General features: G+C 33.9%; 17 protein-coding genes across 33 annotated transcripts in view; 11 read left to right on the top strand and 6 right to left on the bottom strand.

Moving 5' to 3' along the window:
* The first annotated feature begins 4,985 nt into the window (after window positions 1-4,985).
* LOC118041508 (cyclic pyranopterin monophosphate synthase, mitochondrial) lies at window positions 4,986-6,788 on the top strand. Of its 3 annotated transcripts, none has more exons than XM_035048882.2 (3): window positions 4,986-5,212; window positions 5,470-5,636; window positions 5,905-6,788. In XM_035048882.2, exons 2-3 carry the CDS (start codon window positions 5,535-5,537, stop codon window positions 6,547-6,549), a joined length of 747 nt encoding a protein of 248 aa, XP_034904773.1. In that variant the 5' UTR covers window positions 4,986-5,212; window positions 5,470-5,534; the 3' UTR covers window positions 6,550-6,788. The 3 variants fall into 3 exon arrangements, with proteins under 3 accessions (XP_034904773.1, XP_034904772.1, XP_073260454.1); XM_035048881.2 differs by having other exon boundaries at window positions 4,987-5,212; window positions 5,508-5,636; XM_073404353.1 differs by lacking the exon at window positions 4,986-5,212 and having other exon boundaries at window positions 5,224-5,636.
* Window positions 6,789-13,788: 7,000 nt separating this feature from the next.
* On the top strand, window positions 13,789-15,533 carry LOC118041509 (aspartyl protease family protein 2). The gene has a single exon (XM_035048883.2). It carries the CDS (start codon window positions 13,843-13,845, stop codon window positions 15,358-15,360), a length of 1,518 nt encoding a protein of 505 aa, XP_034904774.1. The 5' UTR covers window positions 13,789-13,842; the 3' UTR covers window positions 15,361-15,533.
* A 6,219-nt stretch (window positions 15,534-21,752) lies between these two features.
* On the top strand, window positions 21,753-24,244 carry LOC118041510 (UV-stimulated scaffold protein A homolog). The gene is made up of 2 exons (XM_035048884.2): window positions 21,753-22,028; window positions 22,136-24,244. Exons 1-2 carry the CDS (start codon window positions 21,846-21,848, stop codon window positions 23,906-23,908), a joined length of 1,956 nt encoding a protein of 651 aa, XP_034904775.1. The 5' UTR covers window positions 21,753-21,845; the 3' UTR covers window positions 23,909-24,244.
* Window positions 24,245-26,363: 2,119 nt separating this feature from the next.
* LOC118041511 (E3 ubiquitin-protein ligase SINAT3-like) lies at window positions 26,364-29,521 on the top strand. The gene is made up of 3 exons (XM_035048885.2): window positions 26,364-27,000; window positions 27,972-28,358; window positions 28,964-29,521. Exons 1-3 carry the CDS (start codon window positions 26,755-26,757, stop codon window positions 29,324-29,326), a joined length of 996 nt encoding a protein of 331 aa, XP_034904776.1. The 5' UTR covers window positions 26,364-26,754; the 3' UTR covers window positions 29,327-29,521.
* Window positions 29,522-31,738: 2,217 nt separating this feature from the next.
* LOC118041512 (uncharacterized) lies at window positions 31,739-37,345 on the top strand. Of its 2 annotated transcripts, none has more exons than XM_035048887.2 (5): window positions 31,739-34,239; window positions 34,471-35,111; window positions 35,482-35,691; window positions 36,189-36,412; window positions 36,574-37,345. In XM_035048887.2, exons 1-5 carry the CDS (start codon window positions 31,917-31,919, stop codon window positions 36,611-36,613), a joined length of 3,438 nt encoding a protein of 1,145 aa, XP_034904778.1. In that variant the 5' UTR covers window positions 31,739-31,916; the 3' UTR covers window positions 36,614-37,345. The 2 variants fall into 2 exon arrangements, with proteins under 2 accessions (XP_034904778.1, XP_034904777.1); XM_035048886.2 differs by having other exon boundaries at window positions 31,740-34,239; window positions 36,571-37,345.
* Window positions 37,346-39,259: 1,914 nt separating this feature from the next.
* LOC118041513 (phosphatidylinositol 4-kinase gamma 4) lies at window positions 39,260-42,072 on the bottom strand. The gene is made up of 2 exons (XM_035048888.2): window positions 40,196-42,072; window positions 39,260-39,922 (listed from the first exon to the last, which is right to left on the bottom strand). The coding sequence occupies exons 1-2, from the start codon at window positions 41,582-41,584 to the stop codon at window positions 39,536-39,538; spliced, it is 1,776 nt and encodes a 591-aa protein (XP_034904779.1). The 5' UTR covers window positions 41,585-42,072; the 3' UTR covers window positions 39,260-39,535.
* A 7,751-nt stretch (window positions 42,073-49,823) lies between these two features.
* Window positions 49,824-52,648, top strand: LOC118041515 (uncharacterized). Its single transcript, XM_073404442.1, has 2 exons — window positions 49,824-49,919; window positions 51,971-52,648. The coding sequence occupies exons 1-2, from the start codon at window positions 49,824-49,826 to the stop codon at window positions 52,646-52,648; spliced, it is 774 nt and encodes a 257-aa protein (XP_073260543.1).
* A 1,584-nt stretch (window positions 52,649-54,232) lies between these two features.
* Window positions 54,233-56,463, top strand: LOC118041517 (cytochrome b561 and DOMON domain-containing protein At3g61750). Its single transcript, XM_035048893.2, has 5 exons — window positions 54,233-54,644; window positions 54,734-55,130; window positions 55,253-55,539; window positions 55,636-55,925; window positions 56,058-56,463. The coding sequence occupies exons 1-4, from the start codon at window positions 54,312-54,314 to the stop codon at window positions 55,909-55,911; spliced, it is 1,293 nt and encodes a 430-aa protein (XP_034904784.1). The 5' UTR covers window positions 54,233-54,311; the 3' UTR covers window positions 55,912-55,925; window positions 56,058-56,463.
* Window positions 56,464-56,808: 345 nt separating this feature from the next.
* Window positions 56,809-73,703, bottom strand: LOC118041516 (protein REDUCED CHLOROPLAST COVERAGE 1). The gene is made up of 26 exons (XM_035048890.2): window positions 73,349-73,703; window positions 72,887-72,995; window positions 72,704-72,765; window positions 70,448-70,540; window positions 69,823-69,895; window positions 69,338-69,685; window positions 69,165-69,232; window positions 68,935-69,066; window positions 68,560-68,601; window positions 67,892-68,416; window positions 67,628-67,782; window positions 66,217-66,760; window positions 66,080-66,142; window positions 65,897-65,998; window positions 64,680-64,997; window positions 64,170-64,262; window positions 63,967-64,068; window positions 63,681-63,785; window positions 63,344-63,477; window positions 62,650-62,833; window positions 62,017-62,148; window positions 61,424-61,536; window positions 60,714-60,804; window positions 57,886-60,176; window positions 57,506-57,585; window positions 56,809-57,036 (listed from the first exon to the last, which is right to left on the bottom strand). The coding sequence occupies exons 2-24, from the start codon at window positions 72,945-72,947 to the stop codon at window positions 58,050-58,052; spliced, it is 5,667 nt and encodes a 1,888-aa protein (XP_034904781.1). The 5' UTR covers window positions 72,948-72,995; window positions 73,349-73,703; the 3' UTR covers window positions 56,809-57,036; window positions 57,506-57,585; window positions 57,886-58,049.
* Window positions 73,704-82,075: 8,372 nt separating this feature from the next.
* On the top strand, window positions 82,076-91,685 carry LOC118041518 (histone-lysine N-methyltransferase ATX3). 7 transcript variants are annotated; one of them, XM_073404542.1, is made up of 25 exons: window positions 82,077-82,365; window positions 82,554-83,420; window positions 83,515-83,570; window positions 83,647-83,839; window positions 85,101-85,223; window positions 85,312-85,380; window positions 85,482-85,550; window positions 85,650-85,741; window positions 85,858-85,950; window positions 86,235-86,370; window positions 87,062-87,131; window positions 87,234-87,333; window positions 87,485-87,609; window positions 87,985-88,130; window positions 88,449-88,553; window positions 88,778-88,842; window positions 88,978-89,191; window positions 89,335-89,421; window positions 89,571-89,630; window positions 89,715-89,804; window positions 89,968-90,054; window positions 90,272-90,397; window positions 90,550-90,624; window positions 91,175-91,275; window positions 91,373-91,685. In XM_073404542.1, the coding sequence occupies exons 2-25, from the start codon at window positions 82,557-82,559 to the stop codon at window positions 91,461-91,463; spliced, it is 3,237 nt and encodes a 1,078-aa protein (XP_073260643.1). In that variant the 5' UTR covers window positions 82,077-82,365; window positions 82,554-82,556; the 3' UTR covers window positions 91,464-91,685. The 7 variants fall into 7 exon arrangements, with proteins under 7 accessions (XP_073260645.1, XP_073260643.1, XP_073260642.1 ...); XM_073404541.1 differs by having other exon boundaries at window positions 82,533-83,420; XM_073404543.1 differs by having other exon boundaries at window positions 82,077-83,420; window positions 89,574-89,630.
* Window positions 91,686-92,635: 950 nt separating this feature from the next.
* LOC118041891 (probable F-box protein At3g61730) lies at window positions 92,636-97,008 on the top strand. 2 transcript variants are annotated; one of them, XM_073404545.1, is made up of 8 exons: window positions 92,636-92,788; window positions 93,609-93,808; window positions 93,906-93,950; window positions 95,072-95,236; window positions 95,364-95,411; window positions 95,683-95,853; window positions 96,123-96,230; window positions 96,434-97,008. In XM_073404545.1, the coding sequence occupies exons 1-8, from the start codon at window positions 92,658-92,660 to the stop codon at window positions 96,514-96,516; spliced, it is 951 nt and encodes a 316-aa protein (XP_073260646.1). In that variant the 5' UTR covers window positions 92,636-92,657; the 3' UTR covers window positions 96,517-97,008. The 2 variants fall into 2 exon arrangements, with proteins under 2 accessions (XP_073260646.1, XP_073260647.1); XM_073404546.1 differs by lacking the exon at window positions 92,636-92,788 and adding an exon at window positions 92,860-93,016.
* A 171-nt stretch (window positions 97,009-97,179) lies between these two features.
* LOC118041892 (putative RING-H2 finger protein ATL21A) lies at window positions 97,180-100,707 on the top strand. The gene is made up of 2 exons (XM_035049400.2): window positions 97,180-97,969; window positions 99,893-100,707. Exons 1-2 carry the CDS (start codon window positions 97,297-97,299, stop codon window positions 100,342-100,344), a joined length of 1,125 nt encoding a protein of 374 aa, XP_034905291.2. The 5' UTR covers window positions 97,180-97,296; the 3' UTR covers window positions 100,345-100,707.
* Window positions 100,708-103,125: 2,418 nt separating this feature from the next.
* On the bottom strand, window positions 103,126-106,748 carry LOC118041519 (uncharacterized). 5 transcript variants are annotated; one of them, XR_004686330.2, is made up of 4 exons: window positions 106,039-106,748; window positions 104,940-105,510; window positions 103,798-104,005; window positions 103,126-103,567 (listed from the first exon to the last, which is right to left on the bottom strand). XR_004686330.2 is itself a non-coding variant. In XM_035048901.2 (4 exons), the coding sequence occupies exons 1-3, from the start codon at window positions 106,722-106,724 to the stop codon at window positions 103,859-103,861; spliced, it is 1,404 nt and encodes a 467-aa protein (XP_034904792.1). In that variant the 5' UTR covers window positions 106,725-106,748; the 3' UTR covers window positions 103,126-103,567; window positions 103,823-103,858. The 5 variants fall into 5 exon arrangements, 3 of the variants coding, with proteins under 3 accessions (XP_034904792.1, XP_034904793.1, XP_034904791.1); XR_004686331.2 differs by having other exon boundaries at window positions 103,126-103,519; XM_035048901.2 differs by having other exon boundaries at window positions 103,823-104,005.
* Window positions 106,749-109,637: 2,889 nt separating this feature from the next.
* LOC118041521 (cyclic nucleotide-gated ion channel 1) lies at window positions 109,638-114,454 on the bottom strand. The gene is made up of 8 exons (XM_035048904.2): window positions 114,194-114,454; window positions 113,038-113,617; window positions 112,375-112,587; window positions 111,992-112,287; window positions 111,380-111,491; window positions 110,850-111,086; window positions 110,316-110,710; window positions 109,638-110,080 (listed from the first exon to the last, which is right to left on the bottom strand). Exons 1-8 carry the CDS (start codon window positions 114,220-114,222, stop codon window positions 109,774-109,776), a joined length of 2,169 nt encoding a protein of 722 aa, XP_034904795.1. The 5' UTR covers window positions 114,223-114,454; the 3' UTR covers window positions 109,638-109,773.
* Window positions 114,455-116,996: 2,542 nt separating this feature from the next.
* Window positions 116,997-124,603, bottom strand: LOC118041522 (uncharacterized). The gene is made up of 9 exons (XM_035048906.2): window positions 124,050-124,603; window positions 122,811-122,958; window positions 121,777-121,926; window positions 121,523-121,628; window positions 121,085-121,267; window positions 120,374-120,539; window positions 119,586-119,899; window positions 118,013-118,102; window positions 116,997-117,472 (listed from the first exon to the last, which is right to left on the bottom strand). Exons 2-9 carry the CDS (start codon window positions 122,823-122,825, stop codon window positions 117,408-117,410), a joined length of 1,089 nt encoding a protein of 362 aa, XP_034904797.1. The 5' UTR covers window positions 122,826-122,958; window positions 124,050-124,603; the 3' UTR covers window positions 116,997-117,407.
* Window positions 124,604-133,261: 8,658 nt separating this feature from the next.
* LOC118041523 (DEAD-box ATP-dependent RNA helicase 31-like) lies at window positions 133,262-137,674 on the top strand. The gene is given in 11 exon segments (XM_035048907.2): window positions 133,262-134,132; window positions 134,135-134,256; window positions 134,419-134,525; window positions 134,925-134,980; window positions 135,253-135,477; window positions 135,792-135,998; window positions 136,078-136,164; window positions 136,243-136,338; window positions 136,471-136,686; window positions 137,039-137,221; window positions 137,341-137,674. Coding segments are annotated over 11 exon segments (2,283 nt in total). The 5' UTR covers window positions 133,262-133,376; the 3' UTR covers window positions 137,569-137,674.
* Window positions 137,675-139,225: 1,551 nt separating this feature from the next.
* Window positions 139,226-139,793, bottom strand: part of LOC118041524 (uncharacterized) — a 10,317-nt gene continuing 9,749 nt past the window's right edge. For all 3 annotated transcript variants that reach the window (XM_035048911.2, XM_073404355.1, XM_073404354.1), the window contains one exon: window positions 139,226-139,793. This exon is cut by the window's right edge and continues 7 nt beyond it. The gene's annotated coding sequence lies outside the window, so the exon portion shown is untranslated.

Here is a 139,793-nt window from a genome sequence, read left to right as displayed (position 1 = left end):
TAAAAAGTCCAGCTTCACAATATTTTTCCGTCAGACCGTTAATTTAGTTACCATCTGCTATAAAAAGTTTGTGGTTACCTTTTAAGCCGTTTGTCATTGAGGTCTTGTGTGTGTGTGTATTCGGCAACCTTCTTCAGCTGGGTCAACAGCCTCATAAGGACGTAGCTTCTTTGTGTGATAAAAAAAGAGGCTCGAGTCCATTGCAGATCACCGTGCTGGTGAGGCCCAATATCTGGTCCCAGATGTATGGGCCTTGTCTCAAACAGAAAAGCCCGTGAGGTTGAGGGAAGTGCTTGGTGCATTTTCTATGAACAATGTGACTAGGATGTTGCTGAGTAAGCAATATTGCGGTGCAGAATCTGCAGGCCCACGAAAGGCCATGGAATTCATTCACGCATAACACGAGTTGTTTAGGCTTATTTATATATCTTGGTGATTAATAGTTAGATGGCATGAGCTACACTGTGATCCGGGTTATTTTTTTAAAATGTCAAAAAAATAATACTCGTGCGATACCATTATTTTAAAAGAAATAAAAAAATCTAAGAATTTTGAATTAAAAGAGGTTATGGATGCTGTTAAATCAGTGACCAGGACATCAGACAAAACAAAAACATCATAAAGTCAGCTTCTCATGGGCTACACTCACTCTATTAATTTTAAAAAAATAAATGATATTGGTTTAATATAGTTACTCTTCAAAATATTTTTTGTTTAAAAATATATTAAAAATATTTTTTTTTTATTTTTTAAAAAATTATTTTTAACATGACACATCAAAATAATCTAAAAACATAAAAAAAAAAATTATTTCAAAAAAAAAATTCAAAATTTTTATAAATATAATTTTCACCTCATTCCTAATTACTCATGCAGATAAATCGAGGTGTTTAAACTGAAGCTTGTTCGACAAGATTAACAAGTCAATTCTAACCTAACCTTAAAACTCGTTTATGAATAGTCCGTTAGCTTGCTTTAGCCCAATTCATTTAGGCCCACGAACCTATTCAAATAGTGGCGTGGGCTAGACCTACGACTACGAGCTAATCTAATTATTTGTTCAGTTGTGCTGTCAATTCACAATTGTTTTGTTTAAATTTATTTGCATCGTTCTATAAGCAAGTAAGTTTCGTGTTTCTTTTTTTTATATGTTTTTTATTTATATTTTATTTCAAGTATTAGTCTATAATGTTATAAGAATAAGAAGTAAAAAATACTATAATATTGAAGCAAAATAATAATTATGAAATAAAGACAGGCTTTGTTTTGTGTCTGTAACAAAATTGATTTTTTGGACAGCTAATTTCAGGACAGGTGTGTATATATATATCTTGTAAAACCACGGTTCTTTTTTTTTTTTCCTGACAGTGGAGCTGAGATAGTGAAAAACAATTTCAAAAACAAAATTAATGATAAAATAGCCCCCTTTTTTTTACTTCATCAATGTTATTTTCAGTTCCGTTCAATTTATTTATTTTTAAAATTTCTTTGTGAACTTCTTATTATGACATTGTTTGGCATTTGAAACTGTATTTTCCAAAAACATTGATTGATTTATTTATATAAAATTACTTTTTTATGTTTTTTTTATTATTCTGATATGTTAAAATAAAAAATAATTTTTTTACAAAAAATATTATTTTAATAAATTTTCAAATAAAAAAAATTTAAAAAGCAAATATTACCATTCTCCCTAATATTTTCTAAAAGCTATTGCAAGCTAACTAGTGAAAAACACTACGAGTATGTTTGGTAGTGTGGTAGTGGTTGCTTTTCAAATAATTTTACGTGTCGAAATAAATGCCAATGATGTTTTTTTTATTTTTTTAAAATTATTTTTGACATCAATACATCAAAACGATCCAAAACATACAAACTATATTAAATTTTAATAAAAAAAATTAATTTTTTTGGAAACGCGGTTTCAACCACGTTCCCAAATGATTTCGATGTCTTTTTGGTTTAGCTTTTTGAGCAAATTTGTTGTTTTACAAAAAAAACCTAAAAGTCATCAGTGTACCATTATGACAATAGAAACATTACAAGGGAATCTTTTTTTTTTTTTTAGTTTGTGTTTTTAGGCGTAAAGGTCTATTTTTAATTTTAATAAATTAATTAATATTAAAAAAATTGTTGGCAAATGTGCGAGGCTGTCCGGTTAACAAATCCCACTATCTAAGGTGGCACTAGGAATTGCATATTATTCTCTTTCCAGCAGTGTAACACATGCTTGTGGCGGAGGCACTATTAGCCTCGAGTATACTTTTTTGTCCCTCTCTCTTGGCCTTGAAATCCGCACAAGCCCCTCCAAAAAAACAATCTTTAGTTTGTATTTTTATTAATTTTGGTCCTTGTTTTTTTTATTACCATTTGTTTTACTTTTTATACTTTTTTAATTTTAGATTTTTTTTTTCAATTTCATCCTTGAAAATTTAATTTAATTTATTTTTTGTATCTAATTTAATTCTCATTCTTTTAATTGATTTTTTATATATATTTTTTAACATTTCCTTGATTGATTTTTTTTTTTAATTTCATCCCTCGTCATTTTATTCCATTTATTTCTTATCCAAATTTGGTCCTCAATCTTTTAATTGCAATTTTCTTATCTTTTTTTTTTTTCAATTTTATCCCTCAACATCTTATTTTATTTTATTTATTTAGTTTGGATCCTCATTCTTTTAATTACTATATTTTTATTATTTTTTAATTATTTTTTTTCTATTGAGTCCCTAATTATTTTCTTTCATTTAGTTTTTATACTAAATTTAATCCATATTGTTTGGATTTTAAATTGTTTTGTGATCGGAAATCTTACTTTATTATTTTTCATGTATGTCTTTCTATAGGGTAATCATGTCTCATGACCCGACTCCAATTTGAGTTTTTTGTTTTGTACTTTTATGAAAAATTGATTTTATTTTTTAAATTCATCATTTAAAATCTTGGTTATTAGGCCTTGAACTCTAGTATTTGTTCCACTTTCTTTTTTTGTTATATTATCCTAATCTCATATTCTAAGCAACAAGTTAGTTGAGTTTGCTCAAGTTTTTTTTCTCAGGTATAACAAAAATTTGTATTTTCAAATAATATTGGAGTGGTTTGAAGTTATTATGTAAATTTCATTTTCCTTATTATTAGTATCCTCTTTAGAATGATCAGAAATAGTAAAATCTCATAATTTACGATCAATTCATTCAATATTTCTTTTTTTAGAGGACAAATTCACACATTTAAATTATCTGCAACATGGACTAATACCATACCCCATCAATCTAGAAAAATTGGTTCAAATCCTTCGCTATTGGGTGAAAGATCCCTCCTCTAGTTTTTTTAAAAATGTTGATTTTTTTTTTACAATTTCATTCTTTTGGCATTAGATTATTGACTCTTAAGTTTTGTGATTTTTTTTTGTTTTGTTTTGCAGGGTTATCCCGAGTGAAAGTTAACCTAGGTTAGCTTGGTTTTTTTTTTTTAATATTTTTTTTATTTAACTTTGGTCTTTTTTGTTAGGTTCTTCTTTTGAAAATCTCTTTTTTTTTTTCTTTTTTTTTTTTTATCTTGATCTCATATTGTTGGTGGCAAGCTAGTCAAATTAACTCGGCTTGACTTAGATTTTTTTTCTTGATTTTTTTTTTATGAAATTGATTTTTTTTAGTCTCATCATTTGACATTAAATTATTGATCATTGAGCTTTGTCATGTTTTTATTTTTCTTTCTGTGAGGTTATCTTGAGCGCAAGTTTGTCAAGTTAACTCAGATTAGTTTGAGTTTTTTTTTAATGTTTTTTTTATTGAACTTGGTCTTTTTTGTTGGGTTTTTTTTGGAGTTTATTTTTTTATCTCGATATCATATCGCAGGTGGTTTTTTTACTTAAATTAACCCTAATTGACTCGGATTTTTTTCTTTGATATTATTTTTTGATTTTTTTATGTTTCATTATTTGACATTAAGTTATTAAACCTTGAACTTTGTAGTTTTTTTATCTTTTTTTTTTTTTATATACAGGTTATTTCACTCTCATGTCATGGCTCACAAATTAATAAAGTTAACCTAGGTTGATTTATATTTTCATAGCCTTGATTTTTTTTTATACTATAAAAAATTTGACTTGTCCGCTGTGTAGCACATACTATCTAGTTATGAAACTAAATGAAATAGATATTAAACTGTCACTAAATCACCATCATCCCTTTGCAAATTATAATTTCTAAATATAATAAATATTTAAATATATATTATTATATTAACATTAACTCCTACTAAATAAATAAAAGAAATATTGCTTACCCAAACCCTAAAAAATTATTTGTTTCCCCAAACCCTAAAGTAATTAAACGTTAGCCTACTCCAATTTCCCCATCTAAATTAAAAACTAGGATTTGTATAATTATGGTTTTTCATAGGGTTTTGATAGTAATAGTGAGATAGAGTTAAAGATTTGCAAGATAAATCATAGTTTTGAAAGAAAAAATTAGTAACTTATCAAGCATATGCAGAAGTGGAGAAATTTTGAAGTTTTTTTTTTTTTTTTTTCGGATGAATGTGGAATGTTAGTTGAATCTAGTTTGGGAAAGATATCCGAAAGGAAATGAGATTTTTAAAAGTAAATATTAATAAAATAGTGTGTATTAAAATATTTAATATTTAGAAATTGTATTTCAGTGTATTTATAATTTTCAGTAGGTGTTTGACCAACTTGTACGTATCTCGAGTAATTTTATAAATTCTGAAATTAACAACCATGTAATCTTTCAGTGGTCCTGAGATTTATAAAACTTGAACTGATGATTTCTAGTAAGCAAATCTAAAACTTGATCAATTAATTTACACCCCTCGTGATTATTTTCAAAATTCACAGCAAATATTGATTTTTAGTACCTTTTGAATTTGATATCTTGTTTCTGCTTAATTTATATATAAAGTTAAGAGGGATCAATAACGACTAATTAATGAAATTTGAAAGACTAATCGAATCCAATTTGACAATATTTAGACAAATTTAATAAAAAAAATCAAAGTCCAAAGAACCCGCCCGTTTTTTTTAACCGGCAAGCCAACTTCGGCCCTGAAATGTGGTCGAACTCGACAAACGAAATAGAATCTTGATAGAATTACCAAAAGCAAGCTACAGTGCACTCCTGACATCGAATCAAGATAGAACTTGTTGTTCCACATCAGCACATACTGCGCAAACCATCGCTCTTCGAAGGTACGAAATACACCTAAATTCCCTTTCAACTCTGCTGGTCTTACAAAAGTTTTATGCTTGTCACCTGTTTGTACAAATGCCTGAACGAGACCCTGGTTGCACAAATATTCACGCAGCGTGCTTATTTGAGTCTTACGTGACTTTATACTTGAAAATATTGCATAAACTATGCTAATAACTCTGTTAGATATAGAATGATTTTTTCCTTCCTTTTCTTTTTTATTTTGTTTCAAATAATTTGATGATATTCTGACCAGGCAAAGTTTGAGTGTTTTTTTCTGTTCCCTGGCAACAGTAGGGCCGAAATTGAGCTCTGTTTGTCATGTTTCTTCGCCGAGCTGCAGTGGCCTTGCCCCACTCGAGAAGGTTCTTTAGTACTGACAAAACTTATGATATTTCAAGTGTCATTGAAGAAATGAATAAGGTAAAGGTTCTGTCACCATCTGTTTTGGGATTTTGTTAATCTGTCAGGTGTAAATCATCTGCTGTCCCAGTTGTTCAGGGTTATATCCCTCTGTAATGTTCTTGTAGTAGGCTGCGCACCTACTCTTTTCCTTTGATAATGAAAATCTTCAATCATCTAGAAAAACATAGTTAATGCATTTCGATATTAATCTCAGTCTCCCTCAAGAGAATTACTCATTACTTTTGCTACACAATCTTTCTTTCTTATACACCAATGCTTGTTTCAGGAAATGGAATCAGTCTTTGGTGAATGTCCTCCAAGTGAACTTGCTGGTTCTAGCAATCAAGCGGTTGGAGAATCCCGTTTAAAACCTCATGGACTCGCCAGTTCTAGTAGTGAAAATTTTAGCAGGTCTCAAGAATCCCAATTTGCACATCAAAAAATGAATCATAACGCTGTTGGGCTAAGTCACATTGGAAGTGCAGGAGAGGCCCAAATGGTGGATGTGTCTCCAAAAGAAAACACTAAGAGAATTGCTATTGCTAGTTGCAAAGTAATTCTTGGCAAGAAGGTGTTTGATATGGTCTTAGCCAACCAAATGGCCAAAGGCGATGTCCTTACCGTGGCCAAAATTGCTGGCATAAATGGAGCAAAGCATACTAGTAGCTTTATCCCATTATGCCACAATATCATGCTAACCCATGTTCGTGTTGATCTAGTGCTGAATCCGGATGATCACAGTGTCAAAATTGAAGGGGAAGCTGCTTCATCTGGGAAAACTGGGGTTGAGATGGAGGCAATGATGGCAGTGACGGTTGCTGGCCTAACTGTTTATGATATGTGCAAGGCCGCTTCTAAGGAAATTCAGATGACAGATGTGCGGCTTGAGCGTAAAACTGGTGGTAAGAGCGGGGACTGGTCCAGGGAGTAGTGGCATGTTTGATTGAAGAATGTGCTGTTGGTATTGCCAAATGACATGAAGGTTATTGCATTAAAGTGCTCCTTTGTTTTTCAAGGAAGTTGATGATCAAATGAAATGTTTATCGTCAAAGATTAGTTTGATATTTTATATTTAATGTTAGAATTTGTAGTATAGTGCACCTTTTGTATGTCAATAAGCTGTTGCACATGCCAAGGACAAGCTTTTTAATCATATTTGCCTTAATTCTACATATTAGGAAAAGGTAACTAGGGTAACACCAAAGTGGGCTCTGGAAGAGAGTTTGGAAGCAATATTATCCTTTAAGCTCTTCTGTGTGAAGGGACTGCTTTCAATATTTAAAACTGCATCCTCGTGGTTCTAAACGCAACTTTACTTGTTCCATAGCCCCTCTAGTTTTTACTGCTTGTTAATGGAAGGGTTTTGCTATCTATATATCTCAGCCTACTTTCATAAAGAAGTTGAGCTACAATACATTGGATCATTTACTATTAAGCAACTAGAAAAGGAGAGAGAAATGAATGCCGAAAACTTGCATGATGCAGCTGACGAAAATTATAGATCCTAGAGCTGCAGGAGACAGCAAGGTAGTTATGGTTGTCAATTAGCAGATCTGTATGCAGAATCAAACTTGAGTTTGGCGAGCCTTCTCTGAATCTAAGAGGCTATAGAAGAATTGACAGTCACTAACTAAGGTACTAGTTGGAGAATTATAATCCATGCAAAGATAAAAGGTGCAATTTGGCACATTAAGGTTTTTCTGATTTAATTAGTTATTAGAAGTTTTTAATTTGTAAGGTCAAGTGTGAAAAGAAAAGAAGAAGAAGCACATGTGGTGGTTTGGCATCCCAGGCCTAGAAGATGGAATGAAGCCTGCCTTCTCAGGTAGGTTTGGCTGTTGGCATCCAACCCCAGTTTCATATGGACCGACTGGATCAAAAACTAGATTTATCAAATAGCAATTGAAAGAAGTTCAATGAAACAACCTAACAACAAGGTGATGATGATGATGAATTGGCCGGAGAAGATAGATTATTTAGCAAGAAGCTTTTAAGAGAGCCAACCTACTGATACGTTCAGTATCAGCATTATTCCCTGAAGATAAATATCTTCGCTCCAATTATTGATTTGCTTTGCGGTAGCATTGGAAGCCACATCGAAACCAAATCTTTACTTTTGAGTCTTCTTTCCTTGTACTTTTGTTTTACGCTTTTGGTAAGTTCTTGCCCCTGAGAGTGTTTACGGGCGTCGCCCGCAATTTCTGCAAAAGATACACTTATTGCTCGCCTCAGCTTGCTATTTTGTTAAGCCATCTTACAACGGAGCCCTTTTTCTGGCAGCGGGTTTTAGCCACCCTCTTGGAATGGAGCTTCCCTTGTCATCTCTTTTGTCTTCACTCCCTCCTTTTATTTTCCCGGCCATCTTTTTTGTCCTCTCTCCCTTTTCATTCTCACCTATAGAAAGGGAAAAAGGGAAAGGATGTTATCGCAAGGTCCTTTTCTTTTGTTTGAATAATATCACCAAGTTTGACCTGGGTGGAGAGAGAGGGCCATTTTGCACCAGTAGGCGAGCTTGTCATTGCAACTGTATCACAGCTACCATACCTACTGCTACTTATTTACCATGGAGCGCCGTGGCTATGGCTAAGATTTTCGTGGTATCCAACGAATAGAAGATTTTCGTAGATGAAGGGGTCGGCAGTCGGCACTGAGAGGGGTGTTGGTTTGATTATTTGTGAATATGCAATCACGTTACAAGAATATTTTGGACATTTAGATGCCCGGGACCTGGGTGCATCTTTTGTGCACACAACTAGCCTAACATCCCCAGACAGCTCCATTTTTATTTTTTTTGTCGTTAGCCGTTTGTGCATCTAGTACGGATATATCCTCATAATTCTTTATGTACATTCATTGAGGACCATGTTCACATACATGTCCTATCATCAAAATAACTCATCAAGCTCTTAAAGTTATGGATCAAAGGTGGGAAAGTGTCTGCTTGCGTCCCTAAAACTTGCCGTGTATGACCCAGTATTGCCACGCTAGATACTCTTAAATGGTGAGTGCACCTGATATTTGTGAAAGGGCCATGAAAAGGAAGACAAGCTAGCGGATCAGATGACAAGAATAAAGGGAAATTTTATAAACTTAAATTTATAGATTCTAGATTTATTTTTTAAAGGTTATTAATTAAAGTTTTATAAATTTTAAAATTACTAAAAGTTTATATAATCGTTAATTTTAGGATTTGTAAAATTAATCGAGTTACATGTAAAATAAATCAAATACTCATATAAATAATAATAATAAAAAAACAGAGAATAAAGAGAAAGGAAAGCTAGACAGGGGAAGAACACGAATACAAGAAGCTCCAGTTCTATGAAAAGCGTGAGCACATGAAAGTCTCGTCAATACTGTCTTGTATGCTTTTGTTGGTTACCTCTATATTATACTCAATGAGAACATGGGAAAGTCACTCTTGTATGAATTCGACAAAAGTGGGGTTTGGTTGGGTCAAGTGGACATGTTTTGCGTTACTGGATCTGTTTCCCACGTTAATTAGTTTTGATCTATTAATAGATTTACGGAAAAAGGATATATTTTCGCAATTAAATATTCAAAAAGAAGAGCAAACGAAAAAACCTCTCCCTCTATCCAATAAAAAAACATTGTTTTCCCTTAAAACACACACAAGCTTACAGTCTCCCTAAAACCTCTCAGGAGCTATCAACATACAAACTAAACACAAACCATGGTAACCTTTTATTGAAGATAATCAAGAGAAGGAATAAGAAAAACCAAAAATGAGAGAGAGAGAGAGAGAGAGAGAGAGATTTGGTTAAAAGTCGAGAGAGAAAGGCATGAAACTTCAACCCGTTTGCTCTCCCATCTTTAGCGATGTGAGACTACACTACCAGACCTCACTAGCTAGTATATGGGAAAATATGCAAACAGTCATGGTAGTTCTCTTGCGTGTGATGTTGATGTGCCACGTACCACTATCACTGTCGACTTCCAGCTACTTTCAGTGTCACTCCTACTCCATTATTGAAGGTTGATTTTTAAGATCTTAAACACTAACAACATGTGTAACCCTATTTTTGTGTTTGGTTTGTAGTTTAATTGGACATTGTATTAAGATTCATGAGTTACATGCTTGTTTGGTTGATTTAATTATTTAAAAATGATTTGTAATGTTAAAATGCTTTGTGCTGATTAAATAAAATGTTTGTGATCTTAGTGTAAGTTTTAGCTTATAAATTAGAAAAAAAAAATTATTTGAGTGTGTCTATGATTTTAATAAACTTGTTTTTGTTCTTAAAAAGATTGGTGACCTGCACGACGTTGTGAGTTGGACAAAAAAAAATAACCCAAAAAATAAAAATTAGAAAGATGATTATGTTTTTAAATAGGTAAGAAAAATTTGATAACCAGGTTAAATCTTGATTAATTTAATAATATGATAAAAAAATAAAGTAACAATAACAAATAAAAAAAATATTGCACTAGGCAAAGTTAGGCTAACACATGAAACTCGTGACCTAAACATGAGATATGTCTAGATTATATATTTATTGTGTTTTTTAGGTCATAAAATTGAGATAATTCAAAAAACAATTGATGATAAATAAAAACAAACTACAAAGATTGAACGATAATTATAAATCAAGATATTTAACATCGCAACACGGATCATTTTATCTAGTTGTATTTAATGAATTTGGTTATTAAAATAGTTTTGTAACAAAAATCGACACACAAAATTTATTGAATAAAATAAAAGGAAAAAATATTATAAAAAAATAAAAAAAATTCAATTTTTTAAAATAAGTTTAATCTATATAAAATATTTTTTAAAAAATACAAATAAATCATACTAACCTCCTAAAAAATTAAATTCACCCAATATTATTATAAAATTATCGCCATTTTAAAAATGTTAAATAAACCATAAACAATCACAGAGAAAATGTATTAATTAAATCATAAACTTAAAAATTATGTAAAAAGGACATATAAAAAAAGTATTAATTAAAAAATCAAAAGAAAAAAAATAGAATCGAATGAGGTTGGGTGTTACTGGGCCTAATAAGACAGGCACCAGGCCCATCAAGAAATGATCCATGCGTAGGTCATTTTTAGGTTAATGGGCTCAAATTTCTTTTGAAAAAATTGATGCTTCGTCAATTGATGAAGCATCATCTAAATTCCTAGATTTCAGTCCTTATGGTGCTAAAAACAAGATTCATTTTGTTTTAATCCAAAAACCTATTTTTGATCCAAAACACTTCAAAATAAAAAAAACCTTAAGAACCTTGTTAAATCAATTCATGATCTCAAAGAAACACAAAAAAGCCTCAAAAGCCAAAATCAACCCAAAAACTAAAAATATTCTCAAGCTCAGACCTGTTTTTTAAGCATTTTTTTGAACTCCTCTTATCATATGAAATTATTTGATATAAAAATTGATCGTTTTAGTGGTCAGAATCGTCGCTGACAATAACTTTTTCTTTCTACATCAGAACCTAATGAGTCCTTTTCTCTCCTCCCACCAAAAAAAAAAAACTAAAAAACAAGGAAAATCAATTTTGATACCAAAAATAAAGTTTTAAAAATTAAAGGGATCGATTACTTGAGAGGCAAAAAAATAGGGGACAAAAATAAACTTTCAAGATACATTTCAAAGTCACCACATATTTCACCTGTTTTTTTATTTCAGCTCTTTAACTTTTAATCCAACCCTTTCTCCCAAGAAAATATATAATTGAGTGCTAATTTAAATTTAAAAAAGCTAAATCATACAAAATAAAAGTTCAAGGACTAAATAGAGAATTTTTAAAAAAATATTTAAATATATATATATATATATATATATATAATTTAATTTAAAAAAAAAAACTCAAAATTTAATCCATCCCCATTTGAAATATATATATATATATATATATATATATATATATATATATAACCATACCCTGCCTGGAGTTTGGTGCAGTTGATTGGAGAGCAGGGTAAATAAGAGCATTACTGACGGGCTAATAAGATCGGAGGTCCCTATGCTATTGATTTTGTTTTCGACGCCCCTTCTTTTTAAAACTTCTTAATCAAACTCCTGCACTAATAGTTCGTCCATGCCGCTTGTCACACCAGAATAGAAACCTATCGTAGAATAAATTTATCTTGAATAGTTTTAAAATGGATTTTTGTGCTCTCAGAATATGAAACAAGAAGTTCCGAGCTCATTTAATGTATGCCTGTTATTGTAATAGTTTTTAATGTTGTGATTTGAAAAATAAATTTAAAAAATATTATAAATTATAGTGTTTTTTAAAAGGAAAGATAGAGAGTTTTAGTACAAAAACTTTCAATTTAATTTAATATATATTTAGTATTATAATAGCTTTTATTATTATTATTTAAAAATATATTTAAAAAATCAAGGTTTTAAAAGAGAGTTTTCATTGAAACTAGGATAAAACTATAGAGTATATTCGTTAACTTATGCTTTCACAAACTATTATCAGAACAAACACACAATTTCAATCGTACCTTAATATATAGACCTTTTTTGTTTTCGTGGCTTAGATCATGTTTTATGAAAATTTGAATTTTTTTTATTTTTAAATTTTTTTAATGTTTTTATTTATTTATTTTGATGTGATGATATTAAGAATAAAATTTTAAAAGATAAAATTAGTTATTTAAATACATTTACAAATAATAAAACACTCCGTGTAAATCTACCATTAACATAGGTCCCGTTGGTTTCACGAAAAGTGGTTTTCTAGAAACCACTTTCTAAACTTTTTTGTATTTGTTTGTTATTAATGGTCAACGGAAAACACTTTTCAATCAAAAAAAGATTTGGCTTGGTTTTCAAGAAAGTGTTTTCTTTTCATTTTGGCCAGAAAATACTTTCCAAAAGTTATGAAAAAATTAGAAATTTCATGTTATTTGCTGATTATATTAAATTTGATCCTCAAACTTTTGATTGCTATATATTTTATTTTGATTTTTTTTTTCAATTTCATCTCTTAGAATTTGATTTAATTTGATTTTTATATCAATTTTAGTCCTTATTTTTATGATTGTTATTTGCTTTTCTCTTATTATTTTTTTAATTGAAATTTTTTATCTATGAGATTTGGTTTTTATTTTTTTAAATGTTATTTATTTTTTAAAAAAATAATTTATAAAGTTGTATTTTTTTAAATTTCATCATCTTTCAATTTTTTTATCTATTAGATTTGATCTTTATTATTTTAATTTTTATTTATTTTATTTGAGATAATTTATGAAATTAGATTTAAAAAAAAAATTCTATTTTCATTCAAATTTTTAATTTATAAAATTTATTTCTCATTGTTTTAATAAACTTAGAAAAAATATATTAATAATTTATTTTTCAGTTTATTTTCTATGATATAACCAAATATTAAAAAATATTTTTCAACTTATTTTTTATAATACTACCAAACATCAAATAAAAATTTATTTTTTAAATAAATTATTTTAAAAAAATTATTTTTCAATAAATAAACAGTGCATAAAAAATAACTTTGTTTAAAAACGTATTGGGCGCGGCCACGCGAGGCGGCGGGAGGATAACTACAGTTCACCGCCAAGTCACAAGGGGTGACCTCAATTCTCGAGTATCATAGGATATTATCCTATATGTCTAGCAATAACCACCGTTAATCCTAGCCCAACTTTCACCCGACAAAAGCAAACTAACTTTCGGATATTTCACCGTTAAATTTATGTTTCAATTAATATTATTTATTAATATTTTTTTATTTGACTTTGTCTGTATAATTTTTTAAAAGATTATATTTAATTTTTAAATTAAGTTAGACCGTAGAAAGTAGAAAAGAAACTCTATTTTGTGCATGTTAAAAAGTATAGTAAATGTTATTTTTTAATTATTAAAATAAATTTCATTTATTATTTTTTAAATTTATTTTATATATTAATATATCAAAATAATTTTAAAATAAAAAAATAAAACTAAAAAAATCTCAAAAAACTTCAAAAACACGGCAAATGTCAAACACCCTTTTCAAGCTAAAAAAAAAACGATCTAACTATTAAATTCTTTATATTTATCAAGAGGCCCGTCGTGTACTGATATTAGCAATCACAATTGTGATTTTTGTGTAGAAAATAGAAATTAGAAAATGATGGAAGAAAAAAACAGAAGGAAAAAAAAAAGGAAGCTAGGTCCCCGACAAAGCTGATAGCCCTTTTGACAGCACTCCCGATTATTTATACTCTCTCACTTATGCAAACACCTCTCAGTGTATCCCATCTCATTTTACTCTATTATTCAATGGAAGGAAAAACAAGAAATGCCTCCACTCTCCTTTTATCCTTCGCCTGCATTTTCCTTTCCCTATCCACCACCACCACCACTCTCTCCACTTCACTGCAGTTCCAAACCCTAACCCTCAACCCCCTTCCTAACAAACCAACTATCTCGTGGGCCGACACCGAACCCGGAACCCAAACCTTCACCGACCGAACAACGTCAGAACCCTCCAGTTCCGCCACCACTTTCCTCTCCGTACAGTTACACCACATAGATGCCTTGTCTTCGGACAAATCATCACAAGATCTCTTCAACTCGAGACTTGCACGTGATGCAGCACGTGTCAAATCTTTAATTTCCCTTGCGGCAACCGTTGGCGGTAGAAACCTGACGCGTGCGCGCGGCCCTGGGTTCAGTAGTTCTGTAATCTCAGGGCTCGCTCAAGGGAGTGGAGAGTACTTCACGCGCCTTGGTGTAGGGACCCCAGCAAGATATGTCTACATGGTGCTTGACACTGGAAGCGACATCGTCTGGATCCAGTGTGCTCCATGCAAAAAGTGTTACTCTCAAACCGACCCAGTTTTTGACCCGACTAAATCCAGGTCCTTCGCTAATATCCCCTGTGGGTCACCCTTGTGTAGGAGACTTGATTTTCCAGGTTGCAGCACGAAAAAACAGACATGTCTGTATCAAGTCTCTTACGGAGACGGGTCGTTCACTGTTGGTGAGTTCTCAACCGAAACGCTGACGTTCAGAGGAACCAGAGTTGGTCGTGTGTTGCTTGGTTGTGGGCATGACAATGAGGGCCTTTTTGTTGGTGCTGCTGGATTGCTGGGACTCGGTAGGGGAAGATTATCCTTCCCTTCACAAATCGGTCGCCGGTTCAGCAGCAAGTTTTCTTACTGTCTGGTAGACCGGTCTGCTTCTTCTAGACCGTCTTCTATAGTTTTCGGTGACTCGGCTATTTCAAGAACCGCCCGGTTCACTCCATTGTTGTCGAACCCGAAATTAGACACCTTTTATTATGTTGAGCTTCTCGGGATTAGTGTCGGTGGGACGCGTGTTTCTGGGATCTCAGCTTCTTTATTCAAACTCGACTCTACAGGGAACGGCGGCGTTATAATTGATTCGGGTACGTCAGTGACCCGACTGACCCGGGCCGCTTATGTGGCTCTACGTGATGCTTTCCGGGTCGGAGCATCCAATTTGAAACGGGCACCGGAATTCTCGTTGTTTGACACATGTTTTGATTTGTCTGGGAAGACAGAGGTGAAGGTGCCAACGGTGGCTTTACATTTTAGAGGTGCTGACGTGTCATTGCCGGCGTCGAACTATTTGATACCAGTGGATAATAGCGGGAGTTTTTGCTTTGCGTTTGCAGGTACAGCGAGTGGATTGTCAATAATTGGAAATATCCAACAACAAGGTTTCCGGGTTGTGTATGACGTGGCGACCTCACGGGTCGGATTCGCTCCCCGTGGATGCGCTTGAGTTTGTAATGCGTGCTTTTGGTTTAAGGGTACTGGTTTTTTTTTTTTTTTTTGGCAAGGGATAAAGCTCTTTCCCTGCCCTTTTATTTCTCTCTCTAAATTATGGGTGTCATAAAAATATCTTTTCTTGATTTTTCAATATAAGTAAAGAAAGAGGGGAGATATATAAATTAATCAGGCAGAATTGGGGATGATGTACGTTTTAATGTTTTATGGTTGTTGCATGGCTATTCGGATAACTATTGATTACTTGTAAGTGGTCAAAAACTTGACCAAACAAAAAAAACTATCCATTACTCAGCAATGTTGGATCAATTTGGATCTCTGTCGAAACATTAATGTGTTTTATTAAAAAAACGTTTTGGAAAAGAATTAAATGAATAAATTTTTTTTGGATTTTAAGGGTGTTTAAAAATATATTAAAATAATATTTTTTTTATTTAAAAAAAAATATTTTGATGTCAACCTATTAAAATATTTTTTTAAAAAAAAAATATTTTAAAAGTATTTTTTAAACACAAAAATAAATTTTTATTTGAATTTAATTTAACTGTTAAATTTTTAAAAAAATATTTTCAAATAAAAAAACAAAACAAGATTAAAAGCAAACATGGATGAGTTTATACTTTGCAGCTCGCGTGGAAATTTTTTTGGATAATGTGATTAAATATGTGAATCAGGTAATCTAAATGAATATGTTAAATTTATGAATTAGATTATAAATTTTATTAGAATTATATTTTTTAAAATTAATTTTTATTTAATAATATGAAAATAAAAATAAATAATAGTAAAATCAAACACTAACTAAATTCTGAAATTTTTTTTGTGTTTATTAAAACCTTGTAGAAAGCAAAATTAAACCAATTCTCAATTAACCCAATATTCATAAATAAAATTTTTTAAAAAAAGTTAAACTCGTCAGACTCGTAGACCATATCAACTAACTAAACTTGTGAGTAGGCCCATGTATTTTATAAAGTTTAATAACATGGATTTTTCTCAAAATTATTTTTTAAAAACTATATGAAAAAAAAAATAAATGATAATAAAGTTAAGTTCAATTGAAAAAAAAAATTCTTACCAGACTTATAAACCAATATAACTTGAGTTACACAAATTTATAAACCACTTTAACACTATAAAAAGATAAAATAAAAATAAATAAATTATAAAATTTAATTTTCAATTATTCTAATATTAAAAATTAAAATAAATAAAAATATTTTTTAATAAAAAATTCTATATATTATAGATAACCATTGTAATTCATAACCAAATGAATGTGGATGAAGAATAATTTTCCAATACCCATTAGCTTTTACGGAGACGTTAATATGGCTGCCTATATATAAGTGGATTCAACTTGTTCTTAACTATGATCTTCTCCCCCGTACAGTGATTACACGCAACAGACAACAACGTTATTAATGCCTAAGCATTTCAACATTTTTGTCTACTGAAAGCATGGTGTGGATGTTTGGCTTTATGATATCTGATGGCGGTAGCATTTTTAATATTCTAGTCGAAGGTTATCTTTTAAATATTTATTTTATTTAAGAATATATTAAACTGTATTTATTTTTTATTTTTTAAAATTTATTTTGATGCCAAGATATAAAAAAAAATATATATATATATATATATACATATAAATTAATTTAAAATTATTACTTTTTAAAATATTTATCAAAAATAGAGTTTAACCACGGTACCAATACATTAACAACATGTCCTGCGAGATTGATGGGAAATGGTAATAGTTCTTTTTGTATGCTAGTGGAAAAGTAGTTGAAAGTAAATAATGCAGATTTTGATTTTTTTTTTATGGCCGTCATCATATCGTAAACAGTGGTAGTTTGTGAAATTTGGACGTGAAAATATCACGAGCCAGTTGTCAATGAGAACATGCACAAGTGGATCCGAGCGTGAAGGAAACAAAAGCTTGTATAGATCATAGTCTAGATCGGTGGCCCACGCCGGGCCACGAGCGGGGTCAAAAATATTTTAACCAAAACATAATAATTTATAAAACTGATTTTTTTTCAGAGTATGTTTTTTTATTTTAAAAATATTTTAATAATTTTTTGATATTTTCATGTTGTTTTAATATGTTGATATCAAAAATAAATTTTTAAAAATAAAAAATATTATTTCGATAAATTTTTAAACCAAAAAACACTTTGAAAAGCAAAAGTTATTACAATATTAAACAAGCTTTTAAAACAAGAAAAAAAAGTTTGGTAACCAGATTCAATCTTGATTAATTTAATAATACTATAAAAAAATAAAGTAACAAAAACAAATAAAAATAATATTATCCTAGGTAAAACCGGGCTAATATATAAAATTATTGACCTGAATATGAGATATGTCTAAATTATATGTTTATCACGAGTTCTAGATCATAAAATCATGATAATTTAATAAAAAAAAAATTGATGATAAATAAAAAAAAACTAAAAAAATTAAGAAACAAATATAAATTAAGATATTTAATTTTGCAATACGGATAATTTACTCGGTTGTTTTTAATAAGTTTGTTTATTAAAATTAATTTGTAACAAAAATTAACACACATATAAAACTTATTAAATAAAAAAAAAACAATATTACACATATTAAAATATTACAGATAAATCATACTCATCCCCACAAAAATCAACTCCTGTAATCTCAAAATAACTTCAAATTTATTATGTTTATCAACGATAATGATATTTTAATATTCACTAATGACTCGGTAAAATTGTTGGGGTGAGGAAAGTAAGTGTTGATCTTCTGAATTTTTTAATAAAAGCAATATCAATACTTTTAGCGTTATTATTGATTATTAGTTTTCTTATTTGAGTGGTGATTTATTGCCCGTTCTCATACCAAAAAAAAAAAAAGACATGGACAGGTAATGAATTTTTCAAATCCCAGGGGAGTTGGGGCGGTGTTGTCTTCCTAATCTCTTATAGGATCTGGGAGTAACTATATATCTCATGTAGTTAGTTATTTAGTTACATGTAATATTGATTTTATTTATATAAATATATTAATTTTAATTAAAATTTTATTTATTTTTACTATTTATTAAATATTTAATTAATAAATCTAGTATTTGATTACTGAATCAAGAGAAAAAATAAAGTTATTGGAACAAAAATACTTTGTAAATAGAATTATAAAGTTGTTATAATTATGAAATTCTTATTACTTCAAATTATTATTTCTAAATATTAATAATTAATGTTATATTAAGACTAAATATTAACTAGAACTATTTAGACTATTTCATATTGTGTTTATGTGTGTGTGGTGAAATAGTTGTTATTATAAACTGATATATGAGGGGTATCTATAACTAATGTATAACTACTTGTCAGATAACATGTACACTGAATTAACTTGTATAAGAATTTAACTAGAGAAATTGCTTGTGTTAGGAAAATACTTACGTGACAGTTATGTAAATGATTATTAAACTTGAAATTATTAAGTTATCTTATATAAAAAATGTTATGTCTTAATTATGTTATGCGTTATCCTAATCAAGAGTAATAAACAAGTAAGTACTGGGTATAAAGCAAATATTAGGTATAACATGAACCATATGAAGATATTTAAATGATCAAGATATGATTAATCAATCTAAATGAATTAAAAAAAAATACTTCATATGTTCTTATATAATATTGATTAAAAATTATTGCATACGGTAGAATGAGATTTATAAAAAGTTTCAAATCTTATTTAAATAATTAATGATTGTGGTATTGAAAACAAATATGACTTGACATAGTAGGTACACTTCCATGCTATAATGTCTAAATTAAAATATTGTCAATGAATTGATGATAATTACACAAAAGACTAATTACTGAAAGGTTAAGTCAAGCTACTTATCACTTTTCTAATGTTTAAAATATCATTATAAGTTCTCAGACATTGCACATGATCTTTAAATATAAATCAATTGATTGTTGAATTAACAATAAATTAAATTATTTGATTTATTTAATCATATTTTATTTAAGATTATAATTTATATTTGTGACCGGCTTATTAGGAAACCTAATAGGTCACGTATATAAGAACAATTTGCTATGAATTAAAATGGAATGATTAATTATATCTGACTTGATCAAAGACTAAAATGTAATTTATATAGGGAATTGCAAATCTAAATCTAAAAAAAACAAGTAGGGACCTAATCGAATAAATTTATAAAATTATCATGAATTAATATATGTGGTATTATTTAGAAAAAAAATTAATATTTTACCATTTTTATGGTTTTTAAGTTTCCGTAGTAAATAATACAAGAACTGAACAAGTTAATGAGTACCTGAAAATACATAAAAGAAAAGAGTTAATACTTAAAGACATAATAATCTCTCTTTCTAAAATGGTTTTAAATATTTTTTTTATTGGTGGTTTAGAATTATTTTTAGAGGTCAGATATTTGGAAGACCTGTGGATTGCAATAAGTACTGGTATTAAAGTAGTTATTTAAGGTTAAAAAAAATCTGATTTTTATATAAACCCTAAAAAAAATTAAATTTATCTAAGAGGATTTTTAAAAATTCTAATAAACTAATTTAAATTTACTTTTTTTTGGTATATGTTCGGTGAAGCTGGTGCACATACAGCACATGCGAGAAGCAGCAGTTCAAAGAATATGGGTTCTGATGTTGGTCCATGGGCCGGAAACGAGAATTGAAGAGGGCAGACTGTTAAAAGTCGATTGAATGAGCAAAGTAATTGTTTTTAGTGAAAGTTGAAATAGTGTAATTGTTGTGGTTATATTTTAAAATATTTTTATTTTAAAATATATTAAAATAATATTTTTTATTTTTTAAAAAATTATTTTTAATATCATCATATCAAAAATAATTTAAAAATATTTAAAAATTATTAATTTAAATAAAAAAATATATTTTTTAAAAAGAACATGTTCATAGGTGTTCTCATTTATAATACTGCGTGTTCTAAAAGCATGAATGTTTGATATTGATATTGTAATAATTTTTATTTTTTAAAATATATTATATATATATATATATATATATATATATATATTTTAAATAAAAAATGTATTTTTTATTTTTAATACCAATTTATCAAAATAATAAAAAAAATAATTTTTTAAAATAAAAAATACAACCTTTAGTGGCGTTCCCAAACATGTTTGTAATATAAAGAGTTGGAGTTTAAGGATCTACAACAGTAGTTCGCTCCAGTCACAACAAGAAAATGGGTCTAGAAAAAAAAAACTACATGAGCAACCCCCTATAGGTTAACAAGCTACAGTCGGCAGGATATGTTACTTTTTATGAAAAATACTCTGGTACTTTAAAAATTATCTATCATTTATGTTTCATTACTCAGATTAAATAACATACTAATATAATTGTATAAAAGTTCGTATCATAAAGTGATTTGTGAAAATACAAACATTATCTACTAGAAATGTAAATCATATAAACTTGAATATGATATATCAATTAACACATATAGGTTATGACTAAATTTTAGGGAAACAAACGGAATACTTTTGGAATACTAAAATATTCTCTAGTGTTTGTTGTAGCATATTTTTAATCAATATTATAAATATAAATATATATATTAAATAAAAGATCAGATCATTTACTTAGTGGGTTGACGAATAAATTAACAATGAATCATATATATATATAGTGTATAGCTTTTTTATTTATTCATGTGGGGATGTTCGGGTCAATTTGTGTGTATCTCAATTAATTTATATAATAATTATATTTTTCATTACCACAAAAGCATGGGGTCTAGAATTTCATATTATTGTAAACGATGTAATATAACTTCTAACACTTCTAATAATTTTCTCAACAATTAAGCCGGTTTATTATATCCTTACAAGCATTTTTAATGGAAAAAAATATTATAAAAAACTTAAATTATTAATATAGCATTTTAAATAGTATAATTATTTATTATTTGGTACTAACAAAATATTTTAACCAGCCATTTTATATCTTACATAGAATAAGAAAAAAAGAAAGGAGAAATTTGAAGATAAAAAATTGTTATTTTTATTTTATTTTATGACTTTTCTAAAAAAAATATATAGAAATTAATTCTTTATTTTAATAAAAGAGATTCTAACATCCTATAGAGTTTTTCTCAATTAAAAAGCTATACGGAGAAGAGAAAAAAATACAGAGAGCAAAGTTACCGTAATAGTCTTCATTAATTAATTTCATGTATCAGTGAGTTTACCACAACAGTCATCATTAATCCTCAATGTGTGAACTCAGCCAGAAGCTTTGGCAGAACAAGGGGGTAATAATGTAAATCAAGTTAACAAAGGAGGGCACAGTCGGTAATCAACTACTAACCGACTTCTCGACTTGGAGCGAATTTTGACCCTAACAAGCAGATGTACGAAATAAGAGAGATATTTGGAGCGAGTTTCAAAATTCTGTTCGCTTGATTGATTACTTCGCTGCGGGATTAATGGAGATGGAAGAGGATGGAGGAAAGGTGAGGGCGTTGATAGAAAAGGCCACCAATTCCACGGCGGCGCTCGTCGACTCCCGCCTCCTCAAAGCCATCAAAACGGTTGTCCGATACTCTGACTCGGAGCTCCGACTCGCCGCCCAAACCCTAATGGATCTCATGAAACGAGACCACTCTCAGGTTCCCTTCCGTTTGTTTTTCCCCTCACATTATCATCTTTTTTCATCATTATTCATTTAGGGCAAAATCTACGCTTCAAAATTGAAAAATAAATTGTGATTTTTCAGGTTAGGTATTTGACGCTTCTAATAATTGACGAGCTATTTATGCGATCAAAGCTATTTAGAACTCTAGTTGTTGAGAATTTAGATCAGTTGTTAAGTTTGAGCGTGGGATTTAGAAGAAACCACCCCCTTCCTGCTCCACCGGCAGTTGCGTCTATTTTGCGTTCGAAAGCGATTGAATTCTTAGAGAAATGGAATTCTTCGTTTGGAATTCATTACAGACAGATCAGGTTAGGTTTTGATTACCTTAAAACCACGCTCCGGCTTCAGTTCCCGAATGTTCAGGCTAATGCAGCTCGAGTTCAGCAGGAGAGGAGGGAAAGGGAGATGAAGACAAAAGAGATTCTAGTTAAGAAGTTTGAGGTTTTGAAGGAGAATTTAGTTCCGTTGAAGGAGGAAATTCGGGAAACGGTTGATGAGATTGGGGAGTGTTTAGAGATTGTGAAGAATAAAGAGGCCAATGTTGTGCTTGGTGCTCTAGATGATGATGAGGATTTTGAAGAGTTTCGTCCTTTGGAGTTGCGTCAGCTGCGGCTTGATTCGTTGAAAGAGGGGGAGAAGGTTTGTGAGAACAGTGAGAATAAAGTGGTTTTTGATGCATTGAGGGAGTTGTACAAGCTTTTAGTGACCAAGCACTTGGTTTCAGTCCAAGAAGGAATCTCTGTTCTAATCAGGGTTGAAGTGGCAGACACGAGATTAAGAGATTCTATGCTCAAGGAGTTCATTGACATCCGAAATCACCTTCAATCTGTGAAAAAGAAATGTGTTGAATCAGGTTGTGCTCTTCCAGACATTACAAAGCATGAAAAAGAAGAGGAAGAAGATTTTTGGGAGGAGGGTAAAGTTGAATCAACTGACCCTGGGAGTTTTAGTGAACCCAATAAGCAAAATGAAAATTCTGCTGCACCATCAACTTCTGGAGAGGTGAAAAATGACCCTTCTGAATGCAGTACCAAGAAGATGAAACGCGATGAGTTTCTGTGTTCTGAAGGTGGTGGAACTGATTCCAGCTCGCTTCGAAGCAAGCTGATGACCGTGGCCCCAGTGATAGAGTGGGGCTCTTTCTTGGACACTTGGGGTTCAAACAGGGATGTTTTAGCCAACCACAGGGGCTTGGAGCTTGAAAGTCACTGGGGTAGGGTGGACCATGATGCAGTTATTCCAGCAAAGAAAATTGCTGAATTAAACCTTCATGCAACTCTTTACAAAGAAGACAGAGTTGAAATCCAGCCATGTCGGGCTCCATTAGGGAAGGGTGGGCTCTGTCAGAGAAGAGATTTGAGAGTTTGCCCCTTTCATGGACCCATCATTCCCCGTGATGATGAAGGGAATCCTATCAATCAGGGCACTTCAACAAGTGATTTATCTCTTGATTTAGGGACTGGTTTCGTAGAGCAATTAGCCGAACAAGCTGTGAAGAATGTTCGGGACAGAGATAACAAGGAAGCAAGGAAAAGAAAAATGGATAAACAGTCACAGAAACGTGCTAAGCTTGCAAAGATACGGGAACACAATGAAGCTGTTCTGAGGGATGCTTCAGTGGCTTCAACTTCAAGGTCTTCAGTTTATGGGGACAATGTTGAGGCATCCAGCAGGGACAGGTTGTTGGCTAGAAACAAAAAAGATACCCTCGCATCCATGTTGCGCAAGAAAGTAACCACAAAAGATAGGCTGTCTCAGAGACTTTTGAATACAAGGGCAAGTGATGCAATGACAAGGCAGCTAAAGCTAGGTGAAGATGCCAATTATAGAGAAGCCTTTCCAAATCAATGGTAGAATACGGATATTGCCTTTGGGATTTGGGCTTTCCTAAAGACCAAGCATCTGAAGATACTTATGCTGGCAAGGGACGGATAGTCTCAGTCATACTGGCAGACAAACAGTTTCAGTTTTCTGTTGAAGCAGAAGAATTCTGCTCTGCACGTTCCGTGATGTTGCGCATCTACTCGATGCTGGTAGGCCTTCCAGAACAGAGAAAGATGAGTACTTCTGTAAGAAATCTTGTAATTGCATGCTTTAATTGGAAAGTTCTGTGATTGTATATATTTTCAACATTGTTGTGAGATATTTTAATCACAGGACAAAAATAAAGAATCGGAGCATTAGAGATTATTCACACCAATGAGTTTCCCAGAATATGAACTCTGTTGTAGACTTGTAGTTGCCAATAGGCAATCCTATATGACTATATCTGTTTCTGCACATTGCACGCGTTTCAGATGGCAGTAATTAGGTGTCTGGCGTGTCTTGCCATGCAATGATTCATGGCTTGGTTAAACTGGAAAATTGAGCATGCACGAACAGGTTGTTTAACAACAGAAGCAATGTGCTTCATCTCAGAAATTAATCAAAATCCCCAACACTAGTCTTTCGGAGTGCGGTTGGAATTGCTGTTAGGTAGAAAAGGTACTGAACTGATGTTTTTGGAATGTTATCATGTTTGGTTACTTGTGAAACAAGGGAGAATCAAAACCGTTATTTTAGTTGGCTACATTCTTTATTGAGGCAGACAAAAAGGTGACAAAGGGGAGAATTGGATTCTTTTTGCTCATAATGGCTCTTTCCTCTTGAAGTAACGTTGAAACCAAGCCCGCCCCATGATCATTCTAAATCATCTTTTTAACCATGATGACAGAGGATAGATGACAATCTGTCCACGTTTCAGAGACCACAAATATATTACCAATCTTGGGGCATGGCGGTGTCTTGATGGATCTGTGAAACCATGAAGTCTAAATACTTGGGGACAATCTCGACTATTTTGTTAGCCGTTACCCACTCTAATGCATGCCCTCCGCCATATCAAGGTGGCCGTGCACCTGTAATTAGGCTCTGGTTGTGGAAATTACACCACCCGTGTCTATTAAAAAACCGATAGAAGAGATGTGCTCACAAAAAAACAAAGTCAAGATACATCGGAGTGAAGTTCCTCATCAATATTATGGAGGAACAGAGGAGAAGCATTCGATAACATCAAGCACGCAAGCTTGAAGGGATTGAGTTTAAGTTGAGTTGAATGGAAAGTGGCCCAGACGACCTTGGAATTTCATCCTATTCCATGTATATTTTCTTACACGAGAATTTCATTACAGCCACTGTATGGATCAGGTCTGCCCCTTCAAGCATTGCTCACTCACACGACATCACTTTGTAATCAAGATAACCGGGTCTGCCACTATAAAAAAATTGCTCTCTTTTTTTTGGTTCTGTTATAATAATGGAGGAGTAACCAGTGCAAACTCAATTATTATTTCTATTGTTTCTGAAGGTAAATGCATGTATATATATGATAACATGTTCTTTAATGTCGTGGCATCATAAGAGAAATTGAGAAATGTTGAATAATTTGATGTCCCCTGAATACGAGACCCCAGAAGCGGTGAATAAGCAAGCATGCAACGAATTTTTTCTTTTTTTTCTTTTTAAAGAAACACACCAGTTAACAGAGCTAATAACTGTCAGGAGAATAAAGTTTTTTAAACATGAAAAGTCCAGGTTTTTGAGAATATTTTGGCATTATTAAACCTAAAATTACAGTTATTTTAAATATTTTTTACATTAATACGTGTCTCGTGTTTATTTTAATGAATACAAGGTTTTTTAACTGGAATAAAAGAATCAATTATTAATGAATAATTTATTGTTAGTATTATTATTTTCACATCAACTATATAATAATTGAAAAATACATTAAAATTAAATTAAAATTTTATAACAATATTTAGAAAACAATATCCAAACTGTTGCAAACTAGGTGCACGCTTTTTTTTTTTTTTGAAAAAAAATTATTTGGTTTCTTAAAGAAAATATTGTAATTCTCAATCCCATAATTTCTTTTCAGTTTTTTTTATATATATTTTTAATATCAAAACAATAAAAAATATTAATTTATTTTTTAAAATAAAAATTAAAAAAAGTGGATAAACCGTATCACCAAATAGTACCTAGGTTACATATACGCACTAACCACTCCTGCTGTCGGTATTCAAACAATTTAATAAAACTATAGTAATATGGTTCACTGACAGTGAAGCGCTGTAGGAAATCTGTTTTTTTTTTTTTTTTTTTTTTTTCAGTGTTTCATGTTAATGCAAGCCATCCATGTTGGAACTGCCTTTGCTCAGTATAATATAATCTGCCCCCCCACCCCCCTGGCCTACCTTGCTTTCCGCCATTAACTACCGCCAACAACAACAGCGAGGTAAAATAAATAAATTAAAACTGAAGGAATAATATAATCTAGTAATCATAGTATAGTTACCTCTTATCATTATTATTCCAGCTAATGTAATCTCCTATCTAAAACCTTTTTTCTGACATTTCCTCCCTCTCTTGCCTGAAACCGTTTGATGTTGATCTAATGTCTCTTACAATTTCGACAGTGACTCCCCCCCTCTCTCACCGATAAAGAAAAGCACCCCCTTTTGATTTAACACGAACAGATCTCACTGCTGATTCAATTCAACCTCTCCTTCCTCGTGTTTCTAATTTGATAAATCAACATCTCCTTCGTCGTGTTCTTCTTTGAATAAAAAAGGAGAGGTGGATTGGAAATACCAGGAAGAGAGTTGAAGCAGCAGCTATAAATTTGATTGGAAAGTTGTTGTTTTGGTGTTGTAGGAATGGAATTGGATAGCATTGAATGTGTGCCATCCTTAGATTTAACAGACGAGGGTGAGATCCACCACCACCACCATCTCCACCATTTCCCTTCTGTTTCAAAGCCACACAGCACCACCACCACCACCACCAATAATAATAACAATAACAATACTAATACTGTGGCTTCTTCTTTTCACTCTACTAGTGTTCATGAGCTCCTTGAATGCCCTGTTTGTACCAATTCTATGTACCCTCCTATTCATCAGGTTTGCCCCCCTTTCTTTCTTTCTTTTCTAGCACATGTTTTTCCTTTTCCTTTTTGGGGTTTTAATTTGTTGAATGCTTGATGCGGGTTTGGTGTGCCTTTTGTTATGTTGTTGTTGATCGGTCATAGCTAGGGCCGTTGAACCGTGGAAATTGCGGACTTGGTTTTGTTAGGATTTGTGCCTGTTGGTTTAATTGGTTGGATCGTGGAGATTTAGGTCGCCGGGCGCCTGTGCAGCTAAGTGAATTTTGGATGTATATTCATTTATGGGCCCGGAAGATTTTTGGTTTTTTTACTTTTGTAGAGTATAGGTTTTTGCTGGTTTTGTTATCTTAATATAGTCCCAAAGGATTTAGCAAATGCATGTACCCTCTGTAGCGAACGTGAAGAGTCATCTGGGATCCATCGTTTGGGTCTTGTGCTTGGCGCTGCTTATACAGATGCAAGGACATGGCGGCGGCAAGAATTGGATAGAGTGCTAGAGTACGTGCTGGGCAGCTATAGTGGTATAAGATTCTGAAAATGAATTGCAATTTCACTCTTCGAAACCTGAAGAACTAAATAAAGATGGCTACATCACATGATTCTAAGAACCTATGACCATTCATATGTGTGTGATGACCTCGATTTCATTTATATATGTTGGGGCAGTTGATTACAGTAACAGGGAGCTTTTCAGCTAAAAACATTAAAGTTTGAAATCTAAAGGCCTGTGTGAATTTTAGTTGGATACTGGGCTCTTGAGAACTGTCTGGTGACTTCTTCATAGTTGGATGTGGGGGTTTACCTGTATACAGTAGACACTATCTTACTGTATCCATGCAATGGAGGAAAACTTATACTTATAAATGCTGTTGATTGCGGGAAGCAGCAATCTTTGTCCTTTATTGTTATTGCTTTGGGCTAGCTTCCAAAATTTCTTATGCTTCCTAGATGACATTGGCTTTTGTTTACATATTGCTGTTTCTGCAGTGCCACAATGGCCATACACTCTGTTCAACCTGTAAAACACGAGTACACAATCGGTGTCCCACTTGTAGACAGGAGCTTGGTGACATTAGATGTCTAGCTTTGGAAAAAGTAGCTGAATCACTCGAGCTACCTTGCAAGTACATGTCACTTGGATGCCCAGAGATTTTTCCATACTACAGTAAACTAAAACATGAGAACTTGTGCAATTTTAGGCCATACAACTGTCCATATGCTGGATCAGAGTGTGTTATTGTTGGGGATATCCCATTCCTTGTTACTCATCTGAGGGATGATCACAAAGTGGACATGCATTCTGGGTGTACTTTCAACCATCGCTATGTCAAGTCTAATCCTCGTGAAGTAGAAAATGCAACATGGATGTTAACAGTAAGAATATGTCTATCTTGTTTACTTGAATTTTGATCACTATTCACTCACATTTATACCTGGATGCACATTACATGCTTCTCTCTTCTGGTTCTTTTGATCAATTTAGGGCATGACATGCTTCATTTTGGTTCTTTTGATCATGTTAAGACATGGTAACCAAACATAGATCATGCAACAAGTGAAGTCACATGTGCCATTTATACAAAGAACTTATTTCACTCCTTGATCTTCTCATTAAAGAGGTCATAAATGATGGCTATGCTGCTTAACTCCCATCCTTCCAAATAAATATTGAATTTCATGTAAGTGAAATATTACAAGTGTTAGTGTAGACTAAATTGAAATGTAGACGGTACGTGAGTCAGCTGTGTGATCTTGAGCTTATGTTTTGCCTGCATTCTCTTTGGTTGATGCCTTCACTGGTCCTAGTGCAGATGGGACTCTTTTATATCATATTAGAGATGGATTGAGTTCAGAAATGGTCAATATTTTTTATTTGTGCTTCATTAAGTAGCATAGCAAAGCATGGTATTCTTCATATTAAGGATACTTTTTCTTACTTTGGCAATTACCGAACTCTGTTTTTAATCATTTTGCTTTAGGTTTTCCACTGTTTTGGCCAGTATTTCTGCCTTCATTTTGAAGCTTTCCAGCTTGGGATGGCTCCTGTTTATATGGCATTCCTCAGATTCATGGGTGATGAGACAGAAGCTCGGAATTACAGCTACAGCCTGGAGGTTGGGGGAAATGGTCGGAAACTTATTTGGGAAGGCATGCCACGGAGTATAAGAGATAGCCACAGGAAGGTTAGGGACAGCCATGATGGACTTATTATACAACGTAACATGGCACTTTTCTTCTCTGGAGGAGACAGGAAGGAGTTAAAGCTGCGTGTTACAGGGCGGATATGGAAAGAACAGCAGAACCCAGAAGGTGGGGCATGCATTCCCAACCTTTGTAGTTAGGCTATTTATCACTTTCTTGCTCTCTACTGTGCGATCTATTTCTTGTAATACCGTTACTCAAATGCTGATCATTTTAAGAATCCTCATGTAGAATACTGGAGGCCCAAGCTTTATAAATTGTTAATAAACTTACTGATAAAACTGTCCTGGCTATGCCTTTCAATGGTTTTACCAGCTGCGCCAATATCCTTTGTAGTTTGCCTCTCCACTTGATAAAGCTCTAATTCACCTCATCTTAGGCTTTTTAAGACTTTCACATGTTATAATAAACAAGTGATTAATCTTGTTAGCAATTTTTTTTTAAAAGACAGTCACTTTGGCTAAAAGCTCAAAAAAGAAAAAGAAAAAAAGGAGTAAAAACAGGAAAATCGCAAGTATCTTATTGAGGTACTATAGAAGAAAACTATATGTTGACTCATAAGTCATTACATTGGTCAGATTATTATTTTTTAGTTGTTAAAAAAAGTAAAAACATTGCTAAGGTGTTTTATAGAAAAAACATCAATCATGAACCCAGAAATTTAATGTATATTTAATGGTAAACTTTTAAAATAATTAGATAATATATATATATATATATATTTTTTTTTTTTTAAATATTGAAACAGTGATATATTAGATAGACTTTAATCAACCTTGATTAGCCTGCATAACTTGTGATCTGAATCATGAGACTGTGTCAACTTTATAAAAAACGAATCAAAATAAATTATAAAACTCAATTTTAATTAATCAAATATTAAAAGGATAAAAAAAAAATTCAATTTAAAATTAAAAAAAAAAAGACCTAAGTAAATTTAGATAAACGAGCCAAACATGCAACTAAGTCATGAAAATGAGATTAACATATAAAAAAAAAAAAAAAAACATGAATGTAAGTTTTTAATTTAGTGTTGAAGAAAAAAATTGAAAAAATTAATTAATAAAACACATAAAAACCCTAAATTAACCAAGGTTAAAAAAAAAAACCCCAAATAAACTCGAGGTAACTCATTACTCGGGTTATTAAAAAAAATAATTTAGTGGAAAAAAAATTAAAAAAATTCACTTTTTATAAAAGAAGCTAAATGATAAAGAAAATTATCCAGACAAATCTTATAAAAAAAATAATTTTATCTGTGCATGATTTAAAAAATAATAATTATATTGATTTTATTTAAATAAAGTTTAAAAAAATTAAAAAGAGCCTTTAAAAAGGAGCCCACAAGTCTAGGCTTGATGACCTGCTCTTGGGACCAAAATCAAGGACAGACCTGCGCACCTGTCCATTTAATTTTTTTTTTGTTAGGGTTTGGAGCATGACGCGTTGATTTTGGTTTCGCCACCAACCACCTCGGGTGACTAGAAAATCAACATAGCAAAATTTTGACAAATAACCTGTTTTCCAGTCAATTTTTACCCCAGAAGCAACACCCTCTGGAACTAAATAAACCCTTCCAAGAATCTAAATTAACAAAGAGTTGTTCAAAAACTAAAAATCAACCTAAAATTAAAAATTATTCTTGTGCCCAAATCTACAGGTAAGATGGTAGGTAAAGAACACTTCAATAAAAAAAATTTATTGAATAAAACTCGTTAATATCAAAATTAACTTTTTTATAGATTAAAATCAGTATTAACGGAGTTTTCTCTTTTTTCATTGGAATCTAGAGGCCTAATCAAGTTTTTTTTTCTTTCACAAAAATTTAATGACCCACTCCTCTCACCAAATCAGGATAAAAAATAATAAAAATAAAGTTTTAAACTATAATTAAATTTTACAAAACTAGAAGGATAAAAAGTGTAGAAATTGGAAAGCTTGAGGGCTAAACTAAACTTTTTGTGTAAACTTTTACATTGCCATCTATCTTTCCTACCTTTTTAATTTTAATCCTTATCTTTTAATCGTTTCCTTTCTTAATAATAAAAAAACAATTGACCATCAATCAAGGAGAAAAAAAGTTTGATTACCAAAACAAGATTTTATTTTATTCTACTCCATAATTAATGAGATAGGTCACAATGCCACTTTGTCCGATAACCACATCTTTTAATGTTTATATATATATATATATATATATATAAAATAAGAAATGAACTTATTTAGAAAAATAAACTTTTAAAATACAATTTTTGAAAAGCATAGAAAACTTTTGCTTGATAAATTTATCTGACACGATAGCAACTTAACTTAACTCACAAATAATGTTTGATATTAGGATAAAAACTACTTTTTATTTGAAATGTATTAAAATATATTTTTTAAAAATATTATTTTTGATATAATATAAAAACAATTTAAAAATAAAAAAATAATTTAAAATAAAAAAAGCCTTTTTTAAAAAAAACACACAGGTGACCTCACTAGAAACAAGCTCATACTAATACGCCTGTTATGGATGGAGGAGTAGGGGGGTATTTTCAGAGGAGGCGAGTACGTAAAACGGCGTATAACCATGTCGTTCTGGAGGCGATGTGAAAAAGATAAAAGGAAAATTATTCAAGGACAAACCATTTCTTTTTGTGCGAGGGAGGGGTTTTAGCGATGGCTTAAAAACCCAGAAAAATCTATCTCTCCAATTTTATATCTCTTTAGTATTTTTCTTGATTAATGGAGCTTCTAAATCCTCCCCTCCCAAACAAATCTCTAATTTTCTCTTCCACTTCCCTCTTCACTCCTAAATTCTCCATCAAAATTTGCAACACCAAAACCCCTTCCAAATTCCTCTCAATTCCATTCTGTTTACCGTTCTCTACCACCAGAAGAATCTTTCATGTTTCAGCTCATTTTGGTCGACCCGCTGGTAATCGCAGAAACTCACTTAGGAAAAAACTCATTGATGATCAACAGGTGCGTGAAAAGACTACTACTTTTCAAAATCATAGCTATGGTTTTGAAAACTCAGATAGCTTTGATAATGGAAATAATTCTGTTGAGAATTTGGATCGTGTTAGTGTAAAAGAGAGTGATTTTGGTAATGGGTTTGATGTTGATAAATCAGACAGTTTAATAGGAGGGCAAAACAAATTGGAAAAATTGGGTGATTCTGTTTTGCTGAGCAAGTTGGACAAGTGGGTCGATCAGTATAGTAAAGATACCGCGTATTGGGGTACTGGGTCTGCTCCCATTTTCACTGTTTTTCATGATTTAGAAGGGAATGTGAAGAGGGTTTTAGTTAACGAGGATGAGATTTTAAAGAGAAGCGGAAATGAGAAGGGAGAAGTTGGGGATTTGACGGAGGAGAATTCAAAAATCTTGTATGCGAAAGGTTTAGCTAGAGAGATGGAGAGAGGTGGAAATGTGATTCCTAGGGATAGTTCTGTTGCCAAGTTTGTTGTTGATGGGGTGGAGTCTCGGTTTTTTAACAGAATTCATGGTGTTGTTCATCAACAGGAGTTTATTCCTGTGGTCTCGAGAGTTGGGACGATGGTGTTTTGCGGTTTTGTTGCGTTTTGGGCTGTGAAGAAGTTATTCAGTTTTGGAAATAAGGAGGAGCAATGCACGGAGATGGAAAAGGAAATGATGAGGAGAAAGATAAAGTCTAGAAAGGAGAGAGAGATGTTGGAGAAGGGTAGAGTTGGAGTTGTTCAAGAATCTTTGGAACCACCAATGGTGTTGACGGAAAGGCCTAAGTTGGATAAGCAAGAATTGATGAAAAATATATTCAAAGCAAAGGCAGCCTCAAAAAATGAATTGCTTTTGGTGGATCCTTCTAATTCTCAAACTACAAATGCAATGAATTTTGATCGTGAAATCCAGACAATTAGGGAAATGGCAAAGCAAGTCCGGGAGAGTGAGACTAGAGAACTCGACAAGGGTATGGAAGAAAAGCAACCTGTGAATGAGGAGCCATTCAGTGAGATGCAGATAGTTGAAGAGCACAAAGAGGTTGGAAGTTTTCCTAGTGGAACTCAAAATAAAGATTCAGTAGACAGAAGGGATGTGGATGTAATTAGAGTGAAGAAAAAATTAAATGAAACAGAGAGTGATGATACTGGATACCATCCTAAGATATCTGCTGAAGAGAACAAGGTCATGCAAGAATCTGGCACTTCAAGTATAAATTTTTCAGATGACAGGGAAACAATGGTCAGTGGAGATGTTATCCATTCTTTCGATGATCCTGATGGTGATTCATGCAAGTCAAAGAACAGGTCTATTAGACCAAAATCAAGGGTTATACGGTCTGTCGAAGAAGCTAGGGAGTTTCTTGCCAAAAAAGGTGTCAAACATATCCAAGAACCACAATTTACTGCAGTGCAGGAAAGTACTTCTGTGTTGGGGATTCCTGATGACGAAGAATTCAGTGGGAAAACAAGCCAAAGAGGGGCAGTGGAAGAAAAGGTGTCCGAACCAATCATTTCAGGCAGAACATCAGAGTCTGGGCCTGCTGCAAATGCATGTGAAGACTTAACTCGTAAGGAGAAGGAATTTGTTCCAGCCAAGAATGACAATTCCAAGAACCAACAGGGAGTGCATGATCTTCAAAAGCCCAGAACTTCCTTAAACCACGGCATTAATGGCAGCATTACAGAGAGAAGACAGTCTGCAGGGACAGAAAACTGGATTGAGAAAAATTTTGACGAAGTTGAACCCATAGTAAAGAAGATTGGGGAGGGATTTAGGGAAAACTACAAGGCTGCGAAAGAAATAGCAAGTCAACACCCGAATTCAAGTATTGATATAACACAGCTTGAGTGTAGTCAAAATGATAATGAACTCGAGTGGATGAAAGATGATGGTCTTAGAGACATTGTTTTTCGAGTTAGAGAAAACGAGTTGGCGGGGCGAGATCCATTTTATCAGATGGATGCTGAAGACAAACTTAAATTCTTCAAAGGTCTTGAGAAGAAAGTTGAGAAAGAGAATGAAAAGTTGGTTCAAGTGCATGAATATCTCCACTCAAACATTGAAAATCTTGATTATGGAGCAGGTAGTTAATTGTTTTTAGACGATGCTTTTTCTTGACTTTTCATGTTATGAATTAAATGGACCCTTTCACAGAGAAAATGATTAAATTTTGAAATTTAGATCAGTTAGATAGCCGGTTAAGCATTTCCATCACCTTGTGTAATTTGGTTAAGTTTAACGCCACATGTTATGAAAAGCACTTTCAGAATTTTTTTATAGAACTTGAGCTAATGTTATGTTCTGCTTTCTCCAGATGGTATCAGCTTATATGATTCCCCAGAAAAAATTATACCAAGATGGAAAGGGCCACCGTTAGAGAAGAATCCTCAGTTCCTTAACAACTTCCTTGAACAACAGAATGCAATTGCCGCCACAAATGCTGGTACGTCTTACCCTGTGAAGAAAGATGAAGACAACTTACTTCAGAAATCAAATAAATCATCAGTTGATGAGAGTGTTGGCACTTCTTTGCCAAACCATGCTTCAAAGAAGTTAAGCTGCATGGATTCAAAAAACTCAAAGGTAGTTATAGAAGGAAGTGATGGCTCTGTTAGATCTGGTAAAAAATCAGGAAAGGAATACTGGCAACACACGAAGAAATGGTCTCGTGGGTTCTTGGAATCTTATAATGCAGAGTCAGATCCAGAAGTTAAATCTACTATGAAGGATATAGGGAAGGATTTGGATCGATGGATAACTGAAGAGGAAATACAGGAAGCAGCTGATCTGATGTCCAAACTACCAGAAAGAAATAAGTTAATAGAAAAGAAAATCAACAAGCTAAAAAGAGAAATGGAATTGTTTGGACCACAAGCTGTGGTGAGCAAGTACCGTGAATATGCAGAAGAGAAAGAAGAAGATTACTTATGGTGGTTAGATCTTCCACATGTTCTGGTGAGTGTGTAATATTCATTTGCTGTTCTTTTCTGTGGTTGTCGAAGTTTTGTGACATTCAAACAAAGAAGGCAGGCATGCCAGGATAATTTTTCTTTTTTGGTGCTCATGCACGTTAAGATGATAATACTGTGTTAAGCTAGATTATTGTTTTGCTCCTTATCCTAAGTATACTTTTTAATATAACATTTATGTGATGCACTTCTTAGTATTCTGATTTTATCTTTACTTTAGTACATAATTTGGCATCAGATATCATGTACGATAAACATTACTCTTTGTCTGCTGATGCTACATGGTCCATTAAAGATCATGTTCATGACATTGTATGCTTGCATGATTGTTAACTACTTGGGTTTCTTTGTGCCAGTGCATTGAATTATACACAATTGAAAATGGAGAGCAGAAAATAGGATTTTATTCATTGGAGATGGCTGCAGATCTTGAATTGGAACCAAAACCATGTCACGTGATCGCATTTGAGGATGCTGGTGATTGCAAAAGCCTTTGTTGCATTATTCAGGCTCACATGGATATGGTTGGAACTGGCCATGCCTTTGTGGTTCCAAGGCCACCCAAGGTAAAGGTTTTCTGTTTCCAAATATAAAAATTCCCTTTCTTGACCAAATCATGAAGTTGAAGAGAGAGAGGATAAAGCATGGTCCATTTGAGTGGTAAAGGGGATAAGCCAAACCCTCTTATTAGCTGCTTTTTGAAAATCATCTAGCCTGCTAAAATGGATCTACCATTTGAGCATTTGTGTATTTGCAAGTGTTGCATCCATAAAGGTTTTTCTGAGTTCTACACTTGGAGTCCAGAAGAATATCATCTGCACTCGCAACTAATAAACCAAAAATCTGGATGAAAACAATCTTGTCCACAACACCTTGTGCTTTTTAGTTATTTTGTTCTGTAGGTTGAGAATATATCAAGACTGCTGACTGCAAGATGTCTGATTTTGTTTTTAATTCCATGTAGAAAGGTTATGGGGTTGTGTTTTCTTGTTCATGAATCCTTTACTGCTTTGATGTGAAAATCTTGTTTTCTGTCCTTTTAAACTTGGTTTATCTTTGATAGGATGCCTTTCGGGAAGCCAGAGCAAATGGTTTTGGCGTTACTGTCATCAGGAAAGGGGAGCTACAGCTGAATGTTGACCAGATGCTAGAAGAGGTTGAAGAACAAGTTGCTGAAATTGGTAGCAAGATATACCATGACAAGCTCATGGGAGAGCGATCTGTTGATATAAACTCGCTAATGAAAGGTGTCTTTGGTGTTGGTGGCCAAGCAACCAGGTCAAGAAGGTACTTATGATTCTGGCTTATGTCGCAGCCAAAAAATAGATTTGAAAAGTTTGAGGATGGTGTCTTGAAGGACAAGATAACAAAACGTTTTGAATAATTTTGCAAAAAAAAATTAAAAAAATAGCCCGTTTTTTGTTTCCTAATTGTTCTGTTTTCAGGAGAAGGTCGAAGCGAAAGCTGAGGAAGCCTGGCAAGAAATGAAGATTTCAGCCTAACCATGAGATTCAGTGATGGGTAACAGCGATTAACTGCTTAAGAATTCAAGGACCCCGTGGAGCCTTCTATAACGTGTATCACACAGCTACAGGCAGAGGAATCTTCTCCAATCCTGCTTACTCGCGATCCCATGTTCTTCCAAAATCAATCTGTTTCAGCGTGTTGCAGTTACATGAAATTGCACAGATGGTGGGGAAATCTTTGGCATCGAGCTCCTATAGTCTTTTTAATGGAATAAGTCCAATTCCACTCCTTTTTGCCTTTGAAGATGGATTTGTACATGGCTGGAGCTGGTGCTAATCCATACTTCCTTGCAACCTCAATCCACTCTCAATAAAGAATCTCTTTCACTTGGGTCCTCAAGTTTGCATGAATATGCACCATAAGGACTGTTCTGCCTCTGTAGCACCTGACATTACTTTGGTTTAGTGACCCATAGAAGTGACAATTTCACTCGAATCTGATGTATACCGACTCAAACCGATTCGAATGGGTAGAATATTTTATGGATAGTTAAGGTTCAAGTAAAACCTAAAAGAAAAAAGTCAGGTTTGGGAAGTGTAATGGATACAACTCTACCTTATTAAACTTGACTTGAAATTTATTCGTGTTCTTAAAGTTTGAAATATCAGGTTTCATTATGTTCTTAAAGTTTGTAATGGATACTATATTTATGTTATTAGCCATGTATATAGAAAGTGCAGGTTTTCTCTTCTAGTCGTCTACTCGCATCATCTCTATCCTCCGTTTCTCTCTCTTCTCTCGGCCATTTGCCGCCTACCCCGCGCTTTCACCAAAGCCCCCCTCACCAGATTCTGCCCTTTTGAACTGCATTTCTGTTGCAGGTTGATTGAGATGGGGATGAATGAGAAGAGAAAAGAAGAATCAAGTACTAATTTTAAAAAAATGGCCGTTACATTTTTTTAATTACTCGCAGCGTTTCGTCTTTTTTTTTACTTACAAGAATTGCCACGTGTGACCATCTTAGCAATATTAGAGAATTCCTGGAGTCTAGAGTGTACTACTGTCACTTGCAGCTAAAAATTTGTACCAGAACAGGGGGAGAGGAAAAAAAAAATTACAATGATTGAATGTGAATGTTAAGATATATTAAAATAATATTTTTTTAATTTTAAAAATTATTTTTAATATTAATACATTAAAATAATTTAAAAATATCAATAAAATATTAATTTGAAATAAAAAAAATAATTTTTTAAATTTTTTTTCAAAAACACTTTCAAAATATTGTCAAACACTAAAAAAGATTTGGCTGAATTATTCTTTTGTCATTTATTATTTTATTCATTCTTCTTCGCCTTTAATAAGTATTTTATACAAATATAAATAGTTTTTATAGCAAAAAATATTCAGGGTTATGACTGTTATATTCATATTTAATTCTTGATTTATAGTAATCAATTAAAGTTCGAATGATGAAAATTAATTCTTTAACCTTTTAGCTTTCAAAATTTATTATAAAAAAGGAGGTTAAAAAAAGAGTTTAAAATAAGGTGTTTTTTTTTATATAAATATTTTTTTAACTTTCCTCGCTTTATATTTTAATGTTTTCTTCCTTATATGCTTTGGTTTTCGTCCTAAGTTTAGACATTAGTTTCATCTTATTGAAAGATTTTGAGTTATATAATCTCTAGTTTAAAAACTTTAATTTAGAAGTGTATTTAAATTAAGGTGGCGTCGCTAAAATCTTAGAAAACATATTGCAAACATTCTAGTTGCATAAATAAGAAGCAATAAAACTTTAAAAGTAAGTAATTTATTATTGACAACAATAAAATTTTTATTACTTTAAAGTGTTTCAATAAGTAAATACCCTCATTTGTTTTAATTTAAACATAAATATTTTTATTATTAGTATACATGCTAGAATTTTAAATAATATCAATTATAAATTTAAATACATAATATATAAACTCGAATTATAACGTGTGACCCAACAGCTGGTGAATTAGAAATCTTTTTTGAACTTACTGGGTTTTCCCAAAATTGTAAATGTGATGATAAATGCCTTGTTCTACAATATCAGCAGCCAATCCAAATGTTCAAAATGGTTGCGCCATAGCAGCTGCCTTGCCACTTGATTCTGATCTCTGATGGCGGCAGCATTGCTATGAAAACTCAGGGAATCTTCTGTAATGAACTTGGATCCAGCACCTGCTATGATTGCTGAGATGATCTTAAAATGGTTCTATGGATGCACTTAAATTTGCATCAAACGATTGTTTAGGGGCATAGAGAAATCAAAGGGAGAAAAGATAAAGATCAGAGAACAGAGATTCCTGCACAAAGCTTCAAAAATGTAAAACGAAAGCAACCACAAGACACATTGAATGCTGCTTCTCGTAAAAGGTTAGGGTGATTAGTACTTGTCCAACGCTATCACCACATTTTAGTGGAGACACGCTTTCAGCACTAATTATGTCTGATTATTCTGGGGAATACAATTTTCCGGAAGAAACGATTTAAGAAGAGCCGACACGTTCACAGAAACAAAATACAAAGAAGACAAGACAAGCTCGCACCTGCTCCATAACTCCCAACACTAAATATAAACACAGCATAATTTATAAGTTGACAAACATCATCAATCGTATATTTACAATAAAAAACTGGAGAAAGAACATAACTGAGAATTTTTTTCATCCTCAATACCAGTTGAAAAAGAAAATACTTTAAATTTGTCATATCCATCATAAAGAATCACGACCATTCTTTGGTCCAATCAGAAAACATCCAACTAATTGTCATGAAAGAATATGAAATCAATTATGAAATGAAGGTAATCTACTTCAATGAAATATACAGACAATGGAGTGACCCTGCCATGCATATGTACAATGACGCATGTACATATTCACGAATATATACCCATGTAATCCACACAATTCAGAAATTTAATTCAGCAATCTCATCAAGGCGGCGATCCATGATATGTGATACTGTTTCAAGGAATAGAGCTTCACTTGTTACAGGAAGCGCGGAATCCTGTGCTTCTTGGACAATCTCCTCAATAATAGATTCCTTCTTCAAGGTCTCTCTGCACATTATACTTCCAATGGCATAAGGGGTGAGCCCCCTCTCCACTCCTTTCTTCAGGAGCATGGTGGATATGTGGAGAGTGCGTGCACATTCAACTGGCATGTCCCATCCATGAAACTTCAGAAGGGCGATATCCTCTTCAGCATCCAGTGATTTTATGTAGTCAATGGTCTTGGAGTCATAAGGTTGACGAGCTTGGGGCCAATAAAGCCATTCAAAAGTGCAGTCTTCAAACTGCAGGAAGCAAAAACTACATGATTATGTTTGGAAAAACTGAGCAGCAAACAACTAATATATTATGATGATAATAATAATGCTAGTGGAGAGCCCAACCATAAACTGCTGCAATTGAAATGACATGTTTCATGGCAAACTCAAATCAGATGAACCAAAACAGAAAAAAGAATAATAATGAAACAAGCAAGAATTAAATCTAAAATGAGAGATGACATGAATGAAGTAGGTGAAAGCAGCAGATACATGGTGTAAAGCAGATTGCAAACTTACACTTTCAGGCAAGCAATATCCATGATCAATTGGAATCAGCACAGTCTGGCCATCTTCTTGATCTTTGCCCAACAAAATATTCCCAGCATGCCTATCTGCGTTGGCCATCCTAATATCCAACACGGAGATTTTATGGACTTCCTTCAATGGGAAAGCCCCAGGTCCCATATCCTCACAGCTTCCATTGTTCTCCATAAACATCTGCAGGGACCCAATCTTGATGGTTACACCTTCTGGATGGTTGAAACCTTTGTGCAAGCACTTGATCATAAGTGTAGGCGGGACCCCAGCAAAGCCCTTACTTCCACCAAACAAAGATCTGCGTCCACTCTCTGGATGATCCAGAATGTAAGCTGCAACTTCCCTGAAAGCTCCTTCTCCAACTCTTGTACCTTTTTTCAAACCTTCACCATCTGCAGACAATGGCAGCCCTCGAGGGTTGTTCACAGCCATAGGTTCCTCGTCAATTGGCTTAAAAACAGAAACAAACCTCTCTCCATATGAATCCTGCATGAAATAAGCCCCTCCAGTACCCTCCATAGACCTGATCGGGTCAAATCCAACATCCAATCCATCAATGGTAGCGTTAACCATATCCCAGATTGCAGAGGGAAATTCAATTTTGGGATTAACAATAATTGGCTCCAATAAAAAATCCCTATCAGGAGGCTTTCTCGGTACAATCCCTCTATCAACTTCATAACCTCTCCTATCATTCTCTTCACTAGTGTCATATTGTCTGCTAACATTCTCTCTATCATTCAATCTTGACGCAACAATATCCAATTCAAAATTCTTCTCCACGGGCCTAGCCCTAACTTTTGATGATTTCCTCACTAACAAATGAATTGCTGCATCATTGTTATTATTATTATATCTACATACATCATCAATCAGCCTTTGATCCTCAAGCGGCTCCCCCTCGCAAACATCCTCTTGCTCATCAAGATCATCAAATTCCTTCTCTTTCTTTGCAATCTGTTGCTTCACATACCCAACATCCCCCCCTCGCTCCACATTAAATGTCAACTGTTTCCCACTTGTAGTCCTAACATTTATAACCTGAAGATCCCGAAGCCTAAGAACCAAATGCAGAACATTCCCATCTGTGACCCCATAATCACGAACAAGGGAATTGCTCCGGGCAAGCTCCCGGCCTCCACACACCAATTTTTGGTTCTTTACAACAAACCCCTTATAATATTGAATCCGTAACTTTACGGATTCAATAGAATCAGACTTTAGCACCCGCATTGGCATTACAGACCCCGAAACAGAGAGATAAATCAAAATCGACTCATCAGGGGACGGAACCGGTTCCCCACTCATGCAATTAAAGGAAAGAGCAGGTTCACTTTGAATTGGACTTAAAACCACACCTGAAGCCATCTTTTCTCTCTCTTTTTTTAAATTTATTTACTTGCAAAATGAGATTTTTTGTACAAAAGATTTGGATTTTATGGGAACCCAATACACAAGATCACAAGAAATTACCCATTTTCTCTTTAATGACCACCTAATTAATATTTAGATGATCAAAAAACAACACTAGAATAGGAAACTAAAGAATAGGGCTTTGGATTGAGGTCTAATCGATTAAGATTAGAGCAAAATCAGGGTTTGGTGATTAGGGGATCATGAAAAGAAAAGAATTACTGCGGAGACATATCGAGAGAGAGAGGGAGGGAGGGGATTCTTACCAGGACCGGAAGAACCGAAGAGGAAGGAGGAGGAAATGGAGCTTTAAAATTTTCGACTGTCTAAGATTGATGTCTTTGTCAACGTGAACAGAGGGAAATCCAACAAGCCTCAGCCTTGAGAGATAGAGAGAAGAAGAAAATGCGCGTGTAGCCGCCTGTGCCTTTTTGACAGCGACAAAGGTTTTGGGTATTTTGGTCAATTAAGCTAAAGGAAAGAGCGAATTTTCCTCTACTATATTATACGAGATAACATATAAAACTATACTTGATAATATTATTTGTGAACCAATGCTAGGTAAGTAATAGAAACTAAAGGTATGATTGAACAAATATTTCATCGGAAAAAAAAAGTTGTGATAAAAAACTCATAGACTGAACAGTGAGGAAAGCAGTGTTGTTAGTATGATTCTTTATTGTTCTAACCAACTGACAAAGATAATTTTGGGAAAAAATCGAGAAAACACTGCTCACAGTGTTTTAAAGAAAAAAAATATTACAAAGCAAATTCTTAATGTTTAAAAAAAAAAAAACACAAAAAAAGAGGAAAAAATCAAACACAATGACACCTGACCCAAGTGTTCAAAAATTTTTTTAGTAGTGTAAATATGATTAAATATTATTTTTTTAGAAAGTTTTTTTTTAAAAATATATTAAAATAGTAATTTTTTATTTTTTAAAATTTATTTTTGATATTAACATATCAAAATATCTAAAAATATTTTTAAAAAAATTCTTAAAAATATAGTTGGAACACAAAAACAAAAGAAAATATTTCAATTTAATTAAAAAAATTGAATAAAATTTTGATTTTATATATTGCTTGTGAAGACAATTTGGATTAAAGCATTTTTTGTATAACAAAGTTAAATCTCTTTCAAGTTAATTTTTAAGCCAGTCAAAATTAATATATTTAACAAAAATATCAAATTTATTTTACCGAAATTCTAATAGATTGATTTCAAAGAAAGCATCAAGATAAAATTTAAAGCATGTATCTTATTTAAAGTTAAACTCGAAGCAATCTTTCATATTATGGATATGTTATTTAACATTAGTTTATGTTTTTTTAAAGTATTTTTTATTTGAAAATTATTAAATTAATATTTTAAAATATTAATTTAATAATTTTAACATATTAATTTTTTAAAAAATTAAAAATATTATTTTAACATATTTTCAATTAAAAATCACTTAAAAAAATAAACCTACCATATTATCAAACACATTGCATTTTGATGAGGTTTAACTTGCCCTGCTATTGGTTAAAGTTGCTGAGGACGTTTTTTTATTTAACAATTATTGACTCCTATACTTTAAATAAAAAAATAAAAAACATTGTCCAGTAAGAGAAAGTGAGAAACCCTAATGCGCTTAGCGGGACACGTGCATAGACATGTTCGTTAGTGGACACGTATAGAGTTTGTATGCCTTATTTTTTAAAGCATCTTCTAGAGACACGCGTCTTCTATCTGACTTTTACGGAAAACAGAGACAGAGAGATATGACGAATAAGGTTTGAACACATGTATGGTCAAAGATTACTGCCAGGACCACTTCATTCACGGACGTGGAGACACGTCACAGGTAAACCTTGAGGAATTTCAAATGTAGGAATTCGACAAGAATCTGCTGCCACTTGATTTTCTGGCATTTGGAATTGTCCACTTTCCTGGAAAGATCCATTTCATTTTTGTTTTGTGAGAGAAAGACTTGAAAAGCAGAGAATGAGGTCTGAGGTGACGAGTGTTTGTTTTGGGAATGCACGTTTACACAATACAGCTCTTGTATTACGACCAGGCAGGAAATTAACAAAAAGCAATTCTTGTGCAAAAAGCACTATAGCGCAGCAGAGAAAACATTATTCATTTAAACAATGTGACAGTGAAACAGTATTTTCACATGATCTATGATCTATGTAGTTATTATAAAAATATCTTTTCATTTTTTTACATGTGAAATGACATTATTGCTCTTTAAAAAAACTCGATCAAATAGCTTCAAAATGCATTTTTAGATTTTTATTTTTATAACATATTAAAGTTATTAAATTACCTTTAAAAATAAAATTTCCTTAACTAGACACAAGGGGCTCTTTCAAACTTTCATCTTGGCTTTTTATTATTTTTATTATTATTATCGAGCAAGAAAAGAGGCAATTTGATATTTTAACATATATTAAAAAAAAAAGTAAATGCGTTGCATGTTAGTGAGCGAGTCGTCTTGTCGGATTTAGATGATGTGTGCAGCAGTTTACGATGACAAAAAAAGTCATCCTTGGTGTTTCTCGATATGTGATGGCAAGACCTCCATCAATAGACGTCATGTGCAACTTAATTTCTTTTGGCTTGACGTCTATTGACTTTTTTCTTCTTCTTTTATATCCTCTTCTTGAATTCTATGCCTGCCCTTCAAAATTTTCACAACATCCCTTTAATTTTATTCTTATTCAGATTTGATCTATGTTCTTTTAATTGTTATTTTTTTTTTGATTAATTCATAAAATTTATTTTTTTTTCAATTACATTCTCCTTTAGTTATTTATTTTATATATTAAATTTGATCCTTATTCTTTTATTTGTTATTTATTTATTCGAGATTATTTTTATTTTTATTTTTTTACAATTTCATCATACATTTTTTTTCATATCATACTTTACTCTTATTATTTTGATTGCTAATTTTTTTACTTTGATATTTTTTTTTCAATTTCATTATTTTACACTTAATTGGTTGGGAGTTGCACTTCTTAATTGAGCTTGGGTTTAAAATTCACGGGTTGTGAATTTAAGAGAGTAACTCAAATTTATAAGATTTGCCTAGGTTCCTTGATTATTTTTTTAAGCTCGTGTTTTTTTAATTTTACCTTTCATCATTTAATTTATTTGGAGATTGAGCTCTATTTTTTTATTTTGATTTCTATATAATTTTTTCATTAATTTTTAAAATGATTTAAGTTATCTTGAGTATTTTTATTTGTCATTTTTTTTTGTTAAATATATATTTTTTTAAAAAAATGTTTTTGAATTAAGTTGGTTTTTTTTGTTTTTTTTATCATATTGTTATATTAAACCAGGTTTATTAAATTTAGTCATGTCAATGACTTGGATCTCAGATTTTTATTGCTTCTTTAAAAACATTATTATCGCATGAGCATTTTTTTTTTTTAATTTAGAAAGAATTTGATCCAAGTCTCAACGTAACACATATCACTAATCTAGATTTACTTGAGTCACTTTTTTGGGATGGTTGATTAAAATTAGGCTTTATAACTTTTTTTGTATTCCACTAACTTATCATGATCTCATGTACTAGATCACAAGTTTTACAAGTTAATTATAATTAACCCTAATTAATCTAATATATCACCATTTTAATATTTTTTTTATAATAAATATACAATCCTATGAATCTTCTTCTCAATATTTGAATTTTTTCCCGTATAATATACATTAGATTTTTCACTTTCTAACGTTTTTACATTTGTTTTTTTAGGGGATTAGAACGAAAGCAAGGCTGACCCGGCAGCATACAAATTGAATAATTAATCCAAAGTCAAGGTAACTTGGTCTCGGATAACAACAAAATGGGGGTTGGCCCAAAATAAAGCAAGGCCCATGGCTATTCAATTATCGGACTCGGAGCAAGCATATCATGAGGCGCATCCCATGACTAAGCGGTCGAGTGACAGACCTGTCAGGTCAGGCTACTGGAGAACAATCAGACACATGAACTCAACAGGTCATTAATGGATGGTTCGAGGCAGTTAAACATGAGAATTGTTGCATCATCGACACAGAGCTAATCAAAACTGCCTGCAGAATCTGATTTTAGGTTACAATAAAGCAGCCTCGGCAACAAACACACGCTACCAAAATGCGAAGCGAAGCTCCAGCAAGAACTTGCGATGGGCATGTCCAAGAAGTTCCTCGAGCTTTCCTTGACTGATAAAATGACCTTGAAACAGGTCCTCAAAGATCATGTTAAGAACCTACGTTAGTGAAGGAAATGTCCGAGTTAGTTCCGTAAACGTGAAAGACAAGACCAAATCATTCCTCAATAAAGAAAAATGTTAAAGGCAGAAAGGATTGAAGTAGAAACTTCATGGAAATCCACATCCTATGCGATAAATGAGCAAGAAAAAATGGGTTTAAAAGGACCTGCTAGTCTTATTGGATCCTGAAATTTACCCATTTCCCTCGAGCGAATCGAGCCTTCATGATACCACTTGATCATATTCATGGGGGGAAGCGACACAGAAAATCGAACTCATTAAGCTTCCGTCAGAGCTTTAAGCCAAATGAAGGATCCAATTAGGAGCAGCACAGAAAACAAGAACCACAATCATTACAACTAAAGCTATGCAACCATCTAGGTGGTGGCCTAGTGGCGAAAGCTTGGGACCAAGAGGTTTGCTCCCTCTGTGGTCTCAGGTTCAAACCCCAGGTTGCTCATATGATGGCCACTGGAGGCTTACATGGTCGTTAACTTCAGGGCCTCGAGGTGCGCGCAAACTGGCCCGGACACCCACGTTAATCAAAAAAAAAAAAAAAAAAAGCTATGCAACAATAGAAAACCATGCATAAACAAATGCCAAATTTCACCTGCAAAAACAATCATTTCTCAGGCAGTAATCAACAACAAAAACAATAAATGAAAACAATATAAATTATATTTTAAAATTTTTATCTAATTATTTAAAATTTTAGATAAGATAGTTCTTATCATATTTTATACCTTATATCGTATATAATAATTTAAGTTATTAAATTAAAATAATTATATAAAATCTCAAATAAACATCAATAACACTAATTTCTTTTACCAACAAAGCTCATACAATACTTTTCAACAAAACAAACGTACCTTACACCTCAGCTTGACTGTGCAAGAAACCAAGCAAACATACTCGATATTAAAATTGGGTTTGGAGCTACTGTTGCCACAAAGGACTAATCTTTACTTCTTCATTCGATGTGATATTCAATAAAGCCAACCCAAACGCTCCATTCACCATTCAGAATATAATTCCAATTGTATTATTCACTCATTGCCTTTTCTAATTCATCACTGCTTGTAACTGTGAAGCTCATTTTGTTGTGTTTCAATTTTGGCTTTACTGAGTACAAGAAACTTCTTTTATTACCGTTTTTGTTTTGGGTTTTGGTGATCTTAAGGGTTTTTATAAGAGAAACAAATTGAAGAGGTTTTGAGTTTGGTTAAATGGGTCAACTTGAAAAATGAGAAGAGGCTAGGATACAAGAGTTTGGTTGCTGGGTTTGTGGGGGTGAAGGAGAAATAGTTAAAGATGGGTTTGTTAAGTGTTAAACAATTAAGAGTCCATGAGAGGAAGTATTCTATGACTCAATTGTTGAGTTCAGTCTGCATTTCAGGAGAGCAAGGCCTAGACTCTGGAGAGGGAATGAGAGGTTGAGTTAGAGTTTGCATTTTGCAAACAGTAACACAGAGTGCCTGGCTTGTGACAAAAGGTAAATAATCTAATTTAAGGATGACCTCAAATAGGTCCCCCAACTAAGATAAGACGTTTGATTACATTCCTCTACTTTCAATTCAAGCAATGTTACCCTGAAAGTATCCACAACAAAGCCGTTAAGAAGAGAAGCTCATTTTTGTCATGTTTCTTACGAATGTTGCATCTTAGACACAAAAAAACAAGGTGGAATTCCATCTAGCTCACAATATATCACTCCTTAAGACACTTATAATAATGCACTCTATAAATCCTATTTTAAACTATTCCAAGAATCTAATTGAATTAGGTAAAATTATGGTTTATTTTTGGTATCCAAAATGCAACATTAACACGGCACATGATAGAAACAAGCTCCCTCTAGCAATGTCTTGGCCAATGTCAACATGGTTTGTGCAAGTTTGAGGAGCTCTATTCCAAAGTCTGTTGTCTATTGTCAAGTGTTTGAAGCCAAGCGCAGTTTACTTGATTATTTCTTTGCAGAATTGGGTAAGAGGGATGTAAGGATTCCAATCCCTTTTCCAATTTTATCAAAACCAGAGACAGAGAAGACAGCTGAATAGTGCTAATTACCCTCCTTTTCTTCGTTCGGATAAATTGCTGGATGAGGATCCTGCAGTGATGCAGCGTTGTACCTTTCTTGCGAAGAGATTGGAGTTGTACAGAAGTGCCTAAGCAGAAATAGATGGCTGATTCTTTGATTCATGAATACTAATTCCTAGTACGTTGATAGGGAAGAGCAGATGGCTTTATGCATTGGCCGGCTTCTTAGCCAGTAGCCAACCTTTTCCTTCTTATAGTTCCTCTTTCTTTTTCTTTTTTTCTATCCATGGCAACTGGTATCAGTTCTGGGTGATGGGTTGGCTTTTTCGCTTGTACACATACATGATCAGCTACAGTGAAGCTGGTAATCTATCTCAGAGTCTCCGACATAGATTTAGAGATCTCTGTGCAGGGGCATGAAATTTTACAGGTCAAATGATGATTGAATGCTCATAGCCATTATTATTGGAGAGGAGTGTCGGTTTGAAACACCCACGTAACTACAACAACTTTAGCATCTGCATGGATATGTGGAATACTCAAAGTCCACTTTTGTTTTGTTTCTTCTGCGAGCACTTCTTTACACTTGACCTGTAGTTAGCCTGGGAGGGGGAAATAGAGAGAAAATAGGTAAAAATATAAGAAAAAATATCAAATGAAGATGCGGGGAATCGAACACCGAGCACTCGCATGCGAAGCGAGCCGTTTGGCTCTGCCATATGAGCTACATCCCCATTTTGTGCTGGTTGTTAATATATATTATATCACCTAATAACAACATCGATGCCACTGGGTCACAAGGTTGGTTGAACCAATCTACAAATTTTCCTAACTCCCATCAGTGGAGTAGGGTGCGAGGGTCCATGGAGCCCAATGCCAAATATTTTGGTCGATTTGATCAGCAGTCCAACAATGCCGATGAATACAAATCGAAACTAAGATTTAAAATATAATTTACAAGACGATGATGCCAGGTGATGAACTGATGATGATGAGACGAAGCCACCTGTATCCTTTGACCACTAATTTGTTCAATAAATTTTGCCTCTCTATCCATGCACACACTGATACACCTCACAAGACAATATCACAAAAGCGTACAGTTATACTGATGTAACATGAATTTAATTCCAAACTTGTTCCCTTCCTTCCTTCTTGCTGACAAAGAAAGTTGTCAGTATACATGTACTAACACCTGTGAAACAACACATAACATCATTGCCATTTTATGGCGAAGGAATGCCCTGAATCATTTATGTATGATACGAGTAACAATTAGTATGAAACTATGGCCAAAATAGTTCTTAAGTATGCCTTCTGAAGATGGAGCAATGTTGTACATAACCTTCCCCTTCAGCTAAAACTTGTGCTAGCTTTTAATGTTTGATTTACAGACAACAAGAGCTTTAGGGAAATTGTAATCAGTCTAAGTTGATTTTAATGTTTGATTTACAGACAGAAAGAGAGCCTTATCCCACAGAATTATCAGTCACACAACAATGTGCTTCTCGAATCTAGTAGGACCCCTCGAGGACATTGGGTTTCATGGATATCCAATAGCTTACCTAGCTCCAAGTTCTTTTAATCAACATCAAATGAGTATTTTCGAGCTAATTTTGTGTCAGAAAAGATTGTTAACTTTTTTTCATAATATCAATCAAAGGTTATGATTCAAAATGCCATAACCATCACATAGATTAGTAAGTATAATGAACAGATACATGGTTCTTAACTTCAGGCCCGTAGAATTAGTCGAGTTGTGTATAAATTGGTCAAAATACCTACATTAACAAAAAAAAAAAAAAAAAAGTATAATGAACATATATAATTAGAAGCTGATGGTTAATGACACGTGTTGCTGGCGTTGATTATTAACTTCCAAAGCAATGTGAATAAGATGGCCATTGTTCTATCAGTTGATGAAGGGACCATTCCCGATCCTCACCAGTTATGTGATGATATTGTTGAATCACTCAAACTCATCAAAGATGCTGTACCATCTACGGGTCTCATCAAGGATAACATTTAAGCCCGACCGTGTGCTGAGATTCCTGATTACAAAATCACTTCCCTTATTTGTATATATACTGTACTGTCTGAAAAGGGGCGTGCGCTAGAATAAGAGTAAGGACTTCTCCTCTGTCTTTTTCAAATTAGCTGTTATTAGATTCAAATTACTCTGTCTCGGCAATGATTGCTTCTCCCAAAAACGTTTTTAGTGTGGTGGCTGACATGTAAGCAAAATCCTGTTACTCCTAATCCTGATGTGGATAGCATGTCTTAGACTAGACCAGAACAGTGGATTAAATCTTGACTCTTGATTTTCCATGCGTGAATCACTAACCTGACTGTAAAACCAAAAAATAAAATAAAAAATTCCTGGTCTTCAACTCCAGGTTTTTAGGGAAGATGTACAGGAAGACTTTCTTAATGTTTATCTAGTTTAGCTAGCACCATGACACTCTGCAACACCAGCCTTGTCTTCTTCTTGTTTTATTTTTTAATCTGTTGGAATGCAAAGACTTTCCTTGCCGAACGTTAACCGTAAAGATCAGAGAAAAGAAAATTTTGATAAGAAGGGTAATTTCTAAAAACAGGGGGTATTTTCCAAAATAATCGGCCACGGTATTTACCCTGTAATGAAATACGAGACTCGGTCATCATAACCTACAATCACTTGCATTATTTTAAAGTTGAGATATAAAACTTGTTCTTTGCCTCCCAAGAAGGAACAGGAAAGGGAAAAGGAGAAGGTCAAACATAAATCACAAAGACCGCTAACTGCATTTTTCCTTTGCTTCTGTCTTAAATCTTCCAGCATTTGGTTGCTTGTTAGCTTACAACATTTTATTTTATTTTTCTCTTTCGAAAGATTCTGAGCACTTTTTAATCAAGGAAACTGTCCTCATGGAATGGTCTGCAAATTCTGCTACGAAAGCTTATCTTGATACCCTCAAACTTGTAATGAAAAGCTTCTTCTTTTCACATTTTGTTGATATTTCTTGTTCTTATTTTTTTTGTACACGATAATTCATGATGAAATTTGAATTGTGAAAACAGGGGGGATAGAACACCTTGACATTGAATCAATTTCCTGTTTCTTTTCTTTTTTCCACGAGCCCTGTTTTGTGCCTTCATTGTGTATTGTTGGCTCCTTGATGAAAATGACATCTTAAGGGCGCAATAGAAATTGGAGAATACTGGGGCTCTTGATGTTAATATAATCATTGCTGAAAAGATATTCTAATGGATCAAGAAAGCGTAGAAATAGCTTCTTTCTCTTCAAATTACCATTTCATGTGGTTATTACGTAGATTAACAATTTCCCCCCTCTTGGATTAACCTGAAAGATAGTTATCGTGGCATATATTGACTAATTTATGTTCCTAATGTTAATGAGGGGATGAAGTTTTATTATGTTAATCAACAGGAAAAACGGTAATTTCCCCCCTGGATTAACCTGAAAGATTGCTATCGAGGCAAATATTGATTATTTTGTGTTTCTAATGTTAATGACAAGAAGATGCGGTGGGGATATCATATTCATATTATAAATTACATGAGTATATAAACAAAAACGATGTAAAATAGTTTAGATTGTCACTTTTTGATTGAAAGACTGAACCCATTTGGGGTCTATTTCATTATTTTATTTTAATTATTTGAATTATTTATATTAAACAATTTTAATGGATGAGTTAAGTCGAATAATGAAATGCTCTAGGGTTTTACTGTTTATATATATTTTTCTTTTAGTTTATGAGGCAATTTTTTGATAAATTAAATAAAAATTAACCTCTAATTTTATTTTTCTTTTAATACTTGGCTTCTTTTTCTAAAAGCTTTTTTCTTTCCTGCTTTAATTTTTTTACTTCATTTTTTTGCATCAAGATGGGACCAAAGTTAATCACCGAAGTCTATCTTGATGGTTTGTTTAGATCATTTTTTGGTTTGTCCTCCTGGTAAATATGCACTAAGACACAGCTACAATTATGCATGACCTCCATGGACGGTAGCTAACCACGGTGTTGTTTTTACTTACAGTGTGGCAATCACAAGAGGCGATATGACTTGTGGATGACAAAAGAACCAGGAAGCAATGAATTCATATCAGCCTTAGCAGCAGGAATGAAAGCAAAACTTATTGTGGAGGTGGCATATGGTGTCTCACCATCCACTGTAGCCTTAGCAGCCGCTGCCCGACAAACTGGAGGCAGGCTTGTGTGCATTCTTCCAGAACCTGTCCCTGCTGAATCAAAGAAAGTGATAAAAGATTCGGGGTTAAAGGACATTGTAGATTTCAAAACGGGTGACCCCTCCAAGCTATTGCCAAATTACGAAAAAATTGATTTCTCTCTTGTTGATTGTAAAAATGACGAATACACAGGGTTGCTGAAGTTGATAGACGTGAATCCAAGAAGATCAGTGGTGGTGGCGAATAACCTGGTGGGTGAAAAGAAAGGGTTGGGAGGCCATGTTAGGTGTCTTAACGATGAGGTTGTAGTAAGGTCTACGAAGCATCCCATAGGGAAAGGCATGGAGGTTACTATGATCGGAAAGCCCAATGATATCGAGAAGAGAGATCGGCGTAGTAGAGAATCCTCTTCTCCGCCCAAAATAAGGGAGAATGCAATGAAGAAAACTATCAGCAGCAGTTGGATTGTCAAAGTTGACGAGAAGAGTGGCGAGGAACACATCTACAGGGTGCCTCATTTCATTTAGGCCTTTCTCAGCAGAGGCACTCAACATTGTTCTCACATGCCTCTTGCCGCATCCAGAGAATATTAGGTCTCAGTATGGGGAGTTTGTAACGCAACCGATGTCAAGAGTCATGATGAGGAATCGTTCTCACCCCATTGAACCGTGGTCGACAACGACAATTCTTCAAAAGCTCTTGAACCCCCTGGTGATTCTAGTGACCAATAGGAGAAATGTGCTTCTGTCTAGCAGGAACAGAAGTGCTCTAATCTAATTCAGCTACAAGTATGTAGGCTAGTTCATTCTGAACGGTATAATCCGTCGGTGGATCAACCTGAGGCTTAGTAGAAAGTGGCTGGTTAAGAGTCTGTCACAGTTGTCGCCTCTTTCTGGTTTAAATTCCCAAGTAAATAGACAAGCTTTGATAAAAGTAAGGTTTTCAGCTATGTAGCCCTCTCCTGGTGCAAAGTTAGGGCATATGGATGTTCTCTGTGAGAAAATCGTTGTGTAACTAATGTTATAATGATGAAGAAAGGCATTTGTGATTACTTAGCTCCTGGCTTAATTATAATGTATGTCCAACTGGCACCCTTTTTTTGGCTTCTCAAGCTTGATGATCGAGACTCTGTGAGGCATGGATCTTGCTTAATACAAACAATTCGCTCAGATGTTTCAAAGGAAATATGTCAACATCTGACTGACCAAGACAGTGACTGCTCAATACCCCTAACCTAGCAACAAACGCATTATTATTGGCCAGCACTTCTTTTTCCGTTGGTTTGTCAAAACTAAACCTGCTTGGTATCTTTTAATGCAAAACAAGTCTCGATCTCACTAATTAAAGTTCGTCACCTTTATCTATCACCTAGGCCCTTCAACAGCTTGCTAGTTTCACTTGATTTGGTTAGACAATGTGTGAATGGTAAACAAGGATCGGTTTTTTAGCAGAGCGGAATATATCATCACCTATTTAATATGATTCCACAAAATCTATAGTTCTGTTTAAGGAAGGAATTCTAGCAGATTGAAGGGATCTTTGTTATTTTGGTGCAATCGAATTATTAAAAAAATTTGAATTTAGTTTTGATTTTAAATAAAAAAAATTATTTATAGATCATTTTAATATGTTAATATCAAAAATAAATATATTTTAATATATTTCAAAGCGAAATAACAAGTCAAAAAAAAAAAGAAAAAAAAAATGAGGATGTGTAACCTAATTAACTTTCCTCAAATAGGATTCCAAGAAACCGGTTTACGAGTATGATTCATGATAGCTAGATATATAGACATCTCCACATCAATTTTATTTTAGATTAAGAAAAAATATATGACAGATATATTTATATATAAAAAAATAAAAATAAAAACAGTGATGAAAACAAGTTTACTTCCAATTCCAGCTTTCTAAGCAATGTTACTTTGCAACATCTTCTTCTTAACGGTAATTTGAAAACAAAATTAAGAGAGATAAGAATGTTGTCGTTGGGTGGTGAGATTGCAAGAACTGGCGGGAATGATGATTACCCGCCATCACCTAACCATAATTTCCCTTCATTTTCAAGAAACTGTTTCCTCTCAACAACTACTCGCCACCTGACTACTGCCTTCACTTTCACGTTCGCAATATTCTTTCTTCTTGTTCTTGTCATCCTTGGCTGCTTCCTGTTACGAGCCTTCGATCTCCATGGCAAATTCAAGATTTCAAAAATCGAGGCTTGTGTTTGTTTTATTATGCTTCTTGTTTTTTGTCTCGAGACTCAGGATCTTCGTGGCTGCTGATGATAAGTCAAATGAGTCTAACAAAGATGATGGTTATGATTTTGGAGTCACAGAAGAAGATCAGATTGGTGACAATAGCACTATTAGTGGTGGTGCTTATGCTGCCCCTAGTGGCGTTGCGATGGATCAGGAAAGATCCGAGCTTTGCAACACCGATATGAGTAGTTTTCTTCCTCCACCATATAATAACATATCAAATATGGTCTGCAAACCAGTTTGGAATACTTTTCTGTTGAGGGTAAGTCCAATCTGACGATTCATTTTTTCTTTGATCTCATTTGTTTCTGTTCCTGGGCATACCCTAATACCATCATCCTGTGCCTGCAGTATCACAAGAAAGAAGATAATGTGATGACTTTTATATTATCTGCTGTATACACAACCGGATGGGTGGCAATGGGGTTTTCGAAAGATGGAAGGATGGTTGGATCCAGTGCTATGGTGGGCTGGTTTAATAGGAAAGGTCAGGCGAGAATCAAAGAGTATTACTTGCAAGGTGCCAGGCCATCACAGGTCATAGAGGATGCAGGTGAATTGGACCTCACAAAGGTTCCACCTGCTGTTGTGATTAATGGGGCTATGATTTACTTGGCATTTCAAGCCAAGTTTGAGAAACCTCTCGCTTCCCAGCCAATCATATTGGCTTTCGGAACCAGGTATCCAAATCACTACCGCCTATCGTCGCACGATGACAAGACCGCTATTCTTTTCGACTTCACTGCAGGTTTGTTTCATCTCCACCGAGCCGGGCTTCCTTTTTTTTTGTTTTTTAGCATATGATTTTACTTGCAGTCTCTCACAAAAATTGCTCCGACTCATATTTGGTCTCGATTTCTCTTCCCACAGGTTCTGCGTCAAGAGCACGTACAAATGCTGGGCAGATGAAGAAGAATCACGGGGTATTAGGAACCTTGGCATGGGCTCTATTCCTTCCTAGTGGAGCAATTGTTGCAAGGTATTTGAAGCATAAAGAACCACTCTGGTATTATCTACATGCTGGTATTCAGTTTTTGGGATTTCTCTTGGGGCTTGCCAATGTGGTTCTTGGACAGCAACTCTATAGCAAGATTGATGCCAATGTACCATCACACAGAGGCATAGGGATCTTTGCTCTCACTCTTAGTATTCTTCAGGTATGTCCTCATCTGATTTTATGCACAGGGGCTTTTCATAATCACATGTTGATCATATGAAATGCATTCTGATAAATGCTCCAATCTGGGATTCAGATTTTGGCGTTCTTTTTAAGGCCTAAGAAAGATGCCAAGATCCGCAAGTACTGGAATTGGTACCACCACTGGTTTGGAAGGATTGCCCTCTTCTTTGGAGTCTTCAATATAGTGTGGGGAATCCATCTAGGAGCTGCAGGGACGTCGTGGAAGATAGGCTTTGGTTTTCTAATTACTATGATTCTAGTCACAGTCATCATTCTCGAAACGTTGTCATGGTTGAGGAGATCAGGGAAGACTACTCCACCTGAAACCTTCCAGATGAATCCAATTTAGTACTCAGTTTTCAGGTACCATTTTAAAAGAATCTGCATTTTCCTTTCTTTCAATTGAGTTTGTGCTTCCTTTTAACTTCACATGCGTATTATGTCTACATCCTTGGCCATATTACTAGAAATTTCAAGAGTATTTTGGTGAAACAGGGTAACTGGTTGATGGAAGATTTTGCGTCTGAAAGAAATGGTAGAAGTAGTCAGACATGCACCCATTATCTTTTTTGACAAGGCCAGAAAGCCATGTCCAGCTGCATTCTGGTTCAATGTTGGACCTCGTCAGAACCTGAGTGTTTAATCTATTTTACAAGCTGTTCCTTGTGTGCCCAGTGTGGTGGCTTGATGCTAAGGATATGGTTTGTGGCTGGATAATTGCGTCTGCCAAGCTGGAGAGACCGTCAGCTTTTCTGTACAAATTGAAGTAGTTGAAGCGATATGTATGTTGAAAGATTTCGTTTTTGTGAGGAAATTGGCATGCTGTTTAGCTATTTAGAATTTGTGGGTTGTCTTTTCTTCTATTGTGTTTGGCAAGGATAATGCAAAGATATTTTTTTAATATGTTTTTTTGAAATGGCAATGAAAAGAATTAACACAAAAGAGTTGCATTTCGTTTGGTTGGAGTATTTTTTTCAAAGAGTGAAGTTGAGTTTCTCTTTTCTTCTCTTCTGGCTGTTTGGTTTAGAAATTAAGAAATTGTGTCAAGGTAATGAGACGAGAGCCTAAGAGTAAATACACTGGTACCGCTACCATCTACCAACAATTTATTTCACTCTTTTAACATCACAGACAATTCGCCTGCCCTTTGGCAAGAGAGATGTCGGGGAATTTCACAGGTTCAAAATATTTAGGTTTTAGTGACAGCAATGCATTTTTCAGATAAAAGGAAATTATGCACCGGCACTTGAACAAAATGTCAAAGCTATAATTAATTCAATGGAAAAGTTCCCCTTATTTACAATTCAATCAAATTAATTTTTCAAAGTCAAAGATATGGGAAACCAAAAGCACTGAATGTATTTAGATGCTGTGATCCAAGATATCAAAATTTTCTACCTGGATTTTCAGCCAAGATTTTCAACTTGACGAAACATGTGCTGAAGATTCAAATGGTAGACTTCCTACTGTAAACCTGCACATCAAGCAACATCCAGAATAAGGCACAAAAAATGTGGCTCTATATAGCAGACTAGAACCTTTCAACCTCTTTTGCGTGCTAATCTCCAACTTGATGTCACTTGAGCACCAGTAAGTAATTTCAAGTTATGGGTGACTTCACTTTTTTTGTTCCGGTAAGTCTGCGCTTTTGTTTATGTGACTTACTTGCAGGAAATGAATTATTTTTTACTGAAATCATGGCAACTTCAAGTCATGGAAGAAAAACCCTTGGGCGTCCAAGTTCTGTTATGCATCCACTACCCAGACATCTCTTGATGGTTATTCAAAGGAATCAATTATGGTACATTTTAAGAAGAATCCATCACAAGACAGCAACTTATTTAAAAAGACAGTTTCTCTCTTTTGACCGGGCCCGTTTATTATGCTAAAATGTTGCCGTTTCTGGAATTAACAAGAAGAGATAGAAAGAGAGACAGAAATACCTGGAGTAACAAAATGGAAGCATCTGTTACTGTGTATCCACTATCCAATTGCACAGGCACAAACCAAGTCAAATGGAGAACTGCAAATTTATCAGAACATAAATATACTAGTCACAGGTAAATCTTGCAAACACTTGCAATAAATTCTATACATAGACTACGAGAAAGGTCAGCCTGCATATTGCCCTATGGTTGTGATATGGAGGTCTAGAAAGATACTGCAGAGAGCAGTGTTTACAAATATGTATTTACATAAGAAAATAGAAGATCAAAGAAGCAGTTCATGAAATGGAAATTTCCTCAGGTTCAACAGATAAGTTGCCTGTTTTTGTTAGTCAAGAAAACAAAAATTACATTGGCTTTGATTATAGAGAACAAACCTTTAAATTTTGCAGAAGGTGCTGTGATCATGAAAGCCCGAATATACTCAAGATACTTGTGCCCCTCCCGCATATGATCCATTAAAGATATTATCTTCCAGTTTTCTCCAAACAATCCAGCTTACACTGGATCGCTTGATTGGAAAGAACAGCAGAACCTAGGATCATGTAGCACTAGTTGTGCAACCTTCACCTGCAGCAGAGCTTGTAGATTTGGGAGATTCGCTGCCTCTTACCACTCTGTTATATATAACTTTAAAAGACTGTGAGCCATATGGTCGACTAAGCAAGCTCATTGGCATTCTCAGAGTCTGCTTCCGGTTTCTCCTTCCCCTTAACAAAATGCTGAAGGTTTTCTCCTCATTAATCTGCTGGTCAATACTGCTAGTGACATTTTCTTGTGGGCCTTTTTCCTGACTTGAATCATTCCTATAAATTTCAGCTTCGGATGGATTTGAATGACCATTTTCCTTTATATTTTCCAACCCCGCCCCAGTCAATTCCTTCACATTGTCATTTCTGTCTGATGCTTGAAGGTTTGCTTCGTCATTTGCTTCTCCTATGTTGTCAATGTCCACTGACAGAATTGGAGGTGGACTTGGGCTTTCAGAATTTTCAAATTGTGCTTTAGGCTCCAATAGAGGATCAGCAATTGGCTCAACAACAGGTGGCAGGACAGAGAACTCCACTGCAAGGCAGCCAGGCCATACTGTGGTAGGAATAAACTCTGACACATTGGGGCTCGCATTGCACTGCCAAGAGAAATGATTAGGCTGGAAGGCGCTGCTAGTAACAGGAAATGTACTAGTTGGTACTGCTTGACTGTAAGGAGGATAAATAAAGGGCAATGGCTGTATCATGTTTGGGGTTGGTGGTTGTGAGGGGTATGGGTATGGATGGTGTGGGGGCGACATTGGATTAATGGGGCGTATGACAGTTGCAGGTCCAGGGTGAAGAGTCATGTTTACAGGCCAAGGTGCAACAGCTGGAACAGCACAAGGAGCAGAAGGAAGAGGGATGTTGATGGCAACTGGTGGAGCACGTCCAATGGATGTTGAGGGGTTGAAAGGAGCTGCAGAAGCAGACAATTTCTTATTTGGTAATCCCTGAGCATCGCCTGAATTCAAAATCAATGGTTTGTCCTTCAAGTCCTCTGCTCCAGGCAAAGTGGAGTTGAGATCAACTTGAGGATCAAATTCACTAGATGAATCCTTCTCAGGAGGTTCCTTTGGAAGGGAATCAATTGAATTTGGCATCTGGTCAATCAACATTCCATTCTGTATAATTTCATGAACCTCAATATCACCAGATTCATGTCCTTGCACACTCTGAGACACCATCAGGGGGGGATTTTCTTCCAACACGTGAGTTGAGTGTTGTTCTTCTAGTTTATGAGCACCAACTGTTTCCTTCTTCAAATCATCTGTGTAATCTGATTCAGAATTCTCATCCTTCTCTCCACTTCTTTCTTCCACACCCATTACTACTGAACCAGCAATTGCTTTTGCTTCATTTGTCTCTTCAAGTTTTCCATCACCAATTTCCTGGTTATCTGAATTATCACTTTGGGGAAACCACGCCTGCAACTTAGCAATGGTACCTGGTGGTGCCAATGCTACTTCCTTGTATGAAGGAGATTTTCCAAGACTCACTATTGAATTCTTTGATGGACGAATGTCATTAGGGGCAGAAACTGGAGCAGATTCTGATGAAGAAAGAGCCTTGCTGCCAATCCTGGGATTCTCTATTGTAGAAGTTTTATAAGATGAAGGAACAGACTTGACCCTGTAGGTTACAGCTTTAACCATTCTCCTCCCAAATTTGGTACCTGGAGGGAGATTGGTGGTTTGGTGGTCTCCATAACTTCCATGAGATGGCACTCGTTTCTTTAAAAGGTAATACTTACTATTCTGGTGAGCATTCTTGACAGAAGCGTAATCCACGTTAGCATCCACAATCTTTTTGTGATAACTATAAACTTTTCCAACAATCCCCCGCCGCTGCTTTAGACGTCGCCCATACAAGCCAGCTGATCTTGGCCTTTGAACTGGTTGCCATCCATCATCTCCTTCAGCATGAGTTTCAAGCAAGGCTTCAGTCCAGATGCTTGGTTTTTTTTCCACATTCTCTTCCAAAACAGGTGTCTGGAGTTGAACTTGGGCAGAGCTGGTCTCTTGGGAAGCATCATCTTCAGGCACCAGTATCTTCACATCTGAAGCGTCTTTAAGAGCATCTTTTGTAGATTCATTGGAACTTGCCGTACTGACATTTGGCTGGGTTTTATCCTTTACCTGAAAAGCAAAAGGTTGCAAAGGCATGTTGTATTAAAGAAAAATTTAGAGGTGACTACATACAAAACGTTGTGATTTTCCAAGTCAGTAATCATTCTGAAATATAGCTTGGCAAAATACTTGATCTCCATGGTGGATCTTCATTTCATCGTTTTTTCATTACTTCAATTACAACAAGAAAAGTGACAGGCCTTCACTGTTAACAGTATTAGAGAAGGAAAAGTTCGAAGGAGAAATCATAATTATTCTAGATCTTGCCTCTGTTTTCTTGTCATTGTACTTCTATAACAAAGACAACTATTTTCCTGAGCCTTTGAAAGGACAGTGTAAATTCATGCAAGAGAATTGTTTCTACAGTATTCCAAATGATCCAGTAGGGAACCCCTAAGATGTTTACTTCAAGAATGAGTGGCCAATATCTATTCTTTTTCAGTTCAGTGCAAGATTCATGAACAGAAACTGGTGTGATTTTTCTCTGGTGTCGTAGGCTGTATGATGGGTTAGAGTTGTTTTAATCAAACAAGAATATCCAGATACCTTTGTGATATAGCTCTTTCTCTTTCCAGCGACAACATCTCTCACCTTAGCATCACGACTTGGATTAATATAGTCCAGCAAATCTGATACACTGCCAAATATTAAAAAAGTAAAAAGTATTAGTTTCAAGATGTCTGTTTGAACAAGAGTTTGCATCATAAGCCAGATATGTAGATTGCATTCACATGTAACAGCATGTTCATGGTGCATATGATCATATAGAAAGCAATAGTGGCATCCAACCAGATCAAATTATTCTGCACATCCATTTCAAAAGTATTCTGGTGCAGGAACAGCAAAATAGTATATGAACAGGATAGATATGATGCTCTGGGCAAGTATTTGACATGCTTCTTGACCATAGAAAAAAATCTTTGGGGAAGTTACTGAATGTGAGATGGGAAGTCCTTGCTGAGTGATGTTGGTGCATGTAGCAGAGATCATGAAGAAACTTCAAGCATTAAATCTTCCCCTTTTCCTTTATCTTTGTGTGTGTAATTGTTGAAGTTAACTTATTACAATTTCATGTATGTATTTCCAGCAAAATTTAAAGAGCATAAATTGTTTTTCATGCAAGTCCGATAAAAAAAAGTAACCACGCCCAATAGCAGAGCATCCAAATGGTGTGATTAGTAAAAGAAGTGGAAGAATAAACTGTATAAAATAATTAAATGAAGCAACAATGATAGTCCAGTGTTCTGCTAATTTACCTAAGGTGGCCTTTGCTAGCAATTGATGCATCAGGCTTCTTAGTACCGTTTCGTACAGCTTCTTGCTGTTCAAAAGCCTTGGATTCAAAATACTCAAGCCAAGCAGCAGCATCCTGCAGCATTTTATTAAAAATTTACAATTACAACTGGATAGGAGCCATAAGCACATATATAAACATGCCCTTCTGAAAAGTACAAAACTTGGTAATGAATCTCTATGTCAAAGAGAGAGGGAAAGAGAGATAGTTAAACAGATATCATGTAGTCCTTGAAGGCTTGAACTCATAGACTTGGAGCCATTCATTTCATGGCTCCATGTCATGGTGAAAGCCAAAATAATCCCCAGGGGCCTAGTTAATTGCAAACTTATATTCACTTCAACCTTTGGATCACCAAGTCAGGAGGGTAGATAAGAGGATTGCACATGTGCTATCAATTATGAATATAATACTTTCAAGATGTTCAAATTCATTGAGTGCGCCTAGTACCATCATACTAATGAATGTTTCTAGCTCAGAGTAGATGACGTAACATGAATGCCTAAGAGGAGAGAAATGAGAAGGGTTGATTAATTAATGAATTTAGCAAGACACCTGAGTGCGTAAATCATCTGGACCCAGCTTTGCTCGGAGAATTTGCAAGGTTGTTTGTTCATGTTGAACACTCAAAGGATATGCTTCCATCAATGAGAGTGCAATTGCTATTGCATGGTAGCTTGCAGCAGTCTGGCATCATTAACCAGAAACAAAAAAGGATTACCTCTCAAAAAGAATTAAATGCGCTATTTTTTCCAGATATAGTAAATAGATCATTTATAGTATGTAGCAAGTGAAAAATGAAATTTCATTAGCGATTTATTGTTTCAATAGATGCAGCAAAGTGCTTAAAGATGGAGTACAGAATACCGACCATCTGCAATGTTCAATGCTTATGAACATTCTTTTTTTCCCCTTCTGAGGATTTTTACATTTAAGGAGGAAGAAAGAAATCGATATGGCAATTCTTAAGGTTAATTAATTACAATATGGAAAGTTTATTGTATCTGATTGTTTAGAACACTTCTTAGTTAATATGAAGGTGATGCATATTGCATTAAATAATTAACTTCAATTAAGCATATAACAAGCTTACCCAACCATTTTACTTTCTGTCATCACCTAGAAAATAGTGAGCATGTTATGAAAAATATAACATAAACAAACTTCAGGAGAAGGGCAAATTAAAACCTGAATATGGTCTGGTCCAAGTAACTTTTGGTTGCATTTCAGAGCTTTATGAAGATATCTGAGGGCAACATGCACATTCCCCAGACCTTCCTCCATCATAGCCACGTTTATGTATGTTGCAGCAGTGTTTGGGTGTGATGGACCGCATGTGAGATGTAAAAGATACAAAGCACGCTTTACATACCTAATCAACAACAGTACTAGTCTCAAGAGTCTCAAACTAGGGTAAAGTTAAACCACAAAACATGAACAGACTATCATGAATTATGGTATATATGAATCCAACTACGGGTATCTCCCAAGATTCACAAAAGAAGTATGGGGAAAAAAAACTTTAGAAAAGACAGATAAGACTGGATCACACTTGAGAAATCCAAAATGAAAAAAGAAAGGATCTAGGTTTGAGCAACATAGATAAGAAACTTGTTTGTCAAAAACAATAAAAGGAACCATGTTGCTTAAATATGATTATCAGAGCAACAGATATTTAAAATTTATGGAGCGGAATCACAATGAGAGCAATCATTATTCTGATAATTCTAAAGAGGGATAATTGAATACGATCAGGTAGTCCACAAGGCAACCAGTCAACATCAAGACAGAACCAGATCAAAATATAATGAATGTGAAACATGAAATTACATAGTATCATGCAAACCTAAAATTCTTAATGCACGAAGAATGAAAAGCATACTTGAGAGCCAGCTCTGTATGTTGAAGTCTGTAATAGAACACAGCAAGATCCCCATAGCTTTTCATTGTGTCTGGATGATCAAGTCCAAGTTCTCTCTCATTAATATCCAAGGCTTTTTGCTGATATATAGTGGCCTGTAAAGCGAACAGAATATTGAATCAGCACAAAAGGTAAACCCTCAAATAAAGGAATGCAAAGTTTCTGGGTTGATTCTGTGACTATAACAAGTCATTCTGCCACAGATTATTGAAAGAAATTTAGCAAGGTGACTATAATCTGAGTGTTCCTGGAGAAAATCTCCAGCTACACAGGAAAAAGAAATCGATAATAAATAGACCTGATTGAAGTCTCCAGTGTGATATAATACTACAGCAAGAAGGCTGTATGCTCCTGCAGTCATTCGATGGTAGGGACCACAAACTGCCACTAGCTTTGCAAGAGCCTGGAAACACCAAAGATGTGAATCAGCTAATAAACTACAGTACCAATAGAAAAGGATGATTACATAGTGAAGCACCTTATTGACATGGAAAAAACAGGGAAAAGCATTATTATAAAAGAAGCCATGACAACTATGCATTTGCAAAGAGAATATCAGAAGTGTAATTTCAGAATGCATATACCTTTGTCCCATAGGTGACTGCATCTTCAAGTTTTCCCTTGTCCAAGGCTGTTTTTGATGATTCCAGGAGTTGCCTTCCATCTGCAGAGGAGCATGCTGCTTGCTGAAAATAAAAAGGCACAAATCAATATGGATTGGACAAATTTTGACTGGTTTCCAGACAGGATGAAGAAAAGCTTGTTCACATCAATCTCAAGTAATCACCTTATGTAGTGGAACCAGACTGACAACATCTGATTTTCTGAATGGATGTGGAGAATCCATATCAAAATCCCTCGGAACCAACTCAATGCCCACCTGAGAGGAGGGGAGAAAAAATAAGAGTGTCAGTTTATACATGTCCCTGATTCGATTGTCCCAAATCAAATAAAACATCAACTATATTTGCATGAATATGCAATCCATTCATTTAAAAGGTATTGTTTCATTTGGAGGAATGTCACATGCAGGGATGAAAAAGGAATCATCATCATTTGTGGGAAACACTGCTGTGAGTTGGAGCGAACGCTTTACAGGTTTACAATTGTGCCTCACCGAAAATAATTCAAGTTGGGCATAGTTAAACTGAAGCCAATGGATTAATTGCCAATGATTCATAGTCAATTTGTTAGAATCCAAAAAATTGGAAGCAAGCAAGCAAGCTTCTTGTAGATTAAACAATTTTGAGTCCCTATCACGCTTGTCATGCATTCTAGAGCACATGCAGATATTTACCTTGTGGCACAACCCTCGCAAGATTGCAAATTTCCTCACATCTTTGAAGTTTAAGCTGCTAAGATCCCATTCATACCGCTTCTTCAAAAATACCTCCAGCCATCTCCATACAAGAGGGTGGACATGGCAAGACTTGATTGAATCTCTGGTTTCAGTTATCCCAAGCATCAGATTTAATGCAGCAGCTATTGATACAGCCATTTTCTCTTGGTCCACAACAGCAGCAATCACAGCCTGAAGTATGTGCTTAAAAGCTCGTACTATCATCTCATGAATGCAGAGTGACTGTACATGCAACAGCTTTTCAGAAAGCTTTACCTGTTTTATAAGATAAACAGCAGAAATTACCCAAAACGGAAATCTGAATTAAAAGGTAAACATTCACAATTATAAGAGGAGTCATTAACACATTAGCTTACTAGAATTGAAAACAACGGGCGATCCTAAGTTAAAGGAGGCACATCAAAATGCACAAATATCAGCAGTCATTTATAAAGTTAATTCAATACTCTTATAAATTAAAACCATATGAAGAAAAATTAACATCTGGTGCAAGTTTACATAAATGATAAGTTTATATGGTACAATAAATGTACACACATGAAATAAAATAGATGAGCATCTTTATATGTGAAAAATAGGTAATTTTTTTATATGCAGTATTAAGCCCTATCAATTATGCTACAATTAGCAAAATAAGTGAGCTGACCCAGCCTTCAGTCAATGTCATTTAAGAGTAAGTGACTGAGCCCTCAACAGCAGAAGCTGCTCACAAAGATCTTAAGGGCATGCGCCTTATCTTGCGAAACTCACTCTATATCTAGTGAACTCAAAAACTAATGCCTTAAGGCTATTTATCACTGCTGCGCTTCAAGCATGCCTAAGTGTGTCGAAAAGGCCTTTTAAAACTATAAGGATCACATACATGTTTATACATATGAATGAACAATGGCATGATGGCAAGTCTCATTGTCACGCATGGACATACAAGGATCTGATTGGGACATCCTCCAAAAAAACTGGATGGTTATAGCACAAACACAGTTTTTTATAAAATAAAAAAAATTGTGTAAAAACAAATGCATTCGTTAAAGTTAGACATAAATGTGCCCGACAGGATGGTAGATATGGAATTAAAATTTTCTGTGGACAAATAAATGTAACTAAAACATGTACTAAACATTAAAAGCCAGGGTGCATGATAACAGAGAACTTACAACACGCCCAAGAGAGCGCATCTGAAGACCTCTAGTATGCATAAAATCAGTTAGAGTCCGACCATCAACGGGTGAAAGCTCCAACGAACCAAAATCTGCTACCTGCATTTCGTTACCAGTACTCAATAATAAACTTCTAGAAATGCAGATTGGTTGAGATAATTAATGAAAAGGGTAGAGTACCAGTTTAGGAAGAGCAACTTCAGTGTAATATTTCTGAGACAAGTCAATTAGCTGTTGCAGAGACTGTTGATCACTTCATACGTTAGCTCACACCTTACTGGAAAAGAAAAGGCAATGATCAGTCAAGGAAATACTACCTTGCAATGAAGTCCAGTGTCTGATTCTTTCAGTCGAGCAAAGGCTGCATCGGACAACAACTGCTGCAGTGCAAGCTCATTATCTATAGCATCATTTTCAAGGTGAGATTCCACAGAAGCCAGTGTAGCATCTTCAACTGCCCCACTTAAACCATCAGAGGCAGGTCTTGAATTCTCTGGCTGCATTTTTATATTGCTTTCATCTGATTTTTTCTTGTTCTTAAGGGACTTAAGAGGGGTCCCAAGTCCCTCAACCTTCATTTCTGTTTCTGTGGAAGGCTTCTTGCCCTTCTCAGTGGATGGTTTCTTATCTTTTTCAGTATTTTTCTGGTCTTGCAAATGCTGTATCCAGCAGGCTCCAAGTTCCCATCTCACCAAATGATCCCGCTCCAGTACCTCTTCTTCAAGCCTGGCAAGACTTTCTTCCAGTAATCTCTCTACAAATGCTTTGGAAGCACTGAGCTCTTCAAACTCTAAAGCTTGCAAATTTGGCGCCCGCTTAGAGTGTTCTGAAGGTGTTGGTTTGTGAAGTAGCAGTCTCAAGCTGTAAGGGAGGAAAAGTTAAGACTTCTGCATAATGAATGCAGCCAAACAACAAGAAAATAACCAAATTAAGGAATGTATGCTATCACCATGAAGTCATATTATTAAAATCTGGAGGCTTGGCTTTTGGCTATAAATATCTTTCATTCTGGTATAATGTTACTATCATTATGATCAGTACAATAATACACACGTAGTGTGGGAATGCATGTCATAGAACCTAAAACCTAGTAATAAAAAATAGATTTACAGGTAAGAACTAACATGCCATGTACATGGAGAATCAATCAAATCACCTTTCAAAGACTTCCATCTTTGAAAATTTTGGGGTTGAAAATTTTATGACATGATTGGCATTTTCCAAGATTGGAAAAATTAAGATTCCATGTCAGTCATCCATGTCAAAATTCTTAAGTAAAAGCAGGGTTCGCATTTAACTTCAGCATAATTTAGTTGAAATGGAAACCACATTGCAGTATCGAATTTGATCATCATTGCATTCTAAAATTGTTTTAAGAAAAAGATCCACTTCTCAAAATGCAAAAAGACTTCATAAATCAAAGCTGACTAAATTTATTATATTGGACTGGCATCTGTCTTTTGACAAATCCAAATAGAAAACAACAAAACTATAGGTTCCCCTCTCGCGAATGGTCCATCACATTGTGCTTGTTCAAAGCTAGAGTGCAGCAATTGTATATGATTCTTAGCACAGTTCACCATTAGGTAATTTTAGTTCATCAACTGCATTTATACAATTTCACTAGCAGATAATATCTAAGATCTCTATGGCATGTGAAACTATTAACTGTGTGGGGAGGTGGCAAATTTTAGTACTCATTCGTGCATAGGAAAAGATGGTAAGAACCTGTTGATGTTAAGGGCATTTGCACCACCTTCAGGCTGTTCAAGTTCAATACTTTTGGATGGAGTACTGGCTTTCTTTTCCTCCCTCACCTCAGCTTTTACAATAGCAATGAAACCACAGTATCTTACATTAACAGTACCAAGTGTTGCAATGTCCTGTAGTCAAGATGCAAAACAGAATTCAACCAGTTTACCAATTAAACTAAATTAAAACACCAAACCCTTGGAAGAACATCATTGAACAATTACATTTTCTGGAACTTACATGAGCAGCAGTGTTCTCATCAGCTGTGATCCCTTTCAGAAGGTTCCTCTCTACTGAATTTTTCTTATCAGTTCCAGTTGCTTGAATCCCATCAATTTTAGTGTCTACCTTAGAGCTTGCATTGGTAGCATCTTTCATAACTTTGATGCTTAAATCCCCAACTCTCTCTGTGTAAGGAATATTACTGTTTGCAACTGAACCCAATAAATTTGGCTTTAATTTTACATGTTGCACAGCTTTAATGGCTCTGAAAATGGCGACATCGACAAATAGGCTGTGAAGCAGGAAGGCTTTCCTGTCCCGAATCTGCCTCTCCTCAGCTGTCTTGCAAGGCATAGATGAGACAAACAAAAACTCATCGGCCCAAGGTATGTAATCCTTTTTCCCATCTCTTCCAAGACCACCTCCATTTCCTCCCCATGTTTCATCCTCAACAGGAAGAGGAGGACAAACTGATGGCAACTGTGCTGCTATGGGGGGGATAAGCCATGTGTTTGCTCTAAAACCATATGGAAGATTCCCGAACTAATCAATGGCCAGGAAGAAACAAAAAGATTAATAATTGAAAGCAAGAACTACAACATCGGAGAGAAATCATTAAATTACATTTGAACAATTTATATCCCTTCTTCTTTTGAGATAACCATATCAACACAAACGGTACATACCTTGTTACGCTCTGCAAATGCTTTCATGAGCTCATCGTAAGCCTGACACATAAGACATGACATCTACATCACTTCAACAAAATCTAAACCGAAAACAAAAAATGCATCTTAACAAAAGATAAGACTGTTGATTTACAGACCAAACTTCATATATTAACAAAATTACTGGAAAAGCACGTGACATTAGCATGTACAAGTACTGTTTATCCGCAAAAAAAAAATCTTTTGAGAAAATTAATGGATTCCACTCGATAAATGATAGAGGATGCACCGATTCGAATATTATCCAATACAAAAAGAAAAGTAAAAAAAAAAACCACTACAGTTTTTTAAAAAAAAAGAGCCAGAAAAATTGGGTAAGGTAGTGGAACTAACATTATCAAAAGCTCGACTAAGCTGCCTTAGCAAATCAACAAGATTGTTACATAAGGTCCTCTGCTTTCCAACACCATAAAATCCCTTTTTGCAAGCTTCAACTTGAACCAGCTTCCCATTGCATAGCTTCACCTGATCATTTTAACAACAATTAAGAAAAAAACCTCGTCAAAAGATTTTAGACAAAAAAAAAAAAGATAAAAACAGATTCATAAATAAAACAATCTTACATCAAGAGAGAAAAGATGATCATCCACAGAGATCTCATCAATCCGTCTTTTCGTTGCCTTCCTTATAACTGCATCAACGCCAACAACATTTTCCATTATCCCCAGCTATACCCTCAATTAACTCAAAAGTACACTCGTTTATTTATAATTAGAGAGAGAGAGAGAGAAAATACATTGAAGAGGAGGAGTGAGATGCGAGAGAGAGAAGAACTCGTAAAAGCTCCCAAGCTTAGGGCACGAGTGGCTCATTTCTTCTTCTGAATCCACCGGAACATCTTTGGATGCTGATTTTGGTGAAGATGATTGTTTATTCGTGGTGGTGGTGGTGGTGGAGGAGGAGGATTGAGATTTAGCGGTGGTTTTCTTAGAAGTCTTACTATCCTGCACAGCCGGCGCATTCTTTCCGATATCGGACTTGATCTTATCATGCGCACTCGCCGATGGACCGAAGCACGTTGTGCATGCCACGATGTCCAGGAGTCGTCTAACGTGCGCCACTGCAAGCTCCTCATCGAGTTCCTCTGTAACAACGAGAAAAAGATATGGAGAAAGTAGCGGGTAAACGAAAACGAAAATGGAAACATTAAACGCTGTCGCTTGAAATACTGTTTAAGATCTGAAACGGCGTCGTTTGTTGGTCGGGATTTTGGCCTTTTACCATTAGTTAAAGTGAGAACGCAAGGCTTGAGTGCTGACACGTCGACCGTGTCTTTTAACCGCGCTCCTCTAACCTGTAAATAAACCATGACAAAGTCAGATTACTTTAATGCCCCTCGCATTTTTTAGACATAATTTTGGAAGTACACATAAAAAAAATACGAGAAGCTTCAAATTTACCCACCCAGCTGCTGGATAATCTCAATCATATACCCAAAGTATTTTATTCTTTTTAATTATACGGTTAAATAATTTTTATTTCTCAATGGAATTATTCTATTGAATAAACTAATGAGATTATTAATTATATGCATGCTATCCATATCATTTTTAGTACTGTGTAAGAGTTTTGAGATATTTTGTATTTTATGTTTTAATGTCGTACGAAACATGTAGCCTATCTTATTAAAGAATCTGAGAAAAATTCTTCATGATTTCATGAAATTCATATAAAAAATTATTGATTCCATGAAATTCTTCACCAGTCTTGCCATACTTAAAGTTAATGATCTGGTAGCCCACAAGATCAACACCATTCAATTTATACAGTGTCCGTGTTAGATTATAGTAGGAGAAATAATAAGTAAAGTATCAGTGTACGCATAATTTTCTCTCTTTATTCTTACCTCATGAGACAGAGAGAAATTTGTAAGGTAACAAGTTTCAGCGTTCACCGATAAAAGTCGACGAACATCTATGATTCTGTCCGTTGATATTCCCTGTTCAAGATTTACAAGTTAGCATTGCGAATTTGGATTAAGAGGGCAAGCAGAAAAGACACGAAATGAGTAACTAATAAATGTCACCTTTTATTCGATCAAAAACAAAAGAAAGAAAGAAATGTCACCCTATACCAAACAAGGAATTTAATTGAATGAAACTTGGTTCTGTTTGGTACAGATATAAAAAAATTTTATTTTTAACATTAGCATATTAAAAAAGTTATTTTAATATTTTTTAAATAAAAAATATTTTAAAAAATTAAAATTATCACACTTTAAATTACTTTTAAACACATGTCTAATTAAAAAGTTTTGTTTTTTGTACGAAGCTATTTATTTTTTAGTTAAAATTGTGTCTAGATATGTTTTGAATATATGTTTAATATAAAAAAAATATTAAATTAATATTTATTTTAGTAATTTTAAATGATTTTAATATATTAATATTAAAAATAAAAAAAAATATAATATATTTTCAAATAAAAACATTTAAAAAAAGTACTATCAAGTAATTGTCAACACATTGCGTCGTAATTGTCAACAAATAAAAAAAGTACAATCCACGTAAAGCCAAACTCGCATACCTTGCGTCGCACCTTTTTTTTCAAACCACGTATTCAAGCTTGTGGTAGGGGAATGGATGGGACGTGCCATCAATTATGGAGTAATTGTCGACACATTTTGTTGAAAACATATTTGGAAGTGTTATATTGAGAAAATGACTTTTGTTTTTTACATTTTAAAAAAATCAAAAAATGAAATTATTTATTTATTTTAAATCATGTTTTTTTTATTTTTTTAATCTATCAATATTTAAAATAAATTTTAAAAAATAAAAAATATTATTTTAATATATTTTAAAAGACAAAACATTTTAAAAGTAATCATTATCAAAATATTAAATAGACTCTTTAATATTTAATTATATTCTAGAAGTTGATTTTAGTCTATATTTATATATTCAATTACATTCAATCTATTTTAAAAAACCGTGGTGTTTTCAATTTAACTTTCACGCGAAAAAATAACAGAAATATATCACATTACATGACTTATATATAAGTTTACATGTTCAAAACATTTCCCATTATTTTTTTAACAGGAAATACTAAAAAAAATTCAAAATATATCACGCGTAGTACAACTTAACAAAACTGAATATTAGATTTTTATTTATCGAATCTTAATTAAAATATCAAATCTTCTCCCCTTTTGGATATGTAAAATTTAAACATGGGTATAAGCAAGTCACATGATATACTTCAATTAATCTTACGGTGGAAAATCTAATTAACTAGGATATATAAAATTATTATTTTTTTATTAAAAATGGTTTGTAATTATGATATTTCAAAAAAATTTTTTATTTATAAATATATTAAAATAATATTTATTTTTTTAAAAAAAAATAATTTTTAATATCAATATATTAAAACAATCTAAAAATACCAAAAAAATTATAATTCAAAACATAGAAAAAAAATCAAAATTTTTAAAATAACATTTTAAAAAGAAAAATCAAATGGGCTGTTGGCACATCCAAAACTTTTTTTCATTACGTGCTACCTATATTTCGGGGTGTTTGACATTTGAGTTTTAATATTTTGTTTTGTTAGAATTTTAAAAAAAATGTACTTGAAAATATTTTTTTATTTTATTTTGATTATTTTTAAAAAAAAATTATTATTATATTATCAAGCAGCATGTTGAAATCAGTATTTAACGCGTCCAGACAACAATCCTGTGTCATTTAAACGGACAATTAATCATGGCCTAAAAAGTAAATTCAAAATCAGCCAATGAGCTCCTGGTTGACAATCAACAATGGCTGGAGCGCTAAAGAATTCGAGCGACGTTTGAATAATAAAATTTGAAAAAATCGTTTTAAAATTATTTTTTAAAATATTTAAATTTTTTATTTATTTTAAATTAATATATTTTTAGTATTTTTTAAAAATAATAAAAAAAATCATATAAAAGTCTTTTTAAAAACCAAACCAAGCAAAAGATGCCAGTCAAATTGCAAGAAATGCAGAAAAGGATACGAGTAGAAGATGCCATGCAAGTGCAACAAATTAACATGACAATTCGTTGAAAGGAATTCGCTAATTATCAATAATTGCAAATAGATATAAGAACCGGGACTCAGGAGGACCAAACCTTCAAAACAACATGAGTTTCGTCAGGAAGGTTTACGGTGATATCAGTAACCACAGGAAGAACTGCACAAGTCATAGATTAGACAGAACATTAGATATGATGACAGATAAAATGGAGTCAGGAGGTTATTCATGATCAATAAAATAAGATTCTATTGGGAAAGAAAAACAATTGAATTGATACCCTTCTCGTCCTTCTTCCTCTTCTCTCCTCTAGCCTTTCCACGATTGTTCCTAGGTGCCATTTTCAGCCTTTTGCTTGGTTAAATAAGCAGGAATCTCTTTAAGTATACCTATATTTCAACAATTTTCAATGAGTATTCTTTTCCTTTTCTAGAAAAACTTTTAACAACTCTTCGCTGGAATTGCTATGTGGATACCAAAACAAGTCCTGTTAAGGAAATCAATCGAGAAGATAAAATCCCAACACCTCTTGCACCAAAAATAAATAAATAAATAAAGAATCCAGCACCAACCAAGAGGATTGATGTTGAAATTCGAAAAAAAAAAAAACAAAAACAGCAGAAAATTGAAACATCGCAGGGAATATCAGAACGGGAACGCTGCTTCCAGGACAAGGACATTCATTAATGACAACATGGACCAGTTCAAGAATCGTTACGTGTGGAACTCAAGAAATAATTACCAAATAGCTGAACTCAGAAGAGCTCCGGAGCTTTGAGAATCAAAGAAGAGAGAGAAAGAGGGTCTTTATTGCACTGTATATATGGCTCGAACCAGTAATACTTGCACCAGACAAAATTATATATGTATATGCGGAAAACAATTCTAAGTAAAAATACAAAAAAGCTGAAATAAGGAAGGGTAAAGGGCGTCTGTCAAAGAATGGATGCTGGTAGAGGGCTTAACCATTAAAGAGGTTTCTGAAATGAAGCTCTCATCCACTAGAAAGAAATGGTGAGAGAGAGGAAGGGATAGAGGGGAGGCGTGGGTGTGATAAGGCAGGAAGGGCGGAGATTTAACGGACAGGTGATATGTATGGCAGTTTCTGCTGGCTGATACAGTAATCGACATATTTCAAGATATTTTAAATTTTTTTTTATAACAGGATATTTTAAATTTGTAATGGTATAAAATATTCATTTTATTTTTTTAATGATATAAAATGAAAAGAGGTTTTTACTATTTTGAAAGAAGCAAGAGTGCGAAGGCAAAAACTGAAGGGCATAACAGATAGTCCGATAGCAGTATTGTATGGGGCCACGCATACTAAGAAAAGTTTGTCTTCTATCAGACAGTCAGAGCATTTGCAGATATCCAACAAGTTATCGTAGCGGTTTGGCGTTGCGTTCATGCATCTGTTTAGATTGGTTTTAAAAGTATATTTGATATTTATATGAAAAAAATATTAAATTAATATTTTAAAAAAATCTTAGTGTATTAATATCAAGAAAAAATCTAAAAATAAATTATTTTAGTGTATTTTTAACATAAAAAATACTCTTAAAAAATAATTCACTCCAAAGGCCAAAGACACATGTATTTACAGGCTTGGCCGTCCCAAGGGCCCAACGTGGTCTCATTTTAAACCAATACACCCACAGATTGCAACACACGAGAAAAATAGGAGCAAAAAAAAATATAGTAGGATGATCCTAAGTTAAGATGGTTTACTTGGATCATGTACGGAGAATTATGATTGGTGTTTTATGCATGGATCAATAGCGGCGTTTTTATTCCCTTTTTAAGTTTTTGTCTTTAAAAAAAAAAAAACATTGTAAAAATACTAAAATATCACGAAACGATGATTATTTAAAGCACATGGATCCACTTGTACAGGAGATAACTTTCATACCATCTAATTTATAATAAAAACTTGTGAAAGTATTCGATGGATAAAATTTTTTGAGTATAGGCACTCTGGTTAAAAAAAATCAATAGAAAAAATCAAGGAAGACTTTTATTTTATATTCTATTTATATATTTTTTTACACTTATATCAGTATATTTGTAAAGCATTTGAATAAATATACTTGATTTATCAAATCCTGCACTCAAATACAAAAAACATCACTATAAAATCTCGAATAAAATAACAAAAAAATATCAATTTATAAAATTAAAAAATAATAATAAAAAAGCAACGATCAAATATGATAGGAAGAAAAAAAACTAAATGAACATAAATCTATAAAAAAATTAATTTTAAAAAATATATCAAATAAAATAAATAGTAATTAAAATAATTAAGACCAAGTCTGATATATATAAAATAAATATGATAAAATTAGAAAAAAAAAATTAATTCTGTAAATTATTTTAAATAAAATAAATAGTAATTAAAAGAATAAATATTATACGCAGAGAAAAAACAAACTGAATGATTGTATTGATTTTTTGGAGTGTTATGCCAAGAAATTGAGGCTAGGAGAGAAAAATAAGAAAAACAATTGTTGACATAAAACAGGTGGTCAATAAGCTGCAAGCACGCCCGAGCATGGAGTGGTAGACATCTTGGCGCTTGCAATGTGCACGGATAAGTTTTTTTATTAATTATATTTTATTTTTATTAAAATATTAGATTTTTATTTTAACAACTTGATTATAACTTAAAAATCAAGATAATAAAAATAAATAAATAAATCCTAAAAACGTGTTAATTTTTTTTTTGCTTTTAAGAATAGATTAGTTATGTTATTATACTTAAAAAAATATGAATAACTTGAGTTTTTTTTTTATCAATTTGATAATGATTAATGAATTCTGTTAAAATATTGTATCATCCTTAATGGCTAGGGTAATAATTTTGATTGATAAAGTAAAATAATTATTATATTGTTTCTAATTCATGGTATAATATATTAAATAAATATATGTGCATAATAAAACACGATCTTCTTTAATTTTTTGGACAGCACATGGATCTCTCTCTCTCTCTCTCTCTCTATACACACACACACACACACACACACACACACACACACATACATACTTGCCTCACCTCAAAAGTAAAGAAGCGAGTTTTCTCCTCGTAAATAGAATCCAAACCTCATATCAAGTTGCAAAAACAATTCCCGCGAGCACTGGTCGTGCGACGGACTACTGTTCGGAGAAAAATGTAAATAATACTTAGCTAGGTGGTAAATAGATTTATTCCTATATTATCATTTAAGAGGAGGGAGTGTTTGGCATGATTTTTATTTTTTTTTTAGATGTTTTTTAAAAGTATTTTTATTTTTTAAAAATTAAATTAATGTTTTATAATGCTTTTGATATAATATCAAAAAAAAAATATTAAACAAAATTCATTTCAATACAAAAAAACTATTTTAAAAAATAATTTACGCTCTCACCTTAAATCTCATGTTCTAAAAGGGTTGGAATAAAAAATTAAGTGAAGCATCGGTTCACGTTCACACACGAGTAACAAGTTTAGTGCATGATAGGAAGACAAGTACTATGGAAAGATATTCTAGCTGGCTATGTGACTTATATTTTTTATTAAAAAAATATATTTTTTATGTAAAAAAATTTCAATTATAAATTAAAATGTTCATAAATATATAATTAAATAAATCAATATTTTATTAAATTAATAACTAATATTAAGATATTTGATCTAACAATAGATTAATTGTAGAAGAAAAGTTAAAAGGAATAGACATAAAGATTAATGTTTTTTAAAAAATAAAAAGTTGAAATTAAAATTTAAAAAAAATGAAAAAAGGTTAATATATATTAATTTTTGAAATTTTAATTTTAATCATGAGACTGAGATCAAACCGTATAAAATTTTTTAAAAAAAATAAACATAAATTAGATTATTTAGTTTACCATAACAAAAGTATACATATGAAAACATATACACCAGAAAATCAACATATATATTGGAAAACCATAATCTGAATTTATCTCCACATTATCAACTCATGATGAAATATAATTAATCCATAATAAAACCGAAGATTATCTTAATTGTCGTCTCTTGAGTTGAAAAAACATGTATGGATTCTATTGAAAAATTACTGCAAAAACTGATCAGATTTTTTTTTTGTGGGTTGGTAAAAACAGTGGATTCAAACTTCAAGCTCGCCAAAAATCACAATAAAAAAAAAAAAAACTTTAAAATTCATTATTGAAAAAAAAAAAAAAAACGAAGGACAAAAGGCACATAGCATGGTTGATGATGGATGGACACCATCCTCTAACAAAAATGAGCCTCGTCCCCATCCCACATTCAACGGCCTTCATTCACCTCCACAAAAATTCACTGCTTCTTTTCATTCTTTCAACTATATCCAAGCGAATTGCTCAACAATTCACCACAAAAAGCCATTTTTTGCCAATCTCTTGTGCCTATAAAACATTTCCCTCCCCACGCATCCTTTTCTACCCCATGCATGTTGATTTCTCCTGATGCTAGCACAATAAGATTTCTAGGAACACCTGTATATACCCCTCAACAACAACTCACACACTTCACCAAAAAACTCAACCATTTCAGAGCACGGGCGCGTATATTCATAAATAGACCGCTTACGCATGTAAAACATAAAAATTAATGTCGGATAATTAACAGAGAATGATAATGTATGGATCAGCATCAAGGTTTTGATCAATGCAGGAAGCATGGTGGCAACCAAGGGATACGTAAAGTAGAGGGATGCAAGAATTAAAATGTCTGGAGAAGTACATTTGTTGTAGGAGAGGTTGCGACAGTCGTAATGAAATAACTCAAAACAAGGACAGGGCCCTCTCCCTTACTTTCACCCCCATACTCTGGCATCCATTGCTACAACCTTCTATCTCACTCTGATCGGACCTTTTGCTCTATATTGTCATCATTTCCATGTCAATTCACACAGTATTCAAAATAAATTATAACTATCCAAATAAACTCCTGATTGGTAGATAATGAAAACGTGTTTTAGATTTCAAGCCAGAAAGTAAGAAAACTAAACCGATTCATTTTGTGGAGTTTCTAAAGGCATATTCGTGGTCGTTGACAACTGGAGAGCCTCTGCAGGACAGGCAAAGTGGGTACGAGAAGTCAATCATCACAGTCCCCGGATCCACCGTTCCGTCCGTGTCCTGATGCGTGTACTCGGTGGGTTCGGGAAACTCCTCTGTCGGGCCGCCACAAAAGCGGTTCAAAAGAAGACGAGTAGTTTGATGCGTGTCGGGATGTGAGTGGAGGGAGGTTGAGACACGCAAAAACGTGGAGAAGAGGTTGGAGGAGTGGAAGACGGGAGAGGAGGGGAGGAGGTTGGAGAAGATTGCGGAGTCGTTCGTTTAATGTGAAGGCGCGATGAAGGGAGTTTATGAAGTACCGACTAGTAACGTCCTTCAACCTGTATTTTTAAAAAATTTGAATTATTTTTTTAAAAATAATGTTTTTTAATGTTTTTCTATTATTTAGATGCAGTAATATAAAAAATAATTTCTAAAAATTAAAAAAAAATATTATTTTAATATATTTTTAAATAAAAAATATTTTAAAAAATAAAAATACACTTTCAAACCTGCTCTAGTAAAAGTTGCGGGCAGGGTCTTGTTCGATTTTATTTGTTTGGGCTAGGGACTCGGCAAAGGATAAACAAAAAGGCCTGTATTAGGCCCGACCCACCACTCAATAAAGTTTTGATTTTAGGAACAATTTATCCCGTTTTCGAAAATTATAGAGGCCGGAATAAAAATCAGTGAAAAAGCTAAAAACAAAATTCAAATCCGAGAAAATTATTCTGAATCTACTGATATTTTAGAGCGGCAACTTTTTTAAAAAAATTATATTTTACAACCAATAACACTTTATTTATTCAGTAAATTACGAGCAAACCCAGTCAACGAAAAATTTTAAAAAATATATTATTGTTAGTTTAATATCAAAAGTACACCTATATTTATTTATTTTTTTCTACTACCATTGTTTTCCCAGACCAAAACCTAGGAACTTGCAATCTCCAAAACACACTTGTAATTGGTTTCATAATCCTTTGTAAATTATTACAGAGGAAAAGTTATTAGACCGAAAGAACATGATCCTTTAAACCACCATTGGAACTCACGTAGAACCATCACAGAAATCACAAGCATAATATTAATCACTCATTTTCAACCACCACGTACCTAGATTTATTACCCTCCCTTACCACATCACCACAAGAACCGACCCGCCAACTCCCCTCTTCGGTTCTGACTCTCTTTAACCATGATTACTGCCATTGAAATCACCGGCCCCAAAAGACCAATTATCACGTCATTAATTCAAATCATCTTCACCCGTACGATACATGTATGTCATTTAAAAAAGCAAGATCATTTTTCATCATGAATCAAGGTAGTAGCATTTCGGTTTTGATTTTCAGTATTGGGTTTATGTTGCATGATGCATGCAAGACAGAGTTTCTACTGTTTGGATCTTGTTTTGAAGGGAGATAGGGGATAGTTGTTCCGGAGAGATAAAAGAGAGGAGATGGTATTTTAGGGAAAGAAAATAGACGAGGTGAGAGAGGGGAAAATGAGAGGAGAGAGAATGAACGAGAAGAGAGAGACAGAGATGAAAAGGGAGGAAAAGGAAAAAGGTTAAAAAAATCATGGATATTTTAGTCTATTCATTCAAATTGCTTGGTATATAAAGTGCGGAAATAATATGTAGCCAACGCATTTTTAAAATATTTTTTAATTAAAAATATATTAAAATAATATTTTTTATTTTTTAATATAAACATATGAAAATTATCTAAATATATAAAAAATATTAATTTAAAATAAATAATAAATAATATAAAATTTAACATTTTTTATAATTACTTTTAAAATATAAAAACAGAACTATTTTTAAATGCCCCTCCCAGTTAAAAAGTAATCAATCTTGTCTCTTCTCCCAGCACCAGACATCAGATTGGTACTGGAGCATTGATTTTGAGTTTTTTTTTTTTAATAAATAAATCATGAGAACCATGGCACCGTTTTGCACCGCCTTCAATAAAAATTTATTTAAAAAAAAAAAATAATTAATTTTATTTTTATATTTTGGATATAAAAATAATTTTAAAAAAAATAAAAAAAAAATATTAATTTCATATATTTTAATATAAAAAATACTTTAAAAAATAATTATAATCATATTTTTAAACAGACACCCAAAAAAAATACAGGGGAGCCGATCCCGATCTGAAAAGGCAGATGATCAAGAAAAAAAAATAGATCAAGTTGTTAGGAATTCGTCACATCATAAGCGGTTAAGATAATGTTATGTAATCTGTGACAGTTAAAACTTTGAGAGAACAGGATTGTGTTATCATCTCTTCGCTCTGTCAGATATTTTCTGAAAACGCATTTTGAGAGTGTTTGGCATTGTGTTTGGAACTGTGTTTCGTCAAATTTTGAATTTTTTTTTTTTTATTAAAATTGAGTTTGGTTTGTACTTTTTGGATCGTTTTGATGTGCTAATATAAAAAATGATTTTAAAAAAATGAAAAAACATCATTGACATGCTTTTCGATACGAAAAGCTATTTGAAAAGCAACCGCTACCACACTACCAAAATGAACGAAAAAAACCAAATTAAGGAAAGCTTTTACTGCACTTTTCAATCAACCTTACTGGTGTACTGGTTATTTCATCTGTGTTTTGCTGTGGATAATTTGTTTTTCAGTAAAAAAATAAACATGCAAGTTTTTCTAATGTATTTTTTAATAAAAGTAAAAAGCCATAATTAATTTTTTTTACATGTATTTAATTAAATAAATAAATAACTATTTACATTAATAAATGCAAAAAATTAAAATATTAACATGTCTATTCAACTTGTTTTGTTTTAAATCAAGTAATGTTTTTTGTCCAGCATGAAAAAATAAATGCTTAGGTGTTGTGAATATATTTTTTGATATTAAAAAAATAATAATTATAAATTAAAAAATTAATAGTTACATGTAATAAAATAAAACGAGTGTAAAAGAAATTGTTAATTCAACAACATGTGTAGAATGGAGTTCATTTTAACATGGTAAAAAAATAAAACAATATTGAAAATGCATTTCACTGTACTATAATTCTCTAAACCAAAAAAATATAAAGGTATTGTTTATACTAAATTAAATAAATTTTAAGATATATGAACAGATAAAATAAAAAAACCCTGCTATTATCATTCAAATTCTAAAATAAAAGGATAACTAATCTTATAAAAGTAGAAGACACAATATTCAACATCAACTCTTCCCTTTAATGCATGCCATCTATTTTAAAATTTAAAGGATAATTTTAATTTTTAAAAAACAAATTTTATTTACATAGAATATTAAAAAATTATAGATAAATTAGAGTAATCTATTTGAAATATAAAACACATACAATATATAAAAGAAAAAAAATATTTATTTTAAAACTACTAAATAAAAAATTTAAAAATTAAAGAGAATGAACATTTATTTAAATATGAATTAAAGAGATTATTTAAAAAATATATAATAAAGGTATCAATAAAAAAAATAGAAAAAAGGAGGACGAGTGCTTTTGCCTAGCCTGTTTTGAAAATGATTACTTGACTTGATCTTTCTAATAAGTGAATTCAATTCATTGTCAAATCCACGATTTATGTTGTGCACTTGACTGCATCTGATAACTTTTTGTTTTTAAAAATAATTTTCAGGGTTTTTTTTTTTATACATACACAAAACAACAAAAAAAACAATATTTTTTTTTTAAAATAAAAAAAGGGGTAACTAGTGGGACTAAAATAAAACCCAAGCTTATTTTTTTAAAAAATTGATAAAGAACAGACCTTTCTTATGCAAAATAATAAAAAAAAAACTTTAAAATATATATAAAAAAGATGAATTAATATTTTTTTCAAGTTTAAAAGGTTGAGATTATTATAGTTAGAAAACCGAATCTAACTTGTGGGGTTAAAATTCAAACTAAATAAAATTTTTAAAAAATAAAAAAAGAATAATTGACCCTGCACATTTCTTTAGAAAACCAAGTTTACTCTTCATCCAACAAATGAACAAACCCCACAAAGCTCCATTCAAAACTCAAAATATAAGATAATATTATTTTAATTCCTTATAATAAAATAATTTATTTTTTGCACCTTTACCAAACTACAAAACACTATCTAAATTTCATTTGCAATCTCCAGGAAGTAAAGCCATGTAATTCATATTAAAAAAAAAAAAAAAACCATTCCTACGAAAGAACGCAACAGAAACAGCATATCTCGTTTCCACCCTCTCAAATTTTCAATTTCGCGCTCGCCACGAAAAAATTGCAAAGTCTCCCTCCTTTCCAGTTCGCACCCCAATCTTTGGAGCCAAATCACGGTCTCAACCAGCTGGTCCCACCGCCACTTCTCTTTCAAAATTAAAAAAAATAAACATCACTCCTACTACTATATAAAAAAAAAAACTTTAAATTTTAATAATCCTTATAATCATGTACCTCTAATTCCTTCTATCCTCCTGAACAATTACCCCGGCATATCTCTCGTGTCCTCCACGCAGCTCCGGTTTCTCTCTGCAATCTCCACTGGCTTTTAAATCAATTCCGTTTTCCCTGAGAAATTCAATATTCGCTGTCTCATATATAAAATTGAATACTCGAATTTCAAAATTTTGTTTCGAATACTCTCCTCGCCTTTTCTTCTTCTTGCGCCCTTTCCAACAACAAAAAAAGCGATAAGGAACGTCTGATTTCTCGGTATCTACCTCTTCACTACCTCAATTCAAATTCTAGGGTTTACAGTTTCACTCAAACCAGTAAAATCGAATTGAACGATTATTCACTCATTCAAAATTGAAGTGTATATAGTTCAATTCATATGCATTAGATTCAAATTTTTTTTTCCGTGTCTGACGTGAAATTAGGGTTTCGAATCGAGTTTTCAGACGATGATAATAAAACAATTCATGAAAGGCGAAATGCGGCGGCGCAACATAGGAGACGTCACACTTAACGAACTCGACGAGGAGGAGAATTTTGAATATGAATTGATTCCTAAGAAGCGAAAGTTGAATGGATACAATTCAAATCCAATGGGTATGTATAGTGAATTTGATGATTTTAGCAGTGGTCCAGGTTCTTTTTGCAGCGTAGGATCGTACTGGGCTAATGAGGCTCAGTCTTACTCGAAGAAGAGATTGAAGAACCAGAGCTTGGCGAGCTCTCGAAAGCCGATATCAAGATCTTATCGAGGGCGAGTGCAAATACTTCCTTCGAGGTTTAACGATTCGGTTGTGGATATGTGGAAAAACGAAGAATGTAGAATTGATGACACTGATTTGGAAATAGGGGGTGATGAATTTGTAGACAGCGAGGATTTTTACAGTGAGAAATATAGATATAATAGTAAATTTGGTTTCGGAAGCTCTCATTCCTATCCATTTTATGGCTTTGAAGGGCATGGACAAGTGGGTCAGTTCGGGTGTAACAATTTTCACTATAGAAAAGGTAGCAATAAGAAGTTTTTGAGTTCGGGTAATCCATTGATAGAAGATGGAGTTGTGCCAAGATATGGGTATACAGGTTTGGATAAATTGAGAAGGGAAAGAGCTAAAAAAATGAAGGATGTTTACAGACCAGAGGATTTTGCTTTGGGTGATATAGTTTGGGCTAAATGCGGGAAGAGATACCCATGGTGGCCAGCAGTTGTGATTGATCCCATCCTGAAAGCTCCTGATGCGGTACTCAGTTGTTGTGTTCCTGGTGCTCTTTGTGTTATGTTTTATGGATACTCTAAAAATGGAACGCAAAGGGTAAATTTCTCTTGCCTTTTTTCACGTTTCTCTCACAGGAGTTTCTATTGCTTAGTTCGTTTGGTGCAAGTTAATGCTTAATGGTAATGTGCAGGACTATGCATGGGTGAAACAGGGGATGATATTCCCTTTTGCAGAATTCATGGACAGGTATTTAGATGATCATATTCAATTGGTGTTATTATAAGCTCTCAGGGAACTTTTTGTTAATTCTCTGTTTCTTCAGATTTCAGGTGCAGACTCAAATGTTCAAATGCAAGCTGAGTGATTTTCAGGCGGCACTAGAAGAGGCAATTTTAGCAGAAAGTGCAGGCATGGGCAGCATCAGTGCGGAAATACCATATCCTGAAGCTTATCCCACCCGACTCCAGGAAGCTAGCTGTTCAAGTCAGGATCTGGACTTCTACACTCAACAACAGGCAAGTTTCCTTTTTCTCTTCTCTGTCCTTTCTTCCAAATTCTAGTCGATGGTCTTGAAGGATTTCATGCAGCTCTGGGAAATTATGTAGCATGAGACAAATATAATCTTATATCCCCTACTTGGTCTGCCATGGTTGAGCTTTCTGATATAGAAGGTCATTTGTTTGGTTAGTTTGTTGTTTGTTCTAGCTTCTTGTTTCGTTGTCTGTTTGTGATGGAATTTATTATTTCTGAATGCTAATGAACATTGGGAGATCAGATTCATTGTTTAGAGAAGTTCTGTCATTAATTTTCCTTGCTATAATAACCACATACGTCTTACTATAATCTTAACTGGAAGCATCCAGAATCAATAAATATTTGGATGAAAAATATTGTTGAAACTGCAGCTTTTTTATTGCATAAATATTGCATCAATTTTAGCTAAAAATCAAGACTGAGAAAATACTGATGAAGATGGAAAGGACTGGGACCAATGTCTTAACAGCTGTGAAAACCATCAAACTGGAATTGCAAATAAGTGAACTCTATGTCATATTATGGTGCAGAAATACGAGCTCTGTCTTCTACTAATTTCATCATCTAATTTTTCTCTTCTAAAATGCTGAGACCATAGACTTAGCACATGTCTTGATAGTTTATTTTGTGTTCGTTTCATCTTCTACCTTGTATATGCTGTAAGATATACAACCTCCAGTGTTAAGGAATTTTTTTCCTCTCTTCCCAAAACCAAACAATAATGGTTCTGTTTTAATGCAATGAAAGTCTGAAGTTTCTTGGTTCTATATGTTGGCAGTGGGTTTCTGTTAGCATAAGAAAACACATTCAATTTTTCCTTTGAGCTGCCTGTTGACAATCTGTCCTCACACATCTATTGGTGCTATGCAAAGTGGTGGGTCATGTACACTCTTTGCTGGTGTGATTAGAAATGTAGTTCTGGGAATTTTATTGAACGACTTAGGTGTTTAAATGTTTTAGAAACAAAATGCTCCTCTGATTAGTGGATTTTGTTTGCACATTTTAATTATCATATGAGTTAATCCTGTCATGCCAGGTGCTGCAAACTTGTCTGATTCAATCTGCATGACTGACAAAAATTATATTGTTTTTTTGTTTGCATACATTCGATGCTAAAATGCTATTTCTGGTATATATAATGGAACTTTGAATTTGCTCTCTAGATATTTTTTTTGTCCTGGAAACTCTCTTACTGCCTTTGGATTTTGACTTCTAATTTCATCTTGTGAATCAATTGTTCAGGATGCATGTTACAAGGACATGAGATGCTGTGATGGCTGCAATCTAATCTTGCCATGCAAAACTTTGAAGAAAAGAAAAAGATCAACATTTCAAAGTGAAATTTTATGCAAACATTGTGCCAAGGTTCATGACAAATACCTCCTTTTGATTATTTTTTGTTTGTATAATTATATCCTTTTTAAAGTGCTAATTGCATGCCTGTTTTTTACAGTTAAGAAAATCAAAGCAATATTGTGGCATATGCAAGAAGACCTGGCATCATTCTGATGGCGGGAACTGGGTAAGATTATTAATAGTATTTGAATTAGGTTTATACTGTTCTTTTGGTAAAACAATCAAATAAATTTTGGTATATGTTGGAATTAAAATTTCATGTATTAGGTGTGTTGTGATGGCTGTAATGTTTGGGTGCATGCTGAGTGTGACAACATTTCCAGCAAACTTTTCAAGGTGTGTCTACCATATTATAGTCTAATACATTCTGTTATCTCTTATGTTAGTTTGTGTTCATTCAAAGGTGGAGGCTAATTGATTTGTTATGGTTTGAAGGATTTGGAGGATATTGATTATTACTGCCCTGACTGCAAAGTAAAGTTTAAATTTGCACAACCAGATTTAGAGAGAAGAAAGCCTCCAGTCAAGTATGCTGCTCACTTTGTTTTTCCTAATTCATATGTGATTTTTAAATTTGACACCACGAATTTATCATGGATTTTTTCCTGGGAAATTTTAATCCCAATGATGTCATTTGAATCAGGTCAATAGGAAACAGTGGACAGGCTGTACCACTAGACAAGGTAACAGTTATCTGCAATGGGATGGAAGGAACATACATTCCAAAACTTCATTTGTAAGCCCTGTAAACTTTGCAAAAATTATGGATTGTAGCCTCTCTTCTCTCTCTTTCATTTTTGGGTTGCTATATGTATGTTAAAGGGATGTTGCAAATTGTGACTGTAACAGTTAGTTTGAAGTTCAAATATTGGTATTGTTAAATTAATCTGATTTAGTTGTGTTAATAGGGCAATGCTGGTTAATTTTGTGGTAAACATATATTTGGTGGATTTTGTTTTTTTTTAATCCTTATCTAATATAACAATCTCATCAACTTTTTTCCTTTCCCTCTATTTCTAGAATTGAGTGCAACTGTGGTTCATGTGGGTCACGGAAACAAGCACCAAGTGAATGGGAAAAGCACACGGGGTGTAGAGCTAAAAAGTGGAAGCACAGTGTGAAAATCAAAGACACAATGTTACCACTGGCACAATGGGTTTGTACTGGAACTTGTCATTTTTCTTAATTGGCATCCTAATTTCTAAAGTTGCTATTTTTTAACAACACAGTACAGGATATGCCATTTACATATATGTTAGCGTGCTCAATTCTGCTCACATTTCTCTAATTCTGGTGCCAATGCATAGTTTACTTTATCTAATGCTGTGCTTTTTCTTGAAAGCATTTAAAGAAATTGCTCAAAAAGAGGAGCATATAAAGAAAAAAGAAGAGGAATAATAGAGAATTGAGTATATCCTTCATTACATAGCCTAAAATTTTGACTAATGGTGGTAGAAATTTAATTTGTTTATTAAATACCCTGTCAAAGACTAACCTTGAGAACCTTTTTGTGATTTTTGTTGATTACGGTGCAACATCTGAAATGCTAGTTATCTTATAAATGATATACGATGACAGTAAAGTAATTTAGCCCCATAGATGGTATCATATTGGTAAGTGGTAACCACCTTAGGATCCTTTCCTGGGCCCAGTTTTGTGATTCTACAACAAACCAGTTTCTTGAACTGACTAGGAAAAACCAGTGTTCCAAGCTTGTACTTCAAATATAATCTCGATTGTTGTTGGATTTTCTTTTATTTTCTTTCCTTTTTATCTTCTTTGTTGGGGTGAATGAATCTTACACGTCCTTATTATTAAATTTTCCATGAACAATATCTATTGTGCAGATTGCTGAATATAATGCAAGTGTAGATCCTCTAAAGTTAGATAAGCAGATGCTACTTGCTTTGTTGGAAGGTACATATAACTTACTACCTTTTCTTTTGGTTTAGTGGGAAGAAGTGGGTGCTTTACTGGGTTAATTGTGAACAACATGAATTTTTTATTTCCTTTGAACAGAGAAGTATGAACCTATATATGCAAAATGGATATCAGAAAGATGTGCTGTTTGTAGATGGGTTGAAGATTGGGATGATAACAAAATTATGATCTGTAACAGGTAATGCCCTCACTCATTGATTTCTTTGTGTCTGTTCAGTATTATTTGGGTGGTCAATGAAATTAAGTGTTGCTTTAAGTTAAAAAATGAATTGTGTACTCAATTACCATTGCCCGAGACCTATTTTTCCTTTTTTAAATTTTATTTTCAGGTGTCAAATAGCTGTCCACCAGGAATGCTACGGGGTAAGGAATGTTCAGGATTTTGCTTCATGGGTGTGCAGAGCTTGTGAAACTCCTGATGTTGAGAAGGAGTGCTGCCTTTGCCCTGTAAAAGGCATGTTCTCTTGCATTATGTTTTGATCGATCTTAGTAATGTACCTGTGGTTTGTGAAAGTCATTGAATGACTGAATTTCTGATTTGGTTAGCCTTTTCTTGACAAAGAAAGGAAATAAATACTATTCTGCCGCTGAAAAATAATTTACTGCCTGAATTTTGTACCCTGGAATTTGACAGGTTGATTCCAGTACAGAACAAAAAATGAATCTGATTATTGATTATTTGAATCAAGTTTTTTGCACTGCTGCACCAAACTACCAAAGGCATTCATCTAAAACAATATTATTTAGTGACCTTTTTCTGCTTTCATGCTGTAAAGCTCACTGTAATTCAATGCTGGTTTGTTCTTATATTTGAAACATACTTCTGTAGGTGGTGCTCTCAAGCCAAGTGATATTGAAACACTGTGGGTTCACATCATATGTGCTTGGTTTCGACCTGAAGTTGGTTTCTTGAACCATGAAAAAATGGAACCTGCCACTGGAATTCTTAGAATTCCATCAATGTCGTTTATGAAGGTATGTTATGATCTGAACAATCAGTTAGAAGTTTCCCGCTCTGGTTTTTTAAAACAAACTTTTCTTACATGCTTAGGAACGGGAATTGTCTCCCTTAATTCTGTAGCCTATATTTTCACTTGTCCAGAGTTTAAGAGGATTCTAATTTTGGTAAAGGGGGTGCTATTTCTTTAGTCATTGAAGACCAAGGCTTTTGTATGATATGGTGATTAAATTGTTTTTCAAGTTGTTTTTCTCCAGATTGATTCTCATTTACTTGCTATGTTGTTATACAAATAAGAGTGCTTATGGTCTAACTCTATTTTATTTGCATGCCAGAGGTGTGTTGTCTGTAAGCAGACCCATGGTTCGTGTGCCCAGTGTTGCAAGTGTGCCACCTATTTTCATGCAACGTGTGCCTCAAGAGCAGGATATTTCATGGAAGTAGGTTTTTCTGAAACTGTTTTTAATACTCGTGAATAAAACTTGTTCCTTTTATTTTCTGTTTAAGTGTCTGGATTTCATATTTTGTACTGTGCCATATCTTTCCTGGTGCTTGTATGTTTCTATATTATTTAGTAAATATTCCTTATGTAATTTTTATATTGAAATTTTTGAGAATAGACTGTACCAATTACTTTTGTTGATCTTGCGCCTTGGACTTTCAGTTGAACTGCACAGAGAAGAATGGTGTGCAAGTCACAGAAAAGTTAATATATTGTGCTGTTCACAGGTTAGAGCTTTTGCCCCCATCTATCATTTGCGTCTTCATTTTATCATATTCTTTTTTCTCCTAATTGGAATAGAGAATCTTATCCATCTTTGTTTAATTTGGATGTTGTGTCATCTTACTTTGGTTCTGTTGCAGGAAACCAAACCCAGATTATGCTGTAGTCGTGCGAACACCTTCAGGAGTTTTCTCTGGCAGAAGCTTGCTTCGGAATCAGAATGGGTGCTTGAGGGGTTCAAGGTTGGTTTCATCTAAGAGAGTGGAACTTCCAGAACCCTCAACCACAGGGAGTAATGAATTTGAACTTCTCTCTGCTGCAAAGTGCCGTGCTTTTAAAAGAACAAACCATAAGGTGATTTATCTAGGAACCTTTGCCGCTTTTGTTTTGCTTTCCTTTCCACCTTCTCTGTATTTTTCATCAAGATAGTTTGTTTTTCATTCAGGCCAAGTTTATCTGTCCTTTTTATCTCACAGATATTTTCTCCTGTTTGGCAGTGGTCTGAAGGAGAGCCAATATTCCATCGATTGATGGGACCAAGACATCATCCTTTATGTTCAATTATTAACCTGAGCACCTATAAAGTAATGATCTTGTCTTGGTTGGAAGGTTTTATTTCTTTTAAATAGTTCAACAGAAAACCAAGAGGAAAAAAAATGATTTTGGAACTTCATGATCCATCCTTTTCGTTGTTTTGGTTGGCTAACTTTTCAGTATTTGCTTTGTCTTCTAGCAGGAAACTGAAGATTCTACAGTTTTCTCTTCATTTAAAGAACGCCTTTACCATTTACAGGTCCCACCATCCTTCACATGATATAGTTTTTTTTTCTACTGGATATGATTGTCAAATTCAATTAACATCTATTTATGCTTTCAGAAAACTGAAAATCATCGGGTGTGTTTTGGTAAATCTGGTATACATGGATGGGGCCTCTTCGCCCGCAGAAATATTCAAGAAGGAGAAATGGTACTTAATTTATATGTTTGGTCTGTTTGTTATGTTTTTAGAGCATCAATTGTTTTGTATGGCTGGACTTTAAAGTATCTCTCGTGTTTGACTTCCCTGGAAGTAATGCTTTCTCAATATTTGGTTTGCTTCTTTTCTTGTTTAACAAAACACCTTTCTCCAGGTCATTGAGTATTGTGGAGAGAAGGTAAGGCGGAGTGTTGCTGATCTGAGAGAGGCACGGTACCGTTTAGAAGGCAAGGATTGCTATGTGAGTTTCTTGATTTTATTTGGTCTGTATGCACATGACTGCTCATATTTCTTGGCACAGTTTTTGTTATATTACTTAGAAAGTGTAATTGCCAATTTTCCTCTTCTTGTATCCTGAAAAACTTTAATCTTGGACCCTGCCGAGTTGTTGATAGGCAGATGACCAAGTGGTTGATGATGGGGATGTAGTCTGAATCAACATGTCCCATCTCTTCCAGGTCCATCACAAGGGAAATGAAAGCCAAGAGTTGCATATCTGGTATCAAAGGAGAGCTATGGGCAAATTGAACTTCTCTGAACTATTTCGAACAAATTATGGAATAATAATATTTAACATAGTTTTGGTGTGTTTAGCACTGGCAGAAGATGCCACACTTTCCTTTTCCATCATTTTCCTTTTCTTTCTTTTTGGCCTAGTACACAGCTGAACATATTGTAAAAGGGAAAGAACTGTATTGTTGGTTTTTCTTATGGTTCAACCAACTATTTCTTGCAGCTCTTCAAAATCAGTGAGGAAGTTGTAATTGATGCAACAAATAAGGGGAATATAGCACGATTAATCAATCATTCGGTAAGTGCAGAACCTGTATTTCACCTGAAACTGGATCTAAAAATACCTTCCTTTTTTTAGCTTTTGTATTGGTGACTTTCATGTTTCTGTTTATCAGACATATGCAAGCCCATGTTTATAGAACAGTTCATAGTGAAATACTTGCACAATCCAGGTAGTCCGCCAAGTACCTGGGAAGTTGGAAGCACACTTATTTTTAACTCCCATGGTGTTGTCCACTATACCCTTTGACTTGGAAAAGGAAAATGGATCGTAGCTGTCAGATTTGATGACCACTGTGACACTTGCCAAGTTAAAAATTGGTCTTTGGTTTACTTGTTCTTTAAAACCTAATATATATGATATTGATTGTAGAACCTGAGTTCAGAAGTTCAACTAGGTTTACCTTGGTCAAGTTGTGCAAATTAGTGTCCTGACTGTGTTTTCTGTTCATGGTTAAAAACAAGTTCTATTTTTATCCTTGTGTGTTATACAATTAGGCATTTGTTTTAGCTCTTCATACTATATCTCTTCTACCTTAATATGAAGTGCTCAACTGCTCCTATTGCAGTGTATGCCCAATTGTTATGCAAGGATTATGAGTGTGGGTGATGTGGAGAATCGGATCGTTCTCATTGCCAAGACCAATGTCTCCGCCGGTGACGAGCTAACGTATGCTTTAATGGATCTCTCTTTCTCTCTCTATCGTCACTGGTCCTGGAATATTTAATTTGGGTAATTAACGCGTGTTTAATTTGTGCATGGACAGGTATGATTACTTGTTTGATCCAGATGAGCATGATGAGCTGAAAGTTCCTTGCCTCTGTAAAGCTCCCAATTGTCGGAAGTTCATGAATTAAGGCTAGCCATTTTCACTTTCCGATGTACTGCATGGACGCATCAGACTCATATTCTAACCTGCAATGAACCTGTAATTTAATTCATTTATTTACTCTGACAACCATCCAATCTTTTGTAGCTATAAAATGTAAATTCACAGGCAGTTTGGCTGGTGGCCTTTTTTCCCCCCTCAACAGTTGCTGTTAAATTTCCCGCATTGCAACATTAAAACCTTACCTTCATTATCTGGTTTCAAGTTTCAACCTCGTTTCTCTCCTGCAAGGGTTAGGTTTGAATCTGATTCTTACTCGTGTAATGAGCAAGCATGGTGCTAGCCCATTACTAATCCATTCAGTATTTTTATTTTTTTTCATTTGAGAGGCCAAATGATGGAACAAAATGAAAGCAAGGGTAGCTACTAGCTATTAGCTGGAAATGAGGCGTGTTTTAGTGCAAGTATGGTGGCGAACCAAATCTAAAGAAATCTGATGATTGCGATTTAGGGTTGTAACGATGACCCCAATAGCTCATGCCACTCTATAGAATCAATGGCGGTGTCACTGCGACTATACTGGATGAGAAATGCTTATGGAATGGGAGCTGTCCATGACGGCAGTCAGCATGCAAGTTTACTGGAAATGGAGGATTAAACCTAACGGATTCTGTATGTCTAGCAAATTACACTGGCTTCTAAGAACCCAGGTGGAGCCCAAAAAATCTAATGCTCATGCCCTCGATTGAAAATTTGAAATACAAACAAATATACCTAAGGTTCTGTAGCCGAAATTTCTCCTACAAGAAGAAAGAGGCTCCCCAGCCCACGACATTGACTGGACGTTTCCGAGTAACAACGAAATAAGAAAGAGGACATTAATCTTATATATAATTTTTTAAAATAATATAAAAAATTCAATGATTTTCTTTTGGTAAGTGAATTCTGTAAAATAATTATATAAAATTAATTCTACGGAAGAAACCGTAAAAAAAAGAAAGAAAAAAGAAAGGTGGTGTTCGCAATTCATGGGCTTAAAATAGACCCCCCTCACATTTAAATGGGCCAAACTAGTTGGGGCCCATCAGCTAGCACTTCAAAGTTCAAATTTATTTTTAAAATGGAAAGAAATGGTTGGTTACTCAATTTCAAGCAGTGAGAAGTTCGCGCGTCTATAATAAATAGACCAAACAGTACGAGCCATTTCTACTAAACCATTTCAATGGAAGAAGAGAGTTCACCGAGAAATATTGAGAAAATGAAAATGAGAAAGCGATTGAGAAGAGAATCTACGATTTGCAGTTGCAAATCTCCTCTTCCACAAAACCAAAACTCTCGTTGCTCTTTCAGTTGGTACTCTCTCTCTCTCCCTCCCTCAGTTCAAATTTCAGCTTCATTTTCGAACACGGATTTGTTTGCTTCCTACTGTATTAACTCTGAGAAATTAGGTCAATACTAATGAAATCTTGATTTTATTTTTATTTTGAAGTTATTATTCAAATTTTACTGTGATACTGATTTATAGCTGATTTGAGCTGCGTTTGATTTTTTGAAGTAGCTTTGAAATTTGAGTTTGAAGTAGTAAGTGACTTTGCTTCCTTTTATTTTTTATTTTTATGAAATAATTAAAGATTAATTATGCTTAAAATCAAGTGTATGATACTGTAAATTTGAGTTACTTCTTGTTTGCTAGATCGCAGAATTTGCTGATTCTGTTTCAAGAACGAAAATCAAAAGTTGTAGAAATTGTAGAATCTGAACTGCATTTTCTTCTTTAAATCGAACTATATTTCGGTTTTACATTGTTTTCTTGGATCTTTCTAAGCTAAGTGCTGTTTATTTGGATTCTTAACCACTGTTTGGCAGCTGAGAAAATGAAAAAGAAGAAAATGAAAATGAAGTTTGAATTTCGTTTTTCCTTTCTAGTTGTTAAGGAAACAAAAGTCTAACACGTAACTTAAGAATTTGAATATTTTTATTTTCTCAGATTTTGAGATTTGTGTACGAAAATTACAGTTTCAATCATTTATTGATCACACTTTCTCAGCCGCCAAACAGATCCGGATCGAGTTTGAATTTGTTTTTAGGTTTCGAAATTAAAGACCAGATTTAAGTTTCGTGAAAAAATATTTCTGGCAATTACTTATTTTGTTTTGATCTTCAATTGAGAAAGGTATGAAGTGGATCTATGGACAGAGGTAGCTAAGTTTTTGGACGGGAAGTCTCTGGTGAAGCTGGCTGCGACTTGCCGATGGTTCCACAGCGTCATCATGCATGACAGCGTATGGAAGTTTGCTTGTTTGCGTGATCTTCAAGTCCCAGCCCCATGCCAAGTGGCATTCAAGTGGATCAAGCTCTATGGTTCACTAGCTGGTAATTATCAGACCCCTTAGTTGTTGAGCCTTTTTTATTTAGTTTGAATTATTGAACAGTGTGACAACATTTGATTGGTGATGGACTGGTTTTGCAGATGGGAGTCACTCGTACAAGTTCCGTGACAATGAGAAGCACATTGGTAATTTTTTTCTCTCTTTCTTTGGTTGGTCTTTTAGCTGTTCATGGGGGGTATTTCCAATCACTTGTAGGACTGTTTTTTTAAGAGATTAAATAGTCTCTTTGAGCTCAAAATACGTGGTGAAGATTATGAGCTTTTTAATTTCGAGTTCACTTGACTTTCTTTCCTGTAATGGTTTAAATTTAAAAGCTAATGCTTAGTTCAGTATGAGCTCCTAATTTGTTAGTCAAACAAGGAAATATACCACTCTTTCGCTTTTTTATCAACTCATGGGCCATTGTAATTCACTGTATGAAATGTTCCATTCAACCCTGTCAGAGTAGTGTGCTTATATTTTGATGAGGCTGCCGAATACTTTCTAAAGATTATGGTATTCTCAAGGATGCAATAAGATGGAAGATGCAAGGGATCGAGACCTGCAAAACAAGTTGTTTTCTAGGTTAGGAGACCGTAAAACACTTAAGTTAACATGAATGATGGAGAAAAATAGTCTTAACAGACTGTTGTGTGTATTTGCAAAGCAAAATTTAAAAGATACAAATATAAAGTTATTTTATGAAGAAGAAGATGACTTACTTTGGGGTTTAAGGTTGGATGTGTCCATGCAAGGGTAGGATGTTAAATTTACCCAACACCTACAGTTTTAAATTACTTGGGGACAAAGACCCAGAGTGAAAATGACCCTCGGAAAAAGATATCCAAGTTCTGGGTTTGTGCATATGGGTGCAGTAATCGAATCCTTGTGGATCAACCTCGTTTGGGATTTGGTTTCATAAATGAAGTCTTATCCTGTAGAGACTACGGTCTAATTTGATAATAGTGGAGCAGTGGGCACTTGATATGCCAGAGCTCTATTTGGGCCTTAAGCACCAAGGTGAACTTCAAGATCCATCATAGTTGTAGACTTAGGTTTTATGTGGGCCTAATTTCGAGCATTGGGTCATGAGCTCAGAGTATAAACTCCGGCTCATCCTATCTGTAGTCAACTTTGTATATTGTACATAACATATTAGAGTTATTTTTAATAGGGACGCAATTGAATATAAAAAAAGTACATTATAATTGCATCAGTAGACTTAAAACCTTATTCACGGTATGCTGTTCTTTTATGGGACAATCAGATTGGATGAGGATTGGCGCATTTTTCTTTGACTCCCAAGTAGCACTCTTGTCCGAGAGGCTCAGCTTGCCATTGAAAATAATTAACAAAGACAACGTGGAGAAGGCTCTGGAATCCAGTGGAGCTTGTGTGCTAAGTAACATAAAAAAAGGGATCTGGATAGCAGGTAACTTTAATTCGATTCTTTCACCCTACCAGTGTTCGTTCTGAACACATTTTTGTTAGGAAAGATATAACAAATTCTGGATGACAAGCCAACTAACTTTACATGACAAAATTGCCGATGTCTCCAGATCTCCAGCTTGTTCGATGCCCTGTTTGTGAACTCGATACATGTGAGGGTGAGTTCAAATTACTTTACTGGCTAGCTACAAGAGTTCCAAATTATGAGTTTCCTTTAAGAATCATTCGGTAAATGTAGCATGTTATTTGGTGTAGATGTTCATCTACTCTACTTGAATTACAGGCCTACTGTGCAGAACCATTAACAAAATGACTGAATTTTGGACTAAAAAAGTGCCATGCAGATAACTGTCTGTTGCATTTATTTACCTTGTTGTTGTAAACAAAGAGGGTATTCAATACTTGAAGAAAAAATGCTCTCCTATACAGGAACAATGCAGACACTAGAAGTAAGGAATATGGAGCTGTTTCTGTGTGACGGATTCCAGAATGCGAGCTGGGACTATGAGCTGATTGGATCCTATAAAATCGACAAGTCTGTAGATGCAGCTTCTGGTGGCATTTTTGATCTCAAACACATAAAGGACCGCGCAATGGCTGGTAATACTTCAATTGTAATAAAACGGAATTCTTTCTTGAAGCTTTCCCCTGTCAACACTTTGCTATCCATTTGGGTTCTGTTTTTAGTGAAATCTTATCAAGTAGAGGTTAAAGGGTGCTTGCATGTTCTCTTGATTTTTAAAATATAGGATTGGCCATACCACTTGTTCTGGCTTCTTATTTGAAATTTGGGTTCCAACCTGAGCTTTATCAGCCTAGAGGTTCACGGTTCTTGATATGATGTATATATACTAAATTGGAATTGGCAGGTGTGTTTAATCTCAAGTCATGGGCAGGAAAACCCAGTGATATGCAGCCAAAGGCCATGATCACTTTCCATTCAGTTGCAATCCGCACCAATTTACAAGAAAATCAAGGTGAGGCCTCCCAAGCTTTATATAATTAGAACATCCATAATCTTGCCCTTGTACAGGTTGTTGTCAGCCATGGCAACAATCGCAATCACTTCAATTACATCCCTGCGTCTGTTCTTTCTGATTTTGAGGATTCACACAAACAGAACTGCTAATTTCTTGCTATTTCCTTGGGTCTATCGATCCCTGTTTCTCTGGGGAAGCAGGGCTTCTTACAAAGTACTACGCGATGAGAGCTGGACCTGAAGGAGAAGTAGTTTCAATTAGAATCTCTCAGCAGCTTGCTTAGTCCAGTTCCAGTCACGCATATCTTATACTCCAAAATCTTGCATTCTTCTCCACAGCAATAGCAATGCATTCTTCTCCACAGCAATAGCAATTGCAATGCTGTCATTCAAATACGTAGTTGACCAAGCGCAATGGGTTTGGTGTAGATTCGCTGGTTTTTCATTTACACTCGGTTGCTGCTTCATTGGGACAATCTACTAGATAACGGCCGGCCTTTTGGCTTCCTTGTAATCTTGATTGTTAATATTCTGAAGTTTTGCAATGACCGAATGTTCATAAAAGTAAAAAAAAATAAATACAGAAATCTATATATTTGGGTGAACCGCTCAGGCTACGAGCTAAATTCAACTTTAATTTATACACGCATGTAAAGTCAACGCATAAAACTCACTTTCATTTTCTGACCACCCAGTGTTAGTTTAGCGGTGGATGGGTTTGTAAGCCTAATTCAGAAAGGCACGTCTTAATGTTTTTCCTGAACAGTGTCAACTCTCGACTTAATTAAGAAACGATGGATGGGGTGCGCCTAGCCCACATATGGTCAAGATTTTTATATGGAAACTAAAGGCTCCTCCGTTAACACTGGCCATAAGCAGTTGACTTATAGGCTAAAGCAAGAGTATATACACTTGAAAATTGCCATCACGCATGCCTGTGCTCCTTGTTATGAAGATTGACTTTAGAAATGTTTATTTTAATGTCGATTTGATTGAAGAAAAATCCCATTATAGTATTATTATAAGAAGGCCTGCCTTTTCTTGAATCAGGTGCTTTCAACACCATGGGCATCTTAGAAGTTCTCTTTCTGATCAACCTCCTTCGTTTTATGAATGCAGCCGCAGATTGCTCGATCTCCGCGTGCAGCATCGACGACGTCCCCGTTAGATTCCCTTTCCGACTAGAAGGCAATCAACCCCGAAACTGTGGGTACCCTGGTTTCGATCTTAGTTGCAATAATCCGAGGACGACAGTTCTAAAACTTCCTCATTCTGGGGACTTTCTCGTGCGTGACATCGATTATTGCACTCAACAGATACAGCTCTACGACTCGGATAATTGCCTTCCTAAACGCCTTCTACAGCTCAATCTCTCAGGTTCTCCTTTCGCTGCTGTTTCTCATCAAAACTACACCTTTCTAAGCTGTCCAACTCAGCGAGTGATGTCTCGCTTCCCTATCATCGATTGCCTTAGCAACTCAACAATTTCAGTTTTAGCTACCTCTTCCACCAACCTTGTGAAAGCACTGTCCTCATCATGTCATGTTATCAGCACATTGCTAATTCCAGTTTCATGGCCAGCTCAATACAATGAAGGGTTCTCATCTGAGCTCAGCGAGGATCTTCTATTAACTTGGTTTTCCCCTGATTGTCACCAATGTGAAACACAAGGCGGCACGTGTGGTTTCCATGGAAATGCTAGTCAAGAAATTATTTGCTCTTACAATTCTTATAGAGGTAATATTTCTTATCTTTCTTTTCTTTTTCTTTTTTCCTATTTGTTAAGCCACATCTTCATCACTACCTGCAAATTAGAAAAAGAAAAGGAGAGAAAAGAGCACATAGAAATTGTCTGACCTGATCAAAATATTCTTTGGGTAGCTAATGGTAATTGAGGAACAAAAGATACCAGGAAATTCTTAATTTGGTATTGGTCAGTAGACTTTTGACAGTAATGCATGACATGGGAATCGTGTAGTAGAGGGGTAGGGGAATTGACTAATGGTTCTCACCCACCTTGGCATCATTCAGTTTTCTAAGCATTACCAATTACAGCAGCCAAAGGTCGAACAGTGTGTTTGAAATTAGTGCTTTTAAAAAAAGTTATTTATTTTTTTAATTTTTTTTAAATTAATAATTTTTTTTTGATGTTTTTATATCATTTTAGTGTGTTGATGTTAAAAATATTTTTTTAAAAATAAAAATTATTATTTTAATATGTTTTGAAATGAAAAATATTTTAAAAAGCAACCACTGTCACACTACTAAACACAAATATATTGTTACTTTTACTTTTAAAGCAACAAACCATATAAAACAACTATTTGGTAATTGATAAAACATTATTTACTGTTTGTGAGACCTATCATAATTTGTGTTTAAAATACAGGGCAACTAAAAGCAGCTCGAAGTTGCTTCTCCCTTTCTTTAGCCATCTCCACCCAGTGAAGAGTGAATTAATCCACTCTCCACTGTTCACGTGAATAGTGGAAAAAGTCTTCACTATTCTGGTCGGACCGGGTCTAACCCAATCTAAATTGATAAAACGTTATTTACTATTTGTGGGACCTGTCATAATATTTTGCGTTTAAAACACAGGGCAACTAAAAGCAGCTCGAAGCTGCTTCTCCCCTTCTTCTGCCATCTCCACCCAGTGAAGAGTGAATTAATTCACTCTCCACTGTTCACGTGAATAGTGGAAAAGGTCTCCACTATTCCGATCGAACCGAGTCTAACCTAAATCTAAATGCATTGAATCAGGTCCGACCTAGTAAAATAAAATAAAATCCATTTTTTTTATTTTTAATTGTGTTTTATTTGAAAAACTAGTGTTTAACATTATTCAATGACACTACATAAATTAGAAGGAGATCACACAATAACTTAACATTTGCAGAATTTGATCGCAATCTAATTTTGTTACTGATGATATTTTACTTGATGTTGTTGCACGCTTAAGAAACCAAGAAAACTGTAGTCCTTATTGGATGAATTTCATAAGTGATAAAGTTGTAGATAGTTTAATGGAACAATAAAAAATATTTTATATAAAGTATTATATATTTCATAATGTAATAAGTGTAGTTAAATCTATAATATTTAAATTAAAAATTATCAAAATATATATATATATATATATATATATATATATATATATATTAGTTATTTTATAACCTCAATTTGAAAAATATTCTTAACCAAACACTAAATTATTTTTTATTCAACTTCAATTTCAATCATAGTTTAACAAAAAAATATAAAAATACCACACCAACCTCAATAAAATATATCTTTTATAAAAAATATTTTTTTAAATCACAACATAAAAACTATCACATTACCCAATACACTTGTGATGAACTTGTTTCGGCTCTTCAGTCCCCATCATTTCTAATTCACCAACCTGTGTTCAGTCAAACAGGCCACGATAATGTATCATCACTTTAAACCTTCCATTCAGTTTCCCCCTTTGCTTTTATTGGTAGAAGGTTCAACAGACTTATTTGTTGTTTGGTGATTTCCGGCCAGTCATTTGAGGAGAGTAACGTATGCCAGGAAAGTTTTTTTACTGGACAAAACGAGACCCTAGGATCGTCAAAAAAAATTCTAAATTGAGAACCTCAATGATTTGGATCAAATATTGACAGCATGTCGTTTCAGGCAAGTCTTCCAGTAGTCGCCAAGTTGGGATCCTTTTCCTGTCGATTGGAATACCAGTTCTTGTATGTGCAAGTGGGATGGCTATGTCTGCATACCTTATGATGTGGCATCCTCGACGGAATGCGGTATATAACACGCAGAGGAACACCGCAACAGCAACAGTGTCACCGCAGCCTACCATCCTGGTGATGGGTCTTGAGGAGTCCACCATTGAATCATTTGACAAGCTGGTCCTCGGGGAAAGTAAGCGGCTGCCTGGTCCCAATGGTAGCACCTGTGCTATATGCTTATCGGAATATAACAGCAAAGAAACACTGAGAATGATACCAGAATGCAACCACTGCTTCCATGCAGACTGCGTTGATGAATGGCTACGGATGAACGGTACCTGTCCAGTTTGCCGGAAATCACCATCCCCTGCTCATGTTACATCATCAAACATTTCACATTAAGACATTTCCGGCAGTTTTGCTCGCAGGATCCCCCACCACCAGCACATACACTGCTTCTTGTTTGTACATATTGGTTTTTCAACACTCCTTGTTTGCATAGGAGAAGTTAAATGCTTCACAAACGACATGAGGATTGGAGCCAAAAGTTGTCTCAACACTCAACAGAATTTCGATGACTAGAATCCATTATCCTTATACTTTACTAAACCCGCAGCCAAAAATGTAGGTGGATGGGGCTCTGGTTAATAAAACCACATTGTTCTTGGTGCCCAGCAGCATCTGTTATTTCTTTTTAGCTAATTTCACTAAAGCTATCCTACAAGAGCGAGGTATCTGCATAAACTATATAGTCTCAACGGAAAAATGTTGTTTAATTGTGTGTGATTCCTGGCAGACCTTGACTGGAAAATGTTCTATCCACCATGATTACATCCTGAACACTGTTGACTGAAGGTCTGTCCTACGTGATCAGGAATGCAAAACACAAGAAGGAAACCCTTTCAGGTCCATCTTTAATATAGCATCACCGTCTGCGTAGCTTTCGCTTTTCTCAACCACATGAGAAAAAATCTCCAAGACAAGAAAATCTCTTGTCGGTCTAGGCTTGCTCAAAAACTCGTAGTTGCTCAATTAAAATCTAATTTTAAAATTGAGAATCCAGTTTTACTTGAGCACCACAATTCAAACTCTGTAGGAATTTCGGCATGACTCACCAACGAACCGTTCTGGCCATGCCACAAAAATAGAAATCCAACAGAACTCATTGACAGAAAGTAAAAATTAATTTGACATTTGATGATTGCTTATGAGGAATGAAAGGAGTTGAGGAATATATATTTTTACAAGGAAGTAGGTGATCGTGGATTTTGGACCGCTGATCATGGAAGGTAGAGCTGGTTGTGTTTCCATTTTTAAGTACTATTGTGCTGGTTGACGCTGTGCTATAATGTTCACAAATATAAAAAATAGGTAAAGAATTAAATCTCTTAGTGAAATTACTGTACACATAGAAACTAATTACCATTAATTAGAACATTATAATGATGGATTTTCCCTTCCATTATAAAACTTTGAAGTGAGGACAATACTATCTTTTCCTCAGGTTTCGTTGATTATTATCAAATTAACTGGCCTCTATTGTTTTTTTTTTTTTGAACTTTTTTTTTTCATTATAATCAAGTTGATTTAAGAGTAAATTGATAATTTAATAAATAAAAATATTATTTTAAAAAAATAACTTACTAATGTTCATTGTATGCATCAACGCAAAAGTTGTTTTCGCTTTATTCGAGCAGAGCGAACGTTGTATTATGATGGTCAAACGGTGGCTTTTAGGGTAATGATTGAATTGTTTTGATGGTCCCTTCATTCATAAGTGATGAGGGTGGCAAACGGACCTCCGGTTCATTTTTTTTTTTTCATTCTTTTCTCCATCCTAGATTTCCACACCTAGTCCTTCAAATTTCAAATTAATTCTTCAATTTGTTTTTTTTTCATATTTCATCTTTATTTTTTTTTTATTTTTTTTATTTGAATTAATTTATAGAATTATAATTTTTTCAATTTCATCATCCAGATTTTTTTATTTGTTAAATTTGATTCATATTTTTTTGATTGCTATTTTTTTCTTTGATGAATTTTTTTAAATTAATTTTTTTTATTTAATCTTTCAATTTTTTTATCTGTCAGATTTGATTCATATTTTTTTTATTTGTCTTATTTGAGATAGTTTTTAGAATTGACTTTTTTTTTTATGATCTCATCCTCCAATTATTTTTTACTATCATATTTGATCATCATTCTTTTGATTGCTATTTTTTGTTTACTTTGATAATTTTTTTTGAATTGTTTTTTTTTATTTCATCATTCAATATTAAACTAATTGAAAATTAAACTTTTTAATTAAATCCATGTCTAGAAATTCACGGGCGGATAGTTTGGGGGATTGACCCAGGTTTAATAAATTTGCTCAAGTTTGCCTTTTTTTTTTTTTCCTTTTTTTAAACTTATGTTTTTTCTATTTTATCCTTCACATTTATTAATTGGATATTGGGTTCCATTATTTTTTATTTGCTTTTTATAGGATTTTTCATCAGTTTTGAAAATGACTTGGTTTATATATCTTGAGTCTTTTTATTGATTGGTCTTTTTCAAACTAACTTTTTTTAAAGAAATTTTTTTTTAAAGTTAAATTAAATTAATTTATTAAATATAAACATGAGATGCTCATTTTAGGATATTTTATTTGATTTGTTTTTTAGGTCATAACTAACTCATTTTTTTATAGTTAATTATTGTAAAAAATGTTTTCCTTTATTCATTGTTGATATCTTTCTTATAATATTATTAAATTATACAAGTTTATTGAACTCACTCAAGTGAAAGACTTAGGTATTAGATCTTTCTTGGTTCTTTAAAATAGTTATAGCATCATCTAATTTTTTTTTATTGTTAAATTTTTTTTTATCATTGCATTTTTAATTTATATTATTTAAATTAGTTGAGATAAAAGCTAATAATCTAAGTCTGAGATTTTAGTTCTTTTTTAAAACACTTGCATTGCCTTAAAATCTTTTATTTTTAACTTTGAAAAAAAAAAATTAGAACATAGCTTACAACGGGCCCCCCATCTGGTTTTGACAAATTTTATTATTATGCTTTTGCATAGCATATTAAAAAAAATCTTAATAAAAATATTTTATTTATATTGAAGTGATTTATAAACTTTTTTAAACTTATATGACATGAGTTCATAACTTTTATGAAAATAATGATAATATATATGGGCAAATTATTTTTATAAAATTAATGATATAAAATATATTGAAATCAGTTGTGCTTCAAGATTGTGACCTACTATAAGAAGACAGTCAAGACACCAAAAAAAAGTTACTAAATAACAACCCGCCTCTCTCAATTTGACGTGGCGGACGATGGTTGGATACAGAGTGAATGGAATGCACCAAAGCAACCAACCACTGTACGTTGAACAAAGCCATGACAGAAGAGATTTGTAGCGATGATTCATCCGGGCCTGCCAGCAGCAAACGGTTCCGGCCACCACAAGCAAGACTGAAAACTAATCAACTTGATCAACCAGCTAGGGCCCTACGGAGCATCCAAACCTCGATTCAGCTGGCGGACGCTCAACAGCAATAAGAACCCATGAAATTGCCTGACGGACAAAAGATGCCGTTGATAAATTATTTTCTCAAAAAGTCCCCTGAAGTTCAGGACAGTAATCAGCAAACCTCAAAATCATGTTAACTCTATCATGCAGGGTTAAAATTCAACTTCGGGATTCCATAGAAATTAGAATATGCTAAAGAGCATTTACAGCATGCAATTAGAATATAAATATTCGTCATTCTTCAACATGCAAGCTCAAGAATTTAGGTACTGGCTACAGGTGATAAATAAAACTAGTAAAATGTACGGAACTCAAAACTATACATTTGAAAGGCACGAATTCTTCTACCATACTACCGAATCAGACGAATCATCGCAAGAAGACTCATTTCTTAGCAAGTAGTTTTTTGGGAAGCTTCTCCAATGGAGTAGATTTCAAGAGAAAAAGCCTTGCAGCACGCTCTTGTAATGTACCCCCACATTTAAGCCCACGGACCTGCAGTTCAGTCTTCAACCTTTCCATGCCAAGTATCTATTAAAGTAAAAGAGGAAGATGGCCAAAGAGAGTGTTAAGTAGTTGCAGATATTGAGCTTAATTAACTACACAAGCATTAGAATACTGACAAAAATGCAACGCAGACATCCCATTTTATATCATAAATTCATGTTTGCAAAGTATTTAGTCTATAATTGTATTAACAATAGAACCATTGATTGCAAAACTCTTTCGCCTATTATTCATTTAACTTTTTTTTTTTTTATGCTTTTCAATGGTTGCTGGAAGAAACAGAAATACAGCTCAAGTTACATATCTCCAACAACATCTCTAATTAAAGCAGTGACAAATCTTATTGCAAACTTCTATTATTTGTTTGATCAGGAAAACCATCCAGATCCATAAATTCAAATTTGGAGCACCCTTCCCTATCCCAGAAGTTGCAAGAGCCAAGCGTAAACATAGGTATTCTACTAAGGCAGATTGAAAAATTGAAAGTTGACCAGGCAGCTGACCTCTATACCAACCATCCACTATTTTGCTAACTTTGCTACAAATACAATAGTGATGAATTGGGGACAAATAAAGTTCAAAGGGCAGTGAAGAGGTCACAATTCCATTCACACCCATCCTATCATGGGACAACGGGTTTCTGGACTGATGTCAGAGACTCCCGATATAGCATTGCTGCAATATCCACTACATTTGTCTACTCAACTACACTCAATAAAGCTTCATTCCCTATTGATACTGAATGTATGAATCCTTCTCCATCCAAGAACATTTAAGATCACATCTTTATGTATTGCCTCTTAAACACATAATGTTTTTTTTATAGGTCAAAACTTTGTTATAAAGAAGGGGGAATGTATAATATAGCAATTGGACAAGTAAATCAAGTCAATGTGACGACCAGGAAAAGCTCATACTACACATATAAAGGAAGAAACATCGGACTTCACAAACATACCTCCAACTCTGATGCTGAATTGAATTCATCAAAATTTAGTGGCTTCTCCAAATCACCATTGCCTACATTAACTATCTCATTAGACACAGGTTTTGATTTAGAGAAACCATTGGGTTCAGCAATAACTGGTCTACTTTCAATAATTCCCCCCTTTCCAGAATCTGAAGCATTTGGACATTGAGAATTAGGCCCAACATTCTCCAGCTTTTCAGCCTCAAGTGCTTCGGTTACAAAAACCTCTTCAGTCTTCACTACTGTTTCCTCAAGAATCTGTGCTTCAACCACTTCATCCTCTTTCTTCAGAGCAATTTCTCCACAGTGATTAGATATCAAGCTTTGTTCTGCAGAAACCTCCTTTTCTTCTTCAGAGCCACTGGCACAAGAAGCACCACCAGAACATTCACCATTTTGATTTCCAGTAACCGAATCTTGACTCCCCTCGGCTTTGTTACTTGAATCTGAATGATTCCCGTTGTTTAAAACAACAGATTTCTCATTTTCCTCGTCACTGTCATCATCACTACTATCTTCATCCATTCCTTCACTTTCACCCAGTTTTCTCTTCCCCGTCCTTGCAACAACAAAAAATTTCAATCATAAGAAATTCAAAGCACACATCAGATGAAAGAGAGGAAAGATACATAATATGACTAAGAAAATCATGTAAAACAGTGTAAGAAAGTCAAGACAATCTCAAGAAAACATGTTTCATTTTCATTCTGATGCACCGTGATAACACTAGTCATACACATCTATGCACTTTTCACAACTCACTCCTTTCCTCCCGAGCATCTCAATAACATAAACACTGAGATTACTAAAAAACGGAATCCTAAACCCTCCCCGGAATCTTCAAACTTGTGGAAAATATCCAATTTCGTGAGCACATAAAGTATACAAATTTTAAACTCCCTGATCTCTTTAATATTCATTTTCATACACCCCGATAAGTCTTTAAGACAACTACAGTTTCCCTGTAACCTCTTTTCCAATTTTTCAAAACTAAACTATTTACAGTCCAACAAAAAAATAGAAAAAGAAAAATCAAAGCCAATTAAATCAAGAAATTACAATGATAAACAAAAACAAGAGCACTCACCAAATCTTTAATTTCTTGGCTTCCATACCTTCCGCAACTCCCTTCCCCTTCCTCTTCCTAAACCCATTCCCCTTCCCATTCCCAAACACCTCTTTCATAGCCTCCTCAACTACTGCAGCACATTTCGCCGACTCCTCTCTATACCTAGCCACGTACTTCTCCGCCTCACCATCTCCAGCCCCTTTTTTCCCTTTCTTCGCCTTCTTCTTAATAAACTCCTCCGCCATCTTCTCCAACCTCCTATCCTCTTCCTCCGCTTTCCATTCCTCCAACTTCTTCTCCGCATTCACGTGCCTCAGTCTCCTTCCACTCATATCCCGACACGCGTCGAAATTATTCGTCTTCTTTTGACCAGCTTTTGTGGCGGCCCCGCGAAGGAGAGACCCGAACCCGCCTTTTCCACCGAGGAGACGGAGGAGGAGATAGACCGTGGATTCGGGGATTGTGACGATAGCGTCGTCGTTTAATTGGACTCCTCTGCATATCAAGCGTTGATAATGAATAGGGATTTTAGTGATTTCGAAGATTTTTCGCTTGATTGATTGGGTTGTACATGAGTCTGGGGTTTTGAAATTTAGGATTGTTGTTTTTCCGTCTAGAAGCTTCGCGAAGATCTGGAAGGGCATAGGATCGCTGTGATCTTCCATGGCTGCTGGTTTTGGAGAAGGGTGATACCTGATGGACATGAAGTAAATCAAAATTATTATGGATAAAGCGGATTTGTGGTTTAAATACAAAGGAAAGGCCCTGGTTCCTTTGCCTGGTCGTGTCGGTTTTGGTGAGTGGGCTTTTAAGTTTTGGGGTTGGTAATTGGGCTTGCAGTTTCAATGAAAATATAAAAATTTCTCTACTATTTATATCTTTTTATTTATTTTAAATAGCTCGTAAAAAAATAATTAATAAAATATTACTAGTTTTTTTATAAATATTATAAAAAATTCATTTTAAAAAATTATATCTGAATCTATAAAAAATAAAATAAAAAATTATTCATTTAAGGATTGACATCACTGTAAATGAAAATCTAGAGGTCCCATATTAATAGATAATTACCATATTAATAGATAATTAATCACAAATATTTAAAACCTATTAATAATTTAATTAAATATCAACAAGGTTATTCGTAATCTATATTATTTTATTGGCAATTCCATGTTTTTAAGAGCATCAAATGGAATTATAAAAAATAAGCTGCAAAACTAGAAAACTTGGCGACCCAGTGTTTTGTTATATTTCATGAAGGCAACGAATTTACTCACGAAAGCTTGAATCATTTAATTCCAAGGTGGAGTGTTGTTATGTTTATTTACTTATCACAAAATGTTGTTATTATCATACATATATTAAAAGAAAATCTCTTTCACGGTAGAAATAATATAATTAAAATGTTTCTTAATTTTTTACTGTAACGAGTAATAAAGCACTGAGAAATTTATAAAATTTTATATATTTTTAAAAGTTCTTGGATTTTTTTTTCTTTAATTTTTTTTATATTTATTATTTTAAACTTGGCCTATTTATACCATTTTTTTTTTATCTATCTTCATTACTTGTAATAGTTGTACCTCTTTTAGTTACATTTTTTTTTTTTAAAAAAAAAGAACAATATTATTAAAATAATAGTTTTTTTATTAAGAAATAGTAATTGCAAAATTTTATATTTTTTTATTACATTAAAAATTAAAAATTAATTTGAGATTTTACACGTTTTTATTAACATGTATAATTTTTATTTTATTGATTATACATAAACAAACCTATTAATTTATAATTTTATTTTTTACTTGTTCATTATTTTCTGTAGAAAATAGAATTATTTGAGCCCTTATTTTTTTTTCAACAAATTTACTATGATTTAAAAACAGCAACATTCAAGTTTTCTGCAGCGTTTTTCAATACCCATTTAGACAAACAAATTTAATTACAATGAATTTTCTATCTCACAACACTGCCTTCAGTGATTAAAGAAAAGACAAAGCAGACAAACCACCCATTAGTAATTTATATTATCACCTACCATCAGTAATTTTGTGGAGATTGTGGCAATGGATGCGTAAAATCTGTGCAGCGGTACAAAATTATCACAAATAATGCATGTAGTGCATCTTCCCTTTAAAACTCTACCAAAGAAGTTGCTTCTCCCAGTCCGTCAAGGAAGCCAAAGTCACGAGTCTGTCATGGCCTCTAGAGAAACTGAGGCTAACAAAACATCAATCCCACAAGCTCTTCTAGCTTCTATATATACTGGAGCTAGCATGAATCATAACCAGCCTAGCTTGTGATTGAAGAAACTGAACCACTTCATTTGTTTCTGAACCAGGTATGTTGAAAGCAGCAGCAATGAGCACTCACCTATTTGCATTGCTAGCAGTAATTCTTCTGTTGCTTTCAAGACCAGCCACGCCTTCTCCTGATGATAAGGTTTCCTGCGCGACAATTGTGTCGAAGGTAACCTCATGCATCAATTTTATCAGTGACAAATCAAAAGATCCGTCACAGACTTGCTGTGCTGGGGTCAAGGAAATGAGTGGTTTAGTTAAAAGCAAATCAGATAGGAAGGATGCATGCGAGTGTCTGAAGAACACACTAAGCAAGATTAAATACGATCCCTCTCGCATCCCTTTACTTTCCAAGAATTGTGGGGTGGCCCTTATTCTTCCTCCTATTTCCAAAAGCACTGACTGCTCCACGTATGAATCGTTCTATCTCTTAGTCAATTCTCTCCTCCCTATCACGTACGTACGTACTCATCATCAGATCATGAAATATAGTATACTGATCAGTTTTCTTCTTCTTTTTTCTGTGCAGTGCGTTTCGCTATTAATGCAGCAGGCTATATACGCTGAACTGGTGGAGCAAATTAATCAGGTTGCGGCAAGAATTCTAGTACGTTATGTAAAAGAAAGGAGAATAAAACACTGCAGCCCTATAAAAGAAGTCGATGCCATTTTCTCTTAATTTGTTGCTAATTAATGTCAGTTTCATACTTGTATCCAATAATAATTGATAAGATCATCCACAGTGTTATTTATAATGGTATATTCTTGCACCTTTTCTGTTTCAAGGCAGTAGTTTTACTCCCAAAATATACAGGGTGAAGCTGTGGTGCATCTAATATAAAAGCATTTGGGTAACATTTTGAATCCATGACTTTGTCGACTTACATATACCAAAAAATTTAGCGCAGCCCATCCGTATATGAATCATACCACGAATTTCCTTCTCAAAATAAGGGAACAGAGAATACGCACATTGAATTTGTCTTCTCCCCTGTGATCACTGACAAGAAAATGAGCCTTTTTGTCAGAAAATGTAACGTGCTTGTTCAGCACATCCTTTTTTACCGGGTAGAAATGGTTACACAAATAAGTATACTAGATATAGTCTAAATGACAGTTTACCTAAAAGAAATGGATTCTTCTGATTACTTTTTCGGGTGGATTCGTTCTATACAACGTTTTTCGGCCATCATTGATGTTTCTGGCAGCACTCATGCTCTATAATAGACGACGTAAAAAATCTCTATTAATCTATATATCCCTGTATGCATTTTCAAGCTTGTCAGCGTCAGGACAAAATCTTGATTGCAGTTATAATCAACGAACAATAGAAGCTTGCTTAAATCAACACTATTATTATATACATAGTATATATATATACATAACCGAGATCTCTGGCGATATAGCTTGCCGATATGAGGCAAAACTATGATAGAATCACTTGAATGTTTTGTTACTTTTGATGTTGAGCAAAAAAACCAGGCTCCGTTGGCTTCTGAGGCAGCAATGACAGTCTCTGTGGCAATCTAGTGGCATGTGTGCCATTCCGCTGCCGCACACTTCTTAATGCGTTGGCAGCAAACTGTGATGCATAAATGGCAACACCTAGGCTTGGCGATGTACTGGCCTCGTTTGCCAAAGCATCTTGCAGTTTTTCTTCTGCTTGACGTAAGCTTTTAGCCTGCTTCCTCCTACAGTGACAGCGCCATGCTGCCTGTATGAAGCACGCTGCCCATGTCTTCCACTGCACTGAGAAGAACCTGGAAACAAGATGAGCTCACGAATATGAGTGGTGACTTTAAAACAAAGGCCAGATAAAAAGTTTCAATAGTCTCTATAAGTTGTAGATAAAGTAGAAATCTATCGTCCCAGCTGCATAAATCTGAGAGGTTAAGCTTATATCAGGCCCTGAATGATAGAAGGAAAAATATTCCATCGCTAGCCTCTCTCTGTTTCTACAGGAAAAGAAAGGAGAAACAATCCTGGAAAACTTGCCTGAATGTGTGCTGGATATCCTTGTGATGTAATTGGCGAAACTGGGAAGCTACAGACTTCAAGTCATCAGCTTCTAGAGCAAAGGCCTCAACCTCTGATAGAGCTTGTACCGTTCTAGTTGAGATAGGGAGGTTGGAGGAGGATTGGGGATCCAGGGCCCATGTAAGTAACCCTTCTCCACAGAAGTCACCGGCCTTGAGAGAGACAGCATTGAAAAAACCAGTTCTTCCACCATTGGTGGTCACACTTACTAGATTACCTCGCATGATAAATAGCATCTCATCGACTGGGTCCCCTTCTCGAACAATGTAGCTATCCTTGGTGTAAAGAGCTGCCTTGAGACGGTCACATACCGCATCTAATATTTTCTCATCCATTTTTTCAAATATCGGCACCTAAAGAGTTGTTAAACATTCCAGATATCGTTATTTCTCAAAGCAAAAAAGGCAAGTACAACATATTTTAGCCCGTGTTAAGCGAATCCAATAATGCTAGAAATTAGAACAGAAAGAAAGACTAGGAAAAAGCACTCACTTTCTTGATCAGGTCCAAGCAAAGATGGCGGTTTATGTCCCTCCTGAGATCTTTAGGAAGATTACGAATTAGACCCCGCTCTTCCACACCTCTAGTTTCTTGCCATTTGTACTGTTCATACCGCCTAATTCGTTCCCTCAGGTTATCAGGGAGCATTCGTTGAGACATCCACTGATCTGTGTCTCTCCTCTTCACCCGCATTTCCTCTACTCTAACAGTTGTGGATTCAAGATATTTCTGTGACGACCGGGATGTACAATTGTTCAGTGCTTTAAATCATCAAATAACAGCCTCAAAAGAGACAGTTGCGAGGTCAAGATAAAATATTACATATGAGTAGGGAGAGGAAAGAAAAGCAGGGGTAAACATTTTGTGCTTTTTTCAAGGTATGGTATTTATCAGGCTTAAATGGTCAGCAGAATCATTGAAGGACAGCTCTGAGATGTTCAGATTCCAGAATCACAAAATTCCATTGTATGGGCCATTTTTTAACCATTATTTCACACTGCAAGGCCATGTAAAGGAATTACCTGCATATTTCCAATAAGCAGTGCAAACAAAACCAATCCAGCGATGGATATGAAGATGGCAAAGAGAATCTCCCCAATGAAAGTGCTTGTTTTAAGGTTTTGGCCATGAGAGCTGTAAAAAGAAAATATGCAAGATGGATTAGTACCAAAGCTTAATGTAAAATGATGCAAGCTTATTTGACTAGAATAAGAATGTAAATAATTTCATTTTTTAATCATATTTTTCTCTCTTTGTTTTATTTAAAGCCATAGACCATGTTTCCATTCAATTCAAATAAAGACAGGGCCTGGTGCAGGCTGTCCAATTCCAACCCTGATTGCAAGTGCTTAAAATAGGCCATTTTAACCTGGCTCCTTTTATCTATCATTCTGAAATAGAAGGTATAATTCCACAGATTGCCTACTGATATTCAATATTTCAAAATAGCCAATCTTTTACTTATATCAAACAACTACCTCGAATTCTTAAATATGCAGATGTAATTTGGAAACACTCTGAAGGGAAACATTCAGCCTTTAAAAATGAATCAATGCAGGATGCAATTTCAAATAATACAAATGAGAACATGGCGACTGATTAGGACTGAAATAGAAAACAATATATCCACAAACCTGAGATTACGCAAACCCCACCAAAAGCAGTAGAAGAATTTCCGTGGAAAATAAGTAGATTCCACCACTCCAGAATCTAGAGCATCAATAAATATACCAAAATTGAAGACCGTTGGGTTATGAACTTGATCAGGTTGGATAAAAGGGCATGATTCAGTCAGGAATGTGTAGTTTTTTCTACGATGATCTCCACAGTACTGATACTTAGTATCACACTCTGCTTGGTCCTTACACACCTCATGCCAGCAAGTATCTTGTCGTTCGATTGAGAACAAGTACCAAAAGGCTCCAATTATCTGACACGTCACGTGTTTCTTTATGAAAAATCCACTATAATACACCAGAAGAATGATAAAGATTGTAAAGTACCAGATTCAACTTACATGACTGGCCAGCATGTAGAGAAAGAGGTTGAAAACAGCTCCCGCCCATGCTGTTTCAGTAAGTATGCCAGAAGTTCTATTTATTTCTTTGTAGAGTGGATAGATTCGAATAAGCCTTGGTATGTATTGGGAGAAAATTACAAACTCAAATAAGTTCTTTGCAGCCAGTGAAACCGGGCCATCCACTCGTGGAAGGATGATTAAAACTACTACCTGAGCAGAACAATCATACTGTCAAATTGCTATAGCTTACACCAGTTGAGCAGTGAGTGATTTTTACAAGAAAGAAAGAATCATCTATACGAGTTCCACATTTTTTTTTCCATATTTAGTCATATAAATATATGCAATAAGATTTCAAATGTGAGTTGAGGACCAGTTTTGCCAGTGATAATAATCAAGAATTGTGATGTAGCAAGTTTAATCAAAATCTATCTATATGCCATGATAAAATGCGAGGACGGGTGCACTCAGATGACAAAAATCGTATAATTGAACGATTTAAGTTTCAGGAAGAGAATCAATGTCAAGCATCCTCTCCCCTAACAAGTATAAGTTGCAGGTTGGGTTACATCTATTCATAAATTCTCTTCATTCCTGCGACTATATTAAGGGCATAGTCAACAATGGTTCTTAATGCTAATTAACAAAAGGAAAGCATACCTGAGGAAGCGGAAGAATTGCAAGAATATCAATGATAAAGTAGGAGGTCACGTATTTTTGGGCTATAGCTCTAGGATCCTCAACCAACTCACCCCTTCCGAATACGCGAGAAGAAGGGGCTATAAACCCAGTGCGGAATTGGAAGACTATGCGAAGTATGTATAAGATATCAATGAGTGTACGAAGAATGCAAGCAGCATCTGCCATCTTATGGTCCACATCAAGGCATTTACCTTTTTCAGTGCTGTTAACCCACGGAATGTAAAAGAATAAGGGGTCTATAGCCACTGCAAGCACGCAAACAAGCATAAAAAATTTGTTCCATTTCTGGAGAAATGGATCTTGCGGATCAAGAATCTTCCTTTTAGTTCCTGGTTCTTTCGCTGGCTGAGCACCCTTAGAGTAGAATCTCAATGGTTTCTTTAGGCTTCTAATCCTCTCTGAACCCATCTCCCATCCTCTTCGGATATTATCCCAAACTGAATAGAAAATTGGTTTGGCTTTTCTTGCGAAAAATCCATATTCATTGGAGTATTGCTGCTCTGAACTGAAGGATTTCTCCGAGCTCCAGTCCTGAAACCTGCATAAGAAAGTAATAGTTGAAAGCGCAAAAAAGACATGCTAAGTTCAGCCAAGCAAACCGTCGAGGAGATGATAGACTCAACCCTGTATAACCAATCTCTTCTCAAAACAATCCAACACATTAATTAAACTACACATGGGGTTCCAAAGAAAAAGGCTAGAGTCCTACAATTTACGCACTGGAGTCTGGAAGAATGGCAGTGATTTCAACCACCCTGAATACTCAATGCGAAAGTTGCATTATGTTCAACATGTGGCAACATAACCACAACCCAGTAATAAAATATCATGAACTAATTATGGGCCAAAAACCCTATAATTCACACACAGAGAGTGATTCCAACCACACAATATGGCCAACATGAATCAACACAAATCTATCAGGATGGTTTATAATTAATTAAAGTCTCAAGTCATTTTATCAAATATTCAAAAAAACACTACTCCATTATCAACAGAATTCAATTTTCTTTTATTTTTTGGTCTCATACCATCAATAATGCTAAAATTCATATGTATAAAAAATAATAATGATAATATGTGGTGTCTAGGATTACGATTTCACGTGACAAACCTGACAAATTTATTTCCATTGAGATTCATAACGTGATCAGTTATAATTGGCTTCCTCTGACTGTCAAAACAAGAAACAAAGACAACTGAGTATTTCCTTCGTTTATTGGGTTGATCTGCTCTTTGTGGATAAAAGAGAGTTCATGTTTTGCTTCGTTAGAAATTTCGTACTGAGGGGAGAAGAAAGTTCGTTGAGAGAGACGCCAATGGCAGTTACTGCCTGCGCTTTCTGAGAAAGAGAAAAGAGAGGGAAAAATCAAATGACAAGAGATACCAAAGAAAGGAAGAAATGGTCTTCCCTTGCCAAACGCGCAAAAGTCAAGTCAAGCCCAAGGATGACCTAGGAAATTGCTTCAGAAAGGAAACTTCAAAGCCCGTGGGCCGCCTATTACTAATTAAAGTTAGTTATAAATTTATAAATTGCAGAAGGTAGTTTTTTCTTTTCTTTTCATACTTTTTTTTTTCAAATTGTTGCAGTTAAAAATTTAAATTCAGTGCTGTCTTTGTTAAGGAAAAAAAAAAAACAGTTCCTAGTTTTCTTTCTTTTTTGGGGAAAATTCAGTTGTTTCTGTACTTTTTCTTTAATCTTTCAGAGATTATATTTACATTATTTACCGAACAGATAAGATTCGATTTCAAGCTTGCGCTCTCTCTCTTGCTTCTGCGGGGATGGGGTATGTGTGAAATGAAGTAAACACCAAGATGTTGCTATCCTTAATTTTTAATTATTGTAGAATCTCAAAGAATATTCTGATTTCTACATCAATTTCTTTGAACACGACAGTTCTGGGCAAGTGCTTGTATTTTTTGGGCCCAGGCACTTTCCTTCTTATATATTATGCATCTTGATGCTGTAATTTAATTATATTATGTAATATTCCATTGCATCTATAATAAAGATTCCACATCAAACTACTAATTAACTGCTAGTTATACAGTCGTTTTGGTCTTTATAAACATAATCGAAGGGCACGCTTTTATAATATTGACAATAAATAATGAGATTCTGTTTTTTTTTTACACGTTTTTTTTAGATTCTGTTTCTTTTTATGTGTTATTTTTAAAAAAAATATTTTTAACATTACCAATTTAAAAAAATTCAAAAACATAAAAAAATTATAACTTAAAACTAAAAAATAAAAATAAAAATTCAAAAAAATAGTCTAACCGCAATCTCAAACACCTACAAAGATAGATTTTAGAGATAAGCATGTGTTATATCTTAATCTCAATATCCCATCAAATTCAAAGATGAAAACAGCAATCCACGGGGAGATGACATAAGTTAAAATAACCGGCATAAAAACCATGAACTCCACCAGCAACAGGCAATCAAAATATAGGTAGGTTATCGGAACCTCTACAACCATCTGAGAAGATCAACCAGGAATCATATTTTTTAGGAATAGCTTTCCGAAGGGAATAAATAAAACAAATACGAAGGAGAATAAAAATATTGGCAGGGGTTAAATTATTCATGAAGGGGACATATGGTGTGGTCCTCTGATAAATAAAACAAATAGCTTTCCGTCTCCTGTGTTTTTTTCTCTATTTTGTCACATGCAGATTCTTTATTCATTGTTGTAATCATGCGTGGACTAGAGAAGGGCATATCCATTTTCATTTAGCCGATACCAACTCATTCCAAATTGAGGGCCAGTCAAACATTTTTTTTCTGCTTTTTGAAGGAAACCCCTCCGGCTAGATTCAAATTGTTAAAATCATCAAGGCTTCTCCTCGAGGCATAAGGCATAAAGTAAGGATGTCGAAAGGACGAAAATTAGCGGGACGTTTTTATCATCTTAGCATGCTGTGCAGTAACTTTCTTGTGTTTATTTGGTGATTTTCTTTTTCAGCTGTGTGCCCGGGGAAACATTATTTTAGGTCCAATAACGATTGTCGTGTAGATGCAAAGAACCTTCACTCTTTCACGCCATAAAGGTTTTCTTCCAAACGGTGGAAAAATGTGAGGCTGAAATGTCCTCCGTTACCTTCATTGTTTGAAGAGAAAATTATACAGAATTTGATTACCATTTCTCTATATAGAAAATACGGTAGGGCTACAGTTAAACATTACACGTTTCAAAAAAATTTAATTTTTTTTTTGCTAAAAAATTTGATTTTCTTTTGCATTTTAAAAAAAATATTATTTCAATATATTTCTAAATAAAAAACACTTTAAAACCACCACATTCACAATCTTAAACTAAACACACCCAAGCACATTCCGTGCCAGGCGACCAACCCTAGCTCCTTTGAAAAATTGTAATTAAGGTCAGAAAGGATTTCTCGGTAATTAGCCACTTGGATGAAACGTTCATTTCACCCCATTTACCCCTCCTTTGACTTATTTTTTTTTTCATCCTACAGAGGTGGAAGAGGATGGGCTCGAACCAGAGACAGTTGACGGAACCACGCTCAACCACTGAGCCACGCCCCGTTGCCATCATGCCGGGGATTACATCACAGATTTTATATATATATATATTTTTTTATCCAATCAGAAACTGGCTACCTCGTTAGTATTTATCAATGCTTCCTTAGGACGACTTCCCACGCCTCAAACAGCTTGAAGATTACCAGTCCTGGAGAAGAACGACCCACCATCCTTTTAAGAAAGGAGATGGGCAGAATATTTGTCTGTTTGCCTTGCGGATGAACATAATCAATATATACAAAAAAGAATTTAAATCTTGGATTGGGGTTGCCTGAAGGACCTAGGCTTCTACAACTGAGACTATCTGCTATTTAGGGCTTTTTCTAAGTGCTTTAAGATGGTTTAAAGCACTCACTCAATCATCATGTATCACTCACATCAAAACATTATATAATCCCAATAAAGTTCTTACATCCAAAGAAATTCACAGTTATGGTGATTATGACACCAATAGGTCCAAATAAATGTCACAAATTATGCTCTCAAGCTTTCCGTTTAAGAGAGTTTGATTTCAACAGCAGCAGCAGGGAGTAGAAGTTGTAAATTGCCTTTTAATTTCTGAGCTGAGAATTACAACTAAAAGTAACATTACTCTTCCCTATTGGCATGCTCATCCCATCAAGACTACATTACGGGAGCACTTTTAAGCTGTTCAGATTTGTTGACAATGACAAACTAAAATCCTAAAAAATAGATGACAACCACTTAAATCTTATTCATCTAATTTTTCTCTATCCTGATAATTTCAAAGAGAACAGGGATTGAACCTAACCTTACACTAGGACTTCTCTTCATCTGACTGGTATGGTGGCCCTGGGACGGAATCAACAAAAAACTCCTCCACTGTTACAGGATAAATCTATCAGCATCACTTGTAAAAAATAGAGGTAAATAGAATTTCAAGTTCGAAAATAAACAGGAATAACTTTGCAGGATCTTGAAATGATTTCTGGTAAGTACTGCATCGCCCAACTTATTAAAATGAAGTCTTTTTTTTTTAATTTGAAAATTGCTCGTGATCAAGCTTAATGATGCAAAAGGATCCATATAACCGATGACCATGACTACTTTTGGATTGAGACTTTGTGGTGGTTGTTGAAAATTGTTAACGATATATCATTAGCTTACATCAGTCACAACAAAATTGAAGCTAGTCTTATGTAACATGTTTGGATTCCATGGTAGAGAAAATTTGTCTTTAAATGCACAAGGCGGAGTTTCCTAAGAATCTATCCAATCATCTAATTATTTTTACATAGGTATCGAGACATCCATCAAAGGCTAATGATTTTCTATGTGACCACCATTGAATTGTCAAAGAAGAGAATCTAGAAAAATCAGTCAACAAAGAGAGAATATTATAATAGATGCAAACTCCATTACCTATGTCCTCGTTCTCTGGAGAATCAAGCAAGATCTCGGAATCAGAAGGCAGAAAGGGGGAACCAGGATAGTTTCCTAGAGCCCCTAAATCTGCAAACAGTTCCAAGGTAACAGATTTAATCACAACCCAAGGAAAAGGAATTACAAAAACACAAGAGTTTCCATAATGGTAAGATATCTCCACAATTTGGTATGAGATAGCAGCAGGATAAAACATCTTCATGGACATAAATATAAAGGTGTTGAATCTATCCTCACACATTTAAACAATCTACAAACACTAGTCTTAAGCAAATCAGAACAGCAAAATGTTCTGCTTTAGCAAAGAGAGATTGAAATTGCAGAACTCAGATCTTTCATTACCTCACAACATTTCTAGCATAATATGCATCTTAAGCAGAATACAAAATCCAGTAACATAGAGAAACATGAGCAGTTTGGCATCAGAAAATTTCAGAATGATAATATCTTTCCAATGGTGCCTTTTCTATCAATCTAAACTTCTGATACTCAATGACAGTTTGCTTAAACTTTTTCTTCCACGAATAACATGGATTTCTAATGCATTTAACCATACAGTTTGGGGATTGGAGTTTGGTTATTGTTGTTGTTGTTATATTTAACCATACACGTAAGATCAGTTACAAGAACAAAAAATTGCACTATTCGTGCACTGACTATTCAGTTTTATCAATCAAGTACGTGGATTCTAATTTTTCTCACTTGCAATACACCACCAATTTTTTAATGTATCAACCAAATACTTTTGCCAAATCCCCATTGATCTATTTATTATTTGGTGATTTGATTTTGACCAGAGGGTTTTTTTTTAAGAGAAAGTTCCCTTTTAAATTTATAGCAATTAATAATAATAATAATAATAATAATAAGGGTAGAGTTCTCAATATATTACTGTGTCAAAATAAAAAATATTTATGATAAAAATCAAAACCTTTTACTCATTTGATTATACTAAAAATATTTAAGACTTCTAAAAACTTGACACTGACCAATTAACATCATAAAGGGGTTTTTAAGACTTTAAAATAATATAGCAATTAATTATAATTAAAAAAAAATCATTGAAAGGGAAAGTTCTTGTTATATTACTGTTTAACAAATAAAAATATTATTAATAGGGATAAAAATATTTTCCTCGTTTGATTACATTAAAAATATTTTGAAACTTTTTAAAAAAGTTAAAAGAAATGAAAATTGTTACTGTCACTAAAAAAACTTCTAATAAGGATTGAGTCCTAATTGTGGTTTGGATGTTTATCAAAAGTAATTTTTTATTACTGATTTCTATGATGTTTAAGAGGGAAATTTTCCTAACCAAAAACCAATTTCATGATATTAGCTGGAAAAAGTCAAACCACCACATCATTAAATAATGGAGGTATTGACAAGCATTTGATGGAATCACTTGATTAGCACAATTGAAAAGGTCGGTATAGCAGATTGTGAAAATTTAAAATCCATCTACTTGACTGATAAAAAATAAAAAATCTGCCTTTAGATCTGAAAGGCTGAAAAAGCAATTATCCCATTACAAGAATGATAAACAACTTACCTCCCAAGTTCGACAGATCTGCTGTTAGGTCTGAAAGGCTGAAAGTCCATTGAATCTGTTCCAATGATCTGGAATTTCCAGCCCCACCATCTGGTCCAAGCTGCAATCCTACAGAGCTTGCCGCATCAGATGTAAATGATGTATATAGTGCTGAGGTGTCTACCCCCATTCCTGACATGTCAGATGCAGTAAATGGAAAATGACCATTAGATGTCACTGACATAGGGCTCAGAGGCATCTCAGACATGGATGAAATGGCACTGCTTGGTGGCACTACAGGAGCTGTATCAGCTGCACTATTTCCCATCACCATACTACAAGAACAAGAGCAGCAGCAATTAGCTGGTTTTTTTAATAAAGAAAAAACCGATAACTACTATCAAAGCAAGGAGAACATAATTCACTAGATTTGGGATTTTCCAATGTCACTGACAAACATACATAAATCGCTACCACTTTCAGAAGGGAAAAAAATGTACATGTGTTTGATAGCAACGTGCATTCACTCAGAACTACTTTTAATAAGGGTTTTCATTAAATGTCAGGATAGTTATAGACACATTACTGCAAACTAGGCAGACATGAAATAAACGCCAAAGTTTAGAAAAAAGGCAACAATCTCGTTCAGCAGTTAAAAGTGAAAGTTAATTCAAAGGGCATGTAGATGCATGCACATAGTAAGTTAAAACATGTTCCCATGCCCAGGTAGGAGACCCTTGGCAAAGATAAGTGCTGTTCATTAAGTAGACAATTTAACAATAATAAAATGAAGATGGAAAAGTTCTCACTCATTTCCAGAATTCATCCGAATGGGATGAAAATTTCCTGGCGCAGGGACTCCATTAACAACATGACAGCTTGATATTCCACAGCTCATGGAGTCAAGATGAGGTTGACCTGGAGCTGGCATTGGGGGTTGTTGGAGGACAGGGTATCCCATCGGTAAATTGTTAACTGCACTGCAAAAAAGTGGCGTTGAATAATAGATACAATGTTATAAGAAAAATGCCTTGTTAACACATGGGACAACTCTTTCATCAAACCTGTAGGCACCATGAAACTTGCATTCATAAAATTGCTTTGCAGAAAATGATGAAAGAACCACATTTTCAATTTCTAGGATACCTTTCGAACAAAATAATAGGAAACATAGCTCAGTTATGAACTTCGAGGGAAAATAATAACAGAAAAGGCAAGTGAGACACTAATGCTTCACTAAGATCCCAGTAAAAAAGAAAACCACTACCCTCAAGATATTGACAACAATGGTATGTAAAAGTATCTTCGGGTGAGGGTTTGTTTTTCAAGGAAGTTAATAAAATAAGTACTAAATATCAATGGTGTTTGGTTTCTTTACACTTCAGATAAAAATAACCTAGGAATCCATATAAAAGTTGGAATTGAAGAAAAAAATTTGAAGTTTCACTATTTCTCTTGTACCAAGATAAAGGGATGCTTTGTGCTTTACACAATCATTCCACTAGAAAATTAGAACTTACCAGGCATGGGATGAATCCCGTTTTGTATTGGAGCCAAAGGAACTTTCGAAGGTACCGGATACTTCATGAGATGATATTGACGCTCAAGCAAATGATTAAACAAGAGAATCTGTTTCTTCAATTTCAGCCTAATGTAATAGGCCCTAAAGAAATCAGCATTTTCTTCTTCCAACTTCTGCCATACTGCAAAAGCAAGGGATTATAAAGGAAAATATCAGACTACATTTCTAGTTTGAATGCTTGACAAGAAAAATGTTAATCAGGTTACTGTAAGGTTAATTTGTGAAAAGGTCAAGATCTATGATCAAATGTTCCATGATCAATCCACTCAAACAGCTTTTTGATAAACATGTGATACCAAATCCATGCAGCAAGATTGAGAGGGCAACTTGTTGATAGCAAAGACAGCTTAAAAATGAAAATTTCAGAAAACCCTACCAAGTGTCGTAAACCCAGGGTCTATCCTAGCACGGGTCAAGAGGGTTTTAACAACCTCGTCTCTATTCATATACAATTGTAGGCAGCGTTCTATTAAATTTTGGACCTGCAATAGCCATTAATAGATATTATCAAAAGCAGGAAAAAGGAAGCCAGATCAGTTAGGCTACTCTTAGGATCAAATCCTATATAAGAAAAAAATGGTGAATAATAATAGCAGCTGAAAAAACTTGAAAGGGATTACATTCTCTTACAAGTTCAATATCTTGGCGTGAAACCTTTTTGCTCTCATTGCTTGAAGCAGATATTGAACTAGAGTCCGCTACTGGAGCCTCTGTTTTGTGATTATTCTGTTGCTCGCTTTGGGAATCCTGTGAAATTTGGGTGGACTGTTCTTGTGCACTCTATAATCCAGATAAAATTCTTATCAAATTATTGGCAAACAATAGTTATTTATGTGATAGTTTTTCAAGTGCCAAAAATACAATCAGGACTGAAGGGCAACAAACAGTCCTTCAACGTGCGACTTCTTAACTGAGTCCCGGAACATGGATTTCAGCAACTAGTAAATCTACTTCTTTCCATGCTATATTTCTTGCTTTCTTTTTACTTTTACCCAAAATTTTGAAGTAACACAAGTTTGAGTGCCTAAATGAATCTGTAATTCAAAATATTAGATTCAACTCTTGTCCCTTATCAACAAGGTTTATCATCAAGTCAAACGAATTGAAATCTAGCACATGGTTAAGTGTAGTGGTATCAATACAGCCGCCTTAGAATTTGGGTGGTGATGAGTAAAAGCTGGAGTGGCACATTTGCCAAGCCATCGCCAATTGAATTGGCCAAGTTAGAATACATTAGTAAAGTAGCTTGCAGTATGACAAGTCAAAATGCATGACCAGGGCATCACAATTCAGTGCCTACAACCACTGAAGATAGCCACTACTGAAAATAAAAGGCATTTGGATGTGTGGAGAAGACAAAGTTTGGGTATCAACTGTGCAAACAAAAACAAGAAAATAGAAGAAATGTACGTTCTCAAAGCACATGGAGTGGCTGAGAGTGTGCATAGGATAAAGGGTGCAACAGAAAGGGGTGATGTTTTAGAGCATATGGTAAACTTTGAGGTTTCAGTTTTTTACTAGCAAAGAAAAACAACTGCTTCGAACCCAAAAGAATGTAACTTTAGAGAAGATATTTGCAAGAAATTGGGGAAAATTGGAGGGTTGAGAGAATTTCTTGCATGCATGCATACGCAAATGAAGACACATGTGTGTGTACAACAGACCTGTAAGGTCTTCATTCCAGCTGAATGCAAGTTGACAGCATCTCTTTGTTTAGCTCATATATTCCCTGGGTGCTGGTGAGGTCAATTTACTAAGGTGAAAATAAGAGCCTCTACTTCTTCTGCGGTCATATATGGAGGCGATTCAGGCCTGGAAATAGAAAAATACATAAGAAACCGCAAGACAAAATGTGCTCTTGATTGGAAATAACAATCAGCAAAGTTTTAACGGTGCACACCAAAATAAGACTAGAAATGCTTGCTTTCAGATTTTAATCTCCTCTTACAATCTAGACAGGTAATACGATCTTGATGTTCCTCAATTCAATAATATTCAACCAGTGAACACGAATGTTATATGCTAATATTCAACCATGTTCGATAAGCCTAGAGATCACCAAATGAACACGTTCCCCGGGCACAAGCTTTATTTACAATTCTTCAGGCTAACAAATTCCATAAATTCATATCCTGTTTCACTCTATTCTTTGACCAATGAACCGTATTTCATAAACCGATCATTCTCATTATACAAGAACTCAGAACCCAAACATAACAATAGCACTGCATTTCACCAAAATTCTACGCCAATTATCATTTCCTTGTAAGAATCAGGATTGAGACTTTTAACTACTGGATAATAAGCAAGTACAGACTCCATTAGCTAGTTTAAGAGACATGCTACCGATAAACTATTTAATTTAGAGGTTTTCTACAAACCCTGAATCCTAATCTCACGTTCCAACTTCAAATGCTCTTTAAGTCTTACCCATGCTTCTACTGTTCTTTACTGTTTTCTTCTTCATACTCTACCATAGAATTAATTGGGCAGAAAATCTTGAAAATATCATAGCCGACTTTTGTACAGCCAAATGAGAAATGATTTGGTAAAAAAAAAAAAAAAATCCTTTTAGACACTCCAGAGATTTTACTCCATGTTAACCACTATTTAGGCAAAAAAAAAAATATGAAAGTCAATCAGATCTCAGTCCAATAATCAGTTTGGCCAAAAAAAAATGTATAATAAACTGTTAAAATTACTTAAAAAGTGAAAACATAATTGGTTGAAAGCACTTTAATTGATTCAATCATTACCATAAATACTCCCTCGTGCAACCTAATCTAACATGAAATTTTAAAAAAAATGAAGATAAAACGTAATCTGTGAAAACTCGTAAGAGTTAGTTTGGTTCAGTTCAAAATTATAAGCTATATGAACAGTAAGATCTAAAAAATAATTACCTTACACAAAGATTCTGAATCTCCAAAACTGCAAAACCAGAGAGAAAATCGCAATTTTTTTTGTTGTTTCGACGAATTTATAGAGCTCAAAATTCGACGAACTGAGCTCTACTTTTGAGTTATTTCTAAGAACTGCAGCAATCGACAACCTCTAGCTCAAAAGCTAGACTGTAATTGTGAGTTCAAAAAAAATATAAAATTAAAGTTCGCCATTAGAGCTAGAATGCACTGGCTAAGGTCTTGAAGGATATTTTTGAATGTACAGAAGCCAGTAGTGGAAAAAACCAGCTGATTAGAGTGATATCTGTCGGTTAGAAGCACTGATTCTATGGCATTACAGAGAGGGTTGAATGATTGTGGAGACGCTCTGTAAATAACAGAGAGAAAGGGGAGAAGGAAATGGGGAAAAATCTCACCAAATTTATACAAGAAATCTGTTTATGGCTACGAAGGCTGCAAATAAATTAGTCGGTCTTTATTTTCTTTTTTCTTTTTTTTTGTACTTTTGAAATAAATTAGTCGGAATTTTATTTATCAATTTCTGGCATGGCTGCAAAGGCTGATTATGGCACGGCTTCGGTTTTAACGGCGCTCTTAAGGAATAATGATCGGAAGATTATTATTTTTTTTAAGTTTTAACCACGCCTCATGACTCCCATGAAAGATTTTTTTAAGCTGGAGGTGGTTGGCCTGATTTCGTTCTCAAACAACACTACGTAAATCCAAACCACGTGTCAGATTATAAGTAATAAGATTTTAATAAATTTCTCAGTTATACTTAAACATTATGTTTTTTTACCTGATTTGATCTCATTTGTGTTAGAAAATTGGTGCAAAGGTTTCGCTAATATTTTATTAAATTAAAAAATTAAGATTATTTAATTATGATGGACGAAAAATAACTCAAATTCATCTTAAAAAACTGGAATTGTATGCGTTAGAATCGACAAATTAAAAGAAAGAATTTAAATTTTAGCAAGAATTTAACTGAGATTTAGAAATGTTTTTGTTGTTGGAGTAGAAAAAATAGTGTCGGAATATATTTCTCTCTTTTTTTTAGTCGATATATTAAAAGAAACGGATAAATGTACAGAAATCATGCGAAGCAGAAATTGAGTTTAATTTTTAAGTGCGGGTCACTGTGCGGGTTCAGTGACTTCAGTAGTTCAGCTATACGATTAAAAGTATTTTTTTAAAAAAAATTTATTAAATTGATATTTTTCACACACACACACACAGATATATATATATATATATATTAAGGCGCGGTTGGTATTTCTAAAGAACGGGAAAACGCCAAAAGAAAGAACAATCGGTGGTTTGAAATTAAAAAACTGTGGAAACTAGAAACAAACTTTCAGCTACAATATCAAATGACCAGCCAGGGTGAGAAAGGTAATGTTTATTACTGTTAGCAGTTATTTTAAAAAAATTATTTTTTATAAACATCAAAAAATACCTGATTTACTGACCCATTTGGTGTGCAAGCTCAAGTCGCTAGTCGCTTCACTCTTCTTTTTTTTCCCTTCTAATGAGCATAAATAATTGATAAGACAAACATCCTAAAAAGGTTGAGATAGAATAAATGATGAGGCCGATTACACGATGCGATTTAAAAAAAAAAAACTTTTAACTTTGAATTGTGATTGAAAATTTATTTTCATAAATAATTTATGACAAAAACAAGTGAAAATAACTTTAATTTTAAAATGATTTTAATAAAAATGACTTAAATTAAATTATTATTTAAAAAAAAAAGAGGTGATGTAAGCTAGAGTCCATAAGTTAAGAATCAAAAATTTTAATTATTGATTAATTCAGAATTTGACTCAATTTTCTAACAAATTTTTATTTAAGTTTAAAATTATTTTTAATCAAACACATTCATGATTTTTCTATAAATTAAAAATTAAAAAAATAAATTAAATTATTATATCAATCAAAACTAATTATTACAGAAACAAGGCGTATCATATCCTGGTAGCATTTAATTATCATCCAACGCGTTCCCCTCCATTTCTAGATTCCTCTATTTCCCTTAAATCTAGATCTAGATATTTGACATGAAATTAAAAATATCAAACGAACTTGATTAGCCTAACATAGATATTCCGTGATTTCATGCTGGTTTTGTTGTGTAATGTATTGTCACGTCCTTTCAAAATATCGGAGTAATATCTTAACCAAAAAAAATTATAATTTTCTGATATTTTTATTTCTATTCTTCGAACTTTTTTACGTAGATATATTACATCAAAGACAAACTTGTTCAAGAAACCAACAAAAGCATACATGGTACCCTGTACTTGTGTAGGGTAAGGTAGGTTCACCATGGACCAATGAAGATCAAACTCCCTGCCTACCCAATTTGTCTAGGACAAAAACTTAATAGGAAATCTTTAAATTCATTAAAAAAAAAAAAAAAAACACCAACTTCAGAAGGTTTGTCCGATCCTTAAAAAAAATAAAATTATATGAATGCTAATGAATGCTTCTATGGCAGCCGTCCTTTACAAGGAGCCTATTTGAGATAAATGTTGAAAAGAAAAGTTAACAATGCGAAGTAAAGTGTTATCTTCATGATAAGTTTTATAGGATCAGAACTTGAATTAAAAAAAAATGAGTGTCAATTTGAAAAAAAAAAAAAAAAAAAACAGAAAAGGAGTGAAAATAGAAGAGAAAATAAAAGGATGAAGAATTAAGACATAATTATTGGGTGCAAAATACATATTTTTTCCCCAAAATTTTTAATTCTAAAGGTAAAATTTACAGTTTTTCAGGTTTTTGGAACAAAACTACAAACTTTTTCAAAGTTAATCTGGGGATGCCATGACACTGTTAGCCTATTCCTGTTCCTTAATCTTGCAATACATGTTTGAATTAAGAGTTTGTTTGATATTATAATAATGGTTATTTTTAAAAGTTTTTTTTAAAATGTATTAAAATAATATTTTTTATTTAAAAAAAAAAAAACACAATATATCAAAATAATTTTAAAATATATAAAATAAAATTAAAATTTGTATGAAAACATTTTTCAACTGTAAGAACAAATGTAGCCTAAACCCACATATCAGCTGGGTTTTACATGTATAATAGATTTTAATTTCTATGTACGAGTTTTTTAATTGCGTAGCATTTAAAGAAGCGAGTATTCTATTATAAAGACATTATTGGAATTGGAGTACAATTGACATTATTGTTTCTATTATTGTAAAGGGTCTCCAATTTGAACATTTATTTTAAATAAATAGATTTCAACATTATACAAGGAATGGAAACGCGCAAGTTTCAAAATTGCAAACAGTCGAATGTGATGTTTTGCAGAATTAGTGGAAATTACAAAAAAATAAAATAAAATAAAATAAAACTGAATTCCAGAAGAAGAAAAAAGACGTTAAATTTGCGGTGCCTGCTGCTCTAAAGGACAGGCATTTTATTGCCATTTGAACTTGCAAACAAAAGGTCCAGTAACACCGATTGCTGCTGGGAGTCAAGCTCGCCATGACAGCTTCGCAGGTCGGTACTGCTGAAGCCAGCTTTCTCAATCAGGCCATGACGCGCATAACCTGTCGAGGAGTTGAAGGACGAAAGAAAATTCGCGGTCTGGACTTCTTAATGTATTAGCTTCGGGAGAAAATGACAAGAATGCTGTAATGCAAAAACCAAGTTGTTGCTTGTTGTTTTACTCTTATTCCAGGCCATAACATTACCGCCATGGCTAGCATAGCTATTATCATTATCAGAATTTACCTATTGGGGCCCAGCTATCACCAGCGTGTGGTCCATCTCTGGAAATCTTATTGCCCATCGAGCCAGTCCTTTTGATCTTGAATGAGATCTTCTGGATATCATGCTTCTTCGAATGGCCAGGACCACCATTGCCCAGGACAGTGCCACCTTTTTTATTGGATCCTTTAACAGCTTTTCTCGGAATTATTATTTCCGGTGGTTAAAAAAAGAAGCAGCAAAGATCCACCTGAAAGACATGGTGGTTACTGCCGTGGTTTCTGCCATCATTAGCTTTTCTTATTAGATAATAGGAATATTTTTAGAATGACTTGGGCATCAATGGATACTAAAACCTGCTTCAAAGATAGTTTTTTTTTTTTACCAGATATGTCTGCAAATGTATTATTTAGATTATAGAAATTAAGTTGAATATTCTTAAAGAAGTTAGTTGAACGTTTTTTAGAAAATAATTATCCTGAGCTCAATAAAACTAATTTATATAAACATTTAAAAAAAATTAAGAGGCATCGGTCATTAACGGTAGCCTGTTAAAGTTTTTAATGTGGATTCTCACAATAAAAGCTTTTTTCTTTATCTTATCCTTGATTTTTTTATTTGGATTCTTCATTTTTTTTATTCAGCACTTTAACATTGCTTTTAATTTCGGATTGGTTTTGTGATTTATTTCCTGATTTTTTTTTCATTTTAATCCCTTATTTTTTTTTGTTTTATTTGGTCATTTTGACATTGCATTGATATGGAATTGATTTTTGTGATTTATTTTTATGGCTCCGTGTAGGGATCATGTGGTGTCAAGGGGATATCCAATGCTTGGATTGAGAAAATCAAATTTATTTTCATTAATATAAAAGAATTAGAGATTCGGCAAACGAAATTGAAGATTAAACAAGTGTCCTTCACGTTGGAAGGTTTTTTTTCCAGACACTTAACTCTCTTCTATCTAGTTTGATGATTTCACATTAGATTTTGTTGGGATTTAACTTAGTATTTTATTTTGATTGCTTGGAAATGAGGCTCTTGCAATGCTATTAAAAAAATTTCATAGAACTTTTGATATTTGATCAAGTAAAATAAAATAAAATTATGTTAATGTAAAATAATTAAGTATCGAAAGACCAAGATAAAAAGTGAAAACCTATGATTGATTAGGGTAAACAAACAAGGAAAATTAACTAGCACAGGTGTTGCACATGCCACTAAATAAAGGCTACCCGTCACTTTTATTCTAGTCCTATGCCCAATCTACTTTTTTCGAGTGATGAAATTTTATAAACATCCTTATAACACTCCTCTTGTTAAAAGAAATTTATGAACACCAATATCATTTTTTTAAATATGGTCAACTAACTATTTTCTCTATCTTTTTTTGTTTTTTTAGTGATTTTCTCTTTCATTTCTTAACATCCATGGATAAAAATGTTAAAAAATAAAGTTTAAGATATAACCGCAAAGTCTAAAATTATAGGGACCATGGATATATAAATGAAGATTTTTGAGATGAAAATGATGTTTTTAGTGCAAAAATAGAAAAAAAAGCTCTATTATTATTGCTTGTAGTTTTTATTCTAGTCCTTTATCTTTTAATTATTTTTAACACTGCAAATTTAAATCTTATTTTATCAACATGGCCTCTAATTTAACTATAAAATTTTATAAAATACTTTGAATTCTCAAAAAATACGCACAGAGAAGAAAATATCAACACATAAAATATTATAAATATTATATGAAAGGATAAAATTAAAAAATAAAATAAAATTTTGTAAAAAAAAAACACACAATTTATTGAATAACATTGTTCATAATAAATTGTGAGTAGGCTACGGTAAAATTCTGTAGTTTTTATTGTTTTTCGGTTAATAGGTGACGGGTAAGAGGTAATATTTCGATGTAAACATATACAATATTTTCAAAATACAATTATTCGCACCAGTGGGTGGCCAGGATAAAATACTAGAACTACCGTGAAGCGTGAACAATGAATTTTACGTGACATTTGAAAGCTGGCTCGTGAGCCGTCACGAGCCAAGCATGCATTGACACGTAATCAGACTCGAGGACACTGGCTAAGGAATTTTTAATACGTATTTAACCATCAACTTAATTTACTAAATAAAATAAACTGAACAAATCATTGCTATTAGCTTAAAATAGGAAATTCCAAAATTAATCAATCACAAAGAAACCAATAAACAAACGACACATACGACAGCTTTTGTTTCCTTCTACAAATCAACCAATCGCGAAGATTGACAATCCTGACATTATGTCAGCGCGGAATGTCACTCTCGGCTGTCGATCACACACGTGTCAAAAAGGTAGCCGGAGAGCGTGGCTTTTGCGTGGCCGTTAATGTCATTGGGATTTGGGGTCTGAGAAAAGCGATGGGGGTTTCCAAATTCCCGCGAGTGTTTGCCATCTTTGACCTTTGGAGCCATATCGCGTCTCGACCTGTAAAATTTCCTCATCAAATATCGAGTGTTTATCTTCTTGGAATTTGACGGTAGCGTTTATCAAACAAAGTTGGTAATCGTTTCCGCTTCCCTCGAAGTCAAGCTTTATCTAACAAAACTAGGCGTGGAAGATCGTTTTTTCACCAGTGTAATGCAGTGGTTTTTTTTAAATAATTTTTTATATTAAATGTATATCAATGGTATTTTTTTATTTTTAAAAAAATATTTTTGACATCAGTACATCAAAATGATTCAAAAAAGTATAAACCGTATTAAATTTTAATAAAAAAAAATTTTTTTTAAAATTTTTTAAAACACAATTTCAAGTGCATTCTCAAACAACACATAACTTTTTCTTCACATAAATGGAGCCAGGGAATAACTAGGATTTTATTAATTTAGGTATGGAGATGGATAGAATTTTCTCTGATTCCGATGAATCTTTATATTCGATTTTACATTTTTTTTTTTTTATTATAGTAATTTTTTAAATATATATAATTATTTTTTAATGTAAAATAATTTACTTTTTTAATACATATCCAAATAATATTCTCAAACTAAAAACTTAAGTTATTAGATAAAATTTTAAAATATAATTTATAATTTTTTAAAAAATATTCACTCAAATATAAGATTGATAATATGTCATTTATCTGTCTAATTTTGACAATTAGAAAGATTGTTGGAGAATCAAAATGGTTTTTTAACCAAAAAATTATTTTTCAACATTTTCATTTAAAAATATCTAATAAACATTATTATAATGCTAATAAATTAATATAATAACTTGTCTAAAAACACAAAATCAATCCAAACAAAAGGTCACCTCTTAACCTCAATTTGTTTTTTTTTTTCTAGAACAAAAAAAGAAAAAAACTCATCACCATGGACACAAAAATAACTTTTTTTATGGTCATAATGAAGCAAGCCAATATTTTTTTTTTCTGTTTCACTTGTTTTCATTGATTTTTTATTTTTTCTCTCGAACTCATAAGTTAAGAATAAATAAAATAAACTTTTAAATTAAGATAAAATTTTTAAAAAAATCTAAGATTAGCTACGCTATTTTTTCATTCTCTCTTTCTTAACTTTGTCTTTATGCTACATTTTAAAACTTTAACTCCTAGAATTACATCATAAAATAATTTAATAAAAAAAAATAAGGATTAAATAAAAAAAATACAAAAAAAAAGCTGGGGAGCATCTCACGGACCGTGAAACCTATCCCGACTCTTCTAGCATATTTAGTAATAGTTATTAGTACTTTTCATACTTCTGTAACCTCTTATACCATCTGTTATTGTTTTAAATGGTAATATATAGTGCAATCCTGTACAGTTAAAGAAATATGTAAAAGTATTATATTAATCATTATTTCAACAGTGTAGAGTAGAAAAGACAATCTATAAAGCAGAGATAACACCAAAACTAATAAAGACAATTTATGTCACGACAAATGAAAAAAAAATCGATCAAAAATTATATGTAATTACAATTTCTTGTTGTGATCGATACATTGAAAAAGTATTGATTAAACGTTTAGGAATGTTGTGTATAAAAATTTAATTTTTTTATATATTTTGGATCGTTTTGATATGCTGATTTTAAAAATAAAAAATATATATTATTTTGATATATTTTACAAAAAACACTTTAAAAAAGCAATCATAATCATATTTCCAAATAAAATATAATTACAGTACAACAAAAAATCCAAATATATACTAGTTGAAATTAACATGTAAAAAAAAAAAGTTTCACAACTCAGCAATCTTTTTAAAAATTAACGATCCAAAAATAGAAAAATCCTTAAACTCTTTATATGTGCATGCATTAAGCAAAACGGAACATGTACAATCTACACTTTACATGGCTAAAATCAACACTGCTCTCGACATAACATTCTAATAAAATGTTCAAATCTATAAGTTTTACGCTGCTACGTACAAAGCTTAGACTAACTCGATAGAATTATTTATTACATTTGAAGTTTAAAATTAAACCAAAGTGGAAAATAAGGACCAAGGAAATCTTAGATATAAAGAAGATGTTTGTTTGTTTTTACTTTCAAAAAATATTTTAAAAATATTTAAGTTTTTTTTAATTTTTTTCTTTATTTTAAATTAATTTTTTAAAAACTTAATTCCAAGTTAATAAGGACGCTATTACGCACACTTTACGATTCTCTCTGTTTCTCAACTTAATTCCAAGTAAGTTTGCCACCCTACCCTAGAAACAACAGGTTTGCCACCATATTCTCATAGATTTACAACAGGTTATGAGCATTTGTGCTAAAACATCTATGAAGGACAAGGATGATCAGGTATGAAGCACAGCATCTCCATTAATAACAAGACTACCTCTACTTATCACTCAACTGGCTTGCACGCTCTGTTTTCTAGTTTCTTTTCCTCTTTCATTAAACTGATATCTATCTCTATCGGTCAGTCCATTGTTAGTTTGTAAGAAGCCCAAATCCATCTTAAGCATATTGAATCTGATTTCCCAAGAGGCACTTCCCGATATTCCAACTTCTCACCCTTGTTTTGCTCGCTTCTCCTTCTCCTTATGGACGCCAAGACGATGTTGAGTCAATTCCAATAGAGTGGAAGATTACTCACATTTCAACTTCTCATCCATATCCAGCTCACCTTAATTTGGCTATATGGCTTCTAATACGTTTTAAAAATATTTTTTTAAAAAATTGAAATTTATGTATATTTATTTGAGTCCTCCAGCCAATTTCATGATATTTTCAATTTTGTTTTGTTCCTTTTTCTTGAAAAACAGAATAGAGAAAATTGTTGGTGTGATAATTTGATTAGGAAAGAAGATTATTTGAAAAGGAGAGAGAGAGAGACCAAATTGAGGTGATATAGAGACTGGTTAATTATTTCAATAAACTACAGGAACAAATTATAATTAACACATGAAAATATCCTACGAATCAAACGATGCGTTTAGATCACCGGACAATCACACCGTGGCATTTATTATCCTTCCACTACCTTAAACCCTATCCCAACGACAGCTCTTTGAAAACCATAAAAACCTTAAACCCCGGTTCATCTATTCTCCGGCTTCCAAAACCGGAAGCTAGCAAATCCAGGCAATCCCAATGTCCATTAAATTCCTTCCACCACTCCGTCTCCTTAACCCATCTCCTCCCGTAATCCGTTTCCCTCTCATGAATGTCGGACTCTCCATAAATACCCGTCGGTCCATCCCCATTTTCTCTGGGGTCTTCCCTTTTAAGCTCAAGTACCCAGGGTTTTCTTCCCGGTTCTCCACCCGTTCATTTCGACCTGGACCAACCGGGTCGAGACCCGAATTCACCCGCCGCACTGGTGCTGAACGAGAGAGAGGAGAGGTTAGGACTTCCAAGAGTTTAGTTGAAGACGAGGCCGAACTCAGTGATTGGGTTAGTGACTTGAGGACCAACTCGTTCCGTGGCCGAGTCACTAGCGAAGACGAGTCAGATTCTGATATGGGTCGTCGTAACAGAAGTAAGAGGGGCCCTGGTAGAGATAGAGATAGCGGTAGCAATAGAGGTGGAGGTAGAGAGGGGTTTTCAATGAAGAGGAGAAGGGAGAGTGACTCAGACGAGTTTGGTGAGCCAACTCGAAGGAGAACTGAGTCGACGTTTGGTCCGCCGAGAAAGAACCGTGGAACTTTGGGTTTACAGAATGAGAAGAGAGGACAGGGAGAGAGGGATTTATGGCTTAAGAGAGATGGTAAAGGAGTAAAAGGTGAAAGGGGTTTTATTGATGATGATGATGAGGTGGACGATGGTGAGGACGAGAGAAAGGGGTTAATGCGTAATCTTGGGGGTTTGGTTACCGAGGAAGAGAGTGACGACGACGACGACGACGACGAGATAATGGTAATGGGATTTTTGAGAAAAATGCACTGTCTTCTACTGGTTTGAAGAAGGAATTCGATATGAAAGATGGACCAAGTTTGTCTTCGAGTTCTGATTCTTTTATGAGCGAGACTAGGTGCGTTAAAGGGACTGAATTGATTTTTATAGTCATAAATTTGATGTGGCAAAAAAATACATGTATTGAGTTTATTAAATCGGGTCTGTTGGAGTTTATTTATTTTTAACGTTTGTAGGATTTTTTAGACATCTAATCCAATATTATGTAAAATGGTTGCAGATTTGATCAATGTTCAATTTCTCCCTTGTCATTAAAAGGAATCAAGGATGCTGGATATGAGAAGATGACTGTTGTCCAGGCGGCAACACTTCCTGTTATAGTCAAAGGTTTGTTTGTTTATTTTTTCAAAATGGTCTCGTCTTTTTTACTCATGGCTCATGCTAATTGATATGTTGGAGAATAGATGTTGCCCAGGTGTGGTACCGACACTAGATTGTAGTTTTACTAAGTTTGTTGTGAAGCTGCCTGGTGCAATGAGGAATTAGTTTTAAGATAATTCTGTACTCGCTTTTACTTGGGATTAATTTCTATAAGGAATGTTCTCAGGCTGCTTTTTCTGAAGCTTCATATTCTCTATTCACTCGTTCCAACTTCCAATGTGTATCCTTTTACTGCTAAGGAGTTAAATGTCCTAGTATAATAGTTGATCCTGAATTCACCACCAATGTGACTAATGTTGGCACCCTTGTCCATACGATTATAACTCTTGCATATCTTGTTTCTAGGTAAGGATGTTCTGGCCAAGGCTAAAACAGGCACTGGAAAAACTGTGGCATTTTTGGTAAGATATTTTATTTTGAATAGAAAAATGGGGACTGTCTACTAAACCCTATTTTAAGTTGAGGATTTCTTGTTCTTTTTGTTTCCTAACAACTCCACGTACATTGGTAAGTGTATGACTGGGAATAAGACTTTGTTATAGCCTATTTTTCCGGGTTTTATATCTATGTTTTTCTACAATAGTGGATATAAGCATTGTGGTTTTCTTATGAATCTGGGATCCCGAGATTTTCCGGAGTTTTTTAGACTATTTTATGAACTTCTTTTTTCCAGCTTCCATCAATTGAAGTTGTTGTAAAATCTCCTCCTCTTGATCGTGACCAAAAACGTCCCCCGATTATTGCTCTTGTCATATGCCCGACAAGGGAGCTTGCAACCCAAGCTGCCACGGAAGCAAATACTTTGTTGAAATATCACCCATCAATTGGTGTTCAAGTTGTGATAGGAGGGGTGAGAATTGCTTCAGAGCAAAGAAATCTGCAAGCAAACCCTTGCCAGGTAAGTTTATCATTCATTTAAATGGCTGCCCTGTTATGTTACAGCCCTCCTCTAACATGTATCTAGGCCAAACAAAGAAATATTGTAATTCTCCTCACTGTTTGATATGTTGTGAAGGGCTGGTTCCATAATGATTTAAATTTAATTTTATCTAGTTAATCTCTCAATCTCACTTTGGAAATTCCAGCTGACCAGTTAGATGTTGAGTCATCATCCTTTATGTGGGCTGAAAAAATTATTCTATTCCAGCTTAATTTCACAAGAAAATGAACTTTTGCATATTGTTATACTATTCACACATTTAAAATTCACAGATTCTTGTTGCTACACCTGGAAGACTCAAGGATCATATTGAGAATACTGCAGGATTTGCAACGAGGCTGATGGGTGTGAAAGTCCTTGTACTTGATGAAGCTGATCGATTGCTAGACATGGGATTTCGTAAAGATATTGAGAAAATAATCTCAGCTATTCCAAAACAAAGACAAACACTCATGTTTTCTGCCACAGTTCCTGAAGAGGTTTTCTTTCTATCTTTGGCACGTGTTAACTTGTCTTGTCATTTGAATAAGTACTCTGAAGCTGTTGCTCCATATGAAGGTTCGCCAAATCTGTCACATGGCTTTGAAAAGAGATCATGAGTTCATCAATACAGTTGAAGAGGGAACTGAAGACACACATTCCAAGGTAGGCTTCGTCATGGCATTTTTCATCTGATAACGATTATTTATACAAGCATTTTCTTAAATTGATGGATCATTTCAGGTCAGACAGATGCATGTTATTGCTCCATTAGACAAGCAATTTCCCCTTTTATATGTCATTCTGAAAGATCATATTGCAAATGACCCTGATTATAAGGTATGCTTTCAGTCCTCAAGCCTGTTTTTGTGTTTACTTTGTTTTAAGAAAAACAGCCTCTTTTTTTTTAACTGATATTTTCTGTCTACACCACTACCATGCAGTATATGTAATCCCCCTTTGTTTGTGCAGGCTATTGTCTTTTGTACTACTGCTAGGGTGACTGGACTGGTTGCTGGACTTCTTGGTGAATTGAACTTGAATATTAGAGAGATCCATTCTAGAAAGGCTCAGACATACAGGACCAGGGTTTCCAATGAGTTCCGGAAGTCAAGGGGCCTTATACTTGTGACTTCTGATGTATCTGCACGTGGAGTTGATTATCCAGATGTCACCCTTGTCATGCAGGTATATATCTATGTCATGTTACTTATTGGACTTCAGTCTTTGTTCTAGAACCAAAGGAAAAGGGTTGGCCTTTTGCTACATTCCAGTAGTGTCTATATTATCAATATCCATTTGGCCTCTTGCAAACTGGAAATTTTTTATGCATGTGTTATAAAAGTAAGAGTTTGAGCAAATTGACCTTTACATACTGCCCCTATGATCATCTCTAGCTGCTTCCTCAATTTTTGCCGAGAATCTCCATCTTTTTTCCATTTCATCTTCGTGAAGTTTAAGATTCTCTTATATCTCCTACTACATGTTTGCAAACGTTTTCTGCTTCCATGGATTTTAATTACATTTATTTCAAATGTAGGTGGGGTTGCCAGCTAGTAGAGAACAGTATATACATCGACTTGGTAGAACTGGGCGTAAGGGTAAAGAAGGGGAAGGTATTTTGTTACTGGCACCTTGGGAGGAGTTCTTTTTATCTACCGTCAAGGATCTGCCATTAACAAAAGCGCCAATGCCTTCAATAGACCCAGACACGAAGAAAAAGGTAGCCTAATCTGTTCTCTCTACTGTTTTTCCGAATGGATAATTCCATCGTTAATGGGATTGAAAGCCACACAAATCATAATTTTTTAAACCAATCTTTATTAAACACATTCTGAACAGGTGGAACGGGCACTGTCCCAGTTGGACATGAATTCCAAACAGGCAGCATACCAGGCCTGGTTAGGCTATTACAATTCACAAAAGAAAGTGGGCAATGACAAGTACAGGCTCGTGGAGCTTGCTAATGAGTTCAGCCGGAGTATGGGACTTGATACTCCTCCAGCCATTCCCAAGCTCGTCCTTGGGAAGATGGGCCTCAGGAATATTCCTGGCTTACGCACGAAGTAGATCAGCATCTCTACTAATGAACTGGATTATTTTGCCTGGGAATATCCTTGTGGAGGATCTTTATAGGAAAAATATTATTCATTAAATTAATGTTTTTTTTCCTCTCCTTAAATTGGTATTGTGCTATAGAGCACGAGTGTCATACTAATTTCACAAATGATTACAATCATTGGATTTGGATGTGTGGGGGGCTACCGAGGGCACACGATTGGTATGCAAGGGGACCATGCAGCAAATTTTGGAGTTTAAGGTTTAAATTTAACGATGTTAAGGTGAATGCGATCTACAAGCTCATTCTTGCATAGTATGTCTTTTATGTATAAGATGCAGCTTCCCTGTAATGAAAGTTAACTTCATGCTTAATTAACAACCAAAATCCTAAGAAGAAAATCCATTTAACAAAACAACACACGTTCATTTGCTTACGAGCAGCACTCACACATCCAAAAGAGAATAAATGTTCTTAAAATTGTCAGAAAATCTGCCAGTGGCATGAAGTGCTTAGATCTTAATTAAAAAAACAAAATATTTCATGATATCATTAGAGTTGGGGTGTGGGATTCTATACTGATCAACGTGACCTGGGGTTTTCAGGTGTTTTGTCCAACCCAGAGTCCAGACCAACGATTTTAATGCCATCTGTTCACGTCGAAGAAAAAGCAAAATTCGGATTTTCGAAGGTTGCAAACTGAACCATGAGTACTTTATACATTGCTTTTTGGTTATCCTGATAAAGAAGATCATGCTAAAGTTCTCAACATAATGCCTCAACTATATTCTCAATATAGTCTCCAAGACATTTTTGTTCCCAATTAAGTCTAGGATAACAAATATAAAATACATGAAGATTTTCTGTTTTTGTATTTTAAAGGTATTTTTTAAAACAATTTAATTCAATTTTTTTCTTTATTTTAAATTTATTCACATAAAGATTTTATATTTATTTTTATATTTTAAAAGCTTTTTTTTTTAATGTAAATTTTATTTTATTTTTTTAGTGTTTTTAAATCATTTTAACATGTAAAAATAATTTTTTTAAAATAAAAAAAATATCATTTTAATATATTTTTAAATAAAAATATTTTAAAAATTAATTATAATAACAATTTCAAACAAGCTCATAACCATGGGTATATAAACGTAGCTCACTATTTATTACTATAATGGACTACCTTAGCAAAAATAAAAAAAAAAATAATTATTTTTGATTTAGAGATATTTTAGTATTTCCGTAAGAGTCACATGTCATCATTAATTTGTGACAAGACAATATTTTTATGAACATTTAAATAACAAAAATACTTTCAGGAATAAAAAACAATTGTATAAAACCAGGATATACTGGTATTTTTTATTTTTTGCATCCAAGAAATTTAATGCATTGGGATGCGTATTAGAATCTTGTGGCTTTTTTTCTTTTGTTTGTTAATTATTGGTTTTTTTTTTTCCAGTGTTCCCACTTCCCATAGCAAGACACGGGGGACCAAGGCTAATAGCTCGGCCCCATAGCAAAGCACGGGAACCAAGGCTAATATTCACTTAAATCCTGAAAAGAAAAAAAATGCTCAATAGATCAGTGGAAACCCAATAGTCTCAACCATAGAATGAATGGAAAGCTTTCTCGAACAAGCACCAAGAAACCTAATAGCATCAGGAATTTTTAGCAATGAAACAACGGAAATCATTTTTACCTATCTTCGGAGGTGGTATGGCTACATTGTCAACTTTTGGAAACTAGTGAAATTTAGCTGGTACACTAAGCTTATAAATCAAATTCCCTAAAATACATTGTGGGGAAGAAAATCATGCGAAACAACTTTAGAACATGATGAAAGTTCTAGATTCTAAACCTGTGAGCTTCTACATCAGTGGAGTTACAAAGTGTTGAACCCTAAAATATATTTAAAAAAAAAACTAATCACCGAGCCTGCATCCCTGTTATCTGTCAATCTGTTAATTCTTGTAAGCAGGACAGGTTACAGGTTAGAAAATGATTTCTAGTGTACAAACAAGCACAAGACATGAAGAAGTGTGACCTTGAGAAAATTATGAGATTGATCGAACTGAAATACCATTTACCAATGAGGTGAGAACCGAAAAACCTTGCAGTTAAAGGTCTCTCGTTGTAGTTTCTCCCACCATCATTTTCTCCCTGGTTCAGAAATGCAAGGGAGGAAATCCTCATCCTTCAGTTGATAATTCCTGATTCCGCCCAAATAAAGTCA

Source organism: Populus alba, chromosome 14, assembly GCF_005239225.2.
Source record: "Populus alba chromosome 14, ASM523922v2, whole genome shotgun sequence".
Lineage (NCBI taxonomy): Eukaryota > Viridiplantae > Streptophyta > Magnoliopsida > Malpighiales > Salicaceae > Populus > Populus alba.
The sequence above is the reverse complement of the archived record's forward strand: the minus strand, read 5'-3'. Positions and strand labels throughout refer to the sequence as shown.

What these genes read in the sequence shown, in the direction of transcription:
- LOC118041891 (XM_073404545.1), top strand. Translation starts at nt 92,658, where the DNA reads ATGGAAGAAGAGAGTTCACCGAGAAATATTGAGAAAATGAAAATGAGA. An exon ending in TCTCGTTGCTCTTTCAGTTG is followed by an intron (nt 92,789 to 93,608) that starts GTACTCTCTCTC and finishes CAATTGAGAAAG; the next exon opens with GTATGAAGTGGATCTATGGA. An exon ending in AAAAGGGATCTGGATAGCAG is followed by an intron (nt 95,237 to 95,363) that starts GTAACTTTAATT and finishes CGATGTCTCCAG; the next exon opens with ATCTCCAGCTTGTTCGATGC.
- LOC118041512 (XM_035048886.2), top strand. Translation starts at nt 31,917, where the DNA reads ATGGAGCTTCTAAATCCTCCCCTCCCAAACAAATCTCTAATTTTCTCT. An exon ending in TAGATCTTCCACATGTTCTG is followed by an intron (nt 35,112 to 35,481) that starts GTGAGTGTGTAA and finishes TCTTTGTGCCAG; the next exon opens with TGCATTGAATTATACACAAT. An exon ending in CAAGCAACCAGGTCAAGAAG is followed by an intron (nt 36,413 to 36,570) that starts GTACTTATGATT and finishes TTCTGTTTTCAG; the next exon opens with GAGAAGGTCGAAGCGAAAGC.
- LOC118041516 (XM_035048890.2), bottom strand. Translation starts at nt 72,947, where the DNA reads ATGGCACCTAGGAACAATCGTGGAAAGGCTAGAGGAGAGAAGAGGAAG. An exon ending in TCTCACTCCTCCTCTTCAAT is followed by an intron (nt 69,233 to 69,337) that starts GTATTTTCTCTC and finishes GCGTTGATGCAG; the next exon opens with TTATAAGGAAGGCAACGAAA. An exon ending in CAGTCACCTATGGGACAAAG is followed by an intron (nt 63,786 to 63,966) that starts GTATATGCATTC and finishes TGGTGTTTCCAG; the next exon opens with GCTCTTGCAAAGCTAGTGGC.
- LOC118041508 (XM_035048882.2), top strand. Translation starts at nt 5,535, where the DNA reads ATGTTTCTTCGCCGAGCTGCAGTGGCCTTGCCCCACTCGAGAAGGTTC. An exon ending in TCATTGAAGAAATGAATAAG is followed by an intron (nt 5,637 to 5,904) that starts GTAAAGGTTCTG and finishes TGCTTGTTTCAG; the next exon opens with GAAATGGAATCAGTCTTTGG.
- LOC118041515 (XM_073404442.1), top strand. Translation starts at nt 49,824, where the DNA reads ATGGCCATTGTTCTATCAGTTGATGAAGGGACCATTCCCGATCCTCAC. An exon ending in TCAAACTCATCAAAGATGCT is followed by an intron (nt 49,920 to 51,970) that starts GTACCATCTACG and finishes TTTTACTTACAG; the next exon opens with TGTGGCAATCACAAGAGGCG.
- LOC118041518 (XM_073404542.1), top strand. Translation starts at nt 82,557, where the DNA reads ATGATAATAAAACAATTCATGAAAGGCGAAATGCGGCGGCGCAACATA. An exon ending in TATGCAAACATTGTGCCAAG is followed by an intron (nt 85,224 to 85,311) that starts GTTCATGACAAA and finishes TGTTTTTTACAG; the next exon opens with TTAAGAAAATCAAAGCAATA. An exon ending in AACGCCTTTACCATTTACAG is followed by an intron (nt 89,631 to 89,714) that starts GTCCCACCATCC and finishes TTATGCTTTCAG; the next exon opens with AAAACTGAAAATCATCGGGT.
- LOC118041517 (XM_035048893.2), top strand. Translation starts at nt 54,312, where the DNA reads ATGGCAAATTCAAGATTTCAAAAATCGAGGCTTGTGTTTGTTTTATTA. An exon ending in TCTTTTCGACTTCACTGCAG is followed by an intron (nt 55,131 to 55,252) that starts GTTTGTTTCATC and finishes CTCTTCCCACAG; the next exon opens with GTTCTGCGTCAAGAGCACGT. An exon ending in TCACTCTTAGTATTCTTCAG is followed by an intron (nt 55,540 to 55,635) that starts GTATGTCCTCAT and finishes TCTGGGATTCAG; the next exon opens with ATTTTGGCGTTCTTTTTAAG.
- LOC118041892 (XM_035049400.2), top strand. Translation starts at nt 97,297, where the DNA reads ATGGGCATCTTAGAAGTTCTCTTTCTGATCAACCTCCTTCGTTTTATG. An exon ending in CTCTTACAATTCTTATAGAG is followed by an intron (nt 97,970 to 99,892) that starts GTAATATTTCTT and finishes ATGTCGTTTCAG; the next exon opens with GCAAGTCTTCCAGTAGTCGC.
- LOC118041519 (XM_035048901.2), bottom strand. Translation starts at nt 106,724, where the DNA reads ATGTCCATCAGGTATCACCCTTCTCCAAAACCAGCAGCCATGGAAGAT. An exon ending in GCCAAGAAATTAAAGATTTG is followed by an intron (nt 105,511 to 106,038) that starts GTGAGTGCTCTT and finishes TGTTGTTGCAAG; the next exon opens with GACGGGGAAGAGAAAACTGG. An exon ending in ATTCAGCATCAGAGTTGGAG is followed by an intron (nt 104,006 to 104,939) that starts GTATGTTTGTGA and finishes TTACTTTAATAG; the next exon opens with ATACTTGGCATGGAAAGGTT.
- LOC118041513 (XM_035048888.2), bottom strand. Translation starts at nt 41,584, where the DNA reads ATGGCTTCAGGTGTGGTTTTAAGTCCAATTCAAAGTGAACCTGCTCTT. An exon ending in GATATTGCTTGCCTGAAAGT is followed by an intron (nt 39,923 to 40,195) that starts GTAAGTTTGCAA and finishes TGCTTCCTGCAG; the next exon opens with TTTGAAGACTGCACTTTTGA.
- LOC118041522 (XM_035048906.2), bottom strand. An exon ending in CCCTGGGTTTACGACACTTG is followed by an intron (nt 121,268 to 121,522) that starts GTAGGGTTTTCT and finishes TTGCTTTTGCAG; the next exon opens with TATGGCAGAAGTTGGAAGAA. An exon ending in CGGATGAATTCTGGAAATGA is followed by an intron (nt 119,900 to 120,373) that starts GTGAGAACTTTT and finishes TTGTTCTTGTAG; the next exon opens with TATGGTGATGGGAAATAGTG.
- LOC118041509 (XM_035048883.2), top strand. Translation starts at nt 13,843, where the DNA reads ATGCAAACACCTCTCAGTGTATCCCATCTCATTTTACTCTATTATTCA.
- LOC118041511 (XM_035048885.2), top strand. Translation starts at nt 26,755, where the DNA reads ATGGAATTGGATAGCATTGAATGTGTGCCATCCTTAGATTTAACAGAC. An exon ending in TGTACCCTCCTATTCATCAG is followed by an intron (nt 27,001 to 27,971) that starts GTTTGCCCCCCT and finishes CTGTTTCTGCAG; the next exon opens with TGCCACAATGGCCATACACT. An exon ending in ATGCAACATGGATGTTAACA is followed by an intron (nt 28,359 to 28,963) that starts GTAAGAATATGT and finishes ATTTTGCTTTAG; the next exon opens with GTTTTCCACTGTTTTGGCCA.
- LOC118041521 (XM_035048904.2), bottom strand. Translation starts at nt 114,222, where the DNA reads ATGAATCTCAATGGAAATAAATTTGTCAG. An exon ending in CAATTCTTCCGCTTCCTCAG is followed by an intron (nt 112,588 to 113,037) that starts GTATGCTTTCCT and finishes TGTTCTGCTCAG; the next exon opens with GTAGTAGTTTTAATCATCCT. An exon ending in GATATCCAGCACACATTCAG is followed by an intron (nt 110,081 to 110,315) that starts GCAAGTTTTCCA and finishes TCTTGTTTCCAG; the next exon opens with GTTCTTCTCAGTGCAGTGGA.
- LOC118041510 (XM_035048884.2), top strand. Translation starts at nt 21,846, where the DNA reads ATGGAGATGGAAGAGGATGGAGGAAAGGTGAGGGCGTTGATAGAAAAG. An exon ending in TGAAACGAGACCACTCTCAG is followed by an intron (nt 22,029 to 22,135) that starts GTTCCCTTCCGT and finishes GTGATTTTTCAG; the next exon opens with GTTAGGTATTTGACGCTTCT.